The sequence below is a fragment of the Oncorhynchus masou genome, chromosome 20 (assembly GCF_036934945.1).
Source record: "Oncorhynchus masou masou isolate Uvic2021 chromosome 20, UVic_Omas_1.1, whole genome shotgun sequence".
Classification (NCBI taxonomy): domain Eukaryota; kingdom Metazoa; phylum Chordata; class Actinopteri; order Salmoniformes; family Salmonidae; genus Oncorhynchus; species Oncorhynchus masou.
The window spans coordinates 3838182-3975014 of NC_088231.1; the positions used below are offsets into that span (position 1 = coordinate 3838182).

At 43.4% G+C, this 136833-nt stretch overlaps 2 protein-coding genes across 5 annotated transcripts; both read right to left on the bottom strand.

Annotated features, from left to right (window-relative positions):
• Positions 1 to 10129: 10129 nt before the first annotated feature.
• si:dkey-37g12.1 (atrial natriuretic peptide receptor 1) lies at positions 10130 to 48823 on the bottom strand. Of its 4 annotated transcripts, none has more exons than XM_064926040.1 (27): positions 48515 to 48823; positions 47880 to 48070; positions 47568 to 47689; positions 47368 to 47457; positions 47098 to 47243; positions 46831 to 46961; positions 46557 to 46703; positions 46281 to 46435; positions 45432 to 45567; positions 44634 to 44731; positions 43306 to 43444; positions 39335 to 39413; positions 37811 to 37907; positions 36904 to 37002; positions 34897 to 34974; positions 34634 to 34738; positions 34322 to 34393; positions 33980 to 34148; positions 33534 to 33686; positions 33255 to 33444; positions 22815 to 22958; positions 22324 to 22468; positions 15724 to 15792; positions 14990 to 15164; positions 14648 to 14746; positions 14063 to 14154; positions 10130 to 13385 (listed from the first exon to the last, which is right to left on the bottom strand). In XM_064926040.1, the coding sequence occupies exons 2-27, from the start codon at positions 48064 to 48066 to the stop codon at positions 13338 to 13340; spliced, it is 3165 nt and encodes a 1054-aa protein (XP_064782112.1). In that variant the 5' UTR covers positions 48067 to 48070; positions 48515 to 48823; the 3' UTR covers positions 10130 to 13337. The 4 variants fall into 4 exon arrangements, with proteins under 4 accessions (XP_064782112.1, XP_064782113.1, XP_064782114.1 ...); XM_064926041.1 differs by having other exon boundaries at positions 22324 to 22447; positions 48515 to 48822; XM_064926042.1 differs by lacking the exon at positions 15724 to 15792.
• Positions 48824 to 53525: 4702 nt separating this feature from the next.
• On the bottom strand, positions 53526 to 82641 carry LOC135506705 (spermine oxidase-like). The gene is made up of 7 exons (XM_064926044.1): positions 82532 to 82641; positions 73318 to 73552; positions 72023 to 72249; positions 63736 to 63909; positions 58112 to 58862; positions 55475 to 55635; positions 53526 to 54104 (listed from the first exon to the last, which is right to left on the bottom strand). Exons 2-7 carry the CDS (start codon positions 73523 to 73525, stop codon positions 53955 to 53957), a joined length of 1671 nt encoding a protein of 556 aa, XP_064782116.1. The 5' UTR covers positions 73526 to 73552; positions 82532 to 82641; the 3' UTR covers positions 53526 to 53954.
• Positions 82642 to 136833: the final 54192 nt, after the last annotated feature.

Here is a 136833-nt window from a genome sequence, read left to right on the forward strand (position 1 = left end):
GCTGAGTCTACCTTTAAGTTTCTCATATGACTTAAATGTAAATGTAAATGTATTTACCTTTATTTAACTAGGCAAGTCAATTAAGAACAAATTTTTATTTTCAATGACGGCCTAGGAACAGTGGGTTAACTGCCTGCTCAAGACAGAACGACAGATTTGTACCTTGTCAGCTCAGGGATTTGAACTTGCAACCTCTCGGTTGCTAGACCTCCACTCTATTCATATGCACTTAACTTTTTTAAGTAAGATGACTTCATCATGGGCAGTGTACAAGAATTTTAAAAATGCATCCGTCACATAACAGAACACTTAAACTGGACCGACACTCTCAAAATAACTGTGTTCAAACCACCCCCTCCCCCAAATATTCTAAAGAGTCCCCGCCTTTGGCTGGGCTTGGTGTGGGCTAGCCCCTGTTGGGCTGGTGTGGGCTAGCCCCTGTTGGGCTGGTGTGGGCTAGCCCCTGTTGGGCTGGTGTGGGCTAGCCCCTGTTGGGCTGGTGTGGGCTAGCCCCTGTTGGGCTGGTGTGGGCTAGCCCCTGTTGGGCTGGTGTGGGCTAGCCCCTGTTGGGCTGGTGTGGGCTAGCCCCTGTTGGGCTGGTGTGGGCTAGCCCCCTGTGGGCTGGTGTGGGCCAGCCCTTGTTGGGCTGGTGTGGGCTAGCCCCTGTTGGGCTGGTGTGGGCTAGCCCCTGTTGGGCTGGTGTGGGCTAGCCCCTATTGGGCTGGTGTAGGCTATCCAGTTGGGCTGGTGTTGGATTGCAGGGGGCTAGCTCGAGCTGGGCTGGTGTGGGCTTGGTGTGTGCTAGCCCGTGCTCACCTTGCTCATCTACCCACATGGGGCCAATGGAGTCATGTTTGCTGGGATGATGCCTATGTGAGACTCGGAGGCGGCCATTTTGGAAAACTGTCAAGCACAATGCAAAAGAAAGCACTTTGTTTGACCTTCCCTGGGCTCTCTTTTCCCCAGTGGAACCTGCAAGAATATTCCCCTGTGGATACAGCTGTCATCAGTTCTGTTGGAATGGAACTGTCCAGCAGGAAACATAATCACACACTGTGACAGATAGACAGGCATAACATTTTACACCTTTCAACTGAACCCTTTGGGTGACCCATTTAACCATGGCACAAAGCAGTATACTGCTTTCTCTCCTGAACATAACTGATGCTTGCAGGGTGTTCTGGGGATTTCCTATCTGGCAGGTTGGTAGAGTAGCTTGTTAGTGGTCAAGTATGGTGTCCATATTAGAATAGCATCTGCCCACAAACTGTTCTAATGTGTCCACTATACTCCTGAAAAGGGCTGATTGAAAGCAGGGTGAGCACTGCTTTGCTGTTGCAGTGAAAATGTCTAATCTGCTAGACATTATCATGCACAGTGAACGTAATATTACTCAGATGGGCGTTTGGTACGCAACTCATCGAGTGACTGCGGTAGGAAAGCAGCAGCTGGAGGTGTTCATTGTTTGGGAGACTAAAGCAGAGGAAGCATAGAGAAACGGTTCTGGTTCAGTAAGAATAGCTTTTTAATTAACACCAAAGGGACTGTAGTGCTGTAATGAGGGGAAAGAGAAGGGGGCCGAGTGAAGCAATATCCCCTGCTCCTGTCAGTCACACTGACATGTCAAAACAAAGGCCTTCGTCATCATCATCATCTTTATCACGGTCACGATACTTGGGAATATTCTTGCCACTACTACCATCATTATCATCAACAACACTGTCATTCATATTCTGGTCATCTTAGTCATCATCATTGTCATTCTCATGAGCAGAATTCATGCTTTTACGAGAGAGCAAATAGCAGGAAGGAACACCATTCCTCTCATCTTATGACAGTTGACCTGATTCTAACAGATAGTTCTCACCTTTCCTTATTTATCCTTAAAAACAAGCAACTCCACATAACCTACTTATATCGGCTCTGCAATGAAACAGAATCTAATCAAAGTTCTCGGCCTGACTCAGAATGTCTTGTCTCAAATGTCAACATATTCACTATATAGTGCACACATTTTACTAGGGCCCCACACCACTATAAAGAGTATAGGGTGCCATTTACTATGCAGACAGAGAATGTTTGTGGGACAATTAATGGGACAAGCAGTTTGATTTGGATTGTCCCAGACTCCACATTTACAGAAAGTTTTATCTCAATCAGTAAATCAGTGGGTCAAATCAACTAGGCTTCTCTGAAAATAATCTCCACTAAACTCGATGTGTTGCCTCTTTCCAGTGCATGATGGGTTTTGGGAGTTTTGGACTTTGGTTCAATGGATCAAGGGCCATGATGGATCTCGGTCGATGTGATTACAGAAATATGTTATGTTCTCCCAACTTCACAGACAGACAGATTCCACACAGTGCGCACACACACACACACACACACACACACCAACCCACACACAAACACCTTCAACACACAGTATGAGTACAAGCTAAAATAATAACTCTACCCAGTGCACATAGGGTTGCTTGTTGCTTCTGGTCTTCTAAGAAGTGGGCGTGTGAACAGACACAGACAGACAGAACACGGCGCCCACTACTGAGTGGTCAAGAGAGGAGGGCAGAACACATCAGAACACAGGAGCAGGGAATGTGTGTGGGTGTTTGTGCGTGTCTTTCTGTGAGGTTGGAAGAACGTGTGTGTGAGAGAGAGAGAGCCTGTCTTACTCAACAGGATCTCATACTTTCGATGTAATATGGATGAACATCTATTTTTGACTCGTTCATTTTGTGTGGTTACAGGATAAGAACAGAAACTGAGTCATTGAACACTGGTCACCTTAATCATGTTTATACTGTATTCTAGTCATGGCTCATCCTATATAACTACTGCTGTACACCTTTTCTATTCAAATACTGTCCATACTGTCTAAACACACCATTATATACATATACACAAACAACATAGACATATACATATATATATATACATATTGCCCTCTTATACTGCTCAATCTGATATATCTTTCTTTTTTTTGGGGGGGGTTATGTGTATAGTTTTTTTAATGTTTTATTTTATTACTGAACTGTTGGAGCGAGAAACACAAGCATTTCACTGCACCTGCGATAACCTCTGCAAATCTGTGCACGTGACCAATAAACTTAGATTTGTCTTGATTCTAAACAACTCAAAGAGTTAAGTTTACAGTAGGTATTAATTCTGAGTGGTTAAAAGGTTAGGACTATTACTTTCAAGTTTCAAGTATTCTCGCGGCTTGCTAGAGCATTGTGAACTGCGGTGGTATAGTGTTCTAAGTATTGCTCTTCGGCTCCGAACACCACGAGTTGGCGCCCAGTGCTGGGTAATCTTTTTTTTTTTTGAGTGCCGAAGAAGGCATATATCGATGTTCTCAAGACCTTTCCAGACTCCAAAATCGCTGTCTATCTGTGGCGATCAGGCTGGTCTTCCCGTCTATCGAGTGTTGTGTCCATATATCTGCATCATTTGGGAATCACTGCAGAGAGGATTTGATGCAACGTTGCTAACAACCACCAACATTAAACATTTACTTTCCATGACCAGAGGAGTGCAACACAGTTAGTCTATATAAAACCCATAATAGCATGAAGCTCATTAAAATCCATTGGAGTGGACAGCACATAGCTCCCCACTCTAATCGATTTTGGATGTCCTCTATTTGTTTAGCTTCTACCTCTTATCTAATCATTACTAAGGACTGACACTTATCGTTTCCTTCTCATCCCTTTTAATCTATCCACACATTCAAAAGCAGAGGGATTGTATGTTGGGATTGTTCATTAGGGTGCAGCATTTCAAAAGATTGTGCAACGGAAGACGTATCTTCCCATTTCAGCCGAGTTTCTTCTGTTTTGTGCCTTGTGAAAAAGACCTTGGAGTGGAGTTAGCCTATTGCACTTTTGAGTCATGTTATTTTTGTACGAGCCCCTCCTATGGCATTATCTAAAGTAAGCAGATTCACTTCACTTTCTATTGGAAGTGAGGGGTTGTTCCAAATTGTCTAGCAGTATATTTATCATTACTGTAAATCCATAATTTATCATTTTGAGAGTATCACTTGATATCTTTGTCAGAAGGGTAGCATGTGAGTTTAGTAATACTTGCAAACGATTCATTCAAATTAATCCTAATTTGACTCCTGACCGGTTTATATGAGTTTTATTACATTCAGTGCTGACAGATTTATCACAGATTAAAAATGCTAGATGTTCACCAGGGGTCAATTCACATGTCTGGCTGTGGATTGTGTATTTAATTGTGGAAATGTGGAAACTGATACTGATATAAACTGGGACGAGACTAAAATTACAATATAGAAAATAATATTGTCACTGCTCAAAAACGGCATGTTATGGCCACAGTGAGAAAAAGACAGTGAACCTAAGCAAGACAATGGCAAAGCACACATAAACACAACATGTCTAACCAATGTGACATGGTTTAACCAATGTGAAAATGTGTTGACTAAAAAGAGCTAGTGATATTGTTATCAAATGTATAACAAAGCTGTAAACTGTAACTTCATTCATCCAAATTTATTTGAATTTGCCGGATTTAACCAGCCAGCTCATTTTCATCCGCACTTCTAATTGAGTCAAATTATTCAAGATACCATCTGTAGTCAATAGAGAGATGAATTCCAATTCATCCAACTCTTGATTTGAAAATGTTTTATCTACAAAAGAATGCCTGGCACAAACACCTTTTTTTTTTTTACAAAACAGGAAAAGCGTGAAAGCACATTAAGGAACGATAGTACTCACCTGTGATTGAGACGGTTGGTCGTCCGTCCTCATTTCACATCACAGGACAACGAGGCTGGTTCCTTTCTTATCTCTCATCTCTCATCATGTTGAAGGGATGAGGAGATGCGGAGGTGTGTATCGCTCTAATGAAAGGCACTAATCAAGGTAAACTAAGACAGTCCCCTGTCATCATACACAAAAGGGTGGATGGGTAACAAAAAGGGAGGTGGTCTAGGGGAAAGGCAGGGTTGGGCATTGTGATGCTAATGCTGACACTTGTCTCTCACTTTCATCCCTCTGTTAAAGACACCTTTGCTACATCCATGACTCTATCGGCTTGATTCTACCAGAGGATAGGAACGACTCACATACTGTGCAAGACTACTACCCACAAGACTACATTAGCCCGCAGAGATAACGCCAAGGCATTAACTCTGGGAGCCAATGCAAGTCTTCAGGTCTCAGGCAAGGTTACTCTTCACTTGAGTTTGGTTCCAAACCACCCTGTTACATGAGCATAAGTGCATAGTGGGTGACTACCTGAGCATCTGATAGGTACCTACCATCCCTACTGTCCTCCAACCACTAGACAAGGGCTGTGTTCCAAATAGCACCCTAATATCTATATAGTGCACTACCTTTGACTACAGCCCGGGTCAAAAGCAGTGCACTATTTAGGGAATAGGGTGCCTTTGGTACGCACCCTGGCTCTCACGCTCTTCTTTCATCTCCCCAGTAATGCATTAAAGTGGAGCCAATTTCCCCACCCCTATTCTACATACCTGGGTTCTCTAGCTCAGCCAGGGATGGGGACCACTTTCTGTCTCAAGTGTAGCATGGCGGATGTATTTGAATTAATTAACCATGCTGGGAGTTTTTTAATTAAGCAGGGATAAAAAGGCCTTGTTCGCTTGCCCAACTAGTGTTTTTTCAGACCAGTCATTCATATGTGTAATGTGAGTGTTTCCCTCCGCAGCGGAGAGGAGAGGAAAGGTGAGGAAGAGAGGAGCGACGGTCGGCGGGCACATCTGTTGCTTTTGAAAAGGAAGGACGTGGTTGGATTCTTGGGCGATTTGTTATGCTCACTCAAGGGGGTTTAATTGGCCTGGCTGTTTAATCGAGAACATGATCACGCATATTATTATAGGAAGAGGCAGCATGAGGGTTATGGTGGGGCAGAATATGTTTTAATGTTGTCAATGTGCAACTGATGTAACAGAGACGAGTCGGTGGATTAAACCATGCTCAAGTAACCTTATCTTGCTTTGGCTAAAAGGCTTATATGCTCTATTGTTTATTTGTGTCCCTCAAGATGGGTCCTTTCTCACAACAATGGCACCTAATTGTTTCTGAGTCCCAGAAAAAACACTCACGGCCAATTACAAAATCCTCTCAACCCTTATCCCCAAAAAACTGCTCCAAAAGTACCTCTAAATGTTAAAGGCCTATCAGTTGTCTGCCACAAGAGATTGATGGCTTACAGTAGAGTCGGATGGCTCGCTCCAGACCTGCGATCAAATAGTATCTGTTTTCTTCTAAACACTTTGAATATTTGATTGAAACTGCCTAGAGTGCAGGATGGGAAGGGACTTCCAATCAAACTCTCATGAAAGAAAACAAGTATGATTTGAATCCAGGTCTAATTGTCTCTGACTGTTACTCTGGGCAGGGCCTGGGCACTGTGAACCAGACTAACACATGGAATTGTTTTAAGACGGTCATACCAAGGATACTTTAGATATTTGAATTTGAATTAAGGTATCAAAAAAAAAATATATATATATATATAAATATTGGATGAAAATTGTAATTTGGCATTTCTGTTATTCGCCAATAGAAACACATTGAATAACAGATTCACTATGTCATGACGCTCGCTCCTGGGTGAGGATCAAAGATAGCCCCCTCCCTCTCACTCTCCCACCAGAGAGAAAGAGGGGGATTGGGGCCAGTTCTTTGACTTCAACGACCGGTCGTAAACTTTCTCTCTCTTGCACTGCAGTATGGATAAGTCAAAAATCCTTTGTATGTAGAGAGAGACTATTGCCAAAATCTCAAACCTCAAAAGATTGGACATGGGAGCATTAGTTTTCAAATCCAAATGTTTGTATCTCCACCAACCATTCCAAACAATAAATCCTGTCAAAAGTTGATTGTTTTGTGATATCATTACGTTGGTATAACTAAATAACTGTAACTCTACAACTGTATACGTCCCAGATATCTGATTTACATCTAAATGTTGTAAAACTTATGTGATTAAACATGAAACTATTTGTGTGAACATTAAATGTTATTTTAGCCTTCTAGAGCATAATTGTTTTTCATGTAAGCTTTTGCCCAGTCAGTGACAACGCCCACGTGAGGCATTGTGACAACGTGATGGAACCGCCTTTCAAGGTGAGTGCATAAAATGACTGCTAACGTAATTTTCATTAGAACAGAAAGCATGGAGCGGTGGCTACACATTGAAATGGTTTAAAACTACTAGACCAGAAAGTGTGGAGTGGTGGCTACACGTTAAAATTGTTTCAAACATCAAGACCAGTATATGTGCAGTGTGAGCTGAGTACGTTGAAATGGTTTAAAACTACCAGACCAGAAAATGGTAAGACTCAAACTCTCGAGTGAAGAAGATAAAGACTACATCGGAACCTTCAGTCTGCAGCTGTTTACCGCGTGTGTACCTTTGAAGGATCTAGTGTAATGAACTACTACAACTGAGGACATTGTGAGCTCTGGTGGACAACCAGAGACTTACATCGAACTACTCACCATAGACGGACGAGTGGTTTCAACAGAGAGATGACAAAGGAATACAAGAGTAAATGTGTGTTGCATTTCTTTTCGAATGAGTGGTATTTCATGTTCATTTTTCATGAGCATAGCTTCCACATGTATAGTGAGGGGAAAAAAGTATTTGACCCCTTGCTGATTTTGTACATTTGCCCACTGACAAAGAAATGATCCGTCTATAATTTTAATGGTAGGTTTATTTGAACAGTGAGAGACAGAATAACACAAATAACAAAAATCCAGAAAAATGCATGTCAAAAATGTTAGAAATTGATTTGCATTTTAATGAGGGAAATAAGTATGGATGGCATCGATATATTATTTAGTTAATTCGAGAAACGGTAACACATAAAGCAAACTTTTTCGGTGGTGCCCCAAGTTACTAATGAGTTAATTGTTACATTATTCATTGAATCATGTAATAATTAAACATAGTTCATTGATTTGATAAAAGAGCCATTGTCACATTAATCACATCACGACAACTACATGGAACAACAGATAATTCCCCCCAAAAAATCGAAATGAAGTTTGTTCTGGAGTGTCTGTCCTACATCTGAGAGATATGAGAAATATAAAGATTATTTATCTCATTATTTTAGGCACTAAACTATCTCCATACATGCTTTCATATTTTTTTGACTGGTATTGGGACCTTCGGACGAGTCATGTGAGGGTTGTGGAGAACACCATCATGTTCGTGAGAGTATTTGACCCCTTGCTGATTTTGTACATTTGCCCACTGACAAAGAAATGATCCGTCTATAATTTTAATGGTAGGTTTATTTGAACAGTGAGAGACAGAATAACACAAATAACAAAAATCCAGAAAAATGCATGTCAAAAATGTTAGAAATTGATTTGCATTTTAATGAGGGAAATAAGTATGGATGGCATCGATATATTATTTAGTTAATTCGAGAAACGGTAACACATAAAGCAAACTTTTTCGGTGGTGCCCCAAGTTACTAATGAGTTAATTGTTACATTATTCATTGAATCATGTAATAATTAAACATAGTTCATTGATTTGATAAAAGAGCCATTGTCACATTAATCACATCACGACAACTACATGGAACAACAGATAATTCCCCCCAAAAAATCGAAATGAAGTTTGTTCTGGAGTGTCTGTCCTACATCTGAGAGATATGAGAAATATAAAGATTATTTATCTCATTATTTTAGGCACTAAACTATCTCCATACATGCTTTCATATTTTTTTGACTGGTATTGGGACCTTCGGACGAGTCATGTGAGGGTTGTGGAGAACACCATCATGTTCGTGAGAGTATTTGACCCCTTGCTGATTTTGTACATTTGCCCACTGACAAAGAAATGATCCATCTATAATTTTAATGGTAGGTTTATTTGAACAGTGAGAGACAGAATAACACAAATAACAAAAATCCAGAAAAATGCATGTCAAAAATGTTAGAAATTGATTTGCATTTTAATGAGGGAAATAAGTATGGATGGCATCGATATATTATTTAGTTAATTCGAGAAACGGTAACACATAAAACAAACTTTTTCGGTGGTGCCCCAAGTTACTAATGAGTTAATTGTTACATTATTCATTGAATCATGTAATAATTAAACATAGTTCATTGATTTGATAAAAGAGCCATTGTCACATTAATCACATCATGACAACTACATGGAACAACAGATAATTCCCCCCAAAAAATCGAAATGAAGTTTGTTCTGGAGTGTCTGTCCTACATCTGAGAGATATGAGAAATATAAAGATTATTTATCTCATTATTTTAGGCACTAAACTATCTCCATACATGCTTTCATATTTTTTTGACTGGTATTGGGACCTTCGGACGAGTCATGTGAGGGTTGTGGAGAACACCATCATGTTCGTGAGAGTCTCAGACTGGCTCCGACAGAGGGGTCATATTAGCTTGGAGCCCAAACCGCTCGGACGCTACAGACAAAAGTTGGCAGAAGAGGCTGCAACAACTTCATAGGAGTCTTGTGAGTCTTGTCAAACCCATCTCAGCCCTGTGCATAATTACACTTTCATATCCTATTTCAATGCTATTGCTATGGAGACCAATTCAATATTCATGAGTTTGTATATTAAAGGGGTCAATTCATCCTCATCTGCGTTCCTTTAACGAAGTCGGGATGCTTTCAAATAAGACATTTGTGTGTATTAAAACGCAATCTTTTAATACAGTGCTGCATGCAGACTAAGCCTCAGTCATTCCTTTGATACACTTCCATAATATCCAATCATACAAAATGTGACACGTTTCCTAACTGCTAAAGGTCTTCCGTGTACTTATTATTAATAGTTTTATTAGGGCTGTGTCCCAAATGGCACCCTATTCACTACATGCTGCACTACTTTTGACCAGAGCCCTATGGATATGTAGGGAATAATGTGCCATTTCGGAAGGACACTAGATGTACTGTACCACCCGACACCTAATGCGTATGAAATGTCAACTCCACAGACTAAAAACCTGTATTGAATCAAGGATAGCAGAAGACTGGTCCTCGTCTCTAAACAACAATAGCTGGTGCAATAATGTTCCCTATTAACATACTGTATATATTCTGAAGAACACACATCAAAAAACACACATTGAAGGGGGGTAAATGTTTAATAAAGGTTCATGTTAAATAAAACATTTATCAAAAATATCTGGGGGAACTGCTTAATAAAGGTTTGAGACCTGACTAGACTAGACCATAACAGTAGACAAGAAAGAAAACTGTCCAAGTGGGCCACCTTTAAATAGTCACACTGAGGGTGAACGTAGTGCTTTAAGAAATACAAAGCCTGGCATTTTAGATCAATAAAAGAACCTTAAACTATGACACACTAGGATCACCTTTTCAATGGACAATCTTCAAGCATGCAGAGCAACCTTTAAAGCCATCTGTTATGAGTCATTTTTGTAAGGGTTTTAACCTTTATCTGTCTCTCTTTTGTCCCTCCTCCCTCACTAAAAGGTGCACCCCTTGCGGTACCCAGGACCAAGTTTTGGAAACGCTGACTTATGAGTTTAGTTGCATCAGTAGGACTATGTCTGTGTTCCAAACGGCACTATATTCCCTTTCACAGTGCATGCCATTTCTAATTGTTGTTTTCCTGGTATGCACTCTCTAACTATTGGCAAGCTCAAAACCTCCTGGCTGATCAGTTTACATTTCTCCTTGATCTTCTTGAATAAATTGATTCATTTTGTTGTCAGTTACTCGCTTCCTGGGAAATCACGAGTCTTGAAAGGTGATGCATGATCAGATGACACACCGTTGACAGAAACCAAAATGACATGGGACAGGACCAAAGTCCTTTATTTTGTTTTGCCGAAGGCGAAGGCCAAGAAGAACGTTGCATCAAAAGAAGTTCATTTCAACAACTGTAATTTGAAGCAACATTAAGATCCAATCTTCAAAGCCATTTCAAGGCGATAATTAAGAGACTGCACTCTCCAGAGCTTTTAGCGGTGGCCCTAATGATCAAGCTGGTCCTAGGTAGGTACTTGATAGAGGAGTAGGGGAGTGAGTGTGCGTGTGTGTGTCTGTGTGTGTGATTTCGGTCAATAGCCTGAATGGCCTGTTTGTGTCAAGTCTAATTTAGTCCTAACGATTGATCTCTCCTTAAACGATCTGCCACTGAGTCAAAACAATGATAAACAATGTTTTCCATTAAAATGTGCTGACACAGGCTGCACCCGTTTAGGAAGTGGACTAAGCCGAACTGGCTTATCTCTCTGGTACAGAGTGAAATTACCATTATCACTGCTCAATAAAAGAGCTTCATTAGTTGCGTAATCTATCCAAATTGGTTCTTAACAAAGAAATGTTGTGAGAAATGTAGTGGATCACATAACATGACAGATATGTTCCACTCTACTAGAGTCTCACACATCAATCATTTGTGAAACATATATATATATATATAGTGATTTTGAAGATATACTGTATATAAAATAATGTTGAAATATATAACAACTCTAGTGAATAGAGCTGGCTCTTTAAAGGTGAACCAATAAATAAGAAACATAAAGGTAGAGAAAATGCTGTACATTACACAACATCCAAGAGTCGGAACGGTGATGGCGTTGATATTACATCTGTTTTTCAAAGAATAAGCATTTGCTCAGTGATCCTTGACATTGCACTCAAACTACAAATTGCAACCACAAAATAAATGTATGGAAATAAGCTGCAGTACATACAAACACAGTCGAAGTTGGAAGTTTACATACACCTTAGCCAACTACATTTAAACTCCGTTTTTCACAATTCCTGACATTTAATCCGAGTTAAAATTCCCTGTTTAGGATCACCATTTGAAAATAATAGTAGAGAAAATGATTTATTTCAGCTTTTTTTTTTTCATCACATTCCCAGTGGGTCAGAAGTTTACATACACTCAATTAGTATTTGGTAGCATTCCCTTTAAATTGCTTAACTTGGGTCAAACGTTTCAGGTAGCCTTCCACAAGCTTCCCACAATAAGTTGGGTGAAGTTTGGCCCATTCCTCCTGACAGAGCTGGTGTAACTGAGTCAGGTTTGTAGGTCAGGGCTTTGTGATGGCCACTCCAATACCTTGACTTTGTTGTCCTTAAGCCATTTTACCACAACTTTGGAAGTATGCTTGGGGTCATTGTCCATTTGGAAGAGCCATTTGCGACCAACCTTTAACTTCCTGACTGATGTCTGGAGATGTTGCTTCAATATATCCACATAATTTTCCTTCGTCATGATGCTATCTATTTTGTGAAGTGCACCAGTCCCTCCTGCAGCAAAGCACCCCCACAACATGATGCTGCCACCCATGTGATTCAAGGTAGGGATGGTGTTCTTCGGCTTGCAAGCCTCCCTCTTTTTTTCTCCAAACATCATGATGCTCATTATGGCCAAACAGTTCCAATTTTGTTTCATCAGACCAGAGGACATTTCTCCAAAAAGTACAATCTTTGTCCCCATGTGCAGTTGCAAACTGTAGTCTGGCTTTTTTATGGTTGTTTTGGAGCAGTGGCTTCTTCGTTGCTGAGCGGCCTTTCAGGTTATGTCGATATAGGAATTGTATTACTGTGGAAATAGATACTTTTGTACCTGTTTCCTCCAGCATATTCACAAGGTCCTTTTCTGTTGTTCTGGGATTGACTTGCACTTTTCACACCAAAGTATGTTCATATCTAGGAGGCAGAACGCGTCTCCTTCCTGATCGGTATGACAGCTGCTTGGTCCCATGGTGTTTATACTTGTGTACTATTGTTTGTACAGATGAATGTGGTACCTTCAGGCGTTTGGAAATTGCTCCCAAGGATGAACCAGACTTGTGGAGGTCTTGGCTGATTTCTTTGATTTTCCCAGGATGTCAAGCAGAGGCACTGAGTTTGAAGGTAGACCTTGAAATACATCCACAGGTACACCTCCAATTGACTCAAATTGGCCTATCAGAAGCTTCGAAAGCCATGACATAATTTTCTGGAATTTTCCAAGCTGTTTAAAGGCACAGTCAACTTAGTGTATGTAAACTTCTGACCCACTGGAATTGTGATACAGTGAATTATAAGTGAAATAATCTGTTTGTGAACATTTGTTGGAAAAATGACTTGTGTCATGCACAAAGTAGATGTCCTAACCGACTTGCCAAAACTACAGTTTGTTAACAAGAAGTTTGTGGAGTGGTTGAATAACGAGTTTTAATGACTCCAACCTAAGTGTACATAAACTTCCGACATCAACTGTATATCAGATTTTTTTTTTTTTTAAGATTTGATCTTTCCTCCTGAGAGACGGACCAAATCAAATTACTGAAAACATAACATTTTCATTGGTCTTCTCCCAAAAGCCAGAATGTCCTCACAAGCCCCTTCCCCTGCAATAAAACAAAGAGTGGGAACATTTTTAGTGGACAAACTTAGAAATTGCCTTCAATATAAAATGCTGTCAAAAGCAGCCAAACTTATTTTTATCCCATGCCCCAGCTGTGGCCAATCAACTAAAATGTCCGCTACTTTACAAACATGTTACATGCTTTTGTGTATCCTCCTTAATAGATACAAATTAGAGGAGATAGGGGTCATACAAAAAGCAGTAACCCATTTGTTTTATTTGGATTTATCTTCTTCTCCATCTACAGAATAATCTGCAAAGTCCTGGCGGAATTGGTCTACTTGTATATGATTTGTTAGCCTGAACCAGTGCTTATACCTTAAGCCATCTCACCAAGCTATAGGGGAAACATATTTCTATTAGGTTATTACATCAGAGTTTTTAGAATCGTCTCCCCTCACTTGGACACGACCCCTGGTTATATCACTAATGATATAAATAAGGTACGATAAGATGTACTTTAATGTCCATTAACTCACAGGAAATGTGTCTTGCTCACAAGTCACAACCTAAAAAGACAACCCATTCTTTTTGAAACCATGATTTCCTTTAGCGGATGTCAGAGATGGTGGTTTAGAGGTAGGCCTAAGTGCAGGATGTTGTGGGTGTGTAAGTGAAGTGTCCCTCTATGATATTCATGTGTGTAAAGAGCTCCTGTACCTTCATGTGGATGTCTCCTCTCAGCTCACAGCGGAACGTCCTAAATGTGTCCAGGAGAGCTTTAGTGGAGCTGCTCACATGGATCTTCAATGCTGAAAAGGACAATAAACACTTTCACAAACACTGACGATGACCTTACAGCCAAAATGTTTGTTTTACTCTTGTCGCCTTTGAAATGAATAAATATCGTCAAATAACCACTCTCTTTTTTGGAGTGCCGACCCTCTACACGGAATGTTAGGTTTTGATTTTGGCAAAAGCACCAATTCGGAATGCAGTGGTTTCAAGAAGAACAGCAGAGACATAATGAATACTGAAGAGAATGGTTGGTGGTAGTGGGAGTGCTTCTTACTGTAGCATACAGGGTTCATTATCAGAGTATTAGGAAGGGTGCACTTTGGATGAAAGGCAATAAAATAAAAATGATATTCCTTTTTTTGGCAATAAAATATATATATTTCATTCGAGGCAGTGAAGGCACTCCAGCTTTAACTCCTAAAAGCCTTTATTTTGGATGTGATTTGCATATTTTCCTTGTAGACATTTTGAATGAAGGGAGTATAGAAAGCTGTGATGTGAGCTTACGTGAGCCATGCGACTCCATCCGCGAGGCAGTGTTAACTGTGTCTCCGAACAAACAGAACCGGGGCATCTTCAGTCCCACTACACCAGCCACACATGGACCTGAGAGACAGATGTTAAAAGCCAAAACAGGGTGTGCTGGCGAACAGTTCGAAGTGGTTGGCTGTCCTATCGCCTCTGACCACAAAACAACATTTCCTGTTCATTTCCCAACGATTCTACATGATGAAATCGCCACACATCATCAAAACCCAGCAGATGATCTACTGCGGATGGCCGACGTTCGTTAGGGTATTTCTCATCCTTAAGACTACAGTTTATCTAAGTTTAGGATGTGCTTTGTACCTGAGTGGAGTCCAATGCGGACTTTGAGCTGCTGCTGGGGCACGTGTGGACTGTTGTACTGTCTCATGCCCCGCACCACTGCCAGAGACATGCGGGCGATCTCCTTCGCATGGTCGTCCCCGTTTCGAATGGGCAGGCCAGATACCACCATGTACGCGTCGCCAATGGTCTCCACCTGAAAAACAGGATGGTCAAGGTCATCCATTTGGATGGGACAGTAGTCCATGTCGATCCCACTCAGATCAAGGAGATGAAATCATTTTATTGTCACAAAATGACAATTAGACTTCAGCGCTCTGGCCTACAGGGTAAAAAAGGTCAAAAACAGACATATTACATGCATACAACATTACACACATTGAACAGTACATTTACAATCTATACAGCACAGGAGGCTGCTGAGGGGAGAACGGCTCCCAATTATGGCCAGAACGGAGCTATGGAATGGCATCAAACACATGGAAACCATTTAACAAGCAATATAGATGTAGGATCTTAATTTCAGCAAATGTGAATTAATATGCAGGTTATAGTTAATGGACATTTTTGTAGGGGTTGATACATTTTTCATTAGGGGAAATCCAGTCTGTAATTTCAAAGTGGAAATACAAACTTTAGAAGCCCTTTTAAAACTCAAATACACTACAAGTTTGCATTTCCTGCTTTGCTGGAACATTCTCAGCAACAAAATAGTGATCAAATTAAGATCCTAGATCTGTGGATTGTTGGTCTACCTTGTAAACATCGTGGTGGTCGATGATATTGTCAAAGTACGTGTACAGGTCATTCAGCACGTTCACCACCTAAAGGGAAAGAAACTTTCAGCATTGAGGAATTTTTCGGTCTCATCCCACATGCATGGACACAGATGTAAGATCTTAATTTGAGCCAGTTCACTACAGCAGGAAAATAATCCCGCAGCAACCAGAAATGTGAATTATTATGCGGATTATAATTAATAGGCATTTTTGTGGGGGTTGATTACAAACTTCAGTAGCCTTTTTAAACCTCAAATACACTACAAGTTAGGGTAGTTCTTCTGCAACATGGTGATCAAATTAAGATCCTATATATGCACACACACACACACACACACGGCGGTGTGTATTCATGGTTGCCAAGGGAAGCCATGCTTCCTCAAATATTTGATAAATAAAAATGTATTAATAATAATTTCTCTTTCATCTCTCTGTGTGTTCATCATTTTCATTTGGCCTCCCTTGAGAAAAAAATATATAAAATAATTAGCCAATCAGCATTGAGCTGAGCTCAACTGTGGGTTGTCCTGGCGCAGCAAATCGCCCCCAAGAGAGGTCAGTTTGGATTTGGCTTCACACCAATCAAATCACATCCTAAGCAAAACATCATGATGGTCAAAAAAACTTGTCTGTTTCTGGTCTGCTTGTGTTGATGTCTTGCATTAGCTTGCTTGCTAAATCGGCCTATTCCTAAACCATGGATAGAGATGTGGATTTGGCCTTGTGGTTTTGACTTCATTCTCTGTCCAGGCCAATGATTATGACAGATATTCTGATCTAACCATAAATTCATATATTGTGCCACTGGCCTGAGATTTTGAAGTTAGATATGTACAGTGGCAAGAAAAAGTATGTGAACCCTTAGGAATTACCTGTATTTTGGCATACATTGGTCATCAAATTTGATCTGATCTTCATCTAAGTCACAACAAAAGACAAACATAGTGTGCTTAAACTAATAACACACAAATTATTGTATTTTTCTTGCCCATATTGAATAGATAATTTAAACATTCACAGTGTAGGTTGGAAAAAGTATATGAAAACCTAGGTTAAGGACTTCTCCAAAAGCTAATTGTAGTCAGGAGTCAGCTAACCTGGAGTCCAATGAATGAGATGAGATTGGAGATGTTGGTTAGAGCTGCCTTGCTCTATAAAAAAACTCACAAAATTTGAGTTTGCTATTCACAAGAATCATTGCCTGATGTGAACCAGAAGAAAATATGCCTTCTGGAGTGGCCCAGTCAAAGTCCTGACCTCAACCCAATTGAGATGCTGTGGCATGACCTCAAGAGAGCGGTTCACACCAGATATCCCAAGAATATTGCTGAACTGAAACAGTTTTGTAAAGAGGAATGGTCCAAAATTCCTCCTGACCGTTGTGCAGGTCTGATCCGCAACTATAGAAAACGTTTGGTTGAGGTTAACCAGTTATTAAATCCAAGGGTTCACATATTTTTTCCACACTGCACTGTGAATGTTTACACGGTGTGTTCAATAAAGTAATAAATTGTTTGTGTGTTATTAGTTCAAGCAGACTGCCTAGTAGGCTAACGTTAACTAGCTAGTTAACTTAGCCGGTTGATTGTTGCCCACGCAAGTAAGTTAGGCTAGCAGGCATTTTAGCTAGGTAGCCTATGAAAACTAAAAGTAAAATCATACTGTATGACAGAACTATAGACCTAAAGAAAGGAGGATGGCATTGGTGTTCAACTAGTCTACAAGTAGGTAAGTAAAAAAAAAAGTTTTACTTGCGCACACACACACACACACACACACACACACAAAAAAAAAACAGAGAGAGAGAGAGAGAAATCAGTACCATGGACAGACAAGTGATATTTAGAAACACTGATTGGACTAAATTGTTTTTGGAATCATTAAGATTGCTTTCAATGTATTAAACTGAGCATATACAGCCTTGTTGATTTGATGATGTTTAAATGTTTACGTGTAAATAGTGCTGGAATAGCAGAGGCAATGCTCCTGTTGTCTTTGTGATGACTTACAGTAACTCCAGTAGTTATACAGTGCCTTTCAGAAAGTATTCAGACCCCTAGACCTTTCTACATTTCGTTACGTTACAGCCTTATTCTAAAATAGATTGAATAGTTTTTTCCCTCATCAATCTACACAGAGCACCCCATTATGACAAAGCAAACGCAGGTTTTTAGAAATGTTTGCTAATTTATCATTCAAACTCTTTCCTTTACTTTGAAGCACCTTTGGCAGCGACTACAGCCTCGAGTCTTTTTGGGTATGATGCTACAAGCTTGGCACATCTGTATTTGTGGAGTTTCTCCCATTCTTCTCTGTGTATCCTCTCAAGCTCTGTCAGGTTGGATTGGGAGAGTTGCTGCACAGCTATTTCCAGGTCTCTCCAGAGATGTTCGATCAGGTTCAAGTCTGGGCTCTGGCTGGGCCACTCAAGGACATTCAGAGTCTTGTCCCGAAGCCACTCCTGCGTTGTCTTGGCTGTGTGCTTAGGGTCGTTTTCCTGTTGGAAGGTGAACCTTCGACCCAGTCTGAGGTCCTGAGCACTATGGAGCAGGTTTTTATCAATGATCTCTCTGTACTTTGCTCCATACATCTTTCCCTTGACCCTGACTAGTCTCCCAGTCCCTGCCGCTGCAAAATATCCCCATAGCATGATGCTGCCACCACCATGCTTCACTGTAGTAATGGTGCCAGGTTTCCTCCAGACGTGATGCTTGGCATTCAGGCCAAAGAGTTCAATCTTGGTTTCATCAGACTAGAGAATCATGTTTTTAGGTGCCTTTTAGCAAACTCCAAGTGGGCTGTCAGGTGCCTTTAACTGAGGAGTGGCTTCCGTCTGGCCGCTCTACCATAAAGGCCTGATTGGTGAAGTGGTGCAGAAATGGTTGTCCTTCTGGAAGGTTTTCCCATCTCCACAGAGGAACTCTGGAGCTCAGTCAGAGTGACCATTGGGTTCTTGGTCACCTCCCTGACCAAAGCCCTCTTCCCAGATTGTTCATAGGAAAGCTCCTGTCTCGCCACTCCTGTCTTGGAGCTCTACGGACAATTCCTTCGACTTCATGGCTTGGTTTTTGCTGTGATATGCACTGTCAACTGTGGTACCTTTTGTAGACAGTTGTGCTCCTTTCCAAATCAAATCATTCCATCTTGTAGGAACATCTCATGGATGATCGATGGAAACAGGTAGCACCTGAGCTCAATCTCGAGCCGCATAGCAAAGGGTCCTAATATTTACGTAAATAATGTATTTCTGTTTTATTAAATTCATAAATTTGCAAAAATGTTGTTTTTTTAACGTTTTGATTTGTCATTATGGGGTATGGTGTGTAGATTGCTGACATATACACTGCTCAAAAAATAAAGGGAACACTAAAATAACACATCCTAGATCTGAATGAATGAAATATTCTTTTTTAATACTTTTTTCTTTACATAGTTGAATGTGCTGACAACAAAATCACACAAAAATTATCAATGGAAAACAAATGTATCAACCCATGGAGGTCTGGATTTGGAGTCACACTCAAAAAATTAAAGTGGAAAACCACACTACAGTCTGATCCAACTTTGATGTAATGTCCTTAAAACAAGTCAAAATGAGGCTCACCTCGCTACAACGCCTGGGCATGCTCCTGATGAGGTAGCGGATGGTCTCCTGAGGGATCTCCTCCCAGACCTGGACTAAAGTATCCGCCAACTCCTGGACAGTCTGTGGTGCAACGTGGCATTGGTGGATGGGAGCGAGACATGATGTCCCAGATGTGCTCAATTGGATTCAGGTCTGGGGAACGGGCGGGCCAGTCCATAGCATCAATGCCTTCCTCTTGCAGGAACTGCTGACACACTCTAGCCACATGAGGTCCAGCATTGTCTTGCATTAGGAGGAACCCAGGGCCAACCACACCAGCATATGGTCTCACAAGGGGTCTGAGGATCTCATCTCAGTACCTAATGGCAGTCGGGCTACCTCTGGCGAGCACATGGAGGGCTCTACGGCCCCCCAAAGAAATGCCACCCCACACCATGACTGACCCACCGCCAAACCGGTCATGCTGGAGAATGTTGCAGGCAGCAGAACGTTCTCCACGGCATCTCCAGACTCTGTCACGTCTGTCACATGTGCTCAGTGTGAACCTGCTTTCATCTGTGAAGAGCACAGGGCGCCAGTGGCGAATTTGCCAATCTTGGTGTTCACTGGCAAATGCCACACGTCCTGCGCGGTGTTGGGCGTAAGCACAACCCCCACCTGTGGTCGTCGGGCCCTCATACCACCCTCATGGAGTCTTTTTCTGACCGTTTGAGCAGACACATGCACATTTGTGGCCTGCTGGAGGTCATTTTGCAGGCAGTGCTCCTCCTGCTCCTCCTTGCACAAAGGTGGAGGTAGCAGTCCTGCTGCTGGGTTGTTGCCCTCCTACGGCCTCCTCCACATCTCCTGATGTACTGGCCTGTCTCCTGGTAGGGTCTGCATGCTCTGGACACTACGCTGACAGACACAGCAAACCTTCTTGCCACAGCTCGCATTGATGTGCCATCCTGGATGAGCTGCACTACTTGAGCCACTTGTGTGGGTTGTAGACTCCGTCTCGTGCTACCACTAGAGTGAAAGCTCCGCCATCATTCAAAAGTGACCAAAACATCAGCCAGGAAGCATAGGAACTGAGAAGTGGTCTGTGGTCACCACCTGCAGAACCACTCCTTTAATGGGCGTGTCTTGCTAATTGCCTATAATTTCCACCTGTTGTCTATTCCATTTGCACAACAGCATGTGAAATGTATTGTCAATCCGTGCTGCTTCCTAAGTGGACAGTTTGATTTCACAGTAGTGTGATTGACTTGGAGTTACATTGTGTTGATGAAGTGTTCCCTTTATTTTTTTGAGCAGTGTATATATTTTTTACATCCATTTTAGAATATGTCCGTAACATAAACAAAATGTGGAAAATGTCAAGGGGTCTGAATACTTTGAAGTAAACTGTCGAAAACATGAACTTGCTTGACCATGTTACAGGTCATATGACTGTTCGTTACAGGCAATATTTGCTTGGAGGACTCCTAAGCACCGCTAATGCACATACACATAGAAATATACATGGACATTTTCCGCTGAGATGCAGCTGTGTGTGTTACATCCAGAAATATCAGGCGTCTATGCGTCAGTTCTACTCTTTGTTTGAGTCTGACACCTTAGGTTACAAGCGACTGACCCAGTAATAGCACCAGCCCCCAGGGGAAATATCAATTCACTGTCTGTCTGTATCCCTTTTAGCATAGTATGCTACAGTATCGTTTAACTACAGCCAATGCCTGCGTTCCAAATGGCACCGGATTCTCTATTTAGTGTACTTCTTCTGAGGAGTGTCCATAGGGTTCTGGTCAAAAGTATGGCAATAGATGGGATGTTTGAGATGCACAGTATGTGCATCCTATACAGACACTACTGAGAAGAGCTAAGCATAGATACTGGATTCGGAACTGTGTGGGAAAGGACATTGTGAAAAGAAAATGTCCCAGCCAGCACAGTACCGTTCGGGTCGGTCAATAGTGTGAAAAGGGTACTAATCTTTCATGCAGAAAGCTATAGAAAAACCAGCTTAATGTGAGAAAGGATGTGTCCTGTTTCAGCTGCTGTTCAGATAAAAGAGAACAGCGTTTCTGCAATGTCTTTGATGTGTTACGAACGTCTTTTGATGTCTTATAAATGTGTTACGAATGCATTTTAATGTTATGAATGGCTTACGATGTGCTATAAATTCATTATGCATGTGTTTTTAATGTATTATTTAATGCATTTAATGTATAATGTCTTAAGTTGTCTTCTGATGTCCGTTTCAGTCCAAGTGCTCCCTCCCAGACCTCTCTCCAATGCGAAAGACACACGCCTTCCACAAAAACTGCAGCTCCACTTTTGAGTACTTGGACTTTGGGTTGAACACTTACTGACACTTAAGACATTTCAGCTTTTAATTTGTAATTTATTAGTAAACATTTCTAAACACATAATTCTACTTAGTAACGATGGGGTACTGTGTGTAGATTAGTGACACAAAATTTCAATTAAATCCATTTTAAATTCAGGTTGTAACACAACAAAATATGGAAAAAGTCAAAGGGGTGTGAATACTTTCTGAAGGCATTGTAGCTCTTCTCATCTTTCTATATTAAATAATTAAAGTCTGTGTCCCAAATGGCACCTTATTCCCTATATATTCAAAGTCGGGGTCCCCTCATGGGGTCGCGGGGGAACTGCAGTGCGGTCGCCAAATAAAAAATATATAATTTAGGGAGAAAAAAACTAGAGTACATGTTATTGTATGGGACAATATACAAAAATGTTTGAGAATGCATTGAATTGAAGGTTATTTGTTGATGTAAAAATCTAAATTTATCGATTTTAAGGTTGTGTAATGAGATCTGAGTCTCCAGGTCTCCGCTGTTCGAAATAGTTTGAATACCACTGCCCTATAAAGTGCAGTATATTGACCAGAGCCCTATAACCCCATTTTAGACACATGCACCCTCGAAATCTAGTTCCCCTTTCAGTGTGCGGAGACAGGAAGTTCAAGGTCATCTGACTACCTGCATTGGCGTGAGACTGGCCGACATGGAGGTGAATCCTTCGATGTCACTGAAATAGATGGTGACAGAGTCGTAGGTTTCCGCCCGCACCGTCTTCCCAGCAATCAGCTGGACAGCCACCGATCTATAAATACAGAATCCAAATCTAAACAGACACACACAGACAGACAGAAGCACTCGCACACATACACACACACAAACATGGAGGGATCGCATGAACTTTGCACTGCTTCTAAAAGTGGACAATGATACTCTGGTGTTTCATATACACAAGATCATGTTGTCATTCACCCCTACCCAGGTGTCCACAAGACAGGCTGCTCGCCAAAGGAGAGGCAGATATGAACACAGCAAAGAAGAAAGACAGACACAAAGAGAGAAATAAAGACAGAAGATTTGTTTTTAAAGGTTGCTCGTTTACAATCAACAAACCTTCTTTCCTCATCTGCATCGAAACCGAAAGGAGACAAGTGTGTGTGGGAGTGTGTTACCGTGGCAACATCTGGGTGAGGAGGCCCTCGGCCCTCCTCTTCTCCTCCAGGAGCTGGGCAGTGCGCTCGCTGACCACCTCCTCCAGGTTGGTGGCATACTGCTCCATGCGGGACAGCAGGTCATCCAGAATGTTCTCGCCCACGCTGGTGGGTGACACACAATTACATGAGCAAATAACACACACTTGTGCAGCACAAACGTATACGGTGCATTCGGAAAGTATTCAGACCCCTTGACTTTTGCCACATTTTGTTACATTTACAGCCCGATTCTCCCCCCACCCCCCACCCCCAATCAATCTACACACAATCTCATAACGACAAAGCAAAAACAGGTTTGTAGAAATTTTTGAGAATTTATAAAGAATAGGTTGGATGGGGAACGTCGCTGAACAGCTATTTTCAGGTCTCTCCAAAGATGTTAGATCGGTTTCAAGTCCGGGTTCTGGCTAGGCAACTCAGGGACATTCAGAGACTCATCATGAAGCCACTCCTGCGTTGTCTTGGCTGTGTACATAGGGCCATTGTCCTGTTGGAAGGTGAACTTTCACCCCAGTCTGAGGTCCTGAGTGCTCTGGAGCAGGTTTTTATCAAGGATCTCTCTGTACTTTGCTCCGTTAATCTTTCACCCGGTCCTGACTAGTCTCCCCGTCCCTGCCTTTGAAAACCATCCCCACAGCATGATTCTGTCACCACGCTTCACCGTTGGGATGGTGCAAGGTTTCCTCCAAACATGACGCTTGGCATTCAGGCCAAAGAGTTCAATCTTGGTTTCATCAGACAATAGAGTCTTGTTTCCACCGATTGCTCAGTTTGGCCGGGTGACCAGCTCTAGGAAGAGTCTTGGTGGTTAAAACCTATTCCATTTAAGAATGATGGAGGCCGCTGTGTTCTTGGGGACCTTCAATGCTGCATAATTTTTGTGGTACCCTTCTCCAGATCTGTGCCTCGACACAATTCTGTCTCGGAGCTTTATGGACAATTCCATTGACTTCATGGCTTGGTTTTTGCTCTGACATGCAGTCAACTGTGGGACCTTATAGACAGGTGTGTGCCTTTCCAAATCATGTACAATCAATTGAATTTACCACAGGTGGACTCCAAATCAAGTTTTAGAAACATCTCAAAGATGATCAATGGAAACATGATGCACCTGAGTTCAATTTCGAATCTCATAACAAAGGGTCTGAAAACTTATAAAAAAACAGATACCTTATTTCCATGTTTAATACATTTGCAACAAAAATCTCAAAATCTGTGTTCGCTTTGTCATTATGGGTTATTGTTTGTAGATTGATGAGATTTTTTATTTATTTTATCAATTTTAGAATAAGGCTGTAATGTAACAAAATGTAGGAAAAGGGAACGGGTCTGAATACTTTCTTAACCTCTCTAGGGTAGGGGGCAGCATTCGGAATTTTGGATGAAAAGCATGCCCAAATTAAACGGCCTGCTACTCGGGCCCAGAAGATATTATACGCATCTAACTGGTAGATTTGGATAGAAAACACTCTAAAGTTTCCAAAACTGCTAAAATAGTGTCTGTGGGTATATCATAACTGATTTAGCAGGTGAAAACCTGAGGAAAATCCATTCAGGAAGTAGTTTTGTTTCTGTTTTTGTAGTTTTATATTCAATGCCATTACAGTATCCATTGACTTAGGACTCCATTTGCAGTTCCTATGCCTTGCACTAGATGTCAACAGTCTTTAGAAATCGTTTCAGGCTTGTATTCTTATAAATGAGAGAGCAAGAACAGTCTGAACGAGTGGACTCTAACGTGACGCATAGTTTTTTCAGGCGCATGTGCATTTCCTGTTTACCTTTTATATTGACAACTGTCACGCCCTGGTCGAAATATATTATGTTTATTCTTCATAAATTCGGTCAGGCCAGGGTGTGACATGGGTTATTGTGGTGTGTTTTTGTCTCTGTGTTTTGTGGGATGTCTAGCGTTAGTCTATGGCTGCCTGAGGCGGTTCTCAATCAGAGGTGATTATCGTTGTCTCTGATTGGGAACCATATTTAGGCAGCCATATTCTTTGTGGGTTTCGTGGGTGATTGTCCTTAGTATCCTTGTTCCTGTCGCTGTGTTATTTTACACTAGTATAGGCTGTTTCGGTTTTCGTTACGTTCATTACGTTCTTTGTTTTGTATTGATTCGTGTTTACGTTTGTTGATTAAACATGGATCGCAATCTACACGCTGCATTTTGGTCCAACTCTCCTTCACCGCATGAAAACCGTCACAGAATCACCCACCCTAAATGGACCAAGCAGCGTGTTAACAGGCAGGTGCAGCGAAAGGAGGAATGGACATGGGAAGACGTTTTGGATGGCAAAGGTTGTTACACTTGGGAGGAGACACTGGCTGGAAGAGATCGCCTCCCATGGGAACAGGTGGAGGCACTTAGGAGAGCAGAGGCAGCCGGAGAGAGGAGCCGGCGACATGAGGGAACATGGTTGGCAAGGAAGCCCGAGAGTCAGCCCCAAAAATTTCTTGGGGGGGGACTCACAGGCAGTAGGGCAACGCCAGGTAGGAGACCTGTGCAAACTCCCTGTGCTTACCGGGGGGCTAGAGAGACCGGGCAGGCACCGTGTTATGCAGTGGTGCACACGGTGTCCCCAGTGCGGGTGCATAGCCCGGTGCGGTATATTCCAGCTCCTCGTATCGGCCGGGCTAGAGTGGGCAACGAGCCAGGTAAGGTTGGGCAGGCTCGGTGCTCAAGAGCTCCAGTACGCCTGCACGGTCCGGTCTACCCTGTACCACCTCCACACCCCAGCCCTCCGGTGGCAGCTCCCCGCACCAGGCTTCCTGTGCGTGTCCTCGGCCCAGTACCACCAGTGCCAGCACCACGCATCAGACCTACTGTGCGCCTCGTCTATTTAGCGCAGCCAGAGCCTTCCAGCGCTCCGGAGTCTCCTGTAGCGCAGCCAGAGCCTTCCTCCTCTCCTGTGCTGCCGGAGCCTCCCGCCTGTTCAGCGCTATCGGAGCCTTTCTCCTCTCCAGCGCTGCTGGAGTCTCCTGCCTGTTTAGCGCAGCCAGAGCTGTCAGTCTGCATGGAGCAGCCGGAGATGCCAGTCTGCTTGGAGCTGTCAGTCTGCAAGGAGCTGTCAGTCTGCAAGGAGCTGTCTGTCTGCATGGAGCTGCCAGTCTGCATGGAGCAGCCAGAGCTGTCAGCCTACATGAAGCAGCCAGAGCCGCCAGTCAGCATGGAACAGCCAGATCTGCCAGTCAGCCAGACTCTTCCAGATCTGCCAGTCAGCCAGACTCTTCCAGATCCGCCAGTCAGCCAGACTCTTCCAGATCTGCCAGTCAGCCAGACTCTTCCAGATCCGCCAGTCAGCCAGATTCTTCCAGATCTGCCAGTCAGCCAGACTCCTCCAGATCTGCCAGTCAGCCAGACTCTTCCAGATCTGCCAGTCAGCCAGACTCTTCCAGATCCGCCAGTCAGCCAGACTCTTCCAGATCCGCCAGTCAGCCAGACTCTTCCAGATCTGCCAGTCAACCAGACTCTTCCAGATCTGCCAGTCAGCCAGACTCTTCCAGATCCGCCAGTCAGCCAGACTCTTCCAGATCCGCCAGTCAGCCAGATTCTTCCAGATCTGCCAGTCAGCCAGACTCTTCCAGATCTGCCAGTCAGCCAGACTCTTCCAGATCTGCCAGTCAGCCAGACTCTTCCAGATCCGCCAGTCAGCCAGACTCTTCCAGATCTGCCAGTCAGCCAGACTCTTCCAGATCCGCCAGTCAACCAGACTCTTCCAGATCCGCCAGTCAACCAGACCCTTCCAGATCCGCCAGCCAGCCAGGATCTGCCGGAGCCAACTACCTGCCTGAGCCTCCTCTCAGTGCTAAGCTTCCTATCAGTGCTGGGCTTCCTCTCAGTGCTGGGCTTCCTCTCAGGGCTGGGCTTCCTCTCAGTCCCAAGCTTCCCCTCAGTGCTGAGCTTCCCCTCAGTGCTGAGCTGCCCCTCAGTGCTGAGCTTCCCCTGTCCCGAGCTGTCCCTCTGTCCCGAGCTGCCCCTCTGTCCCGAGCTGCCCCTCTGTCCCGAGCTGCCCCTCTGTCCCGAGCTGCCCTTCAGTCCCGAGCTGCCCCTCTGTCCCGAGCTGCCCCTCAGTCCCGAGCTGACCCTCAGTCCAGTGGGGTTCTGGGTAAGGACTACTCGGCCATGGTCGGCGGCGAAGGTGGACTATCCTAGGATGCGAGGAGGGGGGACTAAGACATTTATAGAGTGGGTTCCACGTCCCGCGCCGGAGCCGGAGCCGCCACCATGTACAGACGCCCACCCGGACCCTCCCTATTGTTTTGATGTGCGTCCGGGAGTCCGCACCTTAGGGGGGGGAGGGTTCTGTCACGCCCTGGTCGAAATATATTATGTTTATTCTTCATTTATTCGGTCAGGCCAGGGTGTGACATGGGTTATTGTGGTGTGATTTTGTCTTGGGGTTTTGTGGGATGTCTAGCGTTAGTCTATGGCTGTCTGAGGCGGTTCTCAATCAGAGTCAGGTGATTATCGTTGTCTCTGATTGGGAACCATATTTAGGCAGCCATATTCTTTGTGTGTTTTGTGGGTGATTGTCCTTAGTGTCCTTGTTCCTGTCTCTATGTAAGTTTACACTAGTATAGGCTGTTTCGGTTTTCGTTACGTTCATTACGTTCTTTGTTTTGTATTGATTCGTGTTTACGTTTGTTGATTAAACATGGATCGCAATCTACACGCTGCATTTTGGTCCGACTCTCCTTCACCGCATGAAAACCGTCACAACAACGTTATTGTCCGGTTGAAATATTATAGATAATTTAGGCTAAAAAAACAACCTGAGGATTGAATATAAACATCGGTTGACATGTTTCTATGAACTTTACAGATACAGTTTGGATTTCTTTTCTGATTGTTTTGACTGAGGATTACTGAAGAAAACGCGCTAACAAAACGGAGGGTTTTGGATATAAAGAGAATTCATCGAACAAAAGGAACATTTATTGAGTAAATGAATGTCTTCAGATTGCCACCATATGAAGATCATTAAAGGTAAGGGATTCATTTTATCTCTATTTCTGAGTTTTGTAACGCTTCTGCTTGGCTGGTTACTGTTTGTAATAATTTGTCAACTGGGCTATGTTCTGGGCTAGGTATGTTCTGGGCTAGGTATGCTTTCGCCGAAAAGCATTTTATAAATATGACACTATGGTTGGTTTAACAAGAAGTTCATCTTTAAACGTATGTAAAATATGTTTTGTTTTCTGGATTTTTATAATGAGCATTTCTGTAATTGAATTTGGCGCTCTGCAACCTCACTGGATGTTGGCCAGATGTGGACGCTAGCGTCCCACATACCCTAGAGAGGATAATGCACTGTACATGCATGTACACACAAAAACATACACACATACAGTATGAACTCAGAAACACACACACAAACAAACACAGACAATGGCACATGCACACATGCACAGATGAAGGTGCGCTCATTGGCACAGGCACACACACACACACACACTACAGGAAAGGGTATTAGTTGGATGCTCAAAGGAAGTTTGGTTGGTTGTCACATGGATATGCGTGTGTATTTCCTCTGTACCTCTCCTCTCCTTATCTGTTGCTCCCCATGCTACCTTCTCCTCCTTTCCTTTTCTCTCCCTCCCTCTCTATCTCTGAGCAGGATTAATGTCATGGTGCATGTTGACAGTGCCTGTCCCTAGAGACGTTGTGTGTGTGCTGCACTGCATCTCTCTCTCTCTCTCTCTCTCTCTCTCTCTCTCTCTCTCTCTCTCTCTCTCTCTCTCTCTCTCTCTCTCTCTCTCTCTCTCTCTCTCTCTCTCTCTCTCTCTCTCTCTCTCTCTCTCTCTCTCTCTCTCGTCTGCCCTGTTTTATCCCTAACCTGTATAATGGAGCCTCCGCCACTCTGCAACTCTCTATTGTTCTTTCCTAGTACATCACCTGGATTCAAGTAGTATTGGTTTGCTATTCAAATACGTTGAGCGTTTGCTTCAGCCTGCCTGCTGTGCCAGTTGGGCATGGTTGAACATTTTGGGACAATTTTGTTGGTTCTATTGTGCTAGGCATGCACAGATAAAGTGTCTGAAAGAAAACAAATATTATTTGAACCCAGTCTGTGTGTGACGTGGCCAACGGCCCTCTCAGAGATCTTTAGTCCCAACAGGGCCTTTATTGCACAGGGTACTAAACACAGGGTACAGGGTACTAAACACACAGGTTGTCAAACTGAACTGCAACAATAAATAAAAAAACATCCTATCTTACGGACAGAGTGATGGGGTTGAACCGACAAGATCTTCAAACATCTTGTTACAATACTGTATCACTGTGTTCTTGTTCTGACATCTGTGATATACACAGTGTACAAAACATTAGGAACACCTGCTCATTCCATGACATAGACTCACCAGGTGAATCCACTTGTTAAATTCACTTCAAGCAGTGCAGATGAAAGGGAGGAGACAGGTTAAAGAAGGATTTTTAAGCCTTGAGACAATTGATACATGGATTGTGTATGTGTTCCATGAAGAGGGTGAATGGGCAAGACAAAATATTTAAAGATGCACTATGCAGAAATAGTTCTGTCATTTCCTGGTTGCTAAAATTCAAGTAGTTCGCCTTATTTCAATTTATGTGACAAAACAAGCAAGTATATATAGTGTAGAGAATCATTGTACCATCTAAACTGCTGTGAAATACTGTATCTTTCCTATAATCAAAATTATTGTTTTCAGCTGATTAAAGCTGATATATAAAACCGAAAGTAAAAGACGCAAAAACTAAACTTAAGAACGGGAAGCATAGACATAGTGCACATAGAATAGATCTACCGCTTCTTAGACTTGCTTTAAATGAGAATGACAGATCTATAACAAACACTTCTATGTGAATTTGGTCAGGTAGCCCAAAAAGTTACATATTGCAGCTTTAAGTGCCTTTGAATGGTGTACGGTTGTACAGTAGGTGCCAGGCACACCGGTTTGAGTGTGTCAAGAACTGCAACTGCTGGGTTTTTCACGCTCAACAGTTTCCTGTGTGTATCAAGAATAGCCCACCACCCAATGGACATCCAGCCAACTTGACACAACTGTGGGACTAACATGGTCCAAGCACACCAAGACAAGAGGGCACGACAAAACCTATTCCCCTCAGGAGACTGAAAAGATTGGCATGGGTCCTCAGATCCTCAAAAGATTTTATAGCTACACCATCGAGAGCATCCTGACAGGTTGCATCACTGCCTGGTATGGCAATTGCTCGGCCTCCAACCGCAAGGCACTACAGAGGGTAGTGAGTACGGCCCAGTACATGACCGGGGCCAAGCTTCCTGCCATCCAGGACCTCTATACCAGGCGGTGTCAGAGGAAGACCCTAAAAATCGTCAAAGACTCCAGCCATCCTAGTCCTAGACTGTTCTCTCTGCTACCTGCACGGCAAGCGGTACCGGAGCATCAAGTCTAGTTCCAAGAGGCTTCAAAGCAGCTTCTACCCCCAAGCCATAAGACTCCTGGACAGCTGATCAAATTGCTACCCAGACTATTCACCCCCCCCCCCTACCTGCATGTACCTAATTATCTCAAATACCTCGACACTGGTGCCCCCACACATTGACGCTGTACCGGTACCCCCTGTATATAGTCCCGCTATTGTTATTTACTGCTGCTCTTTAACCTTTTTGGGATAGCGGGCATCATTTTCACTTTTGGATGAATAGCGTGCCCAGAGTGAACTGCCTCCTACTCTGTCCCAGATGCTAATATATGCATATTATTATTAGTATTGGATAGAAAACACTCTGAAGTTTCTAAAACTGTGTGAATGATGTATGTGAGTATAACAGAACTCATATGGCAGGCGAAAACCTGAGAAAAATCCAACCAGGAAGTGGGACATCTGAGGTTTGTAGTTTTTCAAGCTTGGCCTACCAAATACACACTCCTAGGGCTTACACTAGATGTCAACCATCTTTAGAAACTGGTTTGAGGATTCTACTATAAAGGAGTGGCTCATGAGACCTCTTTGAGTCAGTGGTCTGGCAGAGCCTTGGTCTCATGAAGCGTGCTTCCGACAGAGTTACCTCTCGTTCCAGTGCTTTTCTGAAGACAAAGGAATTCTCCGGTTGGAACATTATTGATGTTTTATGTTAAAACCTCTTAGAGATAGGGCTACTTTTTTCAACATTTTGTTAAAAATCGCACAACATTTCAACGTCCTGCTACTCATGCCAGGAATATAGTATATACATATGATTAGTATGTGTGGATAGAAAACACTCTGTAGTTTCTAAAACTGGTTAAATCATGGCTGTGACTATAACAGCACTTGTGTTGCGGGCAAAACCCCAAGGAAAACTGATCACAAAAAATATATATATCAATGCGCCAGTTGCCTGTATTGTCTATGGCAAGGGAAAATAGATAGCTCCCAGTTGACAATTCCTACAGCTTCCACACGATGTCACCAGTCTTGGCAATTGGGATGAAGTTATTCCTTGGTGCAATGAAGAAAAGGCACTTCCTGTCATCATGGCACAACAAAGGAAGTTTTGGTACAGAGAATATCGACCATCATTTCAAGACCTGCTGCTATTGAATACAGATCGCCCCGTGATGAATTCGATCGATTATTAACGTTTACTAATACCTAAAGTTGGATTACAAAAGTAGTTTGAAGTGTTTTGTCAAAGTTTATAGGCAACTTTTTTAATTTAAAAAAATGACGTTGCGTTTTGAAACTGTGTTTTTTCCTGGATCACACAGTCTTCATAAATGGACATTTTGGGTATACATGGACTGATTTAATCGAGAAAAAAGACCCAATTGTGATGTTTATGGGACATATAGGAGTGCCAACAAAGAAGCTCGTCAAAGGTAATGAATGTTTTATATTTTATTTCTGCATTTTGTGTAGCGCCGGCTACGCTAATTCTTTTGTTTAAGTCCCCTTCAGGTATTTTGGGGTGTTGCATGCTATCAGATAATAGCTTCTCATGCTTTCGCCGAAAAGCATTTTAAAAATCTGACTTGTTGGCTAGATTCACAACGAGTGTAGCTTTAATTGAGTACCCTGCATGTGTGTTTTAATGAAAGTATGTGTTTTTATGTGTGCTATTAGCATTTGTTTTGTACGCATTTGCATTTCTTGTTGGCTAGGTGAGACGCTAGCGTGTCAGCTTGCTCTAAGAGGTTAAAAACATCCTAAAGATTGATTCCATACATCGTTTGACATGTTTCTAAAGGACTGTAGCGGAACCTTTCAAGTTTTTGTCTGGACGAAATACTCGCGCCTCATGAAGATGGATTACTGGGCTGAACACGCTAACAGCAAGTGGCTATTTGGACATAAATGATGGAACTTTATGGAACAAATCAGTCATTTATTGTCGAACTGGGATTCCTGGGAGTGCCTTCTGATGAAGATCATCAAAGGTAAGTGAATATTTATGGTGTTGTTTCTAACTTTGTTGATTCCAAAATGGGGGATATTCCTCTGGCTGTTTTGGGTTCTGAGCACCGTTCTCAGATAATGCTTTTTCCGTTAAAAAAAATTAAATCTGACACAGCGGTTGCATTAAGGAGAAGTCTATCTTTAATTCTGTGAATACCACTTGTGTCTTTTATCAATGTTTATTATGAATATTTCAGCAAAATCACCGGATGTTTTGGAATCAAAACATTACTGCACATAACGCGCCAATGTAACCTGAGATTTTTGGATATAAATATGCACATTATCGAACAAAACATACATATATTGTGTAACATGATGTCCTATGAGTGTCATTTGATGAAGATCATCAAAGGTTAGTGATTCATTTTATCTATATTTCTGCTTTTTGGGACTCCTATCTTTGGCTGGAAAATGGCTGTGTTTTTTCCGACTTGGCTCTGAACTAACATAATCATATGTTGTGCTTTAGCTGTAAAGCATTTTTGAAATCAGACACGATGGGTAGATTAACAAGATGTTTATCTTTCATTTGCTGTATTGGATTTATTAATGTGTGAAAGTTACATACTTCTAAAAAGTATTTTTGAATTTTGCGCACTGTCTTTTCAGTGGAATGTTGTCGAGGGGTTCCGCTGCGCTAGAAAGGTTAATTATTTATTTTTTGTATCTCTTACTTTTTCTACTTTTTATTTTTTAGGTATTTTCATAAAACTGCATCGTTGGTTAAGGGCTGGTAAGTCAGCATTTCACTGTAAGGTCTACACCTGTTGTATTCAACGCATGTGACAAATAACATTTGATTTGATTTGAAGCATTGGAGTCAACATTGGCCTGCATCCCCGTGGAACGCTTTCCACACTTTGTAGAGTCCATGCCTCAACAAATTGAGGCTTTTCTGAGGGCAAAGGGGGTGCAACTCAATATTAGGTAGATGTTTGTTATGTTCTGTACACTCAGTGTATATGTGATTGTGCACTGCGGTGTCTCACCAGCTGGGGCAGAGTCTCTTTACAGTCACTCTGAGGGAGGAGAAGTCTGGTCGGTCACTGGGCCTCTCACTCCAGCACGCCCCCATCAGAGCCTCCACACCCTCTGGACACTCTGCCCTGTCCGTGTGGGGCCTGAGGGGGCTACCTCCGCCCTCCACACACACCCCGGCCTTGACCCTCTCCACTATGTCTGGGGGGGAGAGAGACTGTTGAATAAGACAGTGAGGAGGAGAGAACACACCCCCGAGCAGCGAGGTATGGGGGTCTCTCTCTACATACCTCTTGCCTCGAGGTTGCTGTTGGGGATATGGAAAGGGCCCCTGCGGTACACCACCTCCTGAACAATAATGCCAAAACTGTAGACATCCCCCTTCTGGGTGCCAGAGGAGGGCATGCTGTCCCTCAGCAGTTCCGGGGCCCTCCACAGCAAGGCTGGGAAGAGAGAGGGGCTTAATGTATGAGAAGCTCATGTTGTTAGTTATACTGTTTACAACTGTGTATCTGTAATCTCTTTCTCTCTGTCTCTCTTTCTCCCTCTTCTCCTTTCGTCTTTCTCGCCCCTTTCGCTTTATTGTAACTTTACAAAATTCCAAAGTTTTCCAGAAATCCTGGTTGGAAGATTCTGGATATGCTGCTTATTCCCTCCTGATTCAGAGAAACTGAGATTTCTGGGAAACCTGAGAATTTGGGTAATGTTACCCGGAGTGTTGCGACCCTACACTCACATGTCCAGTGTTTTTTAGACCAGCCCTCCTCTTCCTGGCCGGGGGGTCTTCTGAGGAGACTGAGGCCATGGTCGGTCACCTTTAGGACGAAGCGACTATCCACCACACAGTTAGATGACGACAGGTGACCATGGGAGCGCAGGGGGCTGCGGTGCAGGTAATCCATCCCCTGAAGCAGACACACCTTTCAGTTTGATAGGACCAATTCCCCCACAGACTGGAATTACACTGATATCAACTTCCACTTCAGTTTTGTCTGCCTTGTATCACGCCCATAGAGACAGCCATAGACATTATGTAACTCATACGGCATGAAAAATCGAGACTTTTGAGAAAATGTACCTTGACAATGTCCAGCATCAGGGAGAACTTGAAGCTCCAGTGAAGCTTAATGGAACCATTCTTCAAAATGTCCTGGAGTTTGGGAGGTGCAATTGGACTTTATGCTCGTGATGTATTGAAGAAGCAGTGAAGAGAGGGTTATGTGCATTTAAAGCAGTGGTGTGTGTGTGTGTGTGTGTGTGTGTGTGTGTGTGTGTGTGTGTGTGTGTGTGTGTGTGTGTGTGTGTGTGTGTGTGTGTGTGTGTGTGTGTGTGTGTGTGTGTGTGTGTGTGTGTGTGTGTGTGTGTGTGTGTGTGTGTGTGTGTGTGTTACCTGCAGGCTCCCTTTAGGACAGTACTCAGTCAGCAGAAAGAACTGTGGAGGTTCCAGACAAGCACCAATGACGCTGCAGATGTTTGGGTGGCTCAAATCTCTACACTGCACACATGCATGCACATGTGTGTGTGTGAGAGAGAGAGAGAGTCCATATAAAACAGATATGACAAAATAATAAACTTACAGAATTCATAACATGTACATTAAGCACTCCACTCTCTACTAACACTCGATAACAGACACAAACAGGAGGGCCTCACCTGGTTCAGTTCAGTGAGCAGCTCTCTGTTCAGACACACACTCTTCACATTCAGCAGTCGCACTGAACAGATGTTCTCCTGAAAGCACCAGGGGGAAAGACAGAGCCAAAATGGCAGACTAAAAATAACCCAAATCCCCATGTTGATGAAAAATACATAATGGCACAGCCTGGCTTCTAATCGGCATGATCATTTCATTAGATGTCAGTTCACAGGACCAGGTGTCAGAGTTTGGACACCTGCATAGAAAGTCTTAAAGTATACACTACCTGTCAAAGGTTTTAGAACACTTACCCATTCAATGGTTTTTCTTTATTTTTACTATTTTCTACAGTGTAGAATAATAGTGAAGATATCAAAACTATGGAATAACACATATGGAATCATGTTGTAACCAAAAAAGTGTTAAACAAAGCAACATATATTTTATATTTGAGATTCTTCAAAGTAGCCACCTTTGCCTTGATGACAGCTTTGCACACTCTTGGCATTCTCTCAACCAGCTTCACCTGGAATGCTATTCCAACAGTCTTGAAGGAGTTCACACATATGCTGAGCACTTGTTGGCTGCTTTTCCTTCACTCTGCGGCCCGACTCATTCCAAACCATCTCAGTTTGGTTGAGGTTGGGTGATAGTGGAGGCCAGGTCATTTGATGAAGCACCCCATCACTCTCCTTCTAGGTAAAATAGCCCTTACACAGCCTGGAGGTGTGTTGGGTCATTGTCCTGTTGAAATACAAATGATAGTCCCAAACCAGATGGGATGGCATATCACTGCAGATTGATGTGTTAGCCATGCTGGTTAAGTGTGCCTTGAATTCAAAATAAATCACAGACAGTGTCACCAGCAAACCACCCCCACACCATAACACCTCCTCCTCCATTCTTTACGGTGGGAAATACACATTCAGCGATCATCAATTCACCCACACCGCATCTCACAAAGACATGGTGTTTGGAGCCAAAAATCTCAATTTTGGACGCCAAACCAAGTGGTTTCTTAGCAGTAATTCGACCACGAAGGCCTGAACAGTTGATGTTGAGATGTGTCTGTTACTTGAACTCTGTGAAGCGTTTATTTGGGCTGCAAATTCTAAGGCTGGTAACTCGAATGAACTTATCCTCTGCAGCAGAGGTGACTCTGGGTCTTCCATTCCTGTGGTGGTCCTTGTGAGAGCCAGTTTCATCATAGCACTTGATGGTTTTTGTGACTGCACTCGAAGAAACCTTCAAAGTTCTTGACATTTTCCATATTGACTGACATTCATGTCTTAAAGTAATGATAGACCATCGTTTCTCTTTGCTTATTTGAGCTGTTATTGCCATAATATAGACTTGGTATTTTACCAAATAGGGATATATTCTGTATACTTCCCTACTTTGTCACAACATAACTGATTGGCTCAAAGGAAAGAAATTCCAAAATTAACTTTAAGAAGGCACACCTGTTAATTGAAATGCATTCCAGGTGACTACCTCATGAAGCTGGTTGAGAGAATGCCAAGAGTGTGCAAAGCTGTCATCAAGGCAAAGGGAGGCTATTTGAAGAATCTGAAATGTAAAATATATTTTGATTTGTTTAACACTTTTCTGGTTACTACATGATTCCATATGTGTTATTTCATAGTTTTGATGTCTTCACTATTATTCGACAATGCAGAAAATAGTAAAATAAATAAAGGAAAACCTTTGAATGAGTAGGTGTTCTAAAACTTTTGACTGGTAGTGTAGGTATTCCACCTCTGAGGCATGGTGGGGATGGAATATAAATAACGCCTAGCCCTGAAAACTCTGGGCCCAAGTTATATTCCCACTCTCACCTCTCTCTACCTCTCATTCCTCCTCCAGTCAAGTAAGTTATTTGAAAAACTCAAGGCCCTAATTTCAACATTGTATAAGTAAAGTGTTGCCAATACGGACAAGCAATTGATTCGCACATATAGGAAAAACTCAAGGCCCTAAATGCAACATTGTAAAAGTTAGCAATGAGGACTTGCAATTCTCACTTTATAGACAGCTGTTCTGTGGGAGGATGGTTTGTCCTTCATATTTCCCAGGATGGACTCCAGAGAAGCATCGATGGACTTGGAGTTGAGGTACGCTACCTGTAAACACACAACACTCCACATTATCATGCACTTTATTGTGTGTGTGTGTGTGTGTGTGTGTGTGTGTGTGTGTGTGTGTGTGTGTGTGTGTGTGTGTGTGTGTGTGTGTGTGTGTGTGTGTGTGTGTGTGTGTGTGTGTGTGTGTGTGTGTGTGTGTGAGAGAGAGTTTCTATGAGGTCCACTGTAGCTTAGTTAGTTGGTAGAGCATGGTGCTTGCAATTCCAGGACAGCTGGTTTAACTCCTGGGACCACCCATACTTAAAACGTATGCATCCAAGGCTGTAAGTTCCTTTGGATAAAAGTATCTGCTAAATGACATATGTTAGTGGAAAACCTGCATTCATTAGTTGATCCTTGTCAAAGTCATTACACTGAATCATTTGTTATTTCTCCTTAGTTGTGGTTTTCATGAAACAACAAAACAGGGCACAGTAACTGGGAGGAGTGGGTGCACAAAGTTGAGTACCGATTCATAATAGTACTGTAGTATGGTCATTGAAAAATGTATAAGGATGAAATGATGCCATAAAATATAGCGGAATAGAAAAAGTGCTTGCTTCAGTACGGTCGTAACGCTGCAGTTTTTGGGAAAGGAGAGTAAGGTGGTACTGTAGGGAATACAGGCTTTGGGGGGGGGTTGGCATCAACCAAAGATAATATGCAACGTCATCAACTGTGCAGTCAGGCATCAGATACTAGCTGATACGTTAAACACCTATCCAGACGTGAGAGATCTGGCAAGTGTCTGCTGTGTAGTCAGCCTGGAACGTTGCCAGTGACTCAAACCCCTCCTCCCCTGCCTCACCTTTCCTGCCGAGGACGAGCTGTTCCCCATCATGGTGACATCACCGGGGCTAACCCTCCATAGGACCACAGACACCTTCTTCCGGATGATGTGTTTCCTGTGTCACAGGAGAAGTACTTCCTGGGTCAAAAACATCATGATGACCTACTGCACTTAACACTACATGGGCAACGACATCGAACTGTGTTTCTCCTGAGAAAGTGTGCAGGTTTTCTATTGTATGTAAACCCCATATAAACAGTGCCAAGCAACGTCAAAGCCTGTTCCGTGGGGGTGCAGTGCATATGCAACTGTTGGAATTTCCACTCTGTCACACATGCATGTGTTTGTGCCTGGGTCACAACACTGGCACCTGTTCAACGGGGTTTTCATACAAAATGTCAAATATATTTAATCTCCTTAGTTTACAGGTAGGGGAACACAATTGTCAATTCTTGTTTCATGCATTTAGATCATTTTAGTGTCTGCAAGAATACTGCAGACCTATTATATGGGACTTGCACACAATTTAAAATCTACTACCTTGCTCTACATAATAAACAATGGCATAAATTGTTCCTACACGTCGGCTGCAGATAGGGCCTTCACAGTAGTACAGTGTACCATTCTCTCTCTCTCTACTTCCTCTCTCCATTATTAATGGTTATTGAACCATCGTTCTTAATGCTCGTGGGCATCAAGGCCTCCTCCCAGGACTAGCAATCACCACGCCGTTCATATTATTGCATAAATGTTCCCATTTTAGGCAAGTCAGTTAAGAACAAATTCTTATTTACAATGATGGCCTAGGAACAGTGGGTTAACTGCCTTTTTCATGGGCAGATCGACAGATTTGTACCTTGTCAGCTCGGGGATTCGATCTACCAACACTTTTGGTTACTAGTCCAGCGCTCTAACCACCAGGCTACCCTGCCGCCGCTAATTTAAAAGTAATCATTTGGAAAGGAAAATGTTTCACATGAAAGGGTCATGTGGGCTAAACTAGAGGCTGAGCCACCGAGACATTGGAGCGAATGTCTTATTCCTAAGGATGATAGTTTCCTGCATGCTCACTCACACACAGGTTGGAGTGGGATCAAAAACACACACACACACACACACACAAATTACATGCACGCACAAACATGGGGCTTTGGGTGAGTTCATGACGAGAAAAAGATAAGCAAGTGGGTACAGATTCATTCCGCATTAATGCATCTTTGGTGTGAAAGCAATGCGAGCCTTATGATGCCCTCTCCCCACTTCCCTGAATAATGCTGGGATATTCAAAAATGAATCCCTGCGTTGGCTGCCAAACTCCTCTAATTCCATGGGAGACAGAGAGCGATAAAGCGAGAGAGAGCTCCACACTATGGACTATACATATGACTTACAGGAACAGCGCTGCACGTTGTACATTTGCAACGGCTGGACTACCGCTAGTAGGAAAATACTGTGTGTGTGTGTGTGTGTGTGTGTGTGTGTGTGTGTGTGTGTGTGTGTGTGTGTGTGTGTGTGTGTGTGTGTGTGTGTGTGTGTGTGTACCTGTAGAGAAGACATATGATAAGTGTCCCGGTGGCCAGGAAAACAGCAATGGTCCCCACAGCTATCGCAAACCTCTTCTCTGCAACACAAATGCACACGTACACTGTAGCATAAGCTTTGATGACAGGTCAACAATGCCAAACGGTCACGCCCATAATACGTGGTAGCATAGACTGTTCTCAAACAAACCTTTTATTCAACATTGATTTGTATTGCTTTTCATGACTCATGTGGAAAATAGATGTTCTCAATGTAAACTCCTGAATAAATAAAGGGGAAATAAATCAATAATGTGTAGTGTATCTAATGTATTAGATTACAAATTTGAATCTTTATCATTGTTTTAAGGGGATTAATTTATCAATAAATGCACAAAAGTGTTGTTTTCATAAACAGGTGGTCAAATAAAACTTTCTCACTTGCATTCTTGTGTCTCTCCCACATTAATCCCTTCTTAACACTATATATATATATATATATATAATAAAGCCCAAACATTAATAAGTTCCACACATTCTTCTAGGGGCCATATGTACAAGTCCCTGTCTGCCAAAGCAAGCTGGAAGCAACGACAAAGAAAACATTTTCGGACCATATCAAATCTAGATAGAAAATTCCAGATAGAACACAATTAATGACAAATAATAAAACCCGGGTTACTTCTCAAATAGCACCCTATTCCATTCACAGTGTTCCACGTTTGACCAGGACTGTGTTGGGGAATAGGGTGTCATTTGTAACGCAACCTGTTACATAACCCTGGCTAGACCATTATGAGGTAGACTGAGGTCTACCTAGGTAGCTGAGGGGACTTTCATAAAACGGTATTAAAAGAAGTCCATATTTCAGTGGAAAATAAAATAAAGATTTCCTTTCGTCCAGCAGGCATAAGTGAATAATTCAATGTGTCATTATTTTTGGGAGTCAATTCTCATTCTCTCTGGTTCTTTAGAGGATATATGGGTCTCTGGCCCCCCCATTTGGTGTGGTAACACACTGCAAGTGCTGTCAAGTGACAATACTTACATGACATATAAGGACATACAAGCCTGGAGAGGACAGACCACCATGCCAGCTGCCTGCTGTTTTTCATCAAGTAAACAAATGAACTAATCAAAAGAATGTACTTTGATAAATTAATTAAGATTGGAAATAAATTATGACTAAATAAATTATACATTTATATCATGAGACCAATGGTTTATATATACACCAGATGTCTAACAGGAGGCGCTGTGTTGAAGTCACTTTGCCTCCATTTTGGCTAATTTTGGCACCAAATATTTTTGTAAGTTATAGAACTGCATTTATGTCTGCATTCGTTTTTGCCAAATGTATTATATTACAGACAACTTAATGCATACTTTTAAATTATATTACGTGAGCTAAACATAAAAATAGAAACATATATACAACATTTTCCTTATTTCAAGTTATTATTTTTTATTAGTAAAGGTACTTTCCCCACTTCAACATCAAAATACTAATATACATTTTGTCCTTGAAACATTTAATTAAAATACTGTAGAAATCCATTCATTCCTATGGATGACTGTACCTACTGGGGCATGCCAATATGGCCGACCGATGGCTCCAAAGCCTCGCAAATCATCAGCAATTCAGGGTATATCTACATCATTGCATTAGACTGATAATGTGTATTACCAGAAAGCATGGGACCACATTTAACCAGCAGCTGCATTTTTGGTCATACAGTGGGGCAAAAAAGTATTTAGTCAGCCACTAATTGTACAAGTTCACCCAATTAAAAAGATGAGAGAGGCCTGTAATTTTCATCATAGGTACACTTCAACTCTGACAGACAAAATTAGAAAAAGAAATCCAGAAAATCACCTAGCCAGTCTCCAGATCTCAACCCCATAGAAAATCTTTGGAGGGAGTTGAAAGTCCGTGTTGCCCAGCAACAGCCCCAAAACATCACTGCTCTAGAGGAGATCTGCATGGAGGTGTGACAAGAGATGAAAAGAATCTGCCCACTCCATCAAGCAATGGGTACAACAACACAGGGCATTCACGGGACCTCATGGAACCATGGACCGCACCTGCAGAAACTGGACAACAGGGAGAAGCAGAGGAGATACCTATCATAGACTTCTCCCAGCTGGCTCTTGACATACCACCTACGCCGCCTCCAGTGGTAGAAACAACCAGCTGGTATGATTGAATAGAATCAGCCAACAGTAACACGGAAGCAGCAATGTGAGAGTCAATAGTGCATGACCTTAAATGGTAATAACAGGAAGCTTCCGTTTAACACACAGGCCTAAGGTTACGTAGGTCTACAGCCCCAGTGGGAACTTCCCCTATAAAAAAGGTATATGAAGAGAACAGAGATCATAAGACAGTGTGATCCTCACTGACATATGAAACAGACTTCATATGGAGGATCATCATAGGTACATTTACTATTGCACTATACGCTTTTTGATAGAGTAAAACAATATTTTGAGAACCGGATAATTGTGCTTAAGTACTTATTGGGTCATACTCTGAAGAAGCTGGTTGAATCTTGTGAACCTGACTGAGTCTCCGAAAAACAGAGGTCTAACCACCTCTTGATCACATAGACAAAGCAGGCGTTCGCATTTTTGACACCAGAAACCAGAGGTGATTAGCAATTCAAGGAAAAATAGCCAAGTACCAGTTACAATATATTGAGTCCATACACAGAGTTGGAAGTGTATAGAGATACTGGAATTCGGAATATAGCGTCATAGCTGCGAGAATACAGATTACGGGAAAGTGACCAAGGGGCTGAGCATTTAAGGTAATTGAACTATTTTTGCTATTTAGTCAATATTGTTAGAAGTGTTAACGCATTTAAAGTTTTGCAATATTATCTGGTATAGCTTAAAGCATTAAGGATTGATTGAGCATTATTGTTGTATTGAGAAACTGTATAACCATTGAATTGTAATGATGTGTATAAGACAAAAAACAGAGTGACTTAATAAAAGCTTGAAACTTTGACAACGAGGCCAGATTAACGATCTGGAGAGCAAACGCCTTTGACACTCTCACTGAACAGAAAGTGACCCTGGTTATAGGTTAAAGTGATATAAAGAATATAAAGAATATATTTCAATGTGTGGACAATAATATATTTTTAAGAAAGTCAAAACATATACCAATACTAGTTTCCGAGTGACTACTAGCTGACGAGCATAATAACTACTAGGAGTTGTTATTAGGTATTGATATATACATAGGTAAAGATAACTTGAGGGTAAGGAAATATAGGAGGAATCCATAACGCTTAAGAATATTTAAATAGGAGTATATCTATCCAAGGCCTCATACTAGACTGGAAAATAAGGGAGTGACAACATGAACGAAGGAACAAACCCAACTCATGCGAAAGGCCATTACGAATAAATAGAAGGGTTGGTAGGGCCGCACGGCAAGGCCCTTGTTACACCGAAGTAACTAAAGTCCCAAAGTACTCTGCCCAGCCAGAGGACGGGGTAGAGGCTTTTGCTGCAGGCATTGGGCAAAAGTCAGCACCGTGACAGAGGAGTGGGCCAAAATACCAGCAACAGTGTGTGAAAACCTTGTGAAGACTTACAGAAAACGTTTGACCTCTGTCATTGCCAACAAAGGGTATATAACAAAGTATTGAGATAAACTTTTGTTATTGACCAAATGCTTATTTTCCACCATAATTTGCAAGTTAATTCATTAAAAATCCTACAATGTGATTTTCTTTCTCATTTTGTCTGTCATAGTTGAAGTGTACCTATGAGGAAAATTACAGGCCTTTCTCATCTTTTTAAGTGGGAGAACTTGCACAATTGGTGGCTGACTAAATACTTTTTTGCCCCACTGTATATACCTAACCCAAGCAGGTCTGATAAGGGTCAGCTATCAACTCAACACAAAATTATCATGTGAGTACTGCAGAGAGTAGTGAAGACTAGAGAAGGTCCATTGGTGTAACAAACACACAGTACCGATATTGATGAAGAGCTCATCTTTGAAGCCAAAGTGGGGTGTGTCCTTCGGTGGAGTCTTCCTCCCTCCTGGCCAGTAGACTTGGACCCCCTCCACTGGCTCATAAGCCTTATTCGTACCAAAGTAATTGGCGATTACCTACCAGGTGAGAAGATAGCATGACCTATGATTACTTAACATTTTTGGCATATTAAAAGGCTGTGTGTTGAATGCAGCCCATTTCAATGATGTCAATCACAGGAAGGAGGGACAGGAAGTTCAAGTTTACGAGTCATTTTCCTTTTAGAAATGATCTACGGATGTCACATACCAGTAGATGCTGGCATGATCACTCATTTGCTGAGAAGACATGAGACTTGAAAGGTGATGAGATGCATGGTCGGATGAAACCACGTCGACAGAAACCAAAATAACATTTGGTTTTGTTTTGAAACCAGCAGCGAGGGGCCAACAGACAAGAATGTTGCAACAAAATACATTTATAATAAATAACTGTCATTTGAAATAACTTTAAGGTCCAATATTCAAAGCCATTTCATGGTGATAATTAAGAGACTGCACTCTCCAGAGCTTTTAGTAGTGGCCCTGATGACCAAGCTGGTCCTAGATAGGTAGTTGATAGAAGAGTAGAGGAGTGTGTGTGTGTGTCTGTGTGTGTGTGTGTGTGTGTGTGTGTGTGTGTGTGTGTGTGTGTGTGTGTGTGTGTGTGTGTGTGTGTGTGTGTGTGTGTGTGTGTGTGTGTGTGTGTGTGTGTGTGTGTGTGTGTGTGTGTGTGTGTGCGTGCGTGTGTGTGTTGCACTCTGTGTTCCACTGGTTGGGTGTTCAGGATCAGAAATACACTGAAATCAGACAACTGAAATGTGGGCCGAAGAGATAGATTCAAGTTGAAAAGCAAACGACAATAAATTCAGTGGCACAGAATTAAATCAGCACTGTAATTGTTCAGAAGAGTGTCAACATGGGTGTTAAACTTTTTGACAAGCTGCGATAAAAGTGGCTTCAGATGTGAACACTAGACGGGAAAAGGGGAAAGCAGGGGAAAACAGAGGGTTGGAAAGGAGGGAGGGAGGAGAGAGAGAGAGAGAGAGAGAGCGAGAGCAACAACAACAAAAAAGAGAGAGAGAGAGTGCAAGAGAGAGAGGTTTTATATAATTTTTTCAATACGGAAATAGGCAGACAGAGAGACAGTGGTATGGAAAGATAAAGATGGAGAAATAGAGAGTGACAGAGAGACAGAGAGACAGAAAGGAATTGTTAGAATGATAGAAAGAACAGAAAGCGAGTGACAGAGATAAAGAGAAAGTGTGATCGGGTATTAGCGTCTGACTTTGAACTCCCTGTCGTTCTCTCCGCCCTGGAAGTGCTTCATCATATAGGCAGACTCCCTGTCTCCATTGGCGTCCATGGTAACGTCACCCTGGATACCTGACGGACAGAGTTCAGAAAACAAACATATGGGCTATCCACACCTCACGTGTCATTATGTTTGAAACACCGTCATATACAGGTAACTGCCAAAATAAAGGAAACACCAACATACAGTCTTAATAAGCCATTGGGCCAAATTAATGGGCTACTGTTTATTTTTATACAAGACCCAAAGCATGATAGGATGTAAACTGCTTAATTAACTCCTGTGTTGAAGCACCTGCTTTCAATATACCTTTGTATTCCTCATTTACTCTTTGTTTTTGCAGTTACCTGTACATCTCTCTGTGAGGCAATGAAGCTGCCTTCTTGGCCAGGGCTCCCTTGAAAAATAGGAATTTTGACCTCAATGGGTCTGCTGTGCAAAACATAAAAAATCAAATGAAATAATTGTATTATATAAATGAAATATAATCACTCTTGTAAATAAATAATATCAATGACCTTTACCTGCAACCATTAAGGTTATATTTACCTTTATTTTACTAGGCAAGTCAGTTAAGAACAAATTCTTATTTTCAATGACAGCCTAGGAACAGTGGGTTAACTGCCTGTTCAGGGGCAGAATGACAGATTTGTACCTTGTCAGCTCAGGGATTCGAACTTGCAACCTTTGGGTTACTAGTCCAACGCTCTAACCACTATACCTACCTACCTGATAACATACAGGTGAAATGAATCATCCAAAAGGGCTGACCTGTGATGGTTCGGTTCCACATCTTGCGGGTTATGGTGAATCCGTCGTATGGGTCCCCTCGTTCCGCCAGGGTTTCATTCAGAGCCTGAGCATACAGCCATACAGAGTCATGGGCTATGGCTGCCAGCACCGACACCTGCCATTGGACAAACAGTCAGAAATAGAGAGTTACATATCCTGTATATACACTCTTAGAAAAAAGGGTTCCAAAGATTCTTCGGCTGTCCCAATAGGAGAAACCCATGTTGGTTCCAGGTAGAAACCTTTCAGGTTCCAGGTAGAACGCTCTGTAGAAAGGGTTCTACATGGAACCCAAAATAATTCTAACGGGAACCAAAAGGGTTCTACCTGGAACCAAAAAAAAAGGTTATTCAAAGGGAAAGGTTCTAGGTTATTCAAACTCTTTTAAGTTCTAGATTGCCCCTTTTTTTCTAAGAGTGTACAGTATATATACAGTTAAACATAGTAGCTAAGTACCAGACCCGGGTTCAAAATAATATTTGGAAATCGGTCAAATCTTTTAGCTGTTCTCAATTGAGCTTGCCTGGCGCAATGGAACCAATGAAATTTTTTATTTTTTATTTATTTAACTAGGCAAGTCAGTTAAGAACAAATTCTTATTTTCAATGACGGCCTAGGAACAGTGGGCAAAATGCCTGTTCAAGGGCAGAACGACAGATTTGTACCTTGTCAGCTCAGGGATTTGAACTTGCAACCTTCCGGTTACTAGTCCAACACTCTAACCACTAGGCTACCCTACCGCCCAAATAGTCCCAAAAGCACAAAGCCCACCCCATCTGGCACTCCAGACAGGGTCAAGCGACAGGTGTGTTGTGTTTCATCGCACACCTTTTCGTTGGGTGCGTAGGCATAGCCAAAGTCCTCTCTGGATCTGCGGATCACGTCATTGGAGAAGTTCCAGTACCTCTGGTCGTTGGGTTTGTACAGAGAGAGTAGAAACAGAGCCTGGTAGGCCTGCTTAGCCACGGAGTCATCCACATCTCCTGCAGCACATCAACACCATTCATTGATTCGTCCCGAGGTTATAAAATCCCAGTAGCATCCCCAAAAGTCCCCATACAGTATTGTATTGTATCGTAGGGTGCCAATTGGGACACGCCCTACCTCTTTTCCAGTCAAAGTTGCCAAACATCTCCTCCAGCCTGTAGGGCTCGAAGCAGAAGAAGATGTAGTCCCCTGTGGTGAGGCCTCTCCTGTGGGCCTCGACCAGGAAGTCCCTGACCACCTCCCCACGCGCTGAGATCACTATGACTACAGGGCAAGACACAAACATAGGCTACATTAAAATAACCCTATTAGCACACCAGTTAGCATGCATGGCTAATTACTTCAATGTAAATAGTATGCTGGTGTGGACATTGGAACACAGAAAACTTACTGCGAGACACCTCGGCAACCTCCTGTAGCATACGTGCTTGTGTGAGGGATGTGTGAGTGTTGTCTTGCCCGAGAGGTGTTTGAAATGCCAGGTATTTAGCCACAGTGATGTTACTGACTTCAGCTTGGTACCTTATAGAAATATAAATGCTAGGTCATTTCATCGGGTTCCTCCCTATGTAGAAGTACATCACATTCCAGTGTCCATTTGATGTGTATTTATTGTATTGTATCCTAATGTATTGTATCGTGCTGCGTCGTATCGTACCTGATTCCCTCAGCTGGGATGATCCAGGCAGGTCTGTGGTCGTAGATAATGCTTATACGTCTCCAGCCAAACTTCTCACAGATCTTCACAAAGAACGAGCCCATCTTGGTGAAGGGGCCAAACACTCTGGTAAGAGTGGGGTAAGCCTGTCACCGCCACAGAACATGGCATGTGATAATGTTGCAACTGTGTACTCCAGATTCTGTGACGGACGTAAGTTAGCTACAGATAGTTACTGTGCATGTGAGTTATATTAAAGTGATATTGGACCTTTTTGATGAGAAATTGCTGGTCTGCGCAGGTGGGACTGACGACGGGAATGTTCCAGAAAGCTGCCAGCTTGGCAGTGATCGCACACACCTAAAGAGGGTGTTCTATCGTCATTGGATTGTAAAACGCAGATAATGTAGTTAGTGCAAATGTGATGTGTGATTTGTTTATTCGTGCCGGTGAAGGTGGGTGGGTCTTACGTCGGAGCAGGCGGGGCCGATGAAAGCGCTGTAGTTCCGTCTATGCAGTAGCTCCACTATCTTCCCCGGGCCGTTCACGTCGCTGCACTCATCATCCACGTATTCATGCTCCAGCCAATGACCTGAGGACATACAACACAGTAGCTTACAGTGGCTAGTAGCTTACAGTGTTTCTCAGTGTGCTTCAGGGACTCACAGCAGTTGCATGCAATACAATACAACTTCCTTGTCCATTTGTTATAGCAAACAATGGATCTGTGTTATGTATGTTATGTATCACATATGTACTATACAATGTCTCTGTGTACTGACCTGCCAACAGATCGGGACTCTGGTTCACGGCGTCGATGGCGATGAGGGCGCCCGCCCCGATCCTGCCAACACTGAAGGGCATGGAGGTGTTGGGCAAGGACAGCAGCAGGGTGAACGTTGACCCTGCCACCCAGGGCACCGAGGACAGGAAGACAGGTAGCACTAGAGCCCGAAGCAGGAACGCCATCACTCTGGGAGATAAAGGAATGGAAGAATGGACCCTGGTTAATAACTCACTGTGGAGGAGGCTCCATAAAAGGACAAAGCCTTCAGTGAAGCCTATATGGTTTGTGTCTGGATGTGCTCTGATAATGCATTAGATAAGGCATATGATAGGCTCATTATACAGTAATGTGTTTCCCAAACTCACTTTGTTTTACTCAGAATCCAAAATGTGTACGATTTGGGAAAACGTTAAAAGAAATGCTGTTGAATGTAGACTGCTTGAGTGTAGAGATGTAAATGGCCCGGGGTTGAATGTGCAACATTCAACATTGTTTAGAAAAATCTCGACATGACACCTTACACAAAATAAAGTAATATAGGCCTATTCACACACGCAAAAATGCAAACATAGACAGTACAAACGTGGTTTGTAACGGTTCAATATACATTTCAATAGGAAATTCACTTACCAGTCATTCAGTCAAATATTATAAAGACGTGGCATATTTCAAAATGATGTTCTCCGAGGTCCCACTACAGCAAATTACAATTTAGCAACACCTGTCCATCAGTTAGCCTAGTTAGTTTATCAAAGCCTCCGCTGTGATGAGCATGCAACCGTGAAACGCATTCAAATAGATATCCCTCGCAACTGCATCAACTACTGGACAGAGAATACAAGCATGCTCCCTAATTGCCTATGATACATCTTGTGGTTCTCAAATTAATCTTACAACATGTTCGCTAAACCCTGGGAAGATACAACCCACCACAAATTTGTTTAACTTAACGACTGCACAAGTAAACAGTTGACATGGACAATTATGGAAGCACTTGAGTGCTGGCCTGTTTATATTGGTAGTAATACATCCTGTTGTCATGGAATGAATACATGGGAATTCAGTAGATATCCATTGTCAATGATAATTAGGATTGGGGAGTAATTAGTTACATGTAATCTGATTACAAAAACTACATGATTATTGGTTTGAAAAAAAAATACATTGACACTTTTCTGTTTTCTCAATGACATTCAATTCAGAATTTAAAAAAAGGTGCAAGTTTAAGTTTGTTCCACCTGAGTGAGTCTGACTATAAATCAGAGACCACTATGATGACACACCAAATGTGTTTAAGAGATCATCTTTTGTTTTCTTCTAATTCCTTTGAAGTGGAAAGCAATCCAAAAGTAACAGAATGTAATCGAATTATGTAACAGAATTTCAGGGTAATCCAAAAGTTACGTAATTGATTACAATTTTGGCCAGGTAACTAGTAACTGAAATGGATTACATTTAGAAAGTGACCTACCCAACCCTGAGATTGTTAAATGTTTAATAAATTAAGTTGTTCAGATTCACTTCCTCCTTGGGGCTACTGTGTAGCAGTCCCAACTGGGATTTTAAATTGAATGTAATAGATTTCTGCAGTTCCAAACAATTCCCTTTTTAGGAATGGTTGTTTTCATTTGTCTTATTTTACAGGGGATTGGGGAAGTAAAATAGCCAAAAGGTTTATATAAAACAACAACGTAATTTTTTAATTGGATTCAAATTGACAAAAGTCCCCTTATCTATGAACTATGAGAAAACAGGATCGTGGGAAATGGCTTGAAGCTCCAACCAGGCTGAAAGCCAAAGGAGGCCAATCACTACTGCAAATAGACTCAACACCACCAGTCTGTATGACAAATAAAGACAAATGATATCTGCTCAGCCCGCAGATGGATGGTTTAAGACAAGAGTAGCTTCCTCTTAGGAAAAACAGTTATGTTTATATTGAGGACTGGGCCCAAGTCAGTGTCGTAGCAATTATTCAGAAGTCAATGTTAAAACACGGGATAGCACTTTCTGACTTGTGCACGTAATTCATGGTGGCGATGTTCCAGTGAGAAACGGGGGATTAATATTGAACTGTCACATTGAGCAGGTAAGATTAAAGTATAAGGGTTAGAGTCCCTGTCCCGGGAATAAACCTACTCCTGGACCAAAAAGCACTGAGCACACAATCTGGGTCAGTTTAACCCCTGCGGGGTTCTACTTTAATCTTTTCCATAAGAAAAATGATCACACAATAAGGCCCTCTGGGAAGTTTCCCCTTCTATCCACACACACACACTTGAGTTTTTTCCCATCCAAAAGTTTCATCTATCACCACAGTAGGTTCGGTTCGACTCTAACCTTCCATCCCCTTTCAGTCTCACCTTTGACCTCCGACTCATTAATGACCATCTCAACCCCTAACCCCTGGCACTAGTTGGTCATAAGTCAGATATTTACTCTCCGTTACTGTTGATATTGCATTTGTGCCTGCGACTGCGTGAGTGAGGGCAGGGCGAAAGCGAGAGAGAAAGCGTGAGCGAGAGTCATGTGTCAGCAGGCCTACCATAGAGAGGTGTTGATGAGGTTCTAGGTGACCTTCCATTACTATCAGGTCATGGACTGTTGTTTTGATGCAGTTATTTATTGTCAACAAGACGATGACACGCATTAAGTGCTGGTTGCTGCTGAGCTAAATGGTGGAGATGGATTGATTTTTTTTTTACCAATGTCATAGCATAGCATGACATAACATGTCCTAACTTGTTCGGTTCATATTCGGCATTCCAGGGGGAACCTGGTTCCTGGTTTGTAATCGTTTAGACGTGGAAAATGTGAATTCAAGGATTTTACATTTGGGGGTTCCCTTTCCCATTTCTACCATTGGTCATAGTCTAGGCTGGTGATTAACTGTTACATGGAGTATATCAAGTAACTAGAGACAACAGATGGAAAAACTGCTGGGACCACCATACACTTGAATCCCATATACAGTACATCCTATTATCCTGTAGATGGCAGTCATATCCTTTGTAAACTCTAGACAAATATAATCAAACACTGGGCCTGTATTCATAAAGTGTCTCACAGTAGGAGTGCTGATCTAGGATCAGGTCGGTCTGTCTGTGTAATATCGTTTGTGATCTTAAAGGCAAAACTGATCCTAAATCAGCAGCCCTATCCTCGTCACCAAGCTTAGGAGCCTGGGTCTGAACATCTCCCTGTCACGCCCTGACCTTAGTTATCTTTGTTTTCTTTATTATTTTGGTTAGGTCAGGGTGTGACTAGGGTGGGTATGTTAGGTTTTGGCTTGTCTAGGGGTTTTTGAATGTCTAGTGGTTTTTGTAAGTCTAGCTATTTGTATGTTTATGGTGGCCTGAATTGGTTCCCAATCAGAGGCAGCTGTTTATCGTTGTCACCAGCCCAGTACCACCAGTGCCGGCACCACGCGCTAGGCCTACAGTGCGCCTCCAGAGTCCAGTACGTCCTGTTCATCCTCCCCGTACTCACCCTGAGGTGGGTGTCCCCAGGCCAGTAACACCAGCGCCGGCACCACGCACCAGGCCTCCAGCGCGCCTCCAGAGTCCAGTACGTCCTGTGCTTGCTCCAGTGTGTCCTGTGCTTGCGTGTCTCCAGCCCGGTACCATCAGTACCGGCACCACACACCAGGTATCCAGTGCGACTTGGCAGTCCAGAGCTTTCGGCGACAGTACCCAGTCCAGAGCTTCCGGCGACAGTACCCAGTCCAGAACCTCCAGCAACGGGCCACAGTCCGGAGCCTCCAGCGACGATCCCCAGTCCGGAGCCTCCAGGGACGATCCCCAGCCCGGGGCCTCCAGGGACGATCCCCAGCCCGGGGCCTCCAGCGACGGTCCCTAGTCACCTATATCTAGGGTTTTTTGTAAGTCTAGGTATTTGTATGTCTATGGTGGCCTGAATTGGTTCCCAATCAGAGGCAGCTGTTAATCGTTGTCTCTGATTGGGGACCTTATTTAGGTAGCCATTTTGACTAGAGTATTTGTGGGTTCTTATTCTATGTTTAGTTGCCTGTCTGCACTACTCATATTTACGTCACGGTTTGTTTTGTTGTTTTTATTAGTTCGTTCAGTGTTCTTTCTTTATTAAAGAAGAATGTACGCTTACCCCGCTGCGCCTTAGGTCTCCTCCATATAACGACCGTGACACTCCCTCTGAAACTGGAACCTGGACTTCCGGACAGGCCGACCCCAGGTGGTGAGGGTAGGCAACATCACCTCCAACACACTGACCCTTAACACAGAGGCACCACAAAGGTGTGTGCTTAGTCCCTTCATGTATTCCATGTTCACCCTACGACTGTGTGTCCACGCATGGCTCCAACACCATTATCAAGTTCGCTGACGACATAACGATGGTAGGCCTGATCACCGGCGACGATGAGTCAGCCTACAGGGAGGTCAATGACCTGGCAGTGTGGTGCCGGAGCAACAACCTCTCCCTCAACGTCAGCAAGGCCAAGGGGCTGATCGTGGACTACAGGAAACAGGGTACAGCACCCTCCCATCCACATCGACGGGGTGGCAGTGGAGCAGGTAGCCAGCTTCAAGTCCAAATCACTTAAAGACTTAAAATTGTCCAAACACACACGCACAGTCGTGAAGGCGCGAAAATGCCTCTTCCCCGTCAGGAGGTTGAAAAGAGTTGTCATGGGCCCTCAAATCCTGAAAAGGCTCTACAGCTGTACCATTGAGAACATATTGACTGGCTGCATCACTGCTTGGTATGGCAACGGCACCGCCCTCCATCACATGGCGTTACCGAGGGTGGTGCAGACAGCCTAGTACATCACTGGGGCCGAGCTGCCTGCCATCCAGAACCTCTATATCAGGCGGTGTGAAAAGAAGGCCCAGAAAATCGTCAAAGACCACAACCACCCAAGCCATAGACTATTTTCTCTGTTGCCGCATAGCAAGAGGTACCGGTGCACCAAGTCTTACACCGACAGGCTCTTGAACAGCTTCTATCCCAAACAATACGACTGATAAATAGCTAACAAAATAGCTACACAGACCTTTTATTTCAGTATATTCCCTGTCTCTATGCACACTCACAGGGCCCTACACACTCACACACACTGTCACCCCAACACACACACAAACACTCACTCCATCATTTGCTCACTCACACATAATATGCACATACATTTATACTGACTCTACACACCCACTCACATGTAAGCTGCTGCTTCTCTGGTTGATCTAATATCCTGTTGCCTAGTCACCTTACCCCTATACATATATACCTCCATCACATGTAAATATGCTATTGGAACTGAAGCAGTTTTGTTGCATTGCATCCCTCAGATCTAGTTCTGCTAACTGAGCCAATATTGCTTTGCAACGGTGAACACCTGATGTAGCACGCACAACAACACGTCGTTTCATTTCACACGCAGGAAAAGAACAAGCACACATAATAACACATCTGAGAGGCGTGAAGACTTGACTGAGGCTCCACTGCCATCTGCTACCTTGGCACAGTTACACAGTGCGCTTCAGTGTCTTCGCCTATGATTGGTCGAGTGAAGGAACACAGTGTCAGCGTCTGCCAATGTCTGTCCTCGACAGGAACCGTCTGGGACACATTCAAATGGTATGACAATTAAGCACGACCGTTTCTCACATTAATATACAAGTTTATTCATTCTTGCCATCATTTTTTGTTTTGTTTTCAATAACATGACATTAAATAAAGAAGGCACTTACAAAACAAACAGTTAAATTATAGACGTGTTATTATATAAACATTAACTTATCCATTTTATATTTTTAAACAACAGATTGATGGACAAGAGATGACGGCACCATTTTCAGCCTTTTTACAGTACATCTCATATAAGTGGTCAAATCTACCACGCTCTCCCTCTCTATATATCTACAATACAGTGAAAACTGTATTCATCATTATCATCATTATAATTGTTAATGCCCCTACTATGCTTTTACATGCATAACTTAATCTAAAAAAAAAAAAAATTAAAATATAGAAATCATAAAACACAAGTTGTTTATTATTATTTTTTTATCACTAGTCAGTGGTTCATTAGTCGTTTTTACATGTTAGGCTTTGTGGTTTCTTTGTGCAAGTCCTGGTACAGCTCTGTAAGACGAGTGGCCTCTCTCTGTCCAGACAGCAATGCACCATGGGTAGTGGAATAGTATTTCCGGTGGGTGGCTTCCCCGGCGAATAGCACCTGTAGAGGCTGACAGGGTAAAGAGGAGAGAGGTTGAAAAAAATGACAGGATAAAGAGGCATACAGAAGAACACAATAGAGAAGGAGATAGGTGGATAGAGGAGAGGGCAGAGATGGAGAAGAGAAAAAAAGACAAGACCTTAACAAACCAGTGAAAGTCGTCATGACCCAACATATGTTATGCATACCCTATCACTGCCTCCGAGCCATGGGGCTACATTCCAAATGCCCCCCCCCCCATACTCTACATAGGGCTCTAGTCAAAGGTAGGGCAAAAGTAGTGCACTATATAGGGAATAGTAAGCCATTTAGATGCAGCCATGGGGAGCTCTTTTAGGCTCTGTCTATATGTAAGAACGCTGCTTGTGACGATCTGTCACTCTTTTGACGGGAGGGGGATTTCTCGAAGGTCACGCTGCTCCTTTAACAGTCTTTAAGTGGCCACACACACACACACACACACACACAGTAGCCACGCACACACACATATCGACAGAACCACACACAAACACACACACACACACACTAAGATAAGGACACATGCGTCAGGTTTCAGGAGCTAAGGTGCTGGCCAAGACCCATGATTCATAATTGATCCAACACTGACTGTCACATCCCTTACTGCCTTAGTAGGTGGCATAGTGATAGATAACACAGGCACACTGACAACATGCTACGGGTTCCCTGCAAGTCTGAGAAGAAGCATCCCGCCTCCAGAGACTAATGAAAGTCAATACATTCTCATTACGCTTCACACCATTTAGTCATTGGGGAAGGCCTTTCACCCTATAACCCATCGTGGTTGACACATTGATCCTTACTTTTCACAGCACCGTCGCTAATCAGAGTCGTGTTTCAGTAAGTAGAAAACGGTTTGAAACTGAGTGAAACAGGGAGGTACTAACTGAACTTGTTCAATAAAAACGCTCGTTTTTCCATTCCATTGCACAGTACAATGTTTTGAAAGGTCTCGCTACGGTGTGCCCTAGTTAACACGACCCAGCTGATACACTACATCCAGTCTGGGTTCAAATACATGCATATTTAAGTACGTGTTATTTAAATACTTGTTTTTTGTTGGACTGTTTTCAAATAATGTGGCCAAATTTTTAAGTATTTGCAAATAACTTCCTATAAATATACACAACTATATTTCAAATAGCCCTAGGACCAAACAGACCTGGGTTAAAATGCATTTTCAAATACAAGCCAATACTTCCCAAGTGTATTTTCAAATGCATTCCAATATTCAACTACTTCCATTTCGAAAGAAACAAAAATGTCAAAATACTTACTTTGAAATGTCTTTAAAAGTTATTGAAATACCCTAAATAGTATTTGAACCCAAGTCTGCATCCAGATCCAGAAGCGGTTCTTACCGGGGCCTTGGTGCTCTTGGTGTAAGGCAGGGGCATGGCTAGCTTCTCCACGTCACCCCCACTGGAGCCCACCCGGGTGAAGGAGTAGGAGCCTCGGATGTAAGGGTTACTGCCCCACGATGAGCGCAGGATCCGCCTCGGCTTAGGAATGTTGGGGTTCCCTGAACGAGGGAGAGAAGGAGGAAGAGGGAGGAACAGTGAGGTGGATGGAGAGGATGGTCAGTCCAATATAAACCCTTTGGGTGGACACTGAAACATCAACATCAACATCCACACACACCAACACTCTCTCTCTCTCACACACAGGCACGGGTGCGCACACACACACACACACACAACTCTTCCGCAGGTGGAAATAAGCCATTGAAAGTTTCCTAAGGTAATGCCGATGCATGGTGAGTGATCCTCTACCCATCTAACATAGGTGATCCTCCAACACATCCAATCCAATCTCCTGTATCAGCACTAATCAGCTACGGTCACTCTTAGAAACACACTCTAGTCCATCTGTAAAGAATCTGCTTCGCAGGGGAGTAAACCGAAGTGACCTACATCAGGGGAGTGTGTCAGTGTGTGGGTTAATGAGTCTCCGTGAGGGGGGTACGCCCTATGGAAGTAAACAATGTGAGGGCAGGCAGCGAGTATCGCTCAGAGCAGAAGACAGGGTTTATGGTTTATTGTGTCCGTTGGCTTGGCTGTATAGGGAGGAGTAACTGTGAAGCCCTAGTGAGGCGTGCGTGTGTGAGTCTAGGAAAGCCTCTGACGTCATCATTAAGTGATGGTAACCGGGTCGGTGACATATGCTAAGCCTAGACTGGACTCTCCAATGATCTGTTTGTCAGCTAACTGGCTTGACCAGAGGATGACTTAGTCCTCGAAGGAGGACAACAGTCACTTACTGTCAGCCACAACACTGAGCTTTGTCCACCCGTGAGAATGGGATGCATCCCAAATGGCAACCTATCAACTTCGCTAGCTAGCTAACCGACAACTGTAACGATGTATTTAAGAGACAACAAGTGCTCATTGTGAAAACGCATTTATGTTTTCAATAAACATTGGAGACAAAATATAGATTACATGTTGTCAACAATCAAAGCCAACCCCGTCTGTTTTGCTTCATTAGTAGGGCACGCGTCGGTTTTGCTGCTAAACAACCAACCCCGTCTATAGCGTAATAGTGACCCTGTCAAAAGTCTTTAATGTTCATTCCACACACACCTTGATCTAAACTATTTAAACCAGGAAAGCGTTCTTATATCCCTTAACCTATTTTCTCTGTCAATATGAAAAAGACTGAAGCTGTACAGAGCCACAAAGCTAATCTCGATCAATAGTAATAATTTGCTTTGCGGTGTAGGGCAGACCAAAGACAACTGTGTGTGTCCTGTCTACACTATCATTTACAGTGTTTTCCAGGGAGCGGGAACCTTAATATGGCCTTAACGTAAGAAAGCATTTTTCCCGTCTCATGTCGAAACGAACAATTGATTTTCTGTCAGGTTCTCTCTTAAAAAAGACCCATGAGTCTCAACCACAGTTGCCGCCATTTTCAATTTGCTGTGTTTCTTTTCATCACCATTACTCTTAATAGGGGCCTGTTCATGGGTGAAAGACAACTTGATACAGTCGAGCAGCTATGTCAGAGACTCACTCATCTCTTCTGTGAGAATATTGCATGTATGTCTGGGATGCAGAACCACAGGCAACTCCTTTAACAACTTTGTGGGATCAGCATTTCTTCATCCAATCCTTACTCCACCTATTAAGATCACAGTGACTAAAACTGACCCTGGGCCAGTTGTTATGGGATGCACATCTATTCAACACCATCACTCTGCCAGACGTCTATGTGTCTCATTCAGCATCAGCCTCCCAAACCCCCTTCTGGGAAAAGCCATATACCTCAAGGCTCGGAATGATGACGTCACATGATGATCTCATTTCCTGTATTTAATGTATACCGAGAGGCGCACTAGGGCTGAATAAGTGGAATGACTCTTCAATGGGTCACCGTGACTCACTGGGAGCACAGTATTGTTGCACTCATTCAGCCCTCAAGGTTACAGTGTGCTCGTGACAGTGTGTGTGTGTGTGTGTGTGTGTGTGTGTGTGTGTGTGTGTGTGTGTGTGTGTGTGTGTGTGTGTGTGTGTGTGTGTGTGTGTGTGTGTGTGTGTGTAAAAGTATTCCTTCCCAATACTGATGAGTTGAAGCACAGAGCATGATTCATAGTCAGTTAGGGAATGCTGACGATGGCCTATCTCAGTGAGTTATTTAGGTTAGTGGTCCTCACTCCATCAAGAACACATGATTTGATTCATAAAAATAATAATAAAATGTTACCTTAATTAAACTGACTTGCCTAGTTAAATAAAGAACAAATTCATTTTTTCAATGACGGCCTAGGAACTGTGGGTTAACTGCCTTGTTCAGGGGCAGAATGACAGATTGGTACCTTGTCAGCTCCGGGAGACCTTGAGTAGCTGAAATCTAGTTAGTGCTAGACTTGTATAAAAGCTGGCTCGATTCAGAAAACTCCCATTGTTACTGTATATCACTCACTCACACACAGACACACAGAGTCAACGGACGCATGTCAATGTCACAATGACAAACACACAGACATGCACACTGACCTGTGAAGCGTCGCAGCAGCTTGGTGCAGGTCTCGGCCACTGTCTCGTCGTCGCAGCGCTCCATGAGCAGTGCCTCCTGGCCACAGATCCAGCCGCTCAGCATGTGGCCGTAGCGCTCGGGCGGGTACAGCACGTCAAATGAGCAGATCTTGCGGTACCACAGCTCCTCGGGGTAGACCGGCTGCTCCAGCTGCGCCTCGTCCTCCCACACAAACTGGATGCTGTTGCACTCGGGGCTCCAAAAGGGATCGGAGAACTCCAGGAAAATCTTGTCAGTGGTGCTGATGCCGAGCTTCTCGATGGCGAGGACTTTGTCCTCGGGCAACGAGGGTGAGAAGAGCGCCTCATGGCGGTTCTTGAGGACGCCGAGCGAGGCGGTTACGATCACGTGGTCGGCTGGGAGCGACTCGAGGTCCTCGCACTCTACGCTGATGGGGTACGCGTGGCCCGGATTGGGGTTGGGCTCACCATGGCAACGTTGGTCGTCGTTATGGTCGCCGTCGTCGTGCCGATTGTTGTTGTCGCCGTGAGCGATCTCCTCCTGTTGCTGGGCGGAGTAGTTCCAGTGGACGCGGCGGACGGGTTTCCCCAGGCGCATCACGCGGGACGGAATGTCCTGCACCAAGAGGTCCACGATCTTCATGAAGCCTCCCGGGATGACGTGGTGGGCCCCTGGGATCTCCGTCCACTCGCCGAACTCACTCAGCGAGACCTCGTCCATGCTGGGGGACGAGCTCTCACAACTCTCCACCTGAAGGACAACACACACACAAACAAACAAAGTTAGTTTGACTCAGATCAAATTGAGCTCCTTTATTAGCTGCTCTCACAACTCTCCACCTCTTTCCAATCAATCAATCAATAAATCAACTCATCAATAAATCAATAAATCAGTCAAATATATTGAAGCTTTTTTTAATAACCCAGCCGAGAAGCCCAGAGAGCAAGTAGCAGAACAGTAGTTGGAAGAAACCTAAAGAGGAACCAGACAATGGCTGCATCGGATAGAAACACAGACAAACAAGTCTGTTCAATTCTGGTCAAATGTATCTATTTTGTTTCAAGTAGATTTTTTTTCTGTAACTCTGATTGGCTAAAACTCCTTATTGAATTGAGGGCAAATTAACCTCCTCTACCAAAGCGCTACTTAATCCTAGTCGAATTGCCGATTTATTGGCCATGAGATCTTATTATTTCTTTGGGTTATCATTTTTTAGCTCAAGTCTACAAACCCAATAGTTTGTTTACTTTTTTTACCTTTATTTAACCAGGCAAGTCAGTTAAGAACAAATTCTTATTTTCAATGACGGCCTGGGAACAGTGGGTTAACTGCCTGTTCAGGGGCAGAACGACAGATTTGTACCTTGTCAGCTCGGGGGTTTGAACTCACAACCTTCCAGTTACTAACACTCTAACCACTAGGCTACCCTGCCACCCCTACTTAACTAGAGCCTCACGTTTCCTCTGAGGAAAACTCTTAAATCATGGCCTTGGCTGCCACTAATGGAAACTTTGGACATAAGTGGCACATTATCCCCTACATAGTGCATAGGGTTGTGGTCAATGGTAGTGCACTACATTGGTAATAAGGTGCCATTTGGGATGTAGCCCTAATAATTGAGTGCCGGTGGACCAGGAAACGAACTGAATAAGTACACAAAAACAATAAGGCTTGCAATATGTCACACCCTGACCATAGTTTGTTTTGTATGTTTCTATGTTTTGTTTGGTCAGGGTGCGATCTGAGTGGGCATTCTATGTTGTGTGTCTAGTTTGTCTGTTTCTGTGTTTGGCCTGATATGGTTCTCAATCAGAGGCAGGTGTTAGTTATTGTCTCTGATTGGGAACCATATTTAGGTAGCCTGTTTGGTGTTGGGTTTTGTGGGTGATTTTCTCCTGTGTCAGTGTTTGTTCCACACGGGACTGGTTCGGGTTTACACGATTGTTGTTTTTGTAGTTTATTCATGTATAGTTTTCTTATTAAAAACAAACATGAATTTCAACCACGCTGCGTTTTGGTCCTCCTCTCCTTCCCAGGAAGAACCTCGTGACACAATCACCCACCACAACAGAACCAAGCGGCGTGGTGACAGGCAGCGGCAGCAGGAGCAGCGCAAGGAGGACTGGACATGGGAGGATGAGTTGGACGGTAAAGGACCCTGGGCACAGCCAGGAGAATATCGCCGCCCCAAAGAAGAGCTGGAGGCGGTGAAGGCGGAGAGGCGCTGGTATGAGGAGGCAGCACGGCAGCGTGGATGGAAGCCCGAGAGTCAGCCCCAAAAAATTATTGGGGGGGTGTACACAGGAAGCGTGGCGAAGCCAGGTAGGAGACCTGCGCCAACTTCCTGTGCTTACCAGGGGGCGAGAGAGACCGGGCAGGCACCGTGTTATGCTGTGAAGCGTACGGTGTCCCAGTGCGGGTGCATAGCCCGGTGCGGTACATACCAGCTCTGCGTATCAGCTGGGCTAGAGTGGGCATCGAGCCAAGTGCCATGAAGCCGGCTTTACGCATCTGGTCTCCAGTGCGTCTCCTTGGGCCGGCTTACATGGCACCAGCCTTGCGCATGGTGTCCCCGGTTCGCCTGCATAGCCCAGTGTCGGCTATTCCACCTCGCCACACGGGCAGGGCGACCGGGAGCGTTCAACCAGGTAAAGTTGGGCAGGCTCGGTGCTCAAGAGCTCCAGTGCGCCTGCACGGTCCGGTCTATCCGGTACCACCTCCACGCACCAGCCCTCCGGTGGCAGCCCCCCGCACCAGGCTGTCTCTCCGTCTCATCCCTACAGGTGCTCCCGCCTGTCCAGCGCTGCCAGAGCCTTCCTCCTCTCCAGCGCTGCCGGAGTCTCCTGCCTGTCCAGCATTACCGGAGCCTTCCTCCTCTCCAGCGCTGCCGGAGTCTCCCGCCTGTCCGGCGCTGCCAGAGCCTCTGCCCCTCAGTCCAGAGGCGCCAGAGCTCCTCCGTCCAGCGCTGCCGGAGCCTTCCTCCTCTCCAGCGCTGCCGGAGTCTCCAGTCTGCCCAGCGCCATCAGAGTCTCCCGTCTGCCCAGCGCCGCCAGTGCCGCCAGTCTGCAAGGAGCCGCCAGTGCCGCCAGTCTGCAAGGAGCCGCCAGTGCCGCCAGTCTGCAAGGAGCCGCCAGTGCCGCCAGTCTGCAAGGAGCCGCCAGTGCCACCAGTCTGCAAGGAGCCGCCAGTGCCGCCAGTCTGCAAGGAGCCGCCAGTTCCGCCAGTCTGCCAGGAGCCGCCAGTCAGCCAGGATCCGCCAGTGCCGCCAGTCAGCCAGGATCCGCCAGTGCCGCCAGTCAGCCAGAATCCGCCAGTGCCACCAGTCAGCCAGGATCCGCCAGTGCCGCCAGTCAGCCAGGATCCGCCAGTGCCGCCAGTCAGTCAGGTTCCGCCAGTGCCGCCAGTCAGCCATGATCCGCCAGTCAGCCATGATCCGCCAGTACCGCCAGTCAGCCATGATCCGCCAGTGCCGCCATTCAGCCATGATCCGCCAGTGCCGCCAGTCAGCCATGATCCGCCAGTCTGCCAGGATCCGCCAGTGCCGCCAGTCAGCCAGGATCCGCCAGTGCCGCCAGTCAGCCAGGATCCGCCAGTGCCGCCAGTCAGCCAGGATCCGCCAGTGCCGCCAGTCAGCCATGATCTGCCAGTGCCGCCAGTTAGCCATGATCCGCCAGAGCCGCCAGTCAGCCAGGATCTGCCAGAGTCGTCGGCCAGTACGGCGCTACCCCTCTGTCCCGAGCTGCCCCTCTGTCCCGAGCTGACCCTCTGTCCCGAGCTGACCCTCTGCCCCGAGCTGCCCCTCTGTCCCGAGCTGCCCCTCTGTCCCGAGCTGCCCCTCTGTCCCGAGCTGCCCCTCTGTCCAGTGGGGTCATTTAGAAGGGTCGCCGTGATTAGGAGGCCACGGAAGCGGACCATGTGGCGGACTAAGACTATGGTGAAGTGGGGGCCACGTCCAGCACCAGAGCCGCCACCGTGGACAGATGCCCACCCAGACCCTCCCCAACAGGTTCCGGCCGCACCTTGGGGGGGGGTGTACTGTCACACCCTGACCATAGTTTACTTTGTATGTTTCCATGTTTTGTTTGGTCAGGGTGTGATCTGAGTGGGCATTCTATGTTGTGTGTCTTGTTTGTCTGTTTCTGCGTTTGGCCTGATATGGTTCTCAGAGGCAGGTGTTAGTCATTGTCTCTGATTGGGAACCATATTTAGGTAGCCTGTTTGGTGTTGGGTTTTGTGGGTGATTTTCTCTTGTGTCAGTGTTTGTTTCGGGTTTACACGTTTGTTGTTTTTGTAGTTTATTCATGTATAGTTTTCTTATTAAAAACAAACATGAATTTCAACCACGCTGCGTTTTGGTCCTCCTCTCCTTCCCAGGAAGAACCTCGTGACACAATAGCTATATTTCCTGAGGTAAATTGTTGTTGTCGTCCTCATCTTTCTCTTTCCTGGACGCCCTGTAGAGTTGGCTCTACGCGTAATAAAGGGCTTCCATTTTGTTGTCCGCTGTGTTTCTATTTCATTAGCAAACTGACCTTTAAGTGATCAACACTAATTTGAATCCAATGAGTTATTGGGTATAATAACAAGGAGCAAGGATGGAGCAATAACATTACCAAGCTAAATGAAGCTATTGCTAACATAAACAAGATAATGTAGCTAAAGCTAACATTAGCCAGAGTTTCTGGGAAAGGGGGATACCTACAGTTGTACAACTGAATGCATTCAACTGAAATGTGACTTCCGTATTTAAGGTGCGGGGGGCTGCCATAATCGACATCCACGTCTTCAGCGCCCGGGGGTTAACTCACGCCATTTGCACACACTGTATATAGACTTCCTTTTTTTTCTCCATTGTGTTATTGACTGTACGCTTGTTTATTCTATGTGTAACTCTGTGTTGTTGTTGTGTCGCACTGCTTTGCTTTATCTTGGCCAGGTCGCAGTTGTAAATGAGAACTTGTTCTCAACTAGCTTACCTGGTTAAATAAAATATATTTTACAAAAATGCCTTGTTCAGGGGCAGAACGACAGATTTGTAACTTGTCAGCTCAGGGATTCGATCCAGCAACCTTTCGGTTATTGGCCCAAAGCTGTAACCACTAGGCTACCTGCCACACCTAGTTATACTTGATTTCCTGACCTGCTTGTTCAGTTTAGTCATAAAGCATGCCATAAACTCTTGTATTGTGTGAGACTTGCGTGAGAGTGCAAGTCTAAACCTAGCAGGAGCATCACATGTGCTACTTCAGTCAATTATCTGCGTATAAAGAACTGGCTTGAACCAGAACTGTGCAAGAGGCCATAGAGGTGCACCAATTCTCTCCAGAGATGAGTGATTCAGAATACAGCACTGTTGATTTAATATGGAAAAATAGAAAGAAATGCCCTCCGTAGCGACTTTTAAAACGGGTTTTCTTGGAACACATAGAGCAATCTTACATACCTAGAAGGGAACGTTATTGGATTTGCATAATGTTTGCGTAGTTAATGCATTCCAATCATTAACTAGAGCTCTAGCATCTTTTATAGTCTCTCAGGAGGACCCCCTCCCCCTTACACATTCAAACACACACCCCTATCCCTATACACACACACACACACACACACACACACTCACACACACCTTGAGGTACTGCTGGAGCATGGACAGCTTGAGTCTCTTGGTGCTCTCCGAGTCGTCGGGGTCCAGCGTGATCTTCTTGCGCACCACGTCCCTTGTGAACACCCCAACGCTGTTCTGGCTTTCAGCACACACAGGCTTCCCATTCTGGAAAAACTCCTGAGTCAGCTCGTATACCTGGGGAGGAGAGAAGAGGGTTCGAGCGGATGGCAAGAGGGGAGAGAAATGTGAGTTTGACGGCCATGGTATAACCAGTAATGAATGTGCAGAGAGTCTGCATCCCAAATGGCATCATTTTCCCTTTATAGTGCACTACTTTTGACCATGGCAATTAGGGCACTGGTCAAAAGTAGTGCACTATATAAGGGAATAGGGTGCCATTTGGGACGTAGCCAGGGTTTGTCTGGGTACCAGTCTGTTTTCATTCTGGTTCTACACTGGACAACCCAGAGTTTCATTGGTATAGACAGGCACTATTTTGCTACTACCTTATCCAACAGCTATAACAGTCTGAACATTCAAAATCTGCTGGGGTGCTTCTAAAACTTTAAAGGGGCCATATGTAAGGTGATCGCTTTGTTGTTGTTTGAATGCCAAATGTGCCCTTTAAAGGGTGCAGCCAGGTGAGAATGTATGACATCCTTTAGCACCGTGGCATGGCTGCATGTGAGGGTGGGACTTACGTACATTATTCAACAACAGATTGTTTTACATTTTTCCATACTTTCTTCCGAGGCCTGTGACTTCTACAATACAGGATATATAGCAAACATGCACACACACCTCTTTTAGAAGGAACTGCCCACTCATTGGACAAAAAGAGGGAGCATCATTGTGTAGGAGGTCACACAGTATTATTTCCATTGGAATTTACTAGGAAACTATGTTGTTTTACAACAACAATTACAACAATTTAACACAACTGGTAATGACCTGGTACCAAATGGTGCCTGTTTTAAAAACAAACAAGTAATTCATAGATTATTACTGTGCACCATTTCACATGCCATTTCTCAGGAAATACCTGGGATGACGCCAAATGGCACCCTATTCCATATTTAGTGCACTACGTTTGACCCATAGGGCTCTGGTCAAAAGCACTACAATATGGTTCCATTTGGGATACAACCATTTCTGTGCCGTCAAAAACGGTGCAACCGTGAAGGTGTCTTTTCTAATGAAGTGAAACGGTGAGCTGAACAAAGAGGGTGGTGGGAACTGGAGCTGACCCTTCAGTCACGAGACTGGTGATCGCCCGGGGGGCCATTCCAAGGGAGTGCCGGGTTACAACAGGTAAACACCACTGAAACTGGGATATAGGAGCTATGTAGGCTACTCAGCACCAATAATGGCATAGTAATGAATATAAGTGTCGATATGACAGTAGTAATAAAATGCTATTATTGCCGATACATGGTGTCGTCAATGGCCAGTTGGAGCATTGTCACCGGCTGATGTTTTTTATCCAGTGATGACATTTTGTGACGGTGCCATCCCTTGTTTTTCCCGTCTCTCCTGTCTCACCGTTTCATTCGGTGGTGGTTCGGGCACCTGCTGGGTGCACACAGTTCTAGCTTTTTGTGTTTTAGACCTCGGAGGTGTACAGTAAGTTGAGGCTGAGGCTCGGAATCAGAAGACGAATCATGGGAGATGTCATGATTCATTTCTCCCCCACCATCTGAATCGTTTTCATTCTGAGTTTGTAGCAACGTTAATGCAACATGTGCATCCGCTCGTCTTGATCTTCTTGGCATTGTAAATTACGCATGCTCTCACCATGTACTCAAAGTAGACCGATAAGGCTGCTTGGATTCGTTTGCTTCCCGTCGCTCATCAACTCACCCATTCTCCCGCATCATATTTCCATCATTTATTAAATTTGTTGTTATATGTATATATGTTATATGGAAATTAGTTTTGGTATACTTTAGTTGCGAGGCAATTAACGGGGTAATTATCAACTGGGCACCGCACCTTCAACTGTTGGGAGGTTGTGGCCCAGGCCCTACTGTCGGGAGAAGGAGGGGCAACGGGGAAGAACATAAAAATAAATTAAATGCCCTCCTAAAACTGGTTATAAATCCAGTTACAGTGCCTTGCAAAAGTACTCATCCCCCTTGGTGTTTTTCCTATTTTGTTGCATTACTACCTGCCATTTAAAATGGATTTTGATTTTGATTTCATGTAATGGAGATACACAAAATAGTCCAAATTGGTGAAGGGAAACAAAAATAATGTACTTGTTTCAAAAAAGTATAAAAAATTATAAACGGAAAAAGGGTGCGTGCATATGTATTCACCCCCTTTGATATGAAGCTCCTAAATAAGATCTGGTGCTGTCACGCCCTGACCTTAGAGAGCCGTTTTATTGTCTATTTTGTTTAGGTCAGGGTGTGACTAGGGTGGGCAAACTATGTTTTCTATTTCTTTGTTGGCCGGGTATGGTTCCCAATCAGAGGCAGCTGTATATCGTTGTCTCTGATTGGGGATCATACTTAGGCAGCTTTTACCCACCTCTAGTTTATGGGATCTTGTTTTGGTACTGTGCTGTTTAGCCCTACTAAACTTTACGTTTCGTTTGTATTTATTGTTTTTTTTCGGTGTTCAATGACAAAAGATGTACGCCTACCACGCTGCATCTTTGTCCGATCCTTCCGTCAACAAGCATAACAGGTGCAACCAATTACCTTCATCACATAATTAGTTAAATAAAGTCCACCTGTGTGCAATCTAAGTTTCACATGATCTCAGTGGGGCAAAAAAGTATTTAGTCAGCCACCAATTGTGCAAGTTCTCCCATTTAAAAAGATGAGAGGCCTGTAATTTTCATCATAGGTACACTTCAACTATGACAGACAAAATGAGAAGAAAAAAAAAATCATCACATTGTAGGATTTTTAATGAATTTATTTGCAAATTATGGTGGAAAATAAGTATTTGGTCAATAACAAAAGTTTATCTCAATACTTTGTTATATACCCTTTGTTGGCAATGACAGAGGTCAAACGTTTTCTGTAAGTCTTCACAAGGTTTTCACACACTGTTGCTGGTATTTTGGCCCATTCCTCAGTCCTCAGCAGTCCAATACCTTTCGCAGAATATCAGTCTGTCCCTGATGTTTTTCCTGGAGAGAAGTGGCTTCTTTGCGGCCCTACTTGACACCAGACCATCCTCCAAAAGTCTTTGCCTCACTGTGCGTGCAGATGCACTCACACCTAACTGCTATCATTCCTGAGCAAGCTCTGTACTGGTGGTGCCCCGATCCCAGAGCTGAATCAACTTTAGGAGACGGTCCTGGCGCTTGCTGGATTTTCTTGGGCGCCCTGAAGCCTACTTCACAACAATTGAACCACTCTCCTTGAAGTTCTTGATGATCCGATAAATGGTTGATTTAGGTCCCATCTTACTGGCAGCAATATCCTTGTCTGTGAAGCCCTTTTTGTGCAAAGCAATGATGATGGCATGTGTTTCCTTGCAGGTAACTAAGGAAGAACAATGATTCCAAGCACCACCCTCCTTTTGAAGCTTCCAGTCGGTTATTCAAACTCAATCAGCATGATAGAGTGATCTCCAGCCTTGTCTTCGTCAACACTCACACCTGTGTTAACGAGAGAATCACTGAGATGATGTCAGCTGGTCCTTTTATGGCAGGGCTGAAATGCAGTGTAATTATTTGGGGGGGATTCAGTTCATTTGCATGGCAAAGAGGGACTTTGCAATTAATTGCAATTCATCTCATAACTCTTCACAACAATATAGAGTATATGCAAATTGCCATCATACAAACTGAGGCAGCAGACTTTGTGAAAATATATATTTGTGTCATTCTCAAAACTTTTGGCCATGACTGTACACACCTGTTCTGAAAGGTCCCAGAGTCTGCAACACAATTAAGCAATGGGCACCACCAAGCAAGTGGCACCATGAAGACCCAGGAGCTCTCCAAACAGGGCAGGGACAAAGTTGTGGAAAAGTACAGATCAGGGTTGGGTTATAAAAACTATCAGAAACTTTGAACATCAAGGAGCACCATTAAATCCATTATTTAAAAAAATTGAAAGAATATGGCACCACAACAAACCTGCCAAGTGAGGGCCACCTACCAAAACTCACGGATCAGGCAAGGTGGGCATTAATCAGAGAGGCAACGATAACCCTGAAGGAGCTGCAAAGCTCCACAGCGGAGATTGGAGTATCTGTCCATAGGACCACTTTAAGCCATACACTCCACAGAGCATGGTTTACGGAAGAGTGGCAGGAAAAAAGCCATTGCTTATAGAACAAAATAAGCAAACGCGTTTGGAGTTCGCCAAAAGGCATGTGGGCGACTCCCCAAACATATGGAAGAAGATACTCTGGTCAGATGAGACTCAAATTGAGCTTTTTGGCCATCAAGGAAAATGCTATGTCTGGCGCAAACCCAACACGTCTCATCACCCCGAGAACACCATCCCACAGTGAAGCATAGTGGTGGCAGCATCATGCTGTGGGGGTGTTTTTCATTGGCAGGGACTGGGAAACAGGTCAGAATTGAAGGAACAATGGATGGAGCTAAATATTCTAGAATTTTTTGTATTTTAGTATTTCTTATTATTATTTCTTGTTTGTTACACAAGAAAAAATATTTTGCATCTTCAAAGTGGTAGGCATGTTGTGTAAATCAAATGATACAAACCCCCCAAAAATCTATTTTAATTCCAGGTTGTAAGGCAACAAAATAGGAAAAATGCCATGGGGGTGAATACTTTCGCAAACCACTATGTTAGTGGTATTAAGATTCTAACAACGACAGTGTGTTATATAGACTTATTTAGGAAAAGTCAAGAAAGGAGGGGGGCATGACTTGAAAAATGTCAGAGTAGCAGATTTTTTAGAAATTCATGAGCAGTTCAAATGACTGCCTTAGCTGTCCCAGAGTGAAGTTCACATTCATTTTCCATGGAATCAGAACGTTTATGTTTACCATTGCTGCACTAAGTTACATTGTAACCACAAAGGTCATATGATAATGACATGGTATTCGATTGCATAACCTTATCATCTTGTCTTAACTCCCTGGTGGAACGTTTTGCATACAAAGACCAGGTGTGTGTTCATTAGGCAACAAATGGAAGAAAAACACTGAAACAGGGTGGGTCAACCTGAAAACTACATTTTAAAATTCCCTAGCAAAACGTAAAAAACGTTTCCATTGCGTGCCCTAATGAACTCAACCCAGGATGCACCACACCTTTGTTGACAATATAAAATAGCCTCCGGTTGAAATGGGATCCTCAAGAAACACATTTTCAAAGACAAATAATTGATAAGCTATTTCTTGTCCATTGCCTCACACTCATGAAACATTAGATCTAAACAAACAGGACTTCTATGTACCTCAAATCCTGATGTGAAACAAAACCACCAAGTCAGCTTCGGAATGCTAATCCTACTGCTTAGTTAATTATGCTGCTTTCCAGACAGAGGCACAGTGGCGATTAGCGCTTAGCGCAGTTGTAATGATACTTGGGAAGGGATAAGTGTTTAGTGCTGCTGTAATGATGCACGGTGGGGGTTAGCCTAATGCATACCGTAGCTCTGCTGTGTTGATGCTGCTGCTACACTGCAAAGTGATTGGCATCTTGGAAATGGATTATACAAGGGATTACAGCATAGAGGTATGCAGACTGACACACATGAAATCAGGAAAAAAGCATTGTTCACACTGTATGTTGCAGCTCCCTAATTATTACCAAAGATGGTTTAGTATGAAGACACACTACCGGTCAAAAGTTTTAGAACACCTACTCATTCAAGAGTTTCTTTATTTTTACTATTTTCTACATTGTAGAATAATAATGAAGATATCAAAACTACTAAATAACACATATGGAATAATGTAGTAACCAAAAAAGTGTTAAACAAATCAAATTATATTTTATATTTGAAATTCTTCAAATAACCACCCTTTGCCTTGATGACAGCTTTGCACACTCTTGGCATTCTCTCAACCAGCTTCACTTGGAATGCTTTTCCCACAGTCTTGAAGGAGTTCCCACATATGCTGAGCAGTTGTTGGCTCCTTTTCCTTCATTCCGCGGTCCAACTCATCCAAAACTATCTCAATTTGGTTCAGGTTGGGGGATTGTGGAGGCCAGGTCATCTGATGCAGCACTCCTTCAATCACCTTCTTGGTAGAATAGCCCTTAAAGAGCCTGGAGGTGTGTTGGGTCATTGTCCTGTTGAAAAACAAATGAGTCCCACTAAGCCCAGACCAGATGGGATGGCGTATCACCGCATAATGCTGTGGTAGCCATGCTGGTTAAGTGTGCCTTGAATCCTAAATTAATCACACACATGTCACCAGCAAAGCACCCCCACACCATAACACCTCCTCCTCCATGCTTTATGGTGGGAAATACACATGCAGAGATTTTCCGTTTACCCACACAGCGTCTCACAAAGACACACCGGTTGGCACCAAAAATATCAAATTTGGACTCCAGATCAAAGGACAAAATTTCACTGGTCTAACGTCCATTGCTAATGTTTCTTGGCCCAAGCAAATCTCTTCTTATAATTGGTGTCCTTTGAGTAGTGGTTTCTTTGCAACAGTGTCCTCTGAACAGTTGATGTTGAGATGTGTCTGTTACTTGAACTCTGTGAAGTATTTATTTGGGCTGCAATTTCTGAGGCTGGTAACTCTAATGAACTTATCCTCTGCAACAGAGGTAACTCTGGGTATTCCATTCCTGTTGTGGTCCTCATGAGAGCCAGTTTCATCATGGCGCTTGATGGTTTTTGCAACTGCACTTGAAGAAACCGTCAAAGTTCTTGAAGTTTTCAGGATTGACTGACCTTCATGTCTTACAGTAATGATAGACTGTCGTTTCTCTTTGCTTATTTGAGCTCTTCTTGCCACAATAAGGACGTGGTCTTTTACAAAATAGGGCTATCTTCTGTATACCCCCTTACTCTGTCACAACACAACTGTTTGGCTCAAACGCATTAAGAAGTAAAGAAATTCCAGAAATGTACTTTTAAGAAGGCACACCTGTTAATTGAAATGCATTCCAGGTGACTACCTCATGAAGCTGGTTGAGAGAATGCCAAGAGTTTGCAAAGCTGTCATCAAGGCAAATGGTGGCTATTTGAAGAATCTCAAATATACTACATGATTCCATATGTGTTATGTCATAGTTTTGATGTCTTCCCTATCATTCTACGTTGGAATGTTGGAAATTGTAAAAAATAAAGAAAAATCCTTGAATGAGTAGGTGTTCTAAAACTTTTGACCGGTAGCTTCTCTAATAGAAATCTTCGATCTCGCTTGTAGGCGATGTTGTGGAGACTTTGGCTAGCTAAACTCGTGCGCAGAAACACATTATCGGGTCTAACGGTCGTCTCACGCCGAACTCTGCATGTGCAGGCAGTCAAATCAAAGGCACTCTTTAGACGTGAAGTCGTTTTTGACGAAAATGTGACAGTTTGTCACTTTCACCATGTTGGAGTAATAACATGTTGAGTTACTTATTGGCTCGACTCTAAGTGGTGCCTTCAGATTACAAGAAAATGAACATTACGGAAGAATTTCCCTTCTCTCATTAACTTCTCAAACCCCAAACCCTGGTATGCCGAGTGCTTCGCAAGCGTTCTCGGACGTATCGCAATGTTGCGCCTCTGGGTTTATAAATTCTGTTATTACTGTGTAGTTATCCATGTTCGTACAGTGTGTTCTTAAAGGAACGGGTGCTGCTGTGGAGAATGCTGTGTTATTAAGGTGGATAATAGAGAAGGTTCTTCTGTGTTCAAGTGCCTTGAAATAGTTCCAGTTCCGTAAGCGTTGCGAACAAGTCGCCACAAGCTTGATACACCTCTTTCTGGCCCACTCAATGTGAATCCTTTAAAAGATGACATTGGTATTTGTGTTCTTTATTGGTAACTTTGCTGCTTGCAACACTTATGGAACGTAACTATTGTGAGAATTACTCAGGGACATAGAGAAAGGGAAGTGTGTAGAAAGCGTGCCCCTTTCCTCTGCACAGTGTCTATTTACTCTGAACTGAAGGGTATTGGGGGAAGCCAATGTTGCGAGAATGTACTATACACACCTGTGCTATACACACCTGTGCTATACACACCTGTGCTATACACACCTGTGCTATACACACCTGTGCATACGTGCCACTGTCTATGTACAGTATCTACATTCAGTCATGGGTGTCTCCCTGTGCACACATCAGTGGTAATCTGGACACACACACACACACACCTTTGGACACACACCTCCCACACACCTCTCTCCCCTCACCTCATTGTAGAGGTCACTGAACTCCTCGACCAGGTCCTTGGGGATCCTGGTACCGCTGTTGGTCTGGTAGTGGGCCACGCCGTTCTTGGTGTACAGGCTGATGCGGCCCACGCTGCGCTCGCCGTCCGTGGTGTGCTCCAGCAGCCCGTTGTCCTCCGCCAGGTGGTACACTGGGTTCCCGTTAGCGCCATGGATCCAGGTGGCTCCGAGCTCCAAAGTCGTTTGTCCTGGAATAGGATGGAGGAGGAGAAGATGAAGAAGAATGAAGTCCTCACTGTAGCTCAGTTGGCGCTTGCAATGCTAGGATAGTGGGTTCGATTTTTTTGGATAAAAGCATCTGCTAAATGGCATATAAATACGTAATACACTTAGTGTCTGTCACAATATGAAGTAATGGTTTGGCCATGCAAGTAGTGAGGATATTGGGACAGGCTTAGGCTCCGTTCAAAAGTAGTGCAATCTATAGGGAATAATGTGTCATATCAGATGCACCTTTGGGGTCACACTTACATTCTTTGTTTACCCAGCCCAAGCACTTGATTTGTTTGTGTCCATTTATTTGGGAATAAGTTGAATGGAATGGAACTTGAATTCAATGAAATACGCAGAGAAATGAGAACAGGAAGTTGTTTTAATTGAATGGACGTGAAGGGAACTACAGTTAGAGGGTGTCCATTCAATGAATGTGACTGCAGCCTACTGGACATTTTGAGGATGCTACAACCACCTACTCTAGAGATACTTGTTATTGAAAGGGCTTCATAGAGAATGAGGAATAGGGATAAATAAATCATTTTTTGAAATATTGAATTGAAGCCATGTGTGGCAATGGGAGTAATCGAACTTGTTCAGCTCAAAGGGGATTTTGCAGGACTAACCACTCATCCATCCGAGAGACAAATTCCCCAATCACATTTTGAATTGAGAAAGCTTAATTGGGCTTTGCAAAGCACACATTCTGATCCAGTGTTATTTTGGGAAGGCTTTTAGCATTAGCACTGATAGCGTAGCCCCATAGAGAATAGAGGGGGGGGCACCTTTTGACAGCTAGATGTGAGTGCGGGGGAAACAACCTGATGATTACACACTCACACAGACAGGTCGAATGTCTCAGTGGGTGAGGTTCGGAGCTTTCAGCTTACAGAAAATGTTAACTATTTAAGAAACAAAACACCCATAGAGTCATAACCCATGACATTCCAGGGTCTGGTTTAGCGTCGTTTCCTCCAAGTATTGTTTCTTACTCGCGCTTCGTGTGTTTGTAGTGTATAAAGTTCATGGCATCATTTTTTTACCGTGCTGAATGCTTTGAACTCTCCCTCCGACGCGGTCTGACGCCTCTAGGACTGTGACATCTGTGAAGCCGCTCTCCAGGAGGCTCTTGGTAGCTGCGAGGCCGGCCAAGCCCGCGCCGATCACTACTATTCGAGGCTGTCGACGAGTGCGGAGGTCTCTACTAAGGGGGTCATCAGTGCTGTCTGAAGATATTTCACAACTTTGCATGCCGTCCAAGCTCCTCTTCTAGGGGGTCTGAGGGGAAAACAGAAACAGAGAAACAAGCCATTAGTTTAAAACAAGTGAATCCTTGGTCCAGCGGTAAAAAGCGCTGACTTTGGAACCCATGCAGCCGCCAGCACAGGTTCAAATCCGACTCCTTGCTCTCTCGTTCTTCCTCACTCTCCTGTCTAATAAACATGAATGGAACTACGAACACAAAAAAAACAAAGCAAGTCAGTTTCCCTCAGGAAAGATTAGGACAGAAAGTATCTTTACACACAGGGGGAGATAGCATCAGTGGGTACTCAATTGAGTGTTCTCAGTTCAAAGTAAAGTCCTCCGTGTACTGTACACAGTACTGTACACAAACCCTCTTTCAGATTAAATACCCGTTATGACATCAAATCTATTCTGGAAATAGAATTTCATCGCGCTTTCCTGATAATGTGTACTTTGAGAGGGGAACGGGTTCATCGTGTTATTCGCTATTTCAAAAAGGTGTCGCTATTTTGTGGTCTGGCTGTCTGGTAATTGTTGTCTCTAATTGGGGATCATATTTATGTAGGAATTTTTCCCACCTGTATTTGTGGGATTTTGTTTTGTGTTTGTGCATGTGCACCACATAGTCACGTTTAGTTGTTTGTTTATTGGTAGATTTTTGTTCTGCTGAAGTTTCACTTGAAAATGAATATGTGGAACTCAACATCCGCTGAGCCTTGGTCCCGTTCTTACGACAACCGCGACAGAATATCCCACCAAACAAGGACCAAGCAGTGTGCAACGATGGGAAAAATAAGTTGGACTTGGGAAGAAATCATGGAAGTCTGGTGCAACCTGGGCTGGCTCCACACTTCTGACCTCCAGTGCGCCTCCCCAGTCAGGTACGTCCTGTGCCTGCTCCACGCACTCGCCCTGAAGTGTGTGTCACCAGTCCGGTACCACCTGAGCCAGCTCCACGCACTAGGCCTCCAGTGCGCCTCCCCAGTCCGGTACATCCTGTGCCTGCTCCCCGCACTCGCCCTTAAGAGTGTGTCACCAGTCCGGTGCAACCTGTGCCGGCTCACACATCAGGCCCCCAGTGCTCCTCCCCAGTCCGGTATGTCCTGTGCCTCCTCCTCGCACTTGCCCTGAAGTGCGTGTCACCAGTCTGGTGCCACCTGTGCCGGATCCACGCATCAGGCCTCCAGTACGCCTCCCCAGCCCCGTACGTCCGATGCCGGCTCCCCGCACCCGCCCTGAACTGCATGTCACCAGTCCGGTGCCACCTGCGCCGGTCCACAGTGCGGAACCTCCTGCGACGGTCCACAGTGCAGAACCTCCTGCGACGGTCCACAGTGCAGAACCTCCTGCGACGGTCCACAGTGCGGAACCTCCTGCGACGGTCCACAGTGCAGAACCTCCTGCGACGGTCCACAGTGCGGAACCTCCAGCGACGGTCCACGGTCTGGAACCTCCAGCGACGCTCCACGGTTCGGAACCTCCAGCGAGGGTCAACGGTCCGGAGAGTCCAGGCACGGCCTCCAGTCCCTCTCCAGGGCAGGAGCCTTCCTCTGCGCCGTGGCCCAGTCTAGGCACGGTGTCCAACCCAGCGCGATGGCAGGATCCGGGGTCTGGGCAGGGGCTACGATCTACACCAGAGCCGACCTCCACTTATCACTGTCAAACGCTCCCTGAAACACTTCAGCGAGCAGGCCTTTCTAATCGACCTGGCCGGGGTATCCTGGAAGGATATTGATCTCATCCCGTCAGTAGAGGACGCCTGGTTATTGTTTTTAAATGCCTTCCTAAACATCTTAAATAAGCATGCCCCATTCAAGAAATTTAGAACCAGGAACAGATATAGCCCTTGGTTATCCCCAGACCTGACCAGAGCCGCCACCGACGCTAATCAGGCCTCCTACCCTCCCCATTTGTTTTCAGGTTTTGCGGCCGGAGTCCGCACCTTTGGGGGGGGTTACTGTCACGCCCTTACCATAGAGAGCCCTTGTTTCTCTATGGTGTCGTAGGTCAGGGCGTGACTAGGGGGTATGCTAGTATAATTTCTATGTTGTGTTCTAGTTTATATTTTCTATGTTGGTGTTGTGTGTGATTCCCAATTAGAGGCAGCTGGTAATCGTTGTCTCTAATTGGGGATCATATTTAAGTAGCTATTTTTCCCACCTGTGTTTGTGGTATGTTGTTTTGTATTTGTGCACCACGTAGTCACGTTACGTTCGTTTATTGGTCTATTTTTGTTTTGCTGAAGTTTCACTTGGAAATAAATATGTGGAACTCAACATCTTGGTCCCGTGCACCTCGGTCCCGTTCTTACGACAACCGTGACAACAACGTACCGCAGAGTGCCTGGACAGAGCCCTTAGCCATGGTATAATGGCCCTACCACAAGCCCCCGAGGTGCCTTATTGCTTTTAGAAACTGGTTACGTAATTACAACAGTAAAAATAAAGGTTTTGTCATACCCATTTTTTTTACCTTTATTTAACTAGGCAAGTCAGTTAAGAACAAATTCTTATTTACAATGGCTGTCAGCCAATCAGCATCCAGGGCTCGACCACTCCGTTTATAACAACATATAGACAACTGTGTCTGAGGAAACAAATGCAAAAGGGAGCATATTTAAAGCGCACCTCCCTGATCCCATTATACTAATCTAATGTAGTCTCAAAACAAAACACTAAGCAACACCAAATGAATGAGACTCACGCGGGTCCTTGATTGATTGTTTGGGGCGACGGCATCGCAGGGTTGAAATTTTGAGGTGAAATACGTTTTATTTAATTATTTTCTCACAGACTTCCTTCCACCGCTCTCACTGAAGTAGCGTGTGTGTACGCAAGTGATCTGAAGTGCTGTACCACGGGGCCTTGCCAAATGGAAAATAGGCACATTTGACAGAAAGCAGGCAGTGGAAGAAAGGACAAAGGAGAAGAGAGAGAGAGAAAGAAAGAGAGGGAGATGGTAAGAAAAAAAATAGGAAAAGCAAGAGAGACGAAAGAGAAAAAGTACGTCTGTTTGTGAAAGATGAAGAGGGGATGGAAGGATAAAGGAGGAAAATGCATTAGGAAGCAGACTAAACAGAGCAGTAACGCGTTCCATTATCCTCATTTTTCATTTTTTTTTCATCCCTGAGCGCACCCCCCCCACCCCACCCCTCCTCTTCCTCTGAGAGGTGAGACCATATGCTACCTCCAGTTCCTACATGTGACTCACTCCACTCCCCTCTAACCAACAAAACCTCCCCGCTCTGTCACCACGGCAACGCTGCTGCACATGGCAATGCTGCGGTACCATACTGAGAAACCGTCTCGCACACACAAGAAAAAGGCGGTTTCTCCCGAACCAGGGTCACGCGGTCAAACCGGTTCAGTGAATCCATTACCGTCTATTTAGAACTGCAGCTGCGTCTGAGGTATGCTGCTCATCTGAGCTTCCTAGAGGTTTGCTGTCTACTGTTTCAGATGACACCATTTTGGTACACAAAGTGCAAGAGGACGGAGCCAAAACAAACCAATTTGAGTACACTTACTACCACCCAGACCAAAATGTGGATTATAAACTGGGTGGTTTCATCCCTGAATGCTGATTGGCTGAAAGACGTGGTATGTTAGACCGTATTCCATGGGTATGACAAAACTTTTTTTTTTACTGCTCTAACGTTGGTAACCAGTTTATAATAGCAATAAGGCACGTCGGGTGTTTGTGGCATATTGCCAATATGCCACGGCTAATGGCTTTATCCAGGCACTCCGCGTTGCCATGGTATAATGGCCATATACCCCACCCCCTCGGTCCTTATTGCTTAATTATATCACATGCTGTTTAGAGACTATGGGAACTAACTCTCTTCACACTATGTACCGTGGGAAAGAGGTCTCTTCGAAACTGGTTTCAAACTCGTTGTGTTTCATAGGCTCGAATACAGTACACAGTGGCTGTGTTTACACAGGCAGCCCAGTTCTGATCATTTTTTCACTAATTGGTCTTTGACTAATCAGATCAGCTCTAAAAAAGATCTGCTGTAAAAAGATCTGATGGGATTAGTCAAAAGACCAATTAGTGGGAAAAAGATAAGAATTGGGCTGCCTGTGTAAACGCAGCCTAAATAGCTCTGGAAAGTTAGACACTGAAGGTTCAGGCACCAACTGCAGCGAGGATCATATTGAAAATGCTGTACAGAATATGGGAACTAATATAGTTCACAGTATATTGCAGAAAGGTTAGATACATTTCAAGCACAAACAGCAGTGATTGCAACACTTGGAAGTTCAGAACCTTCTTCCCAGCTGTGTTCACCTTTGACCTCACAGCTGTCTTCATCACAAGACTAAGAGTGTTGAATAGTGGGAAATGATAATAGTAGCGGGCTGAGAAGGAAGCAAAACGTGTCTGGACAAGTCCTAGCTGGTTAGACCGTTCAATGAGTCTGAATAAGGTTCCATTTCGGATGCATCCTCTTTCTGCATTCGTTTCATAGCCCTCAATGGTCAAAAGTAGTACAATTCTCTGTCTGCATCTATTTCTTCACATCCATTATGTCGGTGATGCCTTGACTGGAATATTCACACGTTCCTGAAAAGTGCTAATCGTACCTCAGTAAACTATCAACAAAAGTTGTGGTGTTTGTCACAGATGCCGACCGTCTAATATTAAAAATACATAATCCTGTGAAATGACTTGTTATTTCAGAATGGATTCCCATTTGAAATAGAAATGGCGGTTTGTACGTATATAGACCATCTTTATTGCCTGATTTTATCCAGCGAACAGGACCAGCGTTGTGGACTGAATACCCAGGGACCTAGTCATACACAGTGGTACACTAACAAGGCCACTACACATTCTCCAAATTAATTACGATTCTAGGAACAGAGGAATAGCCTTGTGGCCTTGAGGCATAGAACTGAACAGCAACCGGGAGGAAACCCTCATCAGCAAGTATAGAGTGGCTACACACACATACTGTAACATCCCCCTCTTTTAGCAGGCAAAACTACCTAGCTCAGTAAGTGAATCTCTCTCCCCCTCTCTCCTTCCCTCTCTCCCCCCTACCCTCCCTTCCCATTTTGGCATAAATTAATTGTCTTTCTCTCTCTTTGAGTCAACTACTCACCACATTGTATGCACTGCAGTGCTAGCTAGATGTAGCTTATGCTTTCAGTAGTAGATTAATTATTTGATCCTTTGATTGGGTGGACATGTCAGTTCATGCTGCAAGAGCTCTGATAGGTTGGATGACGTCCTCCGGAAGTTGTCATAAATACTGTTTAAGTCTATTGGAGAGGGTGGAAACCCATGTGCCTCCTAGGTTTTGTATTGAATTTAATGTACCCAGAGGAGGACGGAAGCTAGCTGTCCTCCGGCTACACCATGGTGCTACCCTACAGAGTGCTGTTGAGCCTACTGTAGACCTTCATTGCAAAACAGTGTTTTAATAAATTACTTGGTGACGTGTTTAGTTTAGTTTTATCTAAAAAGGATAACGTTTTAAATGTTTCACTATTTTTTATTTTATGAATTCACTGAGGAGGATGGTCCTCCCTTCCTCCTCTGAGGAGCCTCCACTGGTGCATACACACAATCAATCACTCACACACACACACGCACAGCAATAATACTCCCGATAATGACGATCCTAATTATGACAACATTCATCCATTTCTTTGGGCTAATAGGCATCCCCGGGTCACCTCACAACTGAAACGATGGTGGACTAAGTGCCTGCGGGCTGAGGAAAAATTCAAATGTATTTTTACTGCTCATGATTTGGTATTTTTCAATCCTTCCTTCTGTCACATATTAACCTATATTAACCTGTGTTATATTAATAATAACTTATGGGTGTGTACAGAGCTTTAGAGGTGAAATGTTAACACACACCAACACACACACTTATGCTTTTCCTATTTCTGGAGCTTGTTTCATGGACCAAAAGAAAAAAAACTAAAGTTGTTTTAATGTAATTGAATTAAGAGGTAATGGGGGATGAATTGGACCTCTTGCTAAGTTCAGGCAGACACATGTAAGATAAGCCACGAGCACACTGTGCACACCGCGGGCCTCCGTGAGGACACACAGCGGGGTGTGATGTCAGCACATCCTTTTTGTAGGTCACCGAGACATTTCCTGTTGAAGGACCCACAGTGGAGCTCGCTCAAGGAGCCCATGGGGCCCACAGCAGAGCAGCACCAACAGTTACAGGCCGATAAAGTAAAGGCATCCCAGCCAAAACAGTTTGGGAAGAGTTTGTATCTTTTTTTGTTATTAGTGTTCCAAGGCAGAGTCCTCAATCGGTGTTACGGATGCTTCTCATCAAGTGAGAGGAAATCCAGGAAAAAAAGATTAAGCAAACACGTTTCGCTATTGTTCCTTCCCCATCCCCACAACACAAGGTGACACATCTAAACCGGGAAAAATACCCCTTCACATCCATAAGACCACAGTCACTCTATGGAGGCATGTAGCCTAGTGGTTAAGAGTGTTGGGCCAGCGCCGTGGACGTTAAAAGCAGCACCCCGCGCACCTCTCTGAGTCAGAGGTTGGGTTAAATATGGAAGACACATTTCGGTTGAACGCATTCAGTGTGCAACTGACTAGGTATCCCCTTTCCCAGAGGCTAGAAGGGCCTGTAACTATGTAATAAATGGGACACAGAGGGTTCCAAATAGTGCACTACTTAGGGACCCTGGTCAAAAGTAGTGCACTGTATTGGAAATTGGGTGCCATTTGGTACAAACTGTTAGTGGGCCCTGGATTCCTTCAGGGATTCGGAAGGAAGATGGTCTTCCTTTCTGACTGTAATAACAGAAAAACCTCCTCAAAATACATGCTTCTCCAAAGCTTTATTCCTGCATCCACATTTACTTGTGAAGCAATATAGGATTTTGTATGCAAGCACTAATATAAATCACTAGGTAAAATGACATAATACGCACATTCAGCCTTACTTTCTGAATCACCAGGAGAGTAGAAAGTTATTGAATGTCCCAGGATGGTGTATTTAGTGTATTGCATATACAGTAAAGCTGCCTAGTACTATTACAGTAATACTATGGTTTTACTACAAAACAGCAATAAGATTTGCAGAGAAAGGATCACAGAATGTTTCCCAGGTCACATACACTCTCTGTCACACACACACACACACACACGCACATACACGTGTGCATGTACACACACACACACCTCTCTCTCCCTCCTCGGACCAAGACATAGAGCCGCTGTGATTCCGTTATCCCTAGCTGGTTAACGGTCTCGCCACATGTCACCACTCCTCTCTCCCCAGTCATGCCGCAGAATGCAGATTAATGGGGGCTGGACCCGGGGTGGGGAACTCTACAGCGTTTGACCTAGAAACGAGTAACCTAGCCTACATTTGACTGACATTGCTCGAGGTTGCTCTTTCCAGGGGCAGACCAGGGCAAAAAATGGGACTGTAAGGTTAAAAAGAAGTCTGCCTGTCATTTATTGAGTTGTAGGGCCACCCCCTCCCTTTTCCTTCCAAATACCGGCCTTCCTAAAACACACACACCCTTCCTCCATCCAACTCCTCACCGTCTGCACTTCAGTCCACTCCACAGCTGCTTTCATGCCATATCCGACAACCCTGGAACATCTCTGGTCTGGATCAAACCCCGAGAGCGCCAAGCAGTGCCTGCTAGTGTGGCAACACGACGTCTCACTTCCTCAAGCCCGCAAACATCAAAAAGGACAAGAGTGCTCTAGCCTTGGGATGCCCCGGGCCCCGTGCCAGACAGGCCCCAGAAATTCCACACCTCTCTCCCAGCTCCGGTGTTCCAGAGCTGGGATGCTAGGGCTAGGGGAGGGCTTCTGGCTGGCAGTGCTAGAACTGATGCTTGGGTGTCATCCATCCTGGAGCCGTATAAACAGGAGTGCGGTGCCCCTAGGACTAGAGTGGTAATGCCAAAGGTAAGCCGCAGTTCAAAGGGCACCGCCCCGCAAGGGGAACTGGTTGGAATGCGGTCAGGTGGTGCACAATGGACAGTAGTGCCTTTTGAAAGCGTTTAAAACAAAGAGCGATGATTCTGAATGGTGAAGATATGTGGATACCACCTGACAGCATTGAGTCCAGACAGATCATATTCTTTACTTTACATAACGATAAACCTTGACTTATTGTGTAGAACAAGGGTATTACACCTTCAGGCAATGTACATATGCTGGTAATTATTCATGCATAAACTAGTGGAATTTCACAAGAACAGCTGTAATGATTTTTTCCCCATCTATTTTCTTATTCATTGGGTTACAGATAAGGGACTGGGATTGAATCAAATTACAATAACATTGTAAAACAAGTTAATTGAATAAATGATTTTCCATCCCATTCATATTCTATTCATATAATATGAATTAAAGAGAGGAATGAATGAATACAGGCAAGATAGAGACGGAAATAGGGAGAAAATGCCATTGAAGTTCTCAAGTTTATTTTGCTGACCACAGAGAAAGTAGCGTTGAGTTCCAGACAGGCTACGCACGGCTGTGTGTATCTCATCCTCTGCCACGTAATAGTCAAAGTAGCAACACAGACCACCAGACCACAGTTCGAAACAAAGAAGAACGACTAGTTCGTCTTCTGTTGATATATTCTGATTCAATGTGGAGAAATATCTGGTCAAAACGGAACAGAAAATACACCAGAATACACATTTTACACAGAATTAAACTTAGGCTATAGCAATAATGTTTTGAACATCCAACAGCATAATTTTACAAAGCGATGTAAATAATGGAATTAGGATCATTTTCTTTATATTTTCTTGATTAACTATTTTTTGTAGCCTAATACGGCACATAATTCAACACTAGGCATAAATACACTTGCCTACAAGTACACACCGTACCCTACTGTGACAGCTGCAGCTCAGCTGTTTACTTCTTTGCTATACACAATGTTGATGAATATTATAACCATGACTGGACTGCGACGAATGGCGTTTTACATGTTTTACCTTCTAGGAAACAAGCTTGATTTCAGGAGGCGCTCATTACCTGACTCCGTTAGTCTTCAGTTTTAAACGTGAGAATTCTCCTCTTCTCCTTTGTTTTCCTCGTACCCGGCTCCGCTTTGTATTTATATGTGCCTTGAAACCAGAAGCAGCCAGTTCCCCTTTGCCGCTGCCTCCCCGCTTAAAGGAGCAGTACAATCAAAAACGTGATTTACCTAACATTTCCACAATATGAGATCGAAATAACATTCTGAAATTGGGGAAATTATGAAAATGCACTTTTGGAAAGGAAAAAAAGCCTAGAATTTCAGTCTGTTCAGGTGGGATGGAGTTTTGGTCCTTGCTAATCAGTATCCTTGGGACTTCACTTCCCCAATTGAAGTTGACATTAACAATGGTTACTGTAAGGGTTAAGATTAGGGTTGGGTAAGGGTTATGGTTAAGGTTAAGGTTAGGGTACGGATGTCCCAAGGATCCAGAATAGCACTGATCATGTTCTTTTTTTGCCTAGACCATGACATCACAATCTGATTATGCTGACCAATCACCAGTCATCTTTTATTTGCATAATATGTATCCCCTTTGAAGTGGTATGAGGGTATGCTGTAGTCTAGACAATCCTGTCCACCAATCAGGGCTGTGTATGTAAATATATTTGCAACTGTATTTTTTATTTTTGTTTGTTTAACATTTATTTAACTAGGCAAGTCAGTTAAGAACAAATTCTTATTTACAATGGCAGCCTAGGAACAGTGGGTTAACTGCCTTGTTCAGGGGCAGAACGACAGATTTTTACCTTGTCAGCTCGGGATTCAATCTAGCAACCTTTCGGTTACTGGCCCACGCCAAAACAGCCACATGATCAGACTGAGCATTTTAACGGCAATTGAAATATATTCTGAGTTATTTTCATTAAAATTGACACACACGGTGATTTATTAGACATACAGTGATGATTAAAAAAATAAATAAAAAATAAAGACCGCATTGGGTCTTAATTAATATGAGCAACCCTGACTTGCCCAACCAGCACTGCCTGAGGTGAGTGTCCATAATGGCTAACTGAGAAAGGATCATTTGTAGACACTACAAACTGTAACTGTATATTGGCCAACAGCGGAGCTATTCATGTGTCAGACTCTAAGAAAAAGTGTTCGAGAGAAAATTAGAAAAAAGACAAGAGAAATTATAGTTTTATAGAAGGACTACAGTAAATTAACTGTGCAGGTGCTGGTTTACGATGTGAAGATGTTCAACTGAAATGTGTCACTCAAACTACTGCAAAGGGCTGGAGTTCCAAAATTCTAAACGTCCCTACAACTCCCAGTTTTTAAATCCCGGTTGGAACAATCCTGGAGTAAGGAAGGAATCAGATCAAAATCATATCACATTTAATTAGTCACGTCTAGATATTTGCAGATGTTGGCGCAGCGAAATGCTTGTGTTTCTATCTCCTACAGTGCAGTAATACCTAGCATTACGAAACAACACAAAAATCCCCCCCCCCCCATTTTTCTTTAAGGACACCTCTTTTCTTGACATAGACTGACCAGGTGAATACAGGTGAAAGCTAGGATTCCTTATTAATGTTAAATCCACATCAATCAGAGTAGATGAAGGGAAGGAGATAGGTTAAAGAAAGATTTTTATGCCTGGGGGGGGGGGGGGTGCAACACAATATTAGGAAGGTGTTCCTAATGTTTGGTATACTCAGTGCATATATATATATACCTGCCAGTTTATTAGGAACTGGGTCGGACACCCCTTTGTCTCCAGAAAAGCCTGAATTCTTTGGAGCATGGATTCGGAAACGTTCCACAGGGATGATAGTCCATGCTGATGCGATGGTATCATGTAGTTGCTGCAGATTGGATGGCAGTACACCACCACCAGTAGTCTGTACTGTTGACACCAGGCAGGATGGGTTGTTCAATCAAAGAGTAACTGAATGCCTCAATGCCCGTCTGTCTGCTTTATATAAAAAGCCACAGCAACGTGACTCTGTAGGAGCAATCCATTTTCGTGAACAGTATGCTGTACCTAATAAACTACATGGCCCAAAGAATGTGGACACCTGCTTGTCGAACATCTCATTCCAAAATCATTGGCATTAATATGGAGTTATTCCCCCTTTTGCTGCTATAACAGCCTCCACGCTTCTGGGAAGGATTTCCACTAGATGTTGGAACATTGATGCAGGGACTTTCATTCAGCCAATACAAGAGTATTAGTGAGGTCGGGCACTGATATTTGTCGATTAGGCCTGGCTCACAGTCGGCATTCCAATTCATCCCAAAGGTGTTCGATGGGGTTAAGGTCAGTGCTCCGTGCACACCAGTCAAGTTCTTCCACACTGAACTCGACAAATCATTTCTGTATGAACCTCGCTTTGTGCATGGGGTCATTGTCATGCTGAAACAGGAAAGGGCCTTCCCCAAACTGTTATCACAAAGTTGGAAGCACAGAATCGTCTAAAACGTCATTGTATATCGTAAAGTTAAGATTTCCCTTCACTGGAACTAAGGGGCCTAGCCCAAACCATGAAAAACAACCCCAGACCATTATTCCTCCTCCACCAAACTTGATTTAACTAGGCAAGTCAGTTAAGAACAAATTGTTATTTACAATGACGGCCTAGGAGTTAGTTGCTTGTTCAGGGGCAGAACGACAGATTTTTACCTTGTCAGCTGGGGGATTTAATGTAGCAACCTTTCGGTTACCCAAACCCAAGATCATAACTCCAGAGAACGCATGCATTTAGACTGCTCCATATTCCAAGCAATTTCCAGTTTGCACAAAGTCCAGTGTAGTTCCTTGAGAGCTGTCACGGTGTCAGCTTAGGGGGGAATATACACAGCAGTGAACGAAGAAAATCCTCTCGGGAGGTAATGCGGTCAGCATTTGATGGTGAGGTATTCCAGATTGGTAGAACAAAAGGACTTGTGTTTCTGTGTGTTACCAAAATCACACCGTGAGCAGTTAATCATGAAACAGACACCTCCAACTTCCTTTCCCAGAGAGTTCTTTCTTCCTGTCCGTGCGATGGACGGAGTACACCACTGGCTGAATTGAAGGGGACAATATATCCGGAGAGAGCCATGATTCCATAAAAGAAAGTGTGTTACAGTCCCTGATATCTCGCTGGAAGGAGATCCTCAACCCGAGTGTCTGCTTTTTGGTTCAGGCCCCGGGGTGAATGGAACTGCCTTGGAGTTCAAACAAATTTCTGGTCGAAATGCTGTTGAGTGACCGCCGATCTAATGTCCAAAAGTTATTTTCGGCTGCAGGTAATAATGCAAGAAATGTTCTGAGCAAATAATGTAACAAATAACACAAAAAAACAAAACAATTTCATAATAAATAATGCATCATTGGCTAGGAGTTAGAAACAGGGTGGCCATGTCTGCCGACGCCATCCTATATAAGCAGGAAATCCGGAATCCATCCAGGATTTCAGGAAACCTGGGAATTTTGGGAAAGTTACTGGAATTTTTCAACCCTAGTTGGGGTCAATTCATTTTCACTTCAGTCAATTCAGGAGAAAAACTGAAAATCCTATTCCATGTTTTTCTTATAGAGAATCATTGTGGAATATTGGAATTGGATTTTCAGTTTACTTCTTGAACTGCATTGAAAAGGAATTGATAATAACCAAATGCTTTTGTAGATATCCTATAACGACAAACTTTGTAGCACGCTGTACTGTTGAAATATGTGTTCTCAGTGTGTTCAGCATTCATCATGGCCAAACTATAAACAGTCTGTCCCTACAAAGAGGTCTTTGTCAGAGTTTGTCTGAGGATAAGAGTTGGCAGTTGGCAAAAGCAAAGCCCTTTCAGTGCCTATCCATCCATCATTGGGTGTTCCAGGGGGCCGGGAACTAATCTGCCTTTTGTTTCCAAAGGGACAATAATAGCCCATGGACAGTCCTGCAATCAGTTAAACATTTTAGTATTAGTTGATTAAAGAGTATCTTCAACTTTCCCGTCAGAGAGTACTAGACTAAAAGATAGAGGGGGGTGTGAGGACAGCTTCACTCCCCGACGTATCTATTTGGTGAAGCAAAAATATGTAGATTTGGCTCTATAATCAAGCCTTTTTGGATTTTAGATTGAATGTTTCAAATGAATGTTTCAATGTCGCCTTTTATTTGAGGGTTTTTCCACACATATCTAGTCCTCCCATTTGAAGAAATCCTTTTTTCCATAACTATTTGGACAAATGCATGAAGTAGTATGGGTTCCATGTCTTGGGGGTATGGTCTATGTTCCTCTGTAACTTTCTCACTCATCATTATTCACAATTCATTCATGATTACACTACACGCAATCATGTTAGCATTCACATGAATGTAAAAGTGTTCCCGAAACATATTCTATTCTTATTTACAATAAAAATGACTCAAAAATACTTATGACACATTCAATTGTGGAGGACAACGTGCTTTCATTTCTAAACGGTAAAACAGATATGTATGAAAATACTCTCAAATAAAAGGTGACGTTCTGTACTGTCGCCTCAAATAAAACATTTTCTCTCAAATCCAAAACGTTCTCGCCTCACTGTCCAGATAAATACAGTACATAGGGGGAGTGTACATATCTGCATGCTTTCTTAGTGGTCCAACACCTGTTTAAAATGAGTGGCCTCTGTGTTACAGGGTCTTCTACATGAGCATCACTGGAAACCAGTCATTTTGTGTACACAACTTTCCACGGGAACCCCTCAGGCAGTAGGGGGAGGTGTTTGTTTTGGTATGCCCTGTGCATACTGACCCTTTAACATGTCTGAAGACCCCTGGTTTTCTCTGTAGGTTCCTGGAAACAGCCCTTAGTGGTGGTATGTTGACCATATACCACAAACCCTCAAGGTGCCTTGTTGCTTTTAGAAAACGGATTACCAACATATTAAACCAATGAATTACATATTTTGATTTCAATATAGTCAATTCAGGATTAAACCTGACATTCCTATTCCACTGTTTTGTTGTAGAGAAGAAATGTACAAAATGTGGAATTAGATTTTTTGATTACTTCTTGAATTTACTCAATTAAAAGGAATTGTCCCCAACGCTAATCGCTGATAATAATAAACCAATGCTTTTGAAGATTTCCTAAACTGACAACTATTGTAGCACAGTGCACTGTGTATGTGTGTGTGTGTGTGTGTGTGTGTGTGTGTGTGTGTGTGTGTGTGTGTGTGTGTGTGTGTGTGTGTGTGTGTGTGTGTGTGTGTGTGTGTGCGTGTGCGTGTGCGTGTGCGTGTGCGTGTGCGCGTGTGTGTGTGTGTGTGTGCGTGTGCGTGCGTGTATAACTATACTTGTGGGAACCAGAAGTCCCCACATCAATAGTAAACCGATTGTTGTTGTTTTTAATCATGGAATGGAGCCATTTTGAATTAAAGGGGTAGTAATTCATCACAGGTATCACAGTTGAGCTCCTTTGTGTTCATATTGAAAAGAAGCACATGCAGACAGGCTGACTATGACCAGAGAGAGAAAAAAAATGTTGTTTTTCGATTTGGAAAGAAGATTTTGAACATTGAAAACTATAAAGAGACTTGGAAAGTGTCACAGTCGTTCACGTGCCATATCACTCTCTTTTCCTCTTTCTTGCTGTCTTTTCCTTTTTCTTCCTTTCTTTTCCTCTTTCTTCCTCTTCTTCAATCTTTCTCCCACTCCGTTAATTTCTCTCTCATCATGGCCTCTGATTATGAAGATGTTTCAGCCTCCGAGCAGAAGCTAACGACTCTTCTCCTACAGCTTTTTGTCTTGTTACTTTGTGATCTATTGTCATTCTGTGTTCATCTGTTAGTCTGTCTGCGCAAACAGCAGAGATCAGAACGTTGGCGTTGAAACAGTCAACCATCACCCACAGAAATAGCTCATAGGAGTCTAAAAAGCAGATCTAGGAGCTGCATATGTAATTGTGTTTGTTGAAGTGAATTTGTACAGCTTGTAACAAACAGGGATCACTATTAGACAAGAACATTGAAATGTTTGGGATGAAAATGAATGATTTGAACCTGTTTTGTTCGGATGACATTTGTCAGAACACTGGATGCATTCAGAGGGACAATTTCATTTCAAAAGGGTACAATCTGTGACAATTTAATACTTCTTCAATTGTAATGTGACAGCCTAGTGTGCTATTATCAAACGAGCCGATTCGTTTCTGAAGAAAGAAAGCAATTGAATTGATGATTTTTTTTTTTTAAACAAAGGCTTCAATAAAAAATAATATTATTGAAAATTGACTCAATGTTGGTGGACGGATGCCATTTTTATTTCTATTGGTGTTTTCGTAAGGGGCTGAAGGTGGACTGTACTCTCCCCTTGTTTGTTTACCAATAGACCAAAATAAATTAAGGAGAAATCACATTCACACAATGTGGTCAGAAATGCTGTTTCTTGAACAAAGTCTGCACAGGTTCTGTAGGTTCACTCTGTCTCAAAAGCCCTGTGTCGGAACACTTAGCCCCATATATGGCTCCACTTGATTGGTCGGCCACTGAGTTTCCTTAAAAGAGTGTGTACATGCACTGGGTTTTGAAAAGGTCAGTGTGTTTCATGGGGTAGCAGACGAGGAAAGGGAACAACATGACGAACACATGACAAGTCTCCTGTAGATCTAGAGGAAGAAAGGAGAAGTGGGCAGTGGTAACAGGGGGCCCAGATCGTCAAACATGGCTGATAGAGGAGAGTGCAAAAGCTGTAATTTTTTAACACACACACACACACACACACACAAAGATAAAGGGGAAATCTAAATGATTTGGTTTATTCAGGGTCATGTGATAAAAGCAGACTCTCTGGTCAGGCTTTAGAAGGAAGGATTTACTTGTATATTCCAGACATTCAGACTTTCACACAGCTTTCATTTTCATGCCTGTACTTATGCCCCAAACATAGTGTCATATTTATAGCCATTAAACCATGCCAGTTTTAAAATATTCTTGTTTCACATCACCAAAACTAGACCGATTTCCTTATTACTTGTGCTATAATGTTGCTAAAGTTAATAGTTAGGAACATAATCACACTTATGTTACCATCCCTTTCACCAGTATAATTGACTTAAATACCATTTTAGGAGCCAAAGATATCCTGAAATAAGTTTTCCCCCATTCCACTGTAATGATTGAAATTCTCACTGCATCTAAGTAAAAATATAATATAAGCCACTTAGCAGACACTTTTATCCAAAAGCAACCATACATTTTACATTTGGGTGGGTCGAACATACTACCCTGGTGTTACAAGCACCATGCTCTACCAACTGAGCTACAAAGGACCTTTGAAACTCTTCCCTTTTCTGTGGTAAAACCTTCTGTTAAAGAGTCAATCTGCGATTGCAAGTCAATTTTTTATTTATTTTAATGTGACAGTATATAACCAAGGACTCTTGAAGAATATAACTCACGAATGAGTCATGAGCTTTGTCCAACTGTCATACCCCATCAGAACCTAAAATATAAACTTTTTTACTCCAATGTGTATAAACAATTGTAAACAAACACTGTATAGCCTCAAAACATGGTTAAAACTATAAATTTCATCTCATGGATGGTCAGGCCTTCCATCCATAGCTCCATGAATTTGAGAGAGGTTACATTTCCACTCATATGTTCACCAAATCAGTGGTGGGGTGGCCGCTTTGTTATAGTTTAAACTACAGAAGGCCACTTTAAGTGAAACGGCAGATAGTCTTTTGACTCTGATGTGACTCTGGTTCACATTTGGAACTGGAGTTCCAAGTCTAGGAAAATAACATCTCTTGTAGATACAGTACTTGTAGATTATGGCAGAATAGGAAGATAGGAGGATAACGGCATGTGAGTAACTAGGACATCATGCTCCTGCATTTAAATAGTGAAACACAGTGAAGGAGAACGTTGCTGTTCCAACACGCCACATCAGCAGGAGAGCACATTGTCGTATCTACATTTTTCCATGGTCTGTTTAAAGGGACACTTCATCACTTTTGAACCTCATTACTTCCAGCACCAAACCAGTGTCTACCTATTTATAAACAGTCTAGTTCCAGTTGTATTTGTCACCTGCACAAGTAGAGTGAAATGTTTATATACAGGGTCAGTACCAGCACCAAATGTACAATGTGCAGGGATACTGGAGTATTGAGGTAGATATGTAGGCATAGATTAGGAGAAAGTGACTGGTAGCAGGATAAATAATAATAATAACAATAATAATACTAGTAAATAGTATGGCAGCAGCGTAAGTGGTGGGTGGGTGTGTGCATGGTGGTGAGTGGGTGTATGTAAGCGTGTGTGTGTGTGTGTGTGTTAAATCAAATCAAATGTTATTTACCACATACACGTGTTTAGCAGATGTTATTGCAGGTGCAGCGAAATGCTTGTGTTTCTAGCTCCAACAGTGCAGTAATATCTAACAAGTAATATCTAACAATTTCACAATACACACAATACACAGAAATCTAAAGTAAAGGAATGGGATTAAGAATATATCAAGATTTGGACAAGCAATGTCAGAGCGGCATAAACTAAGATACAGTAGAATGTTATAGAATACAGTATATACATATGAGATGAGTAATGCAAAATATGTAAACATTAGACTGGTGTTTCATTATTAAAATGGCCAGTGATTTCAAGTCTATGTACTGTATATAGGGCAGTAGCCTCTAATGTTCTAGTGATGTCTATTTAACATTCTGATTGCGTTGAGATAGAAGCCAGTGTGTGTGTGTGTGTGTGTGTGTGTGTGTGTGTGTGTGTGTGTGTGTGTGTGTGTGTGTGTGTGTGTGTGTGTGTGTGTGTGTGTGTGTGTGTGTGTGTGTGTGTGTGTGTGTGTGTGTGTGTGTGTGTGTGTGTGTGTGTGTGTGTGTGTGTGTGTGTGTGTGTGTGTGTGTGTGTGTGTGTGTGTGTGTGTGTGTGTGCATGCAAGAGTCTCAGTGTCAATGAACAGCAGGATAGTGGTAGTAATATATCTAATCAATAATAATTTTAGCAGCAGTGTAGGTGTGAGGGGGAGCAGAAGTTGTTCGCCATTCAACAGGCTTATGGCCAGGGGATAGAAGCTGTTTAGGAGTCTATTGATCTGAGCCTTGATGCACCGGTACCACCTGCCGGCATGGAGAACAGTCCATGTCTCGGTGGCTGGAGTCCAATTTTTGGGGCTTTTCTCAGACACCCCCTGGCGTGTTCATCCTTGATGGCTGGGAGCTCACACCCAGTGATGTGCTGTGCCGTCTGCACCCCCCTCTGTAGGGTCTTCCAGTTGAAAGTGGTGCAGTTGCCATAACAGACAGTGATGCAACCAGTCAGGATGCTCTCGATGGTGCAGCTGTAAAAGTTCTGAAAGGATGAGGGGCCATGCCAATTCGTTTCAGCCTCCTGAGGGAGAAAATGCACTGCCGTGCCTTCTTCACTACTGTGCTGGTGTGAGAGGACCGTGTGAACACTGAGGAACTTGAAGCTCTTGACCCTCTCCACTGCAGCCCTGTCTATGTGGATGGGGGTGTGCACTCACCCCTGTTTCCTGGGGACCATGATCAACTCCTTGGTATTGCTGATGTTGAGGGAGAGGTTGTTGTCTTGGCACCACACTGCCAGATCTCTGACCTCCTCCCTGTAGGCTCATCGCCGTTGGTGATCAGGCCTACCACCGTTGTGTCATCAGCAAACTTGATGATGGAGTTGGCGCTGTGCGTGGCCACACAGTCATGGAAGTACAGGGAGTACAGGGAGGGGCAGAGTACACACCCCTGGGGGGCTCCCGTGTTGGCGGATGTGTTGTTGCATACTCTTACCACCTGGGGCAGTCAGGAAGTCCAGGATCCAATTACAGAGGGAGGTGTTCAGTCCCAGTGCCATTGTCTGTGAATCTGTTTGATGCGTGCCATGGCCTGCCTCTGAAAGCACTTCATTATTACAGATGTGAGTCCTACATGTTGGTAGTCATTGTGTCAGGATGACTTAGAGATTTGGGGAACAGGAGTGATGGTAGTCAGACTGAAACGTGGGGATTACAGACTGAAGACGCCTGCAAGCTCGTCTGCATATGCCTTGAGGATATGCCCTGGAATATCATCTGGCCCTGCGGCCTTACGTGTTGACCCGTTTAATAGCCTTACTCACATCAGCCCCAGATAGAGAGCTCTCCCAGTCTTACCTGGCAAAATAAGGGTTAAATACATTTTAAAAATCCTCCAGATCAGTGGGGGCCCTCATGCAGGGCTCTGTGTTGTTTTTGACTAAGTGTGCATAAAGGTTATTAGTTCATCTAGTAGAGAGGCATAATTGGGCAGATCATGGCTTCCTTTGTAGTCAGTAATGTACTGTATCCCCTGTCACATGTGTTGAGCTTCGGAGCCGGTATAATAGGATTCCAACTTGTTCCGATACTGTCTTTTTGCCTGTTTGATTGCTCAGCAGAGGTTGTAGAGGGACTTCTTGTACATGTTCGTGTCCTCAGCTATAGCCTTGGGGTTACCTGTGATAGCCCTGTGGCTCTGTCCTTTAGCACCCCTAGCGGTGAAGGAGAAATGTTGATAGAAGTTGCACATCACATGTCTTACTGACTCGCAATTAAAATAACCGGCAACAAGAAAAGGAGCCTCCGGGTGCATGGTTTCCTGCTTGTTTATAGCATTGTAAAGTTTGTCATGCGCCAGCTTGTTGTTGTTGTTGTCCTGAGTTGGAATATATACAGCAGTCACAATAACAAATGAAAACTCTCACGGGAGGTATAAAGGTTGGCATTTGACCATATATTCCAAAACAAGTGAACAAGTAGAGAGCTTTATCGAAATGCTACGTCATGCCGGCCAACTTTCTGCCTGCTTGAAGGACAATAGCTCAGATACACATGAAAACAATATAACATCAGAAATTGGTGAATCTTTCCTTTAAGGCCCCGCACAGACTGTACAATTTTAGCTGTCTTATGACACAATTTCTCCGTCCCAGACAAAATATCCACGTCGTGGGCAAATTTTTAGCTCGTAAATGATTGTTGGTCTTCTTGGTTCGTTCAGTGTCTGCCGATTAAGTACCACCACGTGCAATTGTACTATCCGACAAAGTTCTGTCAGTATCAGAAATTTGGAGCCTTTATTGTGTAGTGTGGCTGGTGTTAAGAGACGATCCTGGTGACTGACTAATCGGAACATGCACAAAATGATTAAGATTAATATAATACTTTGATTTAAATGTTTACATGCATTGCAAGAATAATTATTTCCCTAACAATCTTGTTTACATGACATCTTAAATTAGACTACCTGATGGGATTTTTATAAATGCACAAAATGGGCAATCAAAATTTAAAAAAATCCCACAGCGACCGATTTGATTTATGAGTTCAACATAAGGTTTGCATGTGAAAACTATTTCTTATGCATCATTTCAGTTTTTCCTAAGTCACTTGGGAGGCTTGCACTGTTGGTGCATGCACATGCGAAGATCAAATACACCGCTACAATTGACGTAGACTATGTCAGCTGATGTAGCCTTGCAAGCTAATCGCAGAATGTGACGACAGAACTGAAGCAAATCATACAATCTGGCCAGGTTGACTTCAATATTTTAATTTGGTAGCATTTCACAGTGTGGGAAGGCCTTTAGTACACCTGTACTCCTGCTTCTTTTTCGACAGCGTTTCAAATTAAATCAAATTTTATTTATCACATGCACCAAATACAACCTTACCGTGAAATGCTTACAAGCCCTTAACCAACAATGCAGTTTTAAGAAAATAGAGTTAAGAAAATATTAACTAAATAAACACAAGCAAAAAAAAAATATGCATGGATATTAAACAGCGTGTAGCAGCATTGACACCGCCTAGTATATAGGTCCTGGATGGCAGGAAGCTTAGCCGCAGTGATGTACTAGGCCGTACACACTACCATCTGTGGCACCCTGCGTTTGGATGCTGAGCAGTTGCAATACATGGCGATGATGCAACCGGTCAGGATGCTCTCGATGGTGCAGCTGTCGAATCTTTTGAGGATCTAGGGACCTATGCCAAATCTTTTCAGTCTCCTGAGAGGGAAAAGGTGTTGTCGTGCCCTTGTCATGACTTTCTTGGCATGTTTGGACCATTGTGTGTATATGGGAATTGTTAGGTTAGATTACTCGTTCGATAATACTGAATTGTCGGAACTAGAAGCACAAGCAGTTCGCTACACTCACATTAACATCTGCTAACCATGTGTATGTGACAAATAAAATTTGATTTGATTTGAAATCTAAATAATTTTACCTTATGGCAAAGTCTGAAATTGCAATGAAATTCCAAGGAGATATTTATTGGGAAACATAATGCCAAGAACAGTATACTGTAGTATGATTGAAAGATATTTTTTTATGAAGGCTCTATCACACTATAATACCGATGCTCTGTAGTACACTGTCGTGTAATGTCCAGTCATGCGTGTTACAACTATTTGATTTCTGAGGGGGACTGACTGTCCTACACTTGATACATCATATATGGTGTATGGATGGTCTTATTTTGTCAGACATGTCAGCTTCAAGCCTGTCTTCTAACTGCTTGGACAACCATTTGCATGACTGACACAGCCTTTGAGTTAATCAAAGGAGCCTAAGGGCAGGATGTAATACACAGTAATACAGTAGTCGAGAAGCACTATTAATGTAATCAGCTGTTTGACATGAGTTGGAGCCTGGGTATCCGAGTCTCATTTAAGATCAGCTAAAATAGGAAGGGACCCAGTGCAGAGCCTTGGAGGATTCCCAGCTAAAATAGTGAGGGACTTCATATAGGAGCTTTGTAGTATTCCCACAGCAATATTCACACCATTAGAAACAAACTGTGCCCATTATTTTATTGAAGCGGTTACGCAATTAACTGGCGACACATCTCCTTCGTCTTTTCTCTTTCCTATTTCCATCCTCTTGCACCAAAATGCTTCCTTGTTATCTTCATTATTGTACACAGGATGCAGGTCCGGTCCATGGAAGCGGGGATAGCCGGTGTTACGTGATTGGCACTTGAATTTGCATGAGTTCACTGAATAAATAGGAACAGAGAGAGTGGATTGTTAGCTTGGGATTGGTCGAGCCGTTGATTCAGTATAATGGCCTCTCTGTTTGTGTCTCCAGTGGGGTATATAGACGACACATTGTGAGTCTGGCCCGGTTTGGATACACACTGTATTCTCTCCATCCCTCCCTCTCCCGTTTTCAAATGCTCATGCAACACACAAAGGAGTGAAAGAAAGTGCCTTTTCATGTGTGGGGTGGAGGGGGGGGTTGGTGGGACCATGCACAGGAAGTTGGTGGAAGACGAGTTAGTCAGCCGGCTACAACTGGCTTTTGCACGCCCCATCGAGCGATTCTCCAGCACCAACCGATGTGAATCCTGGGCATTTTACCAGCTCCATCAGGGCATGTGCGCATGGAAGAATGGAAATGGACCGGAAGACGGGCCAGTGTTTTGATGGCTATTTGCTATTGTGTAATCAGCATTGGTTTACGTGCAGGAAGTGCCTTCTTAGAGTGTGCCAGGGAGCCTCAATGTAGGTCCCATATGGGTCCTTTATACTGCAAAAAAAACACGTTTTTATTATGGTTTATCATTGTTGAACAATTCAATAAAAACAAAAAAATGTATGATGTGTAACTATTTGTCATTTATAAAGTGTTTTTCATGGTCGCAAAGGTGAAGAACACAAAAGTCACCGCAATTCAAAAATGATCCAGACACTGGTGATGGCAGAGTTAACATGGACTATTCTATAGGCCTTGGTGAAAAGCAATCAAAAGGCAGGCAGTACAATACAGTAAGAACACCAAAAGTAGGTCAAAATGAATGACAGATAATAACAGAGGAACAAAGACTTACTTTAGATCTGCTTGCGTAATACAATTTGTTTCACAAATCTCCCATTGACGACGAACAAGCAGTCTGGCGTATCTCAAAATTCCAACAAGAGTAAAAAAAGTGCAAACCAAAGCTATTCTATTTCAGTCTCAAATTCAATTGTCTCTTACAGTTTTTTTGATTGCTTAAGCACGATTTTCAAAACAGGGCCTGTGTTTTCAAAACACTACACACAATTAGCACAACCACACACCCAATTAGCAAAACAATACAGATCCTTTGCAAAATTAAACACTCTTGTAAAAACTATACACTTCTTTTTAAAAAACACACTTTGTTACCATATGAAACACACTTTTCACATTACTATACTCTGTTTGCACGAGTTACACTCTGCTGTGACAAACCTAAAACACTTTTAGCACTTCTACTTCCCTATGATTAGAGTAGGCTACCATCAACAAAGTACAAATATAATGTAAATATAATATATATAAATTATAATGTAAATTCACCAAACACTACACAAGACCAATGTTGCAGACTGAAGAAACTCATTTATTTATATCACGCCCAAAATGTTGATGATGGAGATTCATAATACTGTAACCAAACGTCACTTTACGTATTGTAAGTTCTAAAAAATAAATAAATAACTAGACATTGTCTCTTCGCCTAGCTGGATCTGGCCAGAGAATTTCATCAACATCGCAGGCAATTTTGTCATTAGCAAGACACCTTGGAAAGAAACGTCTTGAATGACGAACCCATCCTTGCATTGCTGCTACCTCCATCTGGTCACAGGCCTCCTCCATGGTTGGATGAGAGGTACCTCAGCCTGGAGACGGAGATCATATACCTTCCACCGCCATGCCAAGAAAAACTCTTCTTTGGGGTTGAGGAATGGAGAGTATGGTGGAAGATATAGGACGGTGAAATGTGGATGTTGCTGAAACCAGTTCTGAACCAGAGCAGAGCGATGGAAAGACACATTGTCCCAGACAACAATGTATTGCATATGATCGATTTGATTTGCTGCTGTTATGTTGTGCAATTGGTCCAAGAATGTAAGTATGAGTGCTGCGTTGTAAGGGCCCATATGGGCATGGCGGTGGAGGACACCATTCTGTGTAATGGCTACTCAGAGTGTTATATTACCCCCACGTTGCCCTGGGACATTGACTATAGCCCTGTGGCCAATGATGTTTCTTCCCCTCCTTCGTGTTCTCGTTAGGTTGAACCCAGCCTCATCTACGTAAATGAACTCATGCTAGATCTCCTCTCCATCCATTCGTAAAACTCTCTGAAAAACAGTGTCAGGCAAAATTGTGTAGTTCAGTGTAGATCTAGTATACATATTACAGTACAGTAAAAGATGATGAGACAGTATGCAAGATCACACTGCTAAAGTGAATACATACCTCTGCATAATCATGCTGCAGTCGTTTCACCCTTTCGGAATTGCGCTCGAAAGGCACTCGATAAATTTGCTTCATTTGAATATGTTTTTTTTTTAGGAGACCTGATGGATATCGTTGAAAATGCCATGGTTATTGACAATGTTAGCTTGGAGCTGCTTGAGTGTTATAGCATTGTTGGCCAAAACCATGTTTACTATCTCCCTCTCTTGCTGTTCTGTGAACATAGGAGGCCTTCCTCCTTGTCGTCCCTGACCCTCAATCCTATGTAGAAAAAAACAGTATACAATAGTACAGTAATTTCACAGGAAAAGGTAACAGAAGTGCTGATAGTGCATAGAATACAGTACTGTAAGCAGTTACTGAAACCGTGCAGATGTTTTTGATATGATGATATTTTTACAATACCTGTTTTCCAGTCGAAATGTTCTCATCACACTTGCCACTGTATATCGGCTTAGATTTGGCTGTACTCGCAGTCCAGCCTCCCTCAGCATCAGGCCGTGGTTGACAACGTGGTCAACCAGTGTTGCGCGGATCTCATTTGTCAGATTCAGTCCTCTTTGAGCACCTTCTTGTCTTCCTCTTCCTATTTCTCTTCCTCCCCTTCCTCCTCCTCGTCCTCCTCCTCGTCCTCCTCGTTCTCCTCCTCGTCCTCCTCCTCGTCCTCCTCCTCCTCCTCCTCGTCTTACTCTTTCTCTGACTCTTTACATTGAGCTTGAAGACCGATGAACTCACCTGCAACTTTTTATAGTGCTTATACACCTGATTGGTGTGTCTACAATTAAGCAAACGAGTGTTTGCACACCTGATGACTGTGTTGAACCAATTGGTTGGACGGTGTGGTAATTTGACAGTCAGTGCTTTTGGTATTGCAAGGACGTGACTTCATGATAGATTTTTGTGCGTAATGTATGTTAAGTGTGTTTAGTGTTTTGCAAATCACTGTGTGTAGAGTTTTGCAACAAGTGTGAGGTTGACAATGTGCTTACAGTTGTGCAAATATGGGCTGATGTTTTGCTTCTTGAGTGTAAGGTTTTGCTAATAGTGTACTGCTTTTAATTTTAGTGTGTAAGCAATCCAAATAAACTGTAAATGCAGTGAGCAAAGCTGGTTGAAATGACATTACAACCAGTTGTATAACCAGTTGTAATATGGTTATAATAATGTCATTTCAACTGTTCTGCCCACTGGAATTGTTCTAACAAACATGAGGAGGTTTAAACATTCTAGTATTTCCCTTTTATGGGGAATACTTGAGTTTGTGTTCCGTTATGTTATGAGGAAGAGGATACAGTTGTCTCCATTCTCTATTACAACAACTTGGATATAAGATTTCATTCACTAGAATTCCAAGCCATCATTTGCTGAAGTTGGCTGAGTTTTCGCACCAAAGTACGTTCATCTCTAGGAGACAGAAATGCAATGGCCACAAATTGACTGACTGCATCCCAAATGGCACACTATTTCCCAGTAGTGCACTTCTTTTGACCAGGATCCTATTGACCCTGGTCAAACGTAGTGCACTACATAGGGAATAGTGCCATTTGGGACAGAAAACCCTGTGATGTCGAGAATCAGCTATTTGCCAACATAAGACAGACAGAAGGCAAAGTTCACTTCCATGTAATCAAATTGTACTGTGTGTGTGTGTGTGTGTGTGTGTGTGTGTGTGTGTGTGTGTGTGTGTGTGTGTGTGTGTGTGTGTGTGTGTGTGTGTGTGTGTGTGTGTGTGTGTGTGTGTGTGTGTGTGTGTGTGTGTGTGTGTGTGTGTGTGTGTGTCACATAACAGAGAACGAAACCAAAAAAATGTCTGATAAACAAGTGTTCCTCACAATAAAATGGCAGCTTTTAACAAAGATAGTTAAAAAATAAAAATAAAGTATTTTGTAATAATTATTGTTTTATTATTATTAATTTTTCAGATGTTAAATTAATTACTAAAATGTCATCAAAGAAGAGGACAAAACAGAAAAAACTTTACAATTTTAATGTGGTCAGATGTTGTTAAATTCCCAAACCATCCACAACATCGCTAACCATCCACTGTAGAGTCCTAACCATCAGTTTTTGTAAGTAATTTCATTTATGTACCCCTAATTGTACCGAATACTTATGTTAATCCTACAGCGATTTTATGCAGTAATCATGAGCCTATGAACCAGAGATTCAGTGTTAGCACTGAGGCGGTGTGCCCTAGGAGGAAGACCACTTTGTGCAGCTCATCTTATCAGCTCCAATGTAAATAACATGAGTAAGTCTACTTCCGATAAGCTTCCCAGTAAAGGTTTAAAAACAATCAAGCATCCCAGAAGAGTGCTAAAAATAGCCCATATGAACATATGTAGCCTAAGAAACAAGGACCTTGACGGCTGTTACCAACCCTTTGTAAACTTCTGGAAAAAATTGTGTTTGACCAGATACAATGTGTAACGGCTTTCGTCTGGTGAAGGAGAGTCGGACCAAAATGCAGCATGGTATCTTTGATACATGTTTAATGACGACAAAAAAACGAACAATACAAAAACAACAAACAGAATGTGAAAACCTATACAGCCTATCTGGTGACAACAAACACAGAGACAGGAACAATCACCCACGAAACACTCAAAGAATATGGCTGCCTAAATATGGTTCCCAATCAGAGACAACGATAATCACCTGCCTCTGATTGAGAACCGCCTCAGACAGCCATAGACTATGCTAGACACCCCCAAGACATTTAGCAGACGCTCTTATCCAGAACACCACAAAAAACCCATGTCACACCCTGGCCTGACCAAATAAATGCAGACAAACACAATATAATTCGACCAGGGCGTCACAGAATGGTGGCGGCTCCCCCTCCTCAATGGTGCGGACTCCCGGACGCAATCAAAACAATAGGGAAGGGTCCGGGTGGGCATCTGTCCATGGTGGCGGCTCACGGCAGCCCGGGACGGGGACCCCACTCTATCAATGTCTTAGTCCCTCCTGACATCTGGAACAGCCACTTTACGCATCCTGAGAAGGATAGTCCACCCTTGTCCTGGCCGTGAGGGACCATGGCCTAGTAGTCCTCACTCAGAACCCCACTGGACTGAGGGGCAGCTCGGGACTGAGGGGCAGCTGAGAGAACTTGGGACTGAGGGGCAGCTCTGGATGAGTTGTAGGGGTTGAATGGCAACTGAGGGCAGCTCCAGACGGGAGGACTGGATTAGGAGGGGCAGCTCGGGACTGAGGCAGCTCGGGACTGAGGGGTAGCTCGGGACTGGGAGGAGGATGGAGGGTGAGCTCATGGAACTGAGGGGCAGCTCGGTTCACTGAGGTGGGGCAGCCCGGGACTGAGGGGAGGCCCGGGACTGAGCCCTGGGGACACCAGGGGAAGCTCTTTAGCAGTGCGGAGCGCCTCCGTGATACAGAGAAGAGCAGGTCTCAGTTGAATGACTAGTCTTGAAACCTGACTGATTTGGATCAAGAAGGTCATTCTGAGAGAGATAGCGGGAGAGCTGGCCAAGGGTTTTGGAGAGAAAAGAAAGAAGGGACTGGTCTGTAGTTGTTGACATCGGAGGGACGAGTGTAGGTTTTTTCAGAAGGGGTGCAACTCGTTTTGAAGAGAGAAAAGGGAAATGAGCGAGGTGGGATCGAGTGTGAGCAGGTTTTTCAGAATGTCGCCGACCTTCTTTTCAAAATGGTGCAGTCAGAAGTGGCTTTAGCAGAGACAGAGGAGGAAATGTAGAGAGGAGGGAGTGAAAGGATGCTGAGGGGGGAAGCTCAGCACTGAGGGGAAGCTCAGCACTGAGAGGAAGATCAACACTGAGAGGAAGCCCAGCACTGAGAGGAAGCTCAGCACTGAGAGGAAGCTCAGGCAGGTAGTTGGATCCGGCACATCCTGGCTGGCTGGCGATTCTGGCAGATCCTGGCTGACTGGCGGATCTGGAAGAGTCTGGTTGACTGGCAGATCTGGAAAAGTCTGGCTGACTGGCAGATCTGGAAGAGTCTGGCTGACTGGCGGATAAGGAAGAGTCTGGCCGACTGGTGGATCTGGAAGAGTCTGGCTGACTGGCAGATCTGGAAGAGTCTGGCTGACTGGCGGATCCTGGCAGACTGACGGATCTGGCTGCTCCATGCTGACTGGCGGCTCTGGCTGCTCCATGCTGACTGGCGGGTCTGGCTGCTCCATGCAGACTGACAGCTCTGGCGGCTCCTTGCAGACTGGCAGCTCTGGCGGCTCCTTGCAGACTGGCAGCTCCTTGCAGACTGGCAGCTCCTTGCAGACTGGCAGCTCCTTGCAGACTGACAGCTCCTTGCAGACTGACAGCTCCTTGCAGACTGACAGCTCTGGCTGCTCCATGCAGACTGACAACTCTGGCTGCTCCATGCAGACTGACAGCTCTGGCTGCTCCATGCAGGCTGGCAGCTCTGGCTGCGCTGAACAGGCAGGAGACTCCAGCAGCGCTGTAGAGGAGGAAGGCTCTGGCAGCGCTGAACAGGTGGGAGACTCCGGCAGTGCTGTAGAGGAGGAAGGCTCTGGCTGCGCTGAACAGGCGGGAGACTCCGGCAGCGCAGGAGACCAGGAAGGCTCGGGCAGCGCTGGACAGGCGGGAGACTCCGGCAGCGCAGGAGAGGAGGAAGGCTCGGGTAGCGCTGAACAGGCGGGAGACTCCGGCAGCGCAGGAGAGGAGGAAGGCTCCGGCAGCGCTGGAGAGGCGAGGCGCACTGTAGGCCTGATGCGTGGTGCTGGCACTGGTGGTACTGGGCCGAGGACACGCACAGGAAGCCTGGTGCGGGGAGCTGCCACCGGAGGGCTGGTGTGTGGAGGTGGCACAGGATGGGCTAGACCGTGAAGGCGTACTGGAGATCTTGAGAGCAGTGCTGGCACAGGACGTTCAAGGCTAGGGAGGTGCACAGGAGGCCTGGTGCGTGAGGCTGGCACCATCTTCACCAGCCGACTAACACGCACCTCAGGATGAGTATGGAGCGCTGACCCAGGTGCCATCAAATCCCCGACACGCTCCGTCGGGCAAATATCATGCTTAAAGCACCAACACAGCAACTCCCTCATTTCTCTCTCCTCCAATTTCCCCATTAACTCCTTCACAGTCTCTGCTTCGCTCACCTCCAACACCAGCTCTGGTCCTTGGCTCCTCACGATAAACAGGGAGAGTTGGCTCAGGTCTGACTCCTGACTCTGCCACACTCTCCCTGAGCCCCCCCCCCCCAAGAAATTTTTGGGGCTGACTCTCGGGCTTCCTTCCGCGCCGCCGTGCTTGCTTCGGCAACCTCATTCTCTCGTAACCTTCCGCACACTGCTCCATCGAATCCCAGGCGGGCTCTGGCACTCTCCCTGGGTCGATCGCCCACCTGTCTATCTCCTCCCAAGTTGTGTAGTCCAGATTTTGTTGTTCCTGCTGTTGCTGCCTGTTACCACGCCGCTTGGTCCTGTTGTGGTGGGTGATTCTGTAACGGCTTTCGTCTGGTGAAGGAGAGTCGGACCAAAATGCAGCGTGGTATCTTTGATACATGTTTAATGACAACGAAAAAATGAACAATACAAAAACAACAAACGGAACGTGAAAACCTATACAGCATATCTGGTGACAACAAACACAGAGACAGGAACAATCACCCATGAAACACTCAAAGAATATGGCTGCCTAAATATGGTTCCCAATCAGAGACAACGATAATCACCTGCCTCTGATTGAGAACCGCCTCAGGCAGCCATAGACTATGCTAGACACCCCCAAGACAAAACACAAGACAAAAAACCCATGTCACACCCTGGCCTTACCAAATAAATGCAGACAAACACAATATAATTTGACCAGGGCGTGACACAATGCTATTTCACAGTAAACAAATTGACAACAGACTTTCAGCACGCTTATAAGGAAGGACACTTAACAAGCACAGCACTTACCAAATGACTGATGATTGACTGAGAGAAATTGATGATCAAATGATTGTGGGGGCTGTCTTGTTAGACTTCAGTGCAGCTGTTGACATTATCGATCATAGTCTGCTGCTGCAAAAACATATGTGTTATGGCTTTACACCCCTTGCAATAATGTGGATAAAGAGTTACTTGTCTAACAGAACACAGAGGGTGTTATTTAATGGAAGCCTCTCAAACATAATCCAGGTAGAATCAGGAATGCCCCCGAGTAGCTGTTAAGGCCCCTTGCTTTTTTCAATTGTTACTAACGACATGCCACTGGCTTTGAGTAAGGCCAGTGTGTCTATGTAAGCGGATGACTCGACACTATACATCTATATATCAGCTACTACAACGACTGAAATGACTGCAACACTTAACAAAGAGCTGCAGTTAGTATCAAGATGGGTGGCAAGGAATAAGTTAGCCCTAACTATTTCTTAAACTAAAAGCATTGTATTTGGGACTAAACATTCACTAAACCCTAAACCACAACTAAATCTTGTAATAAAGTATGTGGAATTTGAGCAATTTGAGATGACTAAACTGCTTGGATTAACCCTAGATTGTAAACTGTCATGTTCAAAACATATTGTTACAGTAGTAGCTAAAATGGGGAGAAGTCTGTCCATAATAAAGCGATGCCCTGCCTTTTTAACAACACTATCAACAAGGCAGGTCCTACAGGCTCTAATTTTGTCACAACTTGACTACTGTTCAGTCGTGTGGTCAGGTGACACAAAAAAGGACTTAGGAAAATGTCAATTGGCTCAGAACAGGGCAGCACGGCTGGCCCTTGGTTGCACACAGAGAGCAAATATTAATAATAATAATTTGCATGTCAATCTCTCATGGCTCAAAGTGGAGGAGAGATTGACTTCATCACTACTCATATTTATGAGAGGTATTGACATGATGAATGCACGAGCTGTCTGTCTAAATTATTGGCACACAGCTCGGACACCCATGCATACCCCACAACATAACATCTGCTTCCAACTCACCCCCTCAAACATGTAGATCCCTTGAACACATCTCACTCTCCAGATCCCAATCACCTGAATTCTAATCACCTGTTCACACACCTGTATGTCATTATCACACACTATTTAGTTCAGTTCTTTGCACCCCATCACTGTGAGGTATTGTTTGGTTTGTGACACACGTCTTTCAGAGTGCTGGGTTTCCCCTGAGTTACTCCTTCCGTGTATGATAGAGGCCTGCCTCACTAACGACACCTTTTTGCCTATTCCCTGCCTGTACGTCAGCCTATCAGATTTCCTGTCATCAACCTCTTGCCTGATCTTCCGGACTATGTTTCTAGCCTTTTCCCTGCCTGTACTGTTACCTTTTGGACCCCCTGTGTATGACCTTCTGCCTGCCCCTGAACCCAGCTACCAGCCTCCTCCTGTGGTCCTTTGCAATAAACACCTGTTGTGCCCTGCGCTTGAAACCAGCTCTCTGTCTCCCATGGTGTTCATTACAACAAGACATGCCACAAGAAGTCTCTTCACAGTCCCCAAGTCCAGAATAGACTATGGGAGGCGCACAGTACTACATTGAGCCATGACTACATGGAACTCTATTCCACATAAAGTAACTGATGCAAGCAGTAAAATTATATTTTAAAAAATAGATTAAAAAAACATCTTATGGACCAGCAGGGACTGTGAAGCAAAACAACCATAGGCACAGACACACACATACACATGGATTTAGTACTGTAGATATGTGGTAGTGGTGGAGTAGGGGCCTGAGGGCACACAGTGTGTTGTGAAATCTGTGAATGTATTGTAATGTTTTTTAAATTGTATAAACAGCCTTAATTTCGCTGGACCCCAGGAAGAGTAGCTGCTGCCTTGGCAACAGCTAATGGGGATCCATAATAAATACAAATTCAAAACCATCTACTGTGTGCGTGCGTGGTTGGTTGGTTGGTTGGTTGGTTGGTTGGCTTTAACTTGGATTAAAACGAGAACAAATAAAGGAAGCCCAGACAATTCAGGCACAACAGATGAACGAACTTTGGTGCTAAAAGTGCAAATCCCAATCCCAGAACAACAGCAAAGGACCTTGTGAAGATGCTGTAGTAAAGCGAGTCTTATATCAACATAACCTGAAAGGCCACTCAGCAAGGAAGAAGCCACTGCTCCAAAACCGCCATAAAAAAGCCAGACTACGGTTTGCAACTCCACATTGGTACAAAGATCGTACTTTTTGGAGAAATGTCCGCTGGTCTGATGAAACAAAAATAGAACTATTTGACCATAATGACCATTATTATGTATGAATTATGTGGATATATTGAAGCAACATCTCAAGGCATCAGTCAGGAAGTTAAACAATGACCCCAAGCATATTTCCAAAGTTGTGACAAAATGGCTTAAGGACAACAAAGTCAAGGTATTGGAGTGGCCATCACAAAGCCCTGACCTCAAACCCATAGAAAATGTGTGTGCAGAACTGAAAAAGCATGTGCAAGCAAGGAGACCTACAAACCTGACTCAGTTACACCATATCTGTCAAAAAATATTTGACCCAAGTTAAACAATTTAAAGGCAATGCTACCAAATACTAATTGAGTGTATGTAAACTTCTTACCCACTGGGAATGTGATGAAAGAAATAAAAGCTGAAATAAATCATTCTCTCTACTATTATTCTGACATTTCACATTCTTAAAATAAAGTGGTGATTCTAACTGACCTAAAACAGGGATTTTTTGCTAGGATTAAATGCCAGGAATTCTGAAAACTGAGGTTAAATGTATTTGGCTAAGGTGTATGTAAACTTCCGACTTCAACTGTAAGTTATTTTCAAAGAGATGGCAAACAACAGCAAGAGCGCTGCAATAAAATACACAGTTCCACTCACCGTAGGATTATCATTTGAAACTGAACTTCCTGTTGAAAGTTATTCTTGAAAAGAGAGACGCTAACAAATTAGCAACATGCACTTCATGCATTTCTACATGACTGGAAGCAGAATCTTTTTAAATACCACAATAGAGCATGACAACGAACGAGCACATGCTGCAGCACCGGAGACATTTTTATTTCTATAAAGGCTAAATGTTAAAAAAAAAAGGCGCGAGACTAAGTTTGTAACAGTGCTAAAGTTGTCTATCAACTGTAAAAATGAAGCGCAACAGAACCACTTACAACTGAAGTATCCGATCAGCTGCATATCATTAGGTATGCGTATAAGCACTTGCAACTTATTTTCATTTGGAAAAACTATCATTCTCTAATTTGTTTTGACTGTGATCAGGGCATCTGCTAGACTAAATTAACAAACTCGGCATGCATAGCTCACCGTATGATCCTCAAACCAAAGACTGGCCAAACTCGTGTTTCTAAAAGTGATCTCAAAGACACTGTATAGTATAATAAGGCATTTTTCATTTCATTATTATTTCATTCAAAGTCATTATTTTATACAGCTTAAATGCGAAATGTATAGGCATGTTGTTGATGTGCCATTGGTGATGTGTTGTCACAAATACATCACAATTGATTTCTTAAATAATTCATTTTCGTTCCTTCTTAGGCCACCTGGCTTGCTGCTGACTGATTTAGAGTGTTGTTTCATAGCCTGTTGATATGTCGAACATCAATTGATAGTGACAGAATCACACGTTACTTCCCAAACAATTTTTTTTTTTTTTAAACGTGGCTCCTCGGCTATAGAAGGTTGTAGCGCAGCCTCTGAATGTCATAGAGACAACCCACATATATCCCATGTGCGTCGGAGTCACGTCTTTCTCTGGCATTTTACAGCTTGTTTCTAGCGTAAAGCATTGCAGACTAAAGCGTCCTTATAGATCACTTTATAAAATCAGGTCCATTTAATGCCTATCCAATGTGTGTATCTTAGTTTTATATACACCATCCCAGCAGGGAAAAAAAAACTTGGGAAGGAAGTACATTTTCTTCGAATTTTGCCCTGTGCTTCTCTGAGCACGCTCTTCATATGGCTTGGAGGTATAGTATTGGCTATTCATTGTTTTATTGAAACCACACTTGGTGCACTTGATATTGCGCGCCCTGCAGGGAATCAGGGATGACAGGCATCATCGGGCACACATCAAGATACTATGATAAGCAGCTAATTCTGAAACCCAGAGCGATATGACATTTCATAACAAATGACACGACCCTCCCCCGGACAAAATTGAAAAATACTAAAGCCAACCCCTAACTGAAGGGGGGAAAGCATGACTCTCCCCCATTTTCCCCTGGGTAACAATTGTGTACGCTTCGACCGATCCTGAAGTGGTGCCAACCAGATTGCCTTTAAAGTGCTGCCATAGACTCTTATTACAGGTTAGATGTGAGGACACTTCAGCCCATACAAACGGGCACAGATTTGTCATGGCTATCATGTCGTCTGAAGTACAATCGGCAGCCGAACCCTAGACTATTGTTTCCATGCTCTCCCTCCCTCCTTGTCTACACTCAGTCACACCACCAATTGCAGCAATTCTCTTGGCTAGAAGTCACTCTCTCTGTTGTTGTTGTGGTCCGGTGCACAGAATGCCGTGACACCCGTATAATGTGTAATCCTGTCCACACAATACAGATTGCGTCCCAAATCACACTCTATTCCCTATGGCGCACTTAGGGTTGCAAACAAAATTCCAGTAACTTTCCCAAATTTTCAGTATCCTAGATATCCTATTGATTCCCTCCTGATTCCACGATTCTTCCAACCAGGATTCTTTTCATGTTACGGGGATTTTGCAACTCTAAGTTTACTAATGTTGCACTATAGAGAATAGGGCCCACATGGCTCAGGTCAAAAGTAGTGCTGTATGTAGGGAATAGAGTGTCATTTGGAGCGCAAACAGAGCCCCACCTATTTTGAGACCTACATGTTTTGCAAAAAAAAAAAAATGTAAAAAAAAATTTGGGCTTTGCATGCTATTTGCCATTAATTTGTGCACTATATAAGGAATAGGGTGCCATTTGGAACGCAACCTATAATGGCTGAATGTATTATGGTAGGGTTCCCCAATTTTGGAAATCTGTTCCAAAGTATTCCCACAAATAATATATGTGATCGTATACAAATATAAGCAATGTTTGAAATTATTATTTTTTTGTCAAATATTATATCTTCTTGCGGTCTATTTCTATATTATTTGTAATTATGTTCCGGCCCCCAAACCATCCGCTCCAAAACAAAATTGGCCTGTGGCTGAATGTAGTTGATGATCCCTGTATTATGGTAAAGCCAGTACACAAAAATTCCACACCACTGTATTACGCCACAATGTTTTCACCATGTCTAGGGGAATTCATTTGGATCTGGATTACTACGGACATATATCAAAGTATCAAATCAAATCAAATTTTATTTGTCACATACACATGGTTAGCAGATGTTAATGCGAGTGTAGCGAAATGCTTGTGCTTCTAGTTCCGACAATGCAGTAATAACCAACAAGTAATCTAACTAACAATTCCTAAACTACTGTCTTATACACAGTGTAAGGGGATAAAGCATATGTACATAAGGATATATGAATGAGTGATGGTACAGAGCAGCATAGGCAAGATACAGTAGATGGTATCGAGTACAGTATATACATATGAGATGAGTATGTAAACAAAGTGGCATAGTTAAAGTGGCTAGTGATACATGTATTACATAAGGATGCAGTCGATGATATAGAGTACAGTATATACGTATGCATATGAGATTAATAATGTAGGGTAAGTAACATTATATAAGGTAGCATTGTTTAAAGTGGCTAGTGATATATTTACATCATTTCCCATCAATTCCCATTATTAAAGTGGCTGGAGTTGAGTCAGTGTCAGTGTGTTGGCAGGAGCCACTCAATGTTAGTGGTGGCTGTTTAACAGTCTGATGGCCTTGAGATAGAAGCTGTTTTTCAGTCTCTCGGTCCCAGCTTTGATGCACCTGTACTGACCTCGCCTTCTGGATGATAGCGGGGTGAACAGGCAGTGGCTCAGGTGGTTGATGTCCTTGATGATCTTTATGGCCTTCCTGTAACATCGGGTGGTGTAGGTGTCCTGGAGGGCAGGTAGTTTGCCCCCGGTGATGCGTTGTGCAGACCTCACTACCCTCTGGAGAGCCTTACGGTTGAGGGCGGAGCAGTTGCCGTACCAGGCGGTGATACAGCCCGCCAGGATGCTCTCGATTGTGCATCTGTAGAAGTTTGTGAGTGCTTTTGGTGACAAGCCGAATTTCTTCAGCCTCCTGAGCTTGAAGAGGCGCTGCTGCGCCTTCTTCACGATGCTGTCTGTGTGAGTGGACCAATTCAGTTTGTCTGTGATGTGTATGCCGAGGAACTTAAAACTTGCTACTCTCTCCACTACTGTTCCATCGATGTGGATAGTGGGGTGTTCCCTCTGCTGTTTCCTGAAGTCCACAATCATCTCCTTAGTTTTGTTGACGTTGAGTGTGAGGTTATTTTCCTGACACCACACTCCGAGGGCCCTCACCTCCTCCCTGTAGGCCGTCTCGTCGTTGTTGGTAATCAAGCCTACCACTGTTGTGTCGTCCGCAAACTTGATGATTGAGTTGGAGGCGTGCGTGGCCACGCAGTCGTGGGTGAACAGGGAGTACAGGAGAGGGCTCTGAACGCACCCATGTGGGGCCCCAGTGTTGAGGATCAGCGGGGAGGAGATGTTGTTACCTACCCTCACCACCTGGGGGCGGCCCGTCAGGAAGTCCAGTACCAAGTTGCACAGGGCAGGGTCGAGACCCAGGGTCTCGAGCTTGATGACGAGCTTGGAGGGTACTATGGTGTTGAATGCCGAGCTGTAGTCGATGAACAGCATTCTCACATAGGTATTCCTCTTGTCCAGATGGGTTGGACCTATTTGAGCGGTAAGCAAATTGGAGTGGGTCTAGGGTGTCAGGTAGGGTGGAGGTGATATGGTCCTTGACTAGTCTCTCAAAGCACTTCATGATGACGGAAGTGAGTGCTACGGGGCGGTAGTCGTTTAGCTCAGTTACCTTAGCTTTCTTGGGAACAGGAACAATGGTGGCCCTCTTGAAGCATGTGGGAACAGCAGACTGGTATAGGGATTGATTGAATATGTCCGTAAACACACCAGCCAGATGGTCTGCGCATGCTCTGAGGGTGCGGCTGGGGATGCCATCTGGGCCTGCAGCCTTGCGAGGGTTAACACGTTTAAATGTTTTACTCACCTCTGCTGCAGTGAAGGAGAGACCAAATGTTTCCGTTGCAGGCTGTGTCAGTGGCACTGTATTGTCCTCAAAGCGGGCAAAAAAGTTATTTAGTCTGCCTGGGAGCAAGACATCCTGGTCCGTGACTGGGCTGGATTTCTTCCTGTAGTCCGTGATTGACTGTAGACCCTGCCACATGCCTCTTGTGTCTGAGCCGTTGAATTGAGATTCTACTTTGTCTCTGTACTGACGCTTAGCTTGTTTGATAGCCTTACGGAGGGAATAGCTGCACTGTTTGTATTCAGTCATGTTACCAGACACCTTGCCCTGATTGAAAGCAGTGGTTCGCGCTTTCAGTTTCACGCCAATGCTGCCATCAATCCACGGTTTCTGGTTAGGGAATGTTTTAATCGTTGCTATGGGAACGACATCTTCAACGCACGTTCTAATGAACTCGCACACCGAATCAGCGTATTCGTCAATGTTGTTATCTGACGCAATACGAAACATGTCCCAGTCCACGTGATGGAAGCAGTCTTGGAGTGTGAGGTCATTAAGGTGTTCCTGCTGTGTTCTGCTAAATTATATGCACTAATGAGTTGCATCACATCTGGCCATGATTGGAAGTCCCAAAGGGCGGCACACAATTGGCCCAGAATTCCGGGGTAGGCCGTCTGTCACGCCCTGGCCATAGAGAGGCTTTTTATTCTCTAGTTTGGTTAGGCCCGGGTGTGACTAGGGTGGGCATTCTATGTTCTTTTTTCTATGTTTTTGTATTTCTTTGTTTTTGGCCGGGTATGGTTCTCAATCAGGGACAGCTTTCTGTCGTTGTCTCTGATTGAGAACCATACCCGGCCAAAAACAAAGAAATACAAAAACATAGAAAAAAGAAGAGAGCCGCCCTTCACTTCGGAGCTGCCAGAGCCGCCCTTCACTCTGGAGCTGCCAGAGCCGCCCGCCAATCCGGAGCTGCCAGAGCCGCCCTTCACTCCGGAGCTGCCAGAGCCGCCCTTCACTTCGGAGCTGCCAGAGCCGCCCTTCACTCCGGAGCTTCCAGAGCCGCCCTTCACTCCGAAGCTGCCAGAGTCGTGCTTCACTCCGGAGCTGCCAGAGTCGCCCTTCACTCCGGAGCTGCCAGAATTGCAGCCCCTCAGTCCAGAGGCGCCCCTCAGTCCAGTGGCGCCCTCTACGAGGGTCTTCAGTCCGGGGCTCGCTGCGAGGGTCCCTGCTCCAGAGGCGCCACCTAAGTGGGCCAAGACTGAGGGGGAGCGGGGTCCACATGCCGCACCCGAGCCACCGCGGTAAGAAGGCCCACCTGGACCCTCCCCTTTAGAGTCAGGTTTTGCGGGCCGGAGTCCGCACCTTTGGGGGAGTACTGTCACTGTGACTAGGGTGGGCGTTCTATGTTCTTTTTTCTATGTTTTTGTATTTCTTTGTTTTCGACCGGGTATGGTTCTCAATCAGGGACAGCTGTCTGTCGTTGTCTGATTGAGAACCATACTTAGGTAGCTCTTGCCCACATGGGTTTTGTGGGTAGTTGTTTTCTGTTTTGTGTGAGTACCTGACAGAACTGTTGCGTTTTGTTCCACTTTTGTTTTTGTTTCAGTGTTCAGGTTACAATAAACATCATGAACACGTACCACGCTGCGCTTTGGTCTACTCCTTCTTCCTCTGATGAACATTGTTACACCGTCATTGTATATAAGAATTTGTTCTTAACTGACTTGCCAAGTTAAATAAAGGTTACATTTTTAAAAATTCTTACATTTTTACAAAGAATGTAAAGTCTCACAGGAAGTCGACTGTGTGAATCTTGAGGGGTCAAATGAGAAAGCGTGAGAGAGGGAGAGAGAGAGAGAGAGAGAATTAGGTTGTGCGTGTGTGCATGGCTTCAAGTGTGATAAAGACATCCAGATATTCAGATAATAAATAATAACATAGAGAAAGACCGAAAGAGAAAAAGAGAGAGAGAGAGAGAGAGAGGGACACTTGAACAAGATGTCCCAGTAATAGGGTTGAATTGTAATAGCTGTGCTTTCCTTAATGAAAGATCACTGTCTTTGTCCATCATATCAGAAGGGCCAATTACCAGACTTTGTATGTTTCCCTTTTCCGTATATAATACACTACTTTTGACCAGAGCCCTATGGAATATGGTGCCATTTGGAAGTTAACCTTTCTCTCCATCTACACACAGATGATGTTTCCCAAACTCTAGTCCTAAAGTACAATCTCAATCTCCTTAAGTACACTGAACCAAAAGCTTATTTGTCTCAAATTTGTTTACATCCCTATTAGTGAGCATTTCTCCTTTGGCAAAATAATCCATCAGGTGTGGCATATCAAGAACAGATTAAACAGCATGGTCATTACACAGGTGCACTTTGTGCTGAGGACAATAAAAGGTCCATTTAAAATGCGCAGTTTTGTCACAACACAATGCCATAGATGTCTCAAGTTTTGAATGAGCATGCAATTGGCATGCAAGAATATCCACCGGAGCTGTTGCCAGAGAATTGAAGGTTAATTTCTCTACCATAAACTGCCTCCAACGTCATTTAAAGAGAATTTGGCAGTACATCCAACCGGCCTCACAACCGCAAACCATGTGTAACCTCGCCAGCCCAGGACCTCCACATCTGGCTTCTTCACCTGGATCGCCAAAGGGGGGGAGGGGAGTATTTATGTCTGTAATAAAGCCCTTTTGTGTGGAAAAACTAATTCTGATTGGATTGTACAGAAGATCAGGGGAAAGATACCTATGGGAGGCTTTGTGTGTGTCCCCAAATGGCACCCTATTCCCTATATGGTGTACTACTTTTGATCAGGGCCCAAAGGCTCCGGTCAAAAGCTGTGCACTATATAGGGAATGGGGTTCAATTTGGGATACATTTCCGTGGGAGGCGCTTATCATTAGAGAAGTATCTAGTGGCAGGCTATGAATGCGGTCATAAAAGAGTGTTTCATGTTAAGTGCTTTTGATTGTTCGATTTGGACGTTCCTTAAGTTCCATGAGACTTCAATGACGTGTAGCAGACATACTGAAAAGGAATATTTCAAAACATACGGATTACATTGGGACCAAAATGCTTTTTTTAGCTACCTCTGGGACTCTCGGCTCTGAGACACGTGATCTTATGCAACACAAGTGTGAGGAGAATGTGTTTTGTTTGCTCAGTATCCAGCTGATGTTACAGTACTCCCATGAAGCAATGAAACTCTCTCACCCTTCACCCTGAGGTATATACAAAATCCAACTTGATCTGCCTGTAAAATCACATGCATGTCTCGCTCTCTTTGTCTCTTTGTCCACTCAGCACTTTCAGCCTGCTTTGCCCTACTAGACTACACTTCTCCTTTCGATATCCTCCAATGAAATCAACTGTATTTCTTGCCTAATTTCATAGATCCCCCCCCCCCAAAAAAAAAAAAAAATATATTTTCTTTGTTTAGTTCTTCTAGGTTTCTGTTTTCCCCTGCTCTCTAAATCACACATTTTTAATAGAAAAAAGAACTCAATTCTAATTCCACAACATTGCTTCAACCTCGTCAGAAGACCCATTTTGAGGTCTGGGAAAAATCAGAGAAATGTTGATTTTGGGGTGTAGTGACCCTTTAATTCCAGTGTGCACAAAGCAAGAGGCTGTTGTTTAGCAATGTTTTTATGGCGCACGTGTGAAGGTAGAGTTGGCAAAACAAATACCCACTGGATTGATGAATATAATCATGATGTCATTCTGCCAGGTAAGCATAGGCTACTTTGTTAACATTTCAATGAGAAGGTTTTTGGGAAAGCCCTTCCGCCTACCAAGAAGATTTTTCATTCGCATCATGGCTAACGGCTTCTATCATTCTGTTCACGTCTTATGATAAACGTTCAATACATTTAGTTGATTCCCTACTAAGTTCAATTACATTCCTGATATTGCTGGATTCCGTTTTATTGCCTGAATTCCGTGATTCTGTATGCGTTCTCCATATCACAGATTTTATAGTGCCCTTCATGACCCTCTCAGGCTCTGAATCATATTGGCATTATGTCAATGTTTTGTTTTGGTCATTTCAACGGAGAGAACACACTAATTGATAATGGTGGGATTAATACATTGAGACTGGACAAATAGAGAACATTACCTTCTACAGAAAAGCGAGGTAGCTTTTCATCTCCATTAGAAAGGTTAGCCCATCCATTAGTTTGGACAGGAAATTGGCCAAAACCGGCAAACCAGTTTAATGTCACTAAGGCACAAAAATGGTACAGTGATAATTTAGGCCATATCAGTTATGTAAAAGTAAAGACACTGGATCTAGTGGGATCTCCCAATTCTCATTTTGTTCTCAGGCAGGTAGCCTAGTGGTTAGAGCATTGGACTAGTAACCAAAAGGTTGCAAGACTGAATCCCCGCGCTGACATGTTAAACATATGTTGTTCTGTTCCTAGGCTGTCATTGAAAATAAGAAGCTGTTCTTAAACTGACTTGCCTAGTAAAATAAATACGAATCCAAAAGTGAGCTTTTGTAGTTTCTGATCTTGATTTTCCACAGGGGTAAAGGTTATCAGCTGCTGTCAGAGCCCTTTAAATTACAGCAGTCTCAGTCCCTGTTGTGTCTCTGGGGTGTCTATAGTCTGTGTCTGGTTGCTACACTGGGTGTGTCTCTCTGTCCCCGCCTGGGTCAGGGAGTTATGCAGCCCACCGCCTGTCTCCCTGTCCCCTTACCCCTGCCCTCTGTCCAATGAACAATGAAACTAAAGGCTTCTGCCCCCCAATGTGAGGGAGTTGGGGAGGGGGGAGAGAGGCAGGGTAAAAGGGAGGGAGGGACTGTAATAACAAAACTGGGTTCGTGTCCTGTCAGTGGCCCGGGAAGGGGAAGAAAAACTTCAAATGACAAAAACATCAGGAGGACCTTCCCATTCCAAACAATCCCTCCTGTTGTTCGTCCGGTGATCCGATGGTGAAGAGGTGACTGAGGGTGAAGGGGGGATGGGAGGAGGTGAAGATGACCCACTGACCTGTCTCAGGGGTTCATTTTTGTTTGTCATCCAGGAAATGGAGTGACGCCCTGATTGCATGGTGGTCCACTCCCCAGCTGTCCAGGATCCCTGCTTCCCTGTCCCTGAGCACGTTCACACACATACACACACAACTTTACCCCATTATTCCATTATCTCAACCACCAGGGATCTACTGGGGGTTTCTGGGGATTAGTGTCTAGCAGATAGAAATATTATGCAGACCAAACATCTCTGTCTGACATGTAGATTCAAGGAATCACGTCAGCTCTATTCATGCATGTCTATAAGCAACGTTTCACAGCATCTGCCTCCTGAACATGCTCTCAGTGGGTTGGCTTTCCACATTCATTATCAAGTCACTTTTTTATAGAGCTCTATATTAAATCAAAGCTGGTATCTAGGTCTCCAAGGTGAGTGAAATAATAATCTCCTGCACATCTTTGATCCAGAGGGTTTTGAAGCTGTTGTTGTAAATTCAATGTTCAATGGAAAGGTGGGGAAACCCCATTCCACAGCAAATGAACAGACCTGATCATCAGTCAGAATACTTCATCACTGAGAACATGAAAGTCTGCTTGGAACTGTTTGTACACGAACAACAAAGCAAGCAAGCCAATATTCCATAAGAAGAGAGGAAGGATTTTCCCTCAAGTTTGCAGAAGCCTCGAAGGGATTCTGGGATTGCGAATCATAAAAGAGTGAATTCTTAATGGCATCCAAAATCATCAGGGATGGTTTTGAATTTCAACTGAGAGCAGTTGGAGAAAAACAACCATTCCATGTTACTTTGCATGTACAGTACATCCAAGACATCTGGTTTGTGGATAGCCTAGGCTCTCTCCTGTCTGGCTGTCTGGCTCCACATAGCCTACAGTACCAGCATCTGTTTGTTTGTCATCTGAGACCCACCCTTGTCACCAGACCTGGGTTCAAATACTATTTGAAATCATTTACTTTATCTGTGCTTGATTAAGCTTGCCTGGCTTAGTAGACCAATAGAATAGCATTGCTGTTTGATAAAAATCTTGAAGCATTTTTGCAACAACAAAAAAATAGTTTTTACATTTATTGAAAGCAGTAACTCCCCTCAATGTACTCAGTACATTTCATGACTCTAGGACAAGAACATGTATTCAAAATAGCTTCTGAAAATTCGTAATTGTATGTTCATTCGCGGGAAAATATTTTCATTTTTTCAATTTCCTAAAACGTTTCTGTTTTGGAGATACCTGTAAGGGGTTTTCGTCAAACAGTGATGATAATACTAGAACTGTAAACTCTGCCTACTGGCACTCTAGGCAGGCTAGACTCACAGTATTTGAAAGATTTCAAATAGTATTCAAACCCAGGTCTGCTCCACATACAATGTCTGCTTCTGGGTTTGTCATCTGAGACTAAGCCTTGTCACAGGGCCAAGTAATGCTATATGCAGTCGGACTAGGGGGTCTTGTTGCTGTGGACCTATCGGGTGACAAAACAAAGTGTAGACTAGCGCACCACAGCTGATTCAAAATGTCGCAGTAGGGACGAGAGGGTACGCCAAGTTACTCAGCTGCGCAGACTCAGCCACTGCCACCGAAAATGACTTTTAAAATGTTTATTTCACCTTTATTTAACCAGGTAGAAAAAGTAGAAAAATAAGTCAATATACAATGTGAGCAAATGAGGTGGAATAAGGGAGGTAAAGGCAAAAAAGCCATGGTGGCGAAGTAAATACAATATAGCAAGTAAAACACTGGAATGGTAGATTTGCAGTGGAAGAATGTGCAAAGTAGAGATAGAAATAATGGGGTGCAAAGGAGCAAAATAAATAACTAAATACAGTAGGGGGAGGAGGTAGTTGTTTGGGCTAAATTATAGATGGCATATGTACACGTGCAGTAATCTGTGAGCTGTTCTGACAGCTGGTGCTTAAAGCTAGTGAGGGAGATAAGTGTTTCCAGTTTCAGAGATTTTTGTAGTTTGTTCCAGTCATTGGCAGCAGAGAACTGGAAGGCGAGTCAGCCAAAGAAAGAATTGGTTTTGGGGGTGACCAGAGAGATATACCTGCTGGAGTGCGAGCTACAGGTGGGTGCTGCTATGGTGACCAGCGAGCTGAGATAAGGGGGGACTTTACCTAGCAGGGTCTTGTAGATGACCTGGAGCCAGTGGGTTTGGCGACGAGTATGAAGCGAGGGCCAGCCAGACTTAAAGGGAGATTTGCGAGACCTTCCACCTCATTGATGTCTAACCTTTGACCTATAGGCATAGTATGACCTGGAGGCAGTGTTTGACTGATTGTTTGTGGTTGGTCGGTCACTAGCTACAGCATAACTGAGAATTGAACATATAGATCAATGGCCCTTGCTGCGACCTCACCTCTGGGTCTCCGTGTGTGTAATGATGCACAAGTCAACAGAACATCCCACAGGACTATGGTAGACAGGACACAATCTCATTAATTGTTGCCTCAGGAGCTGGTTTGATGCTAAAACAAGCCTGATGATGTCAGACTAAGGTGATAAAGGTAATCAGGGACTTGACTCTCTGTAACTAATGCAAAATCTGGTGCGAAATTTCACGTGCTCCCTGGTAAACACATAAATAGATGCATCCACACACACTGTACTGTTTCAGTAGGGCACAGTGTACTGTGTTCTGTTGTTGCTTCATATGAAGTCGACTCGGTGTACAAATGATTTCCATATGACCTTCCCAAAGCCTTCACATTTGAGAACAAATGTCACCTTTGAGGGAGGCTGTTCACACACACGCACAAACACACACACGCAAACACACACACACCCACACTCCAGGTTGTAAATGTGTTAAATGGAAAGGTCAGTATCACAATCCCTCCACGGAGTAAAGGCCTGACCAGATTATTGATAGGTGAGGGTTGAAGTCCACATCATGCCATCACTGCACTTTGACAAGTTCTACCGAGCATGATAATGACTGTATCGTTTTTGACTTATCATAACCTGGAGAACCAGGTTATCCACTAATGTGGTCCATATTAGAACAGTCTAAGTCTCACATGATAAGGCTGATGCAAGTCCTGCTGAGACAGAAGCGCTCCTAATATGGACACCGTAGCTGTGGCTCCCTTTCCTCAATCAGCTTGTGATCAGAACTAAATCTAATGCGGATGCGGAACAAAACAATGTTATCGATAATGAATCAACACGATGACAGTATTTCTGTTGACTGGAAATAGTAAAAACACTCATCAGTATTCAACTTCACACCAATCAAAGAGAGACATGTTGTAAAAATACCTGGGTTCAATTACTATTTGAAATATTTATGTTTGTTGTAGCCTGCCTGGAGTGCCAGGTGTACAGGGTTTACATTTTGGGACATTCCCTGTTAGTTCCATTGCAACAGGGTGGCTCAATCAACAACAGATAAAGTATTTGAAATCATTTCAAATGGTATTTGAACCCAGGTCTGGTTGGCAACTGATACCATAAAGTAAACACACAGCCGATCATCGAGGTCAGTGAGTGGAGTATATAGCCAGCCAGACCACCAGCTGGCCAAATACCATTACACTATGAAAATACTGATCAGGTTACTGGGAAACACACATATGCATTCATGCATGCACACACACAAACACTAACACACACACATGAGCTCACATTCTTTCTCACATACATTTATTACAAATGTGTACACACATGCCACATATCACACGTGTGGGCTCACACACTCAGTATAAAAACACACAAAGCACACAGACACACACTTTGTGAGTGTGAAGGATTGTAGTATAACGTCAAACTCTAGGATTGGCCACGCATTCCAAGCTGGATAGAAACATCGCTTTGTCCTGGACGCTTGGTATTATACTACTGCACACATCTAGTAACATTTAGATAAGAATCTAAATCACAAGCCAGGTGAGACTGAAGAAGGTCAAAATGCCACCTCGTATTTCTCTTGACCTTAACCTGAGCAATGTAAGTAGCGTAACCATCTCTCTGAATACATCCAACGGGGTTAAAGTCGTCTCTCGCAAAAAGTACTCTGTCTGTCAGTCACTCTCCCTCACTCACTGGATGTGTCCGAATATCCCGTATGTGCATCCTAGAGAGTAGGCGGTTTGAGTATGGGGAAAAAATTCAATAGTATGCGACATTTCGAAAATCGAGTATACTTCAAATGCCTAAATGTCATACTCTTTTTGGCTTTGACAGCAGCTGATCAATTAGATATAGGGATGAGCTACCGAAATCAATGAATAATAGGAAACAACCCAATCGCGCATGACACAAATCGAGTATGGTTTAAATGCCAGGATGTTATGCCCATTTTGGCTCTCCATCTACTAGAATTGGATGCATACTTTCCCACAATGCATTGGACGAGGTGGGCTGCGAGCGACAGGCCCTAGTAGCCAAACAACAAAACTCGGCTACTTTATTGGGAAGATGCCACATAGAGAAGCTTCTGAGGTGGTGTTCAAATGTAGACTGAGTAGTTCTTGTTCTCCTTAAAATGATCACAAGTATTGCATCGTAGGCTACATCTTTCAAAACAGAAGTATATATAACCAGCCTGAGTAGGCTGCATTCCTATTCTATTCAGAGTTTATTCAGAGTTGTAAATGAGCTATTATCAGGCTGGTTAATGCAATGCATGTCTGTTGAATTTGGAAAAATCCACCTGCACTCGGCCCCCGCCCACCTACTCAGCTCGTCAGAAGTCGCTACTACGTTGCTGCCGTGGCACACTGCATACTCTTTAATAAACGCTACGTGCTAAATAGTATGCGGCAATGAGTACATACACTGAGTATATCGAACATTAGGAATACCTTCCTAATATTGACTCCTTTTTTGCCCTTAGAACAGGTAAACGCCCACACCATTCTGCTGTTGGGGTACACCCACTATTTCAATTACTATGAGGGGGAACAAAACATTAGGAACACCTTCCTAATATTGAGTTGCACTTGCTTAATGTTTTGGATACTCAGTGTAGTATGCAGTTTAATTGTGTAGTACACTAATACGGGCACTCACTCACACAAACACACACACACACTCTTGCTGGGCTTGCATAATCCACGGTGGACTCAACAAGAAAATTCCTTCCAGAGAAAATATTGTTAACACATGATTTACTATAAATAAATCTGTTTAAATCCCCTCCGTGGTTCAGTGTGTTCTTTTGTGTTCCTTCCAGCTCAGCAAATGGTAACAAACCAAGTAGGGGGGAGGGGGGCTGTATGTGTGTATATTCAGTACCAGTCAAAAGTTCCAGGGTTTTTCTTTATTTTTTACTACTACAAGGTAGGGTTGGTATACAAAAGATAGCCCTGTTTGGTAAAAGACCAAGTCCATATTATGGCAAGAACAGCTAAAATAAGTAAAGAGAAACAACAGTCCATCATTACTTTAAGACATGAGAGTCAGTCAATACGGAAAAGTTTAAGAACTTTGAAAGTTTCTTCAAGTGCAGTCGCAAAAACCATCAAGCGCTATGATGAAACTGGCTTTCATGAGGGCCCCCACAGGAAAGGAAGACCCAGAGTTACCTCTGTTGCAGAGGATAAGTTCATTAGAGTTACCAACCCCAAATAAATGCTTCACAGAGTTCAAGTAACAGACACATCTCAACATCAACGGTTCAGAGGAGACTGCGTGATTCAGGCCTTCATGGTTGAATTGCTGCAAAGAAACCACAACTAAAGAACAACAATAATAAGAAGAGACTTGCTTGGGCAAAGAAACACGAGTAATGGACAATAGACCAGTGGAAATCTGTACTTTGGTCTGGTGAGTCCAAATTTGAGATTTTTGATTCCAACTGCCGTGTCTTTGTGAGACGCAGAGTAGGTGAACGGATGATCTCCGCATGTGTGGTTCCCACTGTGAAGCATGGAGGAGGAGGTGTGATGGTGAGTGGGTGCTTTGCTGGTGACACTTTTAGTGATATATTTAGAATTCAAGGCACACTTAACCAACATGGCTACCATAGAATTCTGCAGCGATACGCCATCCCATCTGGTTGTGCTTAGTGTGACTATCATTTGTTTTTCAATAGGAAGAAATCCCCAAAATACACCTCCAGGCTGAGTAAGGTCTATTTGACCAAGGAGAGTGATGGAGTGTTGTGTCAGATTACCTGGACCTCCACAATCACTTGACCTCAACCTAATTGAGATGGTTTGGGATGAGTTGGACCAAAGAGTGAAGGAAAAGCAGCCAACAAGTGCTCAGCAATGTGGGAACTCCTTCAAGACTGTTGGAAAAACATTCCTCATGAAGCTGGTTGAGAGAATGCCAAGAGTGTGTCAAGCTGGTATCAAGGCAAAGGGTGACTAATTTGAATAATCTAAAATATTAAATAAATGTTGATTTGTTTAACACTTTTTTGGTTATTACATGATTCCATACATGTTATTTCATAGTTTTGATATATTCACTATTATTCTACAATGTAGAAAATAGTCAAAATAAAGAAAGACCCTTGAATGAGTAGGTGTGTCCAAACTTTTGACTGGTACTGTACATATATATATATATATATATACACACACTAGCAGTCTTAGGTTTTAGAACAAGATATGCATACCATATCTTGTTCTTAAAGTGGGATCGAAGGAGAATTTTCCACCAACCGTGTGTTTGTGTCCTTAAACTACGTTTCCAGTATACTGACATTCAAATTTCACCTACCACTTAACAAAGGTGTCACGACTTCCGCCGAAGTCGGTTCCTCTCCTTGTTCGGGTGGTGTTCTGTGGTCGACGTCACCAGTCTTCTAGCTATCGCCGATCTACCTTTCATTTTCCATTTGTTTTGTCTTGTTTTTCCCACACACCTGGTTTTCATATCCCTCATTACTTGTTGTGTATTTAACCATCTGTTCCCCCCATGTCTGTGTGTGAAATTGTTTGTTGTAAGTGCTTGTGCACATTTTGACTGGTGCGCGACGGGTTTTCTACCAATATTTTGTTATTCTGTTTGCCGTTGGTTTTGATAATTAAACTGCTCCGGTTATTACCCAGTTCTGCTCTCCTGCATCTGACTTCCCTGCCACCAGTTACGCACCCCTTACAAAAGGCATGTTTCGAGTGGTTAGACACTTACGCTGGGTTCGTAATCTTATCGGTGCCATGTGCACACATGACATGGCTCTGTTACAGTAGATGGCACAGTTCAGAATTTATGGCATCTACAGTAGACAGAGTCTCTGTCTGCTTAGCTAAGGTTACCACCATAACCATCAGAGAAAGGTGTGATGTCTATATATGTGACAGAATGTTTTGTTCAATTGAAGTTGTGATTACAGTCAACCCTATTGAAATGGGGGAATCTGTTCAAAAGGTGGAAAGTGTCATCACATGGGAGTAATGCATAGCGAGAGAGGACACGCCCCCCACACAAACACACACTTGTACAGAAATGCCATCACCACATCCACACACAGACCACACAGAGACACAGAGACACAGAGACACACACACACACACACACACACACACACACACACACACACACACACACACACACACACACACACACACACACACACACACACACACACACACACACACAGGCACACACATGACCAAAGGTCCGCAGCTGGAGTTGTAGGGAGGAAGCAGGCACAGTAAGCAGCTTATGTAAGTCCCCAACAGCTAGGCCGGAGGATTCAGGAACAGAGCTTAATATGTTGTCGTGGGGGGAAAGGCTGTGGCCAAGATCTGTGCGTAAAAGAGAGGGGGGGGAATAGAAAGAGAGGGGCGGGGGTAGAGCGGGGGGAGTGATTACTTTTTGAGGGGGCTTTGAATGGACAGACTGAAAATTATGTTTTTTGCCTTCATGTCATCAGTTTGAGGTTAGAGACATCTGTTACTAAAAGAAGGGGATTGGCTGCACGTTGAGTTAATGCGTTATGATTATGAAACACTGCAGTGGTTAAAGTAATACTATGGAAAAGTGTAGCATATTGGTCAAACCATTGCTGGTTACACATCAATAATCAAAGCACATACTTTGGTATTTTATAGTTCCTCTGTTAATGTTCTATGAACGTGGAAAGTAAGTCAATGTATTCTGTGGTTATAGAGCGGTGTATGTGGTCAATCTAATAGGTTATACAGAAAGCATTCCGTTTACCATAATTTTCAATGGCACATAATGAGAGCTTGCAGAAGATATCTATCACAGCACTGCCACTGTGAGACGCAATGGCGCATATTCAATAGTGATATGGTTTTGTTCATATTTTGTTGATATTAAAGCAAAGAACAAAGACATAATGTAGTCCTGTGTCAGTGTCTCAAGGGATGAGAATATTTCCTTCTGATATCATATGACCCTTTTATATTTAAATACGTTGACTCTGAGTGTGTTTGTCCCCAACCCCTTGTGCCCAGCTGGGCTGCTGATAGTCCTCTTCTTAGTGTGTCTGAGTCCCAAATAGTACCCTGTTCCTTATGCAGCGCACTACTTTTTTTCAGGTCAAATGTAGTGCTCTACGCAGTGAATAGGGTGCCATTTGGAGCACAGCCTCTGTCTCACATCACCTGAATAGGTAGTGAAGAGAGGGGGGAAGGTAGGGAGTGAGAGGGACTGGATGGGCAGAGAAAATCCCTGCTCAAGTATGGTGCATTGGGTCAGTATTCAGACCCCTTGACTTTGTCCACATGTTGTTATGTTACAGCCTTATCCTAAAATGGATTCAATATTTTTTTTAACACGTCAATCGACACACAATACCCCATAATGACAAAGAGAAAACAGTTTTTGGAGATTTTTGCAAATGTATTAAAACAAACAAAAAACAGACATACCTTATTAACATGTATAAATATACCAATTTCTATGAAATTTGAAATTGAGCTCAGGTGCATACTGTTCCCATTGATCATCCTTGAGATGTTTCTACGACTTGATTGGAGTCTACCTGTGGTAAATGATTTGGAAAGGCACACACGTGTCTATATAAGGTCCCACAGTTGACAGTGCATGTCAGAGCAAAAACGAAGCCATGAGGTCGAAGGAACTGTCCGTAGAGCTCCAAGACAGGATTGTGTCGAGGACAAACTAAGCAATCAGGTGGAGAAGGGCGTTGGTCAGGGAAGTGACCAAGAACCTGTTGGTCACTCTGACAGCGCTCCAGAGTTCCTCTTGGAGATGGAAGAACCTTCCAGAAGGACAACAGTCTCTGCCTCACTCCACTAATCAGGCCTTTATGGTAGAGTGGCCAGACGGAAGCCACTCCTCAGTAAAAGGCACATGACAGCCAGCTTGGAGTTTACCAAAAGGCACCTAAAGATTCTCAGACCATGGGAAACAAGATTATCTGGGCTGATGAAACCAAGATTGAATTATTTGGCCTGAATGACAAGCGTCACGTCTGGAGGAAACCTGGCACCATCCCTACGGTGAAGCATGGTGGTGTTAGTAGCCAGAGCCCGGACTTGATCGAACATCTCTGGAGAGACCTGAAAATAGCTGTGCAGCGACGCTCCCCATCCAACCTGACAGAGCTTGAGAGGATCTGCAAATAACAATGAGAGAAACTCCCCCAAATACAAGTGAGCCAAGCTTGTTGCGTCATACCCAAGAAGACTCAAGGCTGTATTCACTGACAAAAGTGCGTCAACAAAGTACTGAGTAAAGGGTCTGAATACTTATGTAAATTAGATTATTATTATTATTTTGAATACATTTGCAAAACATTTCTAAAACATGTTTTTGCTTTGTCATTATCGGGTATTGTGTTTAGATTGATGAGGGATTTTTTTTGACATTTGTTTTTAGAATAAGGCTGTAACGTAAAACAATGTGAAAAAAAGTCACGAGGTCTGAAATGCTTTTTCCAAATGCCTTGTACACCAGTCACATCTGGTGGCACTGGCAACTCCTGTAGGAACATGTGATTGAGGATGCATGTGTGCCAACGCAATACAACCGGACACACATAATACACTTGCTACAATTAGTACACTCACAACAAGTGTAACAATGCTGTGGAAATCAATCAACCTGGACTCAGGGGTCGATGTAACATAGTAAAATGTGTGTGAGTGTTTGAGAAAGTCATGTGAATATGCATAGATGCAGTGCAGATAGTCTGAGGGTGCAGATAGATAGAGACATTTTTCTACCTCCAGTTAGTAAGAAATGTTATGTTTCGTATGCTGTGTATTCATTTTTGTATGTCCATCATCCATTTCATATGATATGTTACATTCTCAAATTTGTACGATATATTACGAATTCTAATTTGTGCGATTTGTTATGAATTCCAATTTGTACAACATGTTATGCATTTGCAATACGCATTATGTTACGAATTCCAATTTGTTGTGGCTAACATTGGTTAGGTGTCTAACATTAGCTAAGATAGGGATTAGGTTCATGTGTATGTTTAGGGATAAGATTTGCATCATGGTAAGGGTTAGCTGACACTTGTAGTTGCAAAGTAGCTAAAATAATAAAGTTGTCCATGTGGTGATTTGAACAGGAAACCTTGAGGTTGCTAGATGTTCATGATACATGCCGACCCATCCTCCCAAACCTCACCAATCTCCCTCCTTTTGTTTTTGGGTTAATTAACCATCTATCTTTTGTAACCATAACAAATGTAACATATCCTACTAATTGGAGGGATACAACATTTACGTTTACTTACGATACCTATAGTCTTTGAGGTCAAACTGGATTGAGATATCCAGAACGTGCATTGTTTAAAATTCACTTGGAAGTCTCAGAAAGAAGAAACTGTGCGTGAGAAATCTCAGCAGCTTTCTGAGTTGAATACCCTGTGAGAGTATAACTGCTTTCACTTTACTTTGTCCCCTAAATCTTTCTTTGCTGATGATATCATCAAATTCGTGAAAACACAGTCATTGAAGATATGTATGTAAAATTATATTTGTGTTTGTGGATGATTTTACTTCTGCCAGATGCCTTTTATGAAGTTTTTGCATTAAAGCCCATTTACACTACGTTTTTGCCCTTTGAACACCTTTCAAAAAGACTACAAAAGTTCAAAAACTACAAGGCTCTCCCTTAAATTGCATCCTTTATCATGAATTATCAAGTGAATTGTAAAGGATAACTTGGTATTTACTTAACAGCTTTGTTGGGAGGATTTTTGATGTATGGTTGTGTTTGCTGCCACCTTGAGGTTGTATGCTGACATTACAGTTGTTATATTTACCTTCCAGTTCACGACAAAGTTGATAACAAAGAGAATATGTATGCTGTTGTCTGTTCTTTAGGGTCCTTTGCTGTATATCTCATTCTGGATAGAAGGTTGATTCTGTTTCAAGGTAACACAACAAGGTGCACTCACAATGGTTAATGGAGGACCTACTTTCCTGAGGAGAGAAGACTCCTCCTTTTAAAGGTCAAGGAACATGGTTATTTTGTGAACCTCTCCTTTTATATAGGGAGCAGTGTTGTATGTACACTTCCCTGCATATTTATTTGAACACTGAAGATGAAATTGTAACATTTTGCTCTATAATCCACCATTTTTGATTTGAGACCATATTCTTCATATGAAGCGACAGTACAGAGTCACCTTTCATTGGAGGGTATTTACATGCACATCTGTTTTACCTTTTAGAAATGAAAGTACTTTATGTATCTAGATCTCCTATTTGAATACGTTTTTTTCCCCCACAAGTATTTGGACAAATTCACTATTTGGACAAATTCACTTTGTATAAAAATGGTCAAAAGTTTGGTATTTGGTCTCATATTCCTTGCACACAATGACCATATCAAGCGTGTTGCTCTACAAACTTGTTGGATGCATTTGCAGTTTGTTTTGGTTGTATTTTGGATTATGTTTTGCCCAACAGAAACTGAATGAGTAATAGTGTATTATGTCATTTTGGAGTCACTTTTATTGTAAATAAGAATAGAAAACGTTTCTGAAAACTTCGACATTAATGTGGATGCTACTATGATTGTAGAGAATCATGACTGAATCATGAATAATGATGAGTGAAAAAATTAAATTCGTCTTCCCTTTGATATTTTTAGTAGAAATTGTGCACAAATATGACATTTTCAAGGCCTGATATAATACATTAAGTGCCCTTTAATATAGTCCACATGGAAAATTCAATTAATCTGATTTGTATATGAATAAAGACTTGCTGAAGTGCCCAAATTCAGCATTTTGACATGTCCGTCTGTGACTTCTAGGAAGATTCTGACACACTTAAACCCCTCATCATTGTAAAGCCCTAGTTATTTTTGTTGCTTTGACAATGTCATTTCTGAAGATGATTATTTATTTAATGTGATTAGTGATTCACTTTGAGGTCAACTCTGTTAAGTGAACTGGACTCTCGTTTTAATATGGTGAAAGTATTCCTTTTTGAATGTTTTTATTTTTTTTTCAAAAGAAAGATTTAACATCTAGTAGTCAAATCACAGTGTATAATCGGGTGAGTCGGTTCTATTCTTTGTGGCCATTTTGTGGTGGAGAACTGAGCGGTTCGAACATAACACGTCAACCCTGTGACCCATGGATAGGCAGGCTAGAATGTTTTTAACAGTGACATGTTTTTGTTTCGCTTGTTTAAAATTGCCCCTCCAAGTTGCACACAAAAAGCTTGTCACAGGTCTATTTATAGATGATTTTAAGATGAATTCGTCAACCCTGTTACACAGGTTGAAGTTGATTGTCATGAATCATCCCCTGTAGGCAGAACTGGGCGATTTCTGCTCGCTGGGCCAGCTGCAAAGTAAACATTGGTTATCATTATTGTACAAATTAATGAAAACAAAACATGTGCTTTTTGGTCTTAATTTATGGTTAGGTTTAAAATCACGCCTCCCGAGTGTCGCAGTGGTCTAAGACACTGCATCGCAGTGCTAGCTGTGCGACCGGAGATTCTGGGTTCAAGTCCAGGCTCTGTTGCATGTGGCCTTGATCGGGAGACCCAATGGTACAGCGCACAATTGGCCCAGCGCCGTCCGGGTTAGGGGAGGGTTTGGCCGGCAGGGATGTCCTTGTCCCATTGTGCACTAGCGACTCCTGTGGCGGGCCAGGTGCAGTGCATGCTGACGCGGTTGCCAGGTTTGCGGTGTTTCCTCTGTCCTTTTACTGTCCCCAGCACAAGGGTATTTTCATATCTGTTTTACCATTTAGAAATGAAGGCACTATGTATCTACTATAGTCCCCATTTGAAGGTGCCATAAGTATTTGGACAAATCTAGAGATTGGGACTATAAGGTTCTATCTGCCTTTTTGTCCAAAATTATATTGACATAGTCTTGTTCTGTTCAATGTTCTCTACCTATATAGTACTCTACATTCCCCAATTCATGTTGTTAAGTTCAAAGAATAGAAGATAAACATTTCTGAAAGATTGCACCTTATTGTCCCAAACTCTAGAACAACATGTATAGTGTATTACATTTAGTCAAAAGTTTAGTAGGTCCCATCTTCCTCTACTTTCTTCACTGCCTCAGCATATGACAACTTCTGCACTACTCTAACCCTGGAAACCTCAACCTGCCTCTCTCGCACAGGACATTTCTGATCCCCAGCTCCATGGGCACCCCTACAATTAACACATACCACTACTTTCCCCAATGCTACACATTCCATTGTCTCATGACCTTCCGCCCACTTCTCACTACCTAGGAACCCCCCTCCTACACACTGCTGCCACATGCCCATAAGCTTGACACCTGTAACAACGTAATGTGTTCGGCACAAACGCTCGCACCGGATAACTTATATATCCTAACGTCACTTTGTCGAGCAAAGGCTCAACATCAAAACTCAGAAGAGCAGACAATGTTTCTCCACTCACGCCCCCCTGTCTGCTTCGCACCAAACGACAAGCGTCACAAACACCGGGAATCTTTTCCTTTCGTTGGTCAGCTTTCACATTTACCGCTACCCCAGTAAACGCTCCTTTCTTGCCCCTGGTGAGAGCGCTGCAGCTTTCCTCCTGGTTCACTGAGCGCGTGCAGCTATCACATGCGCAGATAGGGGTAATACATGGAATGTTATCAAACACATCAAACATATGGAAACAACATTTGACTCCGTTCCATTTATTCCATTCCAGCCATTACAATGAGTCAGTCCTCCTGTAGCTCATCACACCAGCCTCCTCTGGTATGTATATCTTTTGTTTATACAGTTTTCGTCGTTGTTGTTCTGAACCCACTGAACGCAAGTCGTTGTGCCTCACCACCCCACTACCCACATCCGTTGGTTGGTTGCGCATGCTGGTCTGCTCTGTCTAATCCCCATATACTAAAATATCCACGTAAACCATTAGCCAGCCAGACATATATCATGGGTTAGAAGATTATGATTATATTATGAAGTTATTATTTAAGAGCATTGAAGATAAATCATAATCAGTCCCAAAAAATGTCGCGCTAGCTAACTAGCAGATTTAGATAAATCATCAACATCCATGATGAGCTGATAGCCCACCCTATTTCCCCGATGTAAATCATGTCTTTAGGAGGCACAGTGACTAGCTTGCTTACAATTTGTGATGCTGAGTGAGCGTGTTGTTGCAGAAATAAATAGACCTATTCTATGTAAAAAAATTAAAAATATAAAAAATATATTAAAAAAACAAAATTTTGAGCACCTGCCCCTTGAAAGGTCTGTACACTGTACTGGTGTGCACGCTGCCCCATGGGGGGGCATAAGTTATGTAACTGCGACCCTGTCCCTTTCAGAGCGAAGGCCAATGAGGAGCTGGTATGCACATGACAGGCCGACAGGCTGACTACTTTCCCTTAGAAAATACATCCCTTTCATCTTTTGCAATATACAGGAAGCAGAACGAAAGATGCATTCATATTTGAATCGTGCGTATATAAATGAGCTGTATAATACTATAGCTGCGAATCCTATTTCTCCTCACATGTGCTCTGATATATCGTCTTTCTGTTGTGAGTGTGTTGTTGTGAGTTTGTTTTTGTTTTCCCCAATTATTTGTGAAAATGCTGAGCAGAGTATACTACTGTATAACTTATGCCACATTACCGGAAATACCATTCCATTGCCACCTGACCTGTGAGGCACGGTTTTTAACAGTAGAGGGCAGTAGAGATTCATATATTGTGGAAACAGCTCACGAGTCAACTCTTTCGCTGCCTCTCAAGACAAGGAGCAGACTGCCGAAACATAACTCAACACTAAATATCCACACATGTATTTGATGGAGACTGCCGAAACATAACTCAACACTAAATATCCACACATGTATTTGATGGAATGCGTTGTAAAAGGTGGCGGTAAAGTTCCCTAAACGAGACAAGAAATGCTTCTCTAGAAGGCAAAGATTGAGCACACATTCCAAAAGAGCACCAAGGTTACAGCAAAGTAAGTAAACAGAGAGAAAAAACCAGACATAGAATGACTGATATTTGAGTTGCCTCTGACCTTAATAAAATAAAAATAAAATAGTAATTCATATGAAATACATTTTATGGCTTAGGATCTTACACTCGTGAAATTCAGATGTATGTTGGTTTCTAAATATGTGATATGAATCATTGTCAGCTCCATAGCAGAAGTTGGGTCTTCTGTGACCTTTGACTCTCTGGAGGGCTGATGTGTATGCATGTTTAGTTAGATCAGATGCGATTGTGCTGAGCTGGAACAAAACATGTACGAGGTTATTATAGTTGAGCTGGAACAAAAACATGTACGAGGTTATTATAGTTAACTAACACTAAAACAAATCATGAAAAAACTTTTGAGTCCACTAAAACAAAATAATTAATAATAATTTGCTTGTGCATCACAACCCCAAGCTATCACTAGCTAAAAGGGGGAAAAAATACTAAGTAGCTAACTTGAATTTTCTTACATGTTAAAAAGCTGGTGTAAACATGGGTGAGAGAGAGTTTCCTTCCACCATATTTGTTGCACCAGTCTCTGCGCCATTCCTTTAAATCCAAGTCACATTGAGATTGACTTTATATCATTTAAACCTAACCTATGACCTGACCCTAACCCTCACCTTATGTATTACTGCCCCCGAAATTGAACACTAACCCTTGAGGAATAACAAAGACTGTCTTGGAGATATCAAGTAGCCTACTCAGGGAGCACGATATTCATTTGAATTTTCAGCATCTTTTCAACTAAAAATAATGATTGTCAACATCTTTTGCTCATAGGCTACAAGTCATTTGACGTTCATTGTGAAATCCGTTAGTTATGTGTGTTCTGTTCTCTAGACTGTATTCTGTATCCTGGCTGTGAATGTGATGTAGAGCAATGTCGACTGGATTTTGTTATCTAATTGATCGTCCGAGCCAATAGGGAGTTACACTGAGAATACAAAACATTAAGAACTTACTCCATGACATAGACTGACCAGGTGAATCCAGGTAAAAGGTATGATCCCTTATTGATGTCACCTGTTAAATCCACTTCAATCAGTGTAGATGAAGGGGAGGAGACGGGTTAAATAAGGATTTTTAAGCATTGGCATAAGTGAGACATGGATGGTGTATGTGTGCCATTTAGAGGGTGAATGGGCAAGACAAAATATTGAAGTGTCTTTGAACGGGGTATGGTAGTAGGTGCCAGGTGCACCGGTCTGTGTCAAGAATTGCAACGCTTCTGGGTTTTCACGCTCAACAGTTTCCTGTGTGTCAAGAATGGTCCACCACCCAAAGAACATCCAGCCAACTTAACACAACTGTGGGAAGCATTGGAGTCAACATGAGCCAGCATCCCTGTGGAACGCTTTAGACACCTGGTAGAGTCCCTGCCCTGACGAATTGAGGCTGTTCTGAGGGCAAAAGGGGGGGTGCAAGTGCAGTTCAATATTAAGGTGTTCCTAATGTTCGGTAAGTGAAATACTTTTGCTTCGAAAACGTGGAATTTAATATATTAAAAAGCAGCTTGTCTGCAGTTGACATGGTGTGGGCGTAACCCAACAGCAGAATGATGTGGGCGTGTTCCAATCATAAAACATATTAATGTGAGTAGGCCACTGATTGGCCAGCTCATCCTTCTCAGGAGCAAATAGCAAGCATTTTTGAGGCAGGGTTTTTCAAGTGTTTTATTTTCTTCTTCTTTTTTTCTCCAATTTATCCTTTGGACACAAACCATATTTGTTCCAACCCAATGGTGATCAGTGCTTACTCAAAACAAACCTGTATAGAACGACTTACTTACTTGGAATCTAGTGCACATTGCTTCGTACACTTCAATCAACCCAGTGAGCGTTGTCACACATTCTGTCTTAAAGTACCTGTAAAGTGAAAATCTCACTTTTAAAAGGTAATGTTCTGATGACTCATACCCAGATAATGTTGTTGACTCATCCTATACTCGTCTTTGTGTGTACTTCATGGTCAAGTAGTCCTAGGAATGAGTATCGTGTGAACATTACTAGATATGCGTGTTTATCTAGAACAAACCTATTTTGGGCTAAGTGTGTACGTGTCCTTCCTCTCTATGTGTGTGAACCTGTGTCGTGCCTCATAAATGAGCCAAATGTCTTTTTCACCTCTCTACATTTTGGGGAGTAAAACACTGATATAGTCTGTTTTATTGTTTTATTGCCATTTTATAAGGTTTGGGCCTTGTATGAGCAATCTTCTCCCATAAAGGCCATATGGGCAAAACGCTCTGAGTAGATGTCGATAATACACTTCTGTGCACAAAACGGGACATAATAGCTAACATTAGCATGGAATGATGAAGTGCAAAATGCTCTCCTATTCTAGCTGGAAGAATCATTCTATTCAGCCTGTACCAGGCAGCAGGCTTCCTCCTCACCCACCCCACTCATGCCCGGGTATGTCAGGGTGGCTGGGGTACTGGTGCCAGTCTAGCACCCAGTGTGCCACACTCAATGGGCCTTTGTGGACACTGCCATCCTTCCCTCCTGACCAACCCCCCGCTGTCCATTCAGGGTGGTCACATCGCACGCCCACTCCCAGCCTGCCGTGCTCCATCTCACAATGTGTCCCTGTCACGGGCGCCTCGTTGGCATGCAAAAGCCGTGGTGTTCGTCTGGAACGGGCGCGCTCCTTGACGCCTCTCACAGGATAAGGGAAATGAGGGATACAGGCTTGTGATAGGGTGGTGATGGCTGCTTCCTGTATCCGTTGGTAACTCATTCAAATCCTCTTATTATAGTCTGGGAAGATTCCTCACTACGGAAGCAAGTGGGAAATTCAGTGACATCATCCCTTTAACGATGAGGTAAGATGAGATAAGATGGTCCACAAAAATAACACCCTCACGAAATTCTACAAATTCACAATTGAGAGCATCCTGTCGGGCTGTATCACCATCTGGTACGGCACCGTCCGCAACCAGCCACAGGGCTCTCCAGATGGTGGTGCTGGTGCCGTCAGCGCAGTACCTCACCAGGGGAACACTGCCTGCCCTCCAGGACATCTACATCACCTGGTGTCACAGGAAGGCCAAGAAGATCCTCAAGGACCGCAGCCACCCGAGCCACGGCCTGTTCACCCTGCTACCATCTAGAACCCTGTACCCTGCCTCGAAACGTAGACTTTAAAAAAAAAAAACTTTATTGAACTAGGCAAGTCAGTTTAAGAACAAATTCTTATTTACAATGACGGCCTACCAAAAGGCAAACGGCCTCTTGTGAGGACATTGGGCTGGGATTAAAACAAAAAATGGAATAAAAATATAGGACCAAACACACATCGCAACATGAGAGACACCACAACATTACATAAAGAGAGACCTAAGAGGACAACACAGCATGGCAGCAACACAACAGCACAACGGGCAAGACGGTAGAGACCGCAATACATCACGCGAAGCGGCCACAACTGTCAGTAAGAGTGTCCATGATTGAGTCGTTGAATGAAGAGATGGAGATAAATCTGTCCAGTTTGAGTGTTTGTTGCAGCTCGTTCCAGTCGCTAGCTGTAGTGAACTGAAAAGAGGAGCGACCCAGGGATGTGTGTGCTTTGGGGACCTTTAAAGACCTGGAGAATAAACCCTTATGTTGGAGGATGAGGGCTGCCCATGTCCCTTAATGTTGATGATGTGGGTTTTATGACAAGCATCACATGGGTCTTTAGTCAGGGATGACCAGTTTATTAAGTCAGGATTCCTATTTGAGTGCAGTGATGTGTCCTATGCATTGGTCCAAAATCTTGGCTCATCTAAAGAACATCTTCTAATGCTTGAGACCACCTCTTTTTCCCCTGTCTCAATCTATAAAGTTTCTCTCCTGTAATGCAGTCACTGAGTAAGATGGTCCTAAATCAGGTTTAGTTTGGAGCTGGGGTGAAAAAAGCATCTGTGTCAGATGGTTTAAACCATGTCTAGATTTAACCTTAGACTGCCCCTATGTGCTGAGAAGTACACTTTCCATCTAGCCATAAAACCTGTCTCCCTATCTGGGGAGGTTGCCATTGCTCTAAACCCTCAGAGGTCCTTTATTTAAAGGTGAGATAAAGGGATTATTGTTATAGGCCCATTTCTATTTATTCCTTTGTTTTCAAAAGTGTCAGAAAAGGTTATCATATAAAACTTGTTGGACACTTGATGCATTGTTCTCTTGGCGTATGCACAAAATCTGGGGCCAGCTGAGTATAAGACTGTATCATCTGCATATAAATGGATGAAGGTCTACTGCCTGAGCTATGTTGTTGATGTAAATTGAGAAGAGTGTGGGGCCTAGGATCGAACCTTGGAGTACTCCCTAAGGAGTATTTGTGACAGGCAGTGGCTGAGGTAGCAGATGTGACTTTATACACTGCAGGGGTCTTTGGCCCACAAGAATGGTTTGGTAACTACCGCATCAAAAGTTGCATGTCAATAAAAAGTCACATCATTGAGGACCTTTATGGTTGCAGTGACACATACATAAGCGGAAACCAGATTGCATACCCAAGGCCCCAATACTTATAGACATCAACAAAAGCCAGTCAGTTGATTATTGATCATTTTCCATCACTTTTATAAACAGAATAAATAGAAATGGTCTTATAACAGCTGGATCCCCTCTCCCCCGGATTTTAAATAAATGCTCTGCAACAATGCTTGCCTTAGTGTCCAACAAGTTTTATCCTCCCCAGATAAGACAGGTTTTAAACCTCCAAAACAAAGGTCATGTGGTTTGGTAGGATGATAATGCCCAGCTCTTCAAAGGTCTAAACCAGGTAGTAACCTTAGAGGTCTGACACAGATGGTTTTTGGGAGTCAAGTTTAAGGCGCTCCTTTAGTACCTCGGACTAGTGACTGCATGCAGGGTGTCCTTTCAGCGAGACATAAAAGCTGCAGTCATTAGAAGGTTAAATCTAGGAAATGTTGGACGGGCAAGGAGGCATGGCTAGTCAAATAGGAATCCTGACTTAATAAAGTAGTGACTAAAAGCTAAACCTGATTTAGGACCATCCACATCATCAACATTAAGGGACATGGGCAGCTGTGAGGAGAAGGGTTTATTCTCCAGGTCTTTAACCATGTTCCTGTCAGGATTTGGCCAGGGTTGTTCCGGTTTTGGTTTTTGACCCTTTTGTTTTCCCTTGTTCCCAGTTATTATTTGCACCTGTGCCTCGTTTTCCCCTGATTGTATTTAAACCCTTAGTTTTCCTCAGTTCTTTGCACTGTGTTTGAATGTTGGCACCCAGCCCCAGTGATGCTGTGAACATTTGTTGCTCCAGTTGGACTCTCTTGTGGTACTCTGTTTTTGTTCTTGTTTATTTATTTTTGATTATCTTTTGAGGCTTTTTTTCTGCTGTACCTACCACCTTGGATGCACCTTTTTGCCTTGGAGTATTACCTTTGTTCTCTTGGAATTACTTTTGACGTTGTGGATTCATATTTTTGCCTAAAGAACTTTCCTTTTACTTTATTAAAACATTGTCTCAAGTACTGCTGTGTCTGCCTCATCTTCTGGGTTCTGCCGACTATTCGTGCGCTCAGTTTGCTACGTGACTGTTTCTCACACCGGAGACCCGGGTTCGTAACCGGGTCCTGACAGTTCCAGAACTTGCTGGGGTTATATCCACAGAGAGAGAACTGCTCCTTAAAGTAAC

Bases quoted from the DNA above. Each gene is read 5' to 3' on its own strand.
- si:dkey-37g12.1 (XM_064926040.1), bottom strand. From the start codon at position 48,066: ATGGCGTTCCTGCTTCGGGCTCTAGTGCTACCTGTCTTCCTGTCCTCG. The intron at 46,704-46,830 runs GTAAGTTTTCTG...CTTGCCCTGTAG, and splicing joins GGTTGCCGAGGTGTCTCGCA to TCATAGTGATCTCAGCGCGT. The intron at 14,747-14,989 runs GTACAAAGCACA...TCTGTCTCTCAG, and splicing joins CCGCATTGGACTCCACTCAG to GTCCATGTGTGGCTGGTGTA.
- LOC135506705 (XM_064926044.1), bottom strand. From the start codon at position 73,525: ATGCAAAGTTGTGAAATATCTTCAGACAGCACTGATGACCCCCTTAGT. The intron at 72,250-73,317 runs GTAAAAAAATGA...ATCCTATTCCAG, and splicing joins AGTTCAAAGCATTCAGCACG to GACAAACGACTTTGGAGCTC. The intron at 63,910-72,022 runs GTGAGGGGAGAG...TCTCCTCCCCAG, and splicing joins TCAGTGACCTCTACAATGAG to GTATACGAGCTGACTCAGGA.